At 32.1% G+C, this 144179-nt stretch overlaps 2 protein-coding genes and 2 long non-coding RNA genes across 4 annotated transcripts; 2 read left to right on the top strand and 2 right to left on the bottom strand.

Annotated features, from left to right (window-relative positions):
- Positions 1-67847: 67847 nt before the first annotated feature.
- LOC143066244 (uncharacterized) lies at positions 67848-75449 on the bottom strand. The gene is made up of 6 exons (XM_076239235.1): positions 75431-75449; positions 75016-75109; positions 71827-71871; positions 71406-71470; positions 70985-71035; positions 67848-68633 (listed from the first exon to the last, which is right to left on the bottom strand). The coding sequence occupies exons 1-6, from the start codon at positions 75447-75449 to the stop codon at positions 68125-68127; spliced, it is 783 nt and encodes a 260-aa protein (XP_076095350.1). The 3' UTR covers positions 67848-68124.
- Positions 75450-87733: 12284 nt separating this feature from the next.
- Positions 87734-97496, top strand: LOC143067715 (arylacetamide deacetylase-like). The gene is made up of 7 exons (XM_076241185.1): positions 87734-87756; positions 91909-92077; positions 92724-92837; positions 93856-93973; positions 94844-94907; positions 95173-95294; positions 96314-97496. The coding sequence occupies exons 2-7, from the start codon at positions 91946-91948 to the stop codon at positions 96970-96972; spliced, it is 1209 nt and encodes a 402-aa protein (XP_076097300.1). The 5' UTR covers positions 87734-87756; positions 91909-91945; the 3' UTR covers positions 96973-97496.
- Positions 97497-100044: 2548 nt separating this feature from the next.
- LOC143067713 (uncharacterized) lies at positions 100045-118821 on the bottom strand. Its single transcript, XR_012976014.1, has 3 exons — positions 118359-118821; positions 107466-107747; positions 100045-105493 (listed from the first exon to the last, which is right to left on the bottom strand). It is a non-coding gene; the product is annotated as an uncharacterized LOC143067713 (long non-coding RNA).
- Positions 118822-134411: 15590 nt separating this feature from the next.
- On the top strand, positions 134412-139718 carry LOC143067712 (uncharacterized). Its single transcript, XR_012976013.1, has 2 exons — positions 134412-134638; positions 139197-139718. It is a non-coding gene; the product is annotated as an uncharacterized LOC143067712 (long non-coding RNA).
- The last annotated feature ends 4461 nt before the right edge of the window (positions 139719-144179 follow it).

The raw sequence follows: 144179 nt of genomic DNA, 5'->3' as shown, positions 1-144179 counted from the left end.
TCATGCCAACCATAAATAATAAAGAAATGCAAGATGTCTCTTGTTTTGAATATATAAAAAACAGGAAGTTGTAAATTCATTCATTACATCAAATTCCTACACGCACCTGACATCACTCAAATAAAAGGAACAAAACTAATCAGCATGTTACAGTTATTTAATTGGATGCGTTCAGATATTTGCTATTTTCTTTTTCATAAAATTAAGTTAAGCACATTTGTGGTTTTTTGTTTCAAGTGATAAAATCATGCAATCTTCAATCAAGCCATTGTCTTTTTTTTCATAGCTTACAATGTGGTTTTTATTTTGACCATGGTTGAATGTCTAATGATGGCTTTTTCATGTTGATATTCAAGGCTTATGGTCTCATTAACAAACACACCATAGGACTAAAATGGTTTTTTTTGGGAACAAAAAAAACATGATCATTTAGGCAATTAGGAAACGAGTGAAGAATATCTATTTGAAACTATGCCAAAGAATAAATGTATTCGTTTTACTAAAAAGTGATTTTATTTTGTGTTGCTTTCAACAATTACCGTTTAAATGGTAAATTTGCTCTCAAATTAACAAATTGTGTTCACTTGGACCATCATCAAAAATATCTACAATGTCATTCTTTTTATAGTCATATTTCATATTTATATTAATCATTGAGCAAAAACATAAGTGTAACATTGTTTTGTAGCCATTTTGATTTTGTTACTTGTTCTTTTGGTCTGTCTTGACAATACATGAGCTGTACTGATAACCTTTGTTTTGCCAATTTTCCTCTAGAGTATTGTATGGCTGGAGATAACCTTCAGTATCCTCAGATGCCACTCCACTGGTATTAGATATTTTGCTGTCACTATTTGAATTTGGGATGTTAGTTTTACGAAAAACCGATTCGTCCTTATTCATTTCAGTGTTTGAATTTTCTATCATGTTCAATTCGTCAATTGTTTCATATTGAGAATCAGGTATAGTAATTCTCTGAATAACTGAAGATTGCTCTTGGAGATAGGATAGATGATGGCCTATTTCAGCATTTTCGGATATAACTTCATTAGAAATCACTGCAGGACCAACTTCCGCTTGTATACACATAACTCTCTTAGCTATCAAAACACCAATGATAACAGTTATCATAAACACAACGGTAATTGCTGATGATACCGCTGCAGTGATTATAGTTTGTCTCAGAGTCACTACAGAATCTTTGGAATCTATAAATGAACCTTTAAAGATGTAGGCAAAACAAAATAGTCAATCTGCATATTACAAAAATTGTTCCATGGAAAATAACTTGTATTTCATGTTTTATATCACAAATTAACCAACACAATATGAGAAATCATAAGAAAGTTTATGTAGATAATTTAACTCATAAAGGACATTGACTGAAACAGACAACTAGAACATTCAGGGAAATTAAAAACAAATGCAAGATATATCAGGTTTTGAAAATGTAAAAGGAGAAAAATGTGGTACTAATTCATTGCACAAAATTTTCAAATAAATTTTATACGTTCAGATATTTTTTATTTCTTTTTACACAAACAAGGCACATTTGTGTTCTTTTTATCATGTGATAAAACCATGCAAATTTTAATCAAACCATACGGGTTTGATTTTGCCCATGGATAGATTTAGTGTCGTCTTGTCACTGAATAGTCAACGTCAACATAATTACCTTCCGTAATGACTGATTGCTTTTCCTGCAGACTGAAGATACATAATTTGAATATTTTCCTTGTAAATTTATCTAAAATATAGATTCTAAACGAACGATTTAAAGAACATTTGAAGACTAATTGAGTTAAACTTTGTCATCAGTACCAATAAACCTCTAAACATGGGCAATACTTGCTTGAAATTCATAATATGTTTTTTTTTTATTAAAAATGTGTTTGTGTTTTAAAACATAATGATTTTCTGATATGTTATAAACCATCTACTGTATATATATCATAAATAATTTACCTTTCAGTTGTTTTTGAATCGCAACCGTACATAAGATCACACCTGAAACTTATCAGGTAAACAAATTTATGAAATATCAATTCTTCATCGCTTGTTTCATTGTTTACTCATTCAAGTGCCCTAAATAATTGTTTTATGTAGTACAATACATTTTTTTCCATTTACAGCATCCAGACTAATTATTTAGTTAAAGTACCTTGCTTGCTTGCTCAACCATACCAGCATTGTTACATTGAAGCTTAACAAGCAGGTTTTGTTAAATGTGTTTTACTTTTACGACATACCATTGTCTGTTTCAAATGTCCGATGTATAATACTTGTTATCTGAAACATTCATTTATTGTTTGCATTTATTTAGGGTTCATTTTGCTCGGTTTGCACCTGTCCTTAATCATGAATCTGTTGTTCAGTAGTTGTCATTTGTTGATGTGGTTCATAAGTGTTTCTCGTTTTAGTTTTGTTTTAATATAAATTGACCGTTAGTTTTCTTTGCACTAGTCAGTTTTGGGTCCCTTCATAGCTTGTTGTTTGGTTTGAACCAAGGCTCCGTGTTGAATGCTATACTTTGACCTATAATGAATAACTTTTAAAATTTGTGACTTGGATGGAGAATTGTCTCATTGCAACTCATACCACAGGTTCTTATATCTATTTATTTTTCTATGTTGTATTTTGTGTACTATTGTTCGTTTGTTTTTCTTTTGTTTTAACCATGGCGTTGTCAGTTTATTTTCGAATGTCCCTCTGCTATCTTTCGCCTCTCTTAAATGTATTTCTACCTATCGTAGGTGTTGTACACGTATATACAATGTACATGTGATAATATATTTGTATATTTTGAAAAAGTTGAATCTGTTATAAAGAAATTGTCAATATTGATAGACAAACATCTTTAGTCACTGCGGTATTTTGTGATGATTTTTTATTTTTTATTTCTTTTTTTTTGTCTCTGTTTTATATAATGTGGCATGGGGGAATATACAGTCATGATAAATGTAAACGACCAAGGGTGTGCTACATTCTTGTTGGCTAGAAAGTCAACATTGGCACGAGCTGTGCGCGGTCGAGCGTTGCGTGCTAATGAAAAACGTCCCTATCGAATTTCATTACGGGCAGTATTTGTGGTGTCTTATACATTATATTTCTATAGTGTGGATTTGGTGATGAACGGGATATGCACCATTTTGGGTCATACGGACGTAGAATATGTTGATGTGTTTCCCTTGGTGTTAGTTTGTAACCCGGATATGTTTTCTCTCAATCGATTTAACTTTTGAACAACGGTATACTAATGTTGCCTTTATGGTATCTTACATCATCATACTTCCTCCACTAAAACTGTCTACACTAAGGACACAGTTCCTTGAGAACATCTCATTCACATACACGGCAATCCTTCTCTGCAGCATGAATCCTGATTCATCTTTGAACCAGACTTTCTTCTAGTTTTGCAAGTCCCTTTCCCTTTCTCTGTTGCACCATCGGACCTGGCTGCCTGCGTCTCAGTACTGCGAGAAAAAAGGACATCTAGCGTTTTCACGGAGACGGTTTCTGACTTACTCTGTGTGGATATTTGTCGCGACATTTGGAGTTGTTTCTGATGCTGTCATGGTCCGGTTTCACAGGTTAAGTATGAGTGATCTTGGGCTGCTGATGTGATGCTAGGTCGGCCAAAACGTTGACGATCAGCTGTTTAACCGGATTGATGGTACCGTTACAAGAATCTGGAAATCGTGATCGTGTGAACATTATAAAGCATAGTGACGGTTTTCTGTGATTCACCGGCCAGAAAACGACACGGTAATGACGATGTTTCGGGTAGCTGTGTCTAGTCTTGACAGGTTTGAGAAACAATTTAATGACTGTATTCAATTAAACGGTTGGGTGTTTCTCAAACCCATTAAATCCGCTTTAAGGTAAGGCGTGATTTGTATACTCAACTGCCTTAATTATTCCCGTAAGCCTTCATCGTGCAGCGTTACGCATGCAACTACTATTAAGAGTTTAAATTTAATTATCGGACATCTATAAGATTGAGAATGGAAATGGGGAATATGTCAAAGAGACAGCAACCCAAGAAGGCCACCATTAAGTCTTCAACGCAGCGAGAAATCCCGCTCCCGGAGACGGGCCTCAGCTGGCCCCTAAATACAAATGTGTACTAGTTCAGTGAAAATGAACGTCATTTTTAAACTCCAAAACATATAAATGAACTAAAATTATAAAAACATACAAAACTAACAATGGCCAGAGGCTCCTGATGTTTATCATTATCTATGATAATGTATTTTTAGATGCATGATTTTTTTCATAAGTTGTTAGTGGCTTTGAACTAGCTGTCAGTAACTGTGAGATATGTACTTAGTGTCTATTTGTTGTTGGGATGTACAAGTATCTGGCAAAGTCCTCTCTGTTTTTATGTTAGATGCATTTCTTTGTGTATTCACCCGATTCAACTGATTTTTATAGTTCGTTCTTATGTTATACTGTTACACCACCGTTCCAGGTTAGGGGAAGGTTGGGATGCCGCTTACATGTTTAAACCCGCCATATTCTGTATGTATGTACCTGTCATAAGTCAAGAGCCTGTTATTCACTGATTGTCGTTTGTTGCTGTGTTACATATTTGTTTTTCGTTCATTTTTTGGTTCATAAATTATGCCGTTAGTTTTCTCGTTTGACTCGTTTTACATCTGTCATTTCGGAGCTTTTTATAGCTCACTATGGGGTGTGTGCTTGGTTCATGACTGAAGGCCGTACAGTGACATATAGTTGTTAATTTCTGTGTCATTTGGTCTCTTGTGAAGAGTTAATTCATTGGCAATCACACCACATATTCTTTTTTTTATAATTAGTTAACCATGTTTAATTTTATTTCTCAATCACGCGTTGTAAAACTTTAAGTTTTGAAGAAGAAAAGAATTGGTTGTTGCGTTTTTGGCAAGTTTATTCTTATACAAAAACAGGAAATGTTTTTAGTTATTTTTTCTTTCTTTTTAGAACTAACTAAATAGAAATACTAAAATCACAAATTACTTTTGAATATTAACTCGTTGTTATATTCAATTCAATCGTTCTAAAGTTTTGAATGTCTAAAGTGAAGTTATAAAGTCAAGTAAACTTAGGTTATAGTTATTTCTTACAATTTAAATGAACAATCACATGAATTGTTGCAACTAACACCATAATAGCCTTTTTTGCAGGGAAATTCGCAATTTCTACCATACGTTCCTAATGGGCATGCTGAAATTAACAATGTATGCCATGATGTTTTAGTAAAGATTTAATGTTGCATTAATTTAACATATGGTATATTAGTTTTGTTAACTACTTACCAATCAAAACATAAAGGTATGATGATAATAGGAATCGTATTAATGTAATTATCTGACTAATGCTTGACAAGTGTGCAATCATAATTTTATAAATTTGGTTATGCAATTTTATATATATATGTATTTTTTTTTTAATAAATTGGGCGACTACATACATGCAATTTCAACACAATCCGCGGATTCATTTTCAATGCAGATATGTACTATTTATTTACACTTACCAATGCATGCATCCTTCTTTGGATTATAGGTGTTACCTTGACAGCGATACAGAATATTTGTTCCATTTTGGCTGAAAATAGCGAATAACACACGATGGTCTTGAAGTATAGATTCTAGGTACTGACGTTGTGTATAATATTATCAACGTGTTATAGTATTCTTGTATTTGTCTTTTTAAAATATTACTTTTACTGTTCAGTCTACTTTTGGTAATATCCATGTTGACGTTGCTCGGTACTTATCATTGTGTTATTGCGCTATGGTTAAGGTTTGTATTCTTTTCTTTCGTTTTTTGGTAATGTGCTTTGTCTTTATGACTTTATGTTTATCTTTGTTGACATATTTGTTTGTTTTTATGGTGATTTAGATTATAACACAGTGTTGACTTCAGTACTCCTATTTTTGACATTTTTACTAATTATGTCTGTTAGTTTTGTTCACACATCGTTGACAATATAATGGAATCTTATACAACTGTCATACGTTTGATTGGTTGAGTTCGCTCTAAAACCCGGTTCATTCTACCATTTTCTACATAAGAAAATGCCTGTACCAAGTCAGGAATGTGACAGTTGTTAGTTGATATCAAGTCGCGTGTTGTGTTTGAGCTTTCGTTTCGATTTGCTGAGGGACTTTCTGTTTAGAATTTTTCTAGGAGTTTGGTATTTTTTGTTGTTTTACTTTCTTTTTAAACTGATAAATAAAGCATTATTTACAAGTTAATTTGTTTTGTGTTTGTACTATGAAATATTACACATCAAAACGATTACAAAATTTAGATGTACTGTTTGTACTAAAGATTAATCTGATATTGTATTAAATTCATATATACCTCTCTATGGAACGCCACAGTTGACGTATATGGTACTTTGACATTACGTTATGTGGTTTTATTAATATTGATGATATTTTGTATTTACTTAATATGGTTTTAACATTACATGATATGGTTTCGTATTGACTTGACATGGTGTTGTCGATAATTAATATGATTTCGACATTTTTCAATATTGTTGAAACATTAGGCATTTTAATTCAAACATGTCTTGAGGCGTATGCGATTTAACGTAATGTATGTGTTGCATCCCGTGATGTTTTACCTCATCAAGTAATGTGATAACCACATCGAAGAATGACAAAACCAGATCAAATACTTGAACGAACATATAATGTAGTTTAAAAATTTTGTTAATATTATAATGAAATGTTAAAGCTATATAAATAATTGACAAATCATAAGTACCAAATAACCTAGCATGTAATGAAACAACTATTCTACGTTAACCCCCTTTCCCATTAAGCAATGTGAAAACCACATCGCCTAATGACATAGACCCAATATATATGTTGCAATAATATAAAGTAATGACAAAAATTATATCAAGACATTACAAAACAATATAATGTATTATAAACAAAAAGTAGTAACTATGCCTTACTGAGTATACCAGAAAGATGCCATTGGGCGTTCAAACCAATAAGTCGAAAATAAACTGACAATTCAATGGCATTTAAAAAAAAGACCAAAGGTCAAACAACTCTACACAAAACACAACATAAAATAAAACAACATCATTTAGTTGTATGAGAACCATATCAAATGTACCATATTATTACAGCTGCTACTTTTTTCGTACATATTTTGAATAACTTCATGTAGTCTAACAGTAAGAAAGTGAAGATCAACTATACTAGGATTCAAATACATGTTAAAGCTATTATAAGGAGATTATTGTCCTGAATTTTCATAATCTTTATAAGAAATATTTTACTATATAAGCATTTTTAAAAAGTTTGTTCGTTGTTATCATCATTTTGATACTCTGATTTAACGATATTACGACAAGCCGATAGGGTATAAACCTTGAAATAGTAATTAGTTTTTATACATAAAGTGCAACAGTAGTATACCGCTGTTCGAAAGTGATAAATTGATTGAGAGAAAACAAATCCGGGTTACAAACTAAAACTGAATATATAATGATTCAGACTGTAACAAACTGTTGTACTCAAATTTTGATATTTTTACCGTATATGTCTTTTTCATGTACTCGTATATTGTTGTAAATATAATGAAATTCTAAATGACTGTCATACAAGTGAGAGGTTTGTCTAGCCAGGTTTAACATACAATTTCAACATAATGAAATACCTATACAAAGCCAGGAATTTGATGGTCCTTTTCCATTGGTTTTAGTGTGTTTTAGCATTTCATTTTGCAATTTAATGAAGGACTTTCCTTTGAATTTTCCTTGGAGTTCTGTATGGTACTTTTTTTCATGGTAGGTGGACAGTAATGAAAACTAGTAACCCTAATGATAGAGTAATTTAATGCTACAAAGTTGATAAGTCTTTAAACAAAACGAACTAACGCAACCATATATGAAACTGCTATCATCTATCATCTAAACCATTGACGACTACGATATATCCGAATATCGTTATATCAGTAGGAAAGATAACCTATTTTTTTTGTTTGTTTTTGTTTTATTAATAAAGTGCACTAGTAATTCAGAACTTCATTTAATTACCTATCAACAAAATGAGGGGAACCTATACAATATAACTAGCACGTATATTAACTGAAAACACATATATTATCAAACAAGCATACATTTCTTTGATGAGGATCTTTTTCAATTCATTCAAAATATTGGTCTGTTGTTCTATTCTGTTACGATAACAATGTGTATTTAGTTACTAGTGTTGATATCTCATAACAATATTTTTACTTTTATCTTTCTTTCAACTCCATTATTTAAAAGACAAATTTGTTTTACTAATTAAAAGTATTAAAATGTTGTGTAGCATAATCCTATGTCTTGTACCGTTAGACTAGACACTGTTGTTAACTCCATTAATATATGAACAAGTAAAAAGTAGAATTTTTCAATGAAAAACATAATTTGCTGTGAATCCTAAACAATAACAGAAATTAACAACAAGATTTTTATCCCGGGAAGTAAACTTGGTTTCGAACAAGTGTCGACCCAGATCAGTATGAAAAGTTATTTGGATGTTTTCCAATGTTTTATGACATAAGAAGTTATGTATGTTTTTATATGGTTCTGTGCTACACTGTTTCCCACAGTGACGGCAATCTGAATATAAGACATTTACCAAACACTTAAAACTTGCAGTATCATTTATTCGCTATTTGGTTTATATGTCCAATGCTGTCATGGAGGATGCACAATTTGTAAAGATAACCATATGGTTCTGTTAAAATATGTTCCACAGTATTATTTCTTAATAGAAACTCAAAATGAGGAGAAACATTGAGTACATTTTTGCATGAATTGATTGTAATGGTTCTATTTATATTTCCATGTGGTGGAAAATCCTAACAGGTTTTTTTTTAAAAACCTGAAAATTACAAGAAGTCAATGATAATTCATGTATCATCAGTAAATAATTCCGTTTAAATGTTCAAAACTGTTTCTTAGAAGATGTCTAATAATTTTCTGATGACAATGGGGTTAGACGAGATATAAATTACACTTCTTGTGTGTCATTTTAAATATATCTGTGAAAATGACTTCTCCATAGACTGTTCAAGGCCTTCTTGAGGTTATAAATAAGATTTTACCAGTATGTATAACCTTGTAAATCCTATTGATTTTTGCATGATTCTTAATCTAAAAAAAGAAATTATGACAAACAGTGTAGACTTAAATGAAATATGAATATAAAATACTAGATGTGGTATGATTGCTAATAAGACAACTCTCCACAAGAGACTAAATGGCACAGAAATAAACCATTATAGGTCATCGTACAGCCTTTAACAATGATCAAAGCCCACACCGCATAGTCAGCTCCATTTTTTTGATTTTTTAAGTATTTAAAATGAAAAAGGTTTTGCAAACTTATTCTTGTTCATTTATTATGTGGATAGAACATAATCGAAACTTGTACAATTAAGTTTTCTTGTGGTATGAAAACATTAACACAAATACAAAATTTAACGAATTATTGATAGACAATTTCTCTGTGTGTTACATTTTCATGTTGTGTCGTTGTTCTCTTATATGTAATACGTTTTCCTCAGTTTTAGTTTATACTCGGATTTGGTTTTTTTCTATCGATTTATGAGTTTCGAACAGCGGTATACTGCTGTTGCGTTTATGTAGAAATCGAATAGGCCTGATGAATTTTGTCCTTTTCAAAATGATAAACAAATACATAAATGAATGACAAATCTTACGCAGGTCTATTCAGTAAGCAGTACAGATGTTTTAAAAATGTATTAGAAAACCACATTGCATTATATTGCTAAAAGCAATGATTGGTATATTGTAATGTATCTTTTTCATTTGGCTATCTTGGTTTAAAATGTTTTGTTAAAATGTGAATAAATTGATCACCATTTGACTACTTGTATCACATGGATGGTGCTTCAAATCTTTGTGGTGATAGTTTCAATCATCTTACATTATAGCTTATATTAGATGTGAGCTGTCTGTTTACTCATCTTTTTTTTTACAAAGAATGCATATATAACTAGTCTAGAATCATTTTTCATGTGAATATACTAATTTGTATACTACATTCAATTTCTTATCATTAGCATTTAATTTCTTTTTGTAACTATATACTTTATAAAAGAATTGCCTGCTTTGATTTCAGTTTTTAGAAGTCAAATATACGCCTAACAATTTTGTCCTGAGCCAGAACAATCAAAATAGGAGGTTGAATATAAATGCTAAGCTTATAATAATAAAAAATGTGAAAATTTCAAACTAAGATTGAAAGTATTCAGTTCATAAGAAGGTTCTTTTAATTATTAAACGCTAGATACACACATCATAGATGCTATGATTCACATTTTGCACGCCAGACGAGCGTTTTGCAAAAATCAACAGCTTACGTCCCTTCATAGCAGACCCTATCAGATATTCCATTAAATTTGCATAAATATATGTTTCAAGGACAACCAAGCCTAGGTACATTTATACTTTTATATTCAATGATTTCATGTCAGGATGTAATTCCTACGTCATAACTGAATCATTTCGTTTGAAAGGTTGAGTTCTAGTTCAAATAGGAAATAAACCATATCCTCATCTAATTGAGCTCTTTTATGATAAAAATGCAGTATTTTTTATTTTGTCATATCAAACATTATATTTTTAAGAGATAAATATATTGACTTTGAATTTTACCTAATTAAAATTTATTAAGCTATAATGTCGTACTTTGATAGGCACTGAAAATCAACTCTCAAACAAACTCACACGTGTGTGGTTTTTAGATCTATATCGTCAACTTAGAACCGGTGGTCTATCAGCAAAGGAGTAGGTCCGGTAAGGGCCGATTTTGGCCTCAAATTTCAGGTTCACATCACGAAAGTTTTTGGACACTTTTTAAACACTTAAATGTCTATTTCGATTGATTCGATTAGTTTATGTGAAAGATTTTAACTGATTTAGTCATTAAAAGCGCTCTTATTCAAGCTTAAATATGAAAAATCTATCAGATATGGCAAAAAACGTCACTTTTCAGATGGTTTTTTGTCAAAAATGAAAGTGGCCGCATCCGTGTTCATCCTCAACCTTTATATTTGTTTTGTATTATCATCAAATACAACTTACAATTCAATATTATGAATGAACACGAATGTGGCCACTTTCATTTTAGACTGAAACCGTCTAAAAATTCACCAAAATGCTAACATTTTGAAGAGTTAAGTAATTTAGCATGACATAATGATGCTAGAACGCGATATTTGTGCATTGTATTGTCAAAAACAGCTCATATGTAGCAGAAGCATTTTTCTTTCCAAAATATAGCTTAAAGATTACATTTTCACAATTTTCCAAAATGCTATATTTTGGGGCCAAAAAGGGGTCTTACTGAACCTACTCCTTTACTTTATCTCAAGATAAATTTCTAAAAAACCAATCCGGAACACGATTTTACGAACTTTGTCACATGTTTACACATATGAAAGGAACCATGTTAACAAGAGAATGCACTAACAAGCATAATTGTCATTTTTCCTTTTGTTGTTAAACTATAATTATTAAGATGGTTCTAACATTGTTTTTGGAAGCAATTTTTATTTCGTTAAAAAGTGTTTTAGTAAATAGTTTAACATTATGAATGGAATAATCATTTACAAACAAATAAAATGGTTAAATCTTTAACCCTTTAGCTAGTTTAAAAACAATTTAAAATAGAACAGCTTTAAAGTAGAGATAACTCCATCTAAAATTTTCAATACCATGGTTTTAATTCAAGTAATTTATAACCAAACAATCATGCTTTTTTACCGTTTCTATCCCTTAATGAACATTGTATACCGTATGTCTTTTTGGGGACGCAGAGTAGCTGTCATTGATTCACTTTTCTTTAAAGTTATAGATGTAACTGTTAAAAAAAAGTTCTTTTATTTTAGAATATATAAATTCGCTATCAAAATATTTTCGGAGATTGATATTTTTTATTTTAAAAAATTAGAAAAATAAATATATGGTTCTTCTCCTACCAAAAACTTTTTTTAACACATATTACAAATTTACCAAACGCTCACCGTCGTTTGACAAACAAATATTTGTTTTCAAGGGGGTCCGTCCGAATCCCCTGGCAACGGGTATGTTCTCTATGTTCATTACTTTAGAAAAATTTATCTAAAATAAAAACTCATATTTCAGTATTCAGTCCCATTCTACTAATTAGTCAGACGTCAGGCGCTACCCAGATATACACTGTCTTTTGTTTTTGTCCTCTGGTTTTGCAGTTAAAGTATTTTGTAGGGTACTTGATGATGGATAACGTTTGACGTCTTTAGCCGAAAAGTTTTATCTTTTTTACTAATTGGAAATACGCATAACAAAAAACAAAATATGAAATTGAGAAACGGAAAAGTATCTTATACTGAACTCGTTCAAAGGGTATCTTCACGTCTCAATCTTTAACATAGTTTACCTAATAATATTACAATCGCTAACATTTTTGATAATAAAAATAGTGGTTACCATTCCATCGATAAGTGTCATGCCAAAAAATGACTTACATGTCCCCGTCTTTCCACAAACAATACGGTAAGGTCCACGTTTAATGGTCGCACATTTTCCTTAAATTTTGAAGCTGATATAAATTGAAAAACTAACAGTATTATCAATTTACTCACATGAAACAAACCGGGATGAGTACGTAGGTAAAACTGGACGCTAAGTTATCTAAACGCACGCAAGAACAGCTTTATCGTTTTAAATACCAGTTCAACCTTTAGAAGTAGTAAATAAGCAGCCTGGGGAATCTCATTCAAATTGTACGATCACGAAAAATAATTGAATTAAATTGGATTAAAAAAATTACAGTCTCTATACTCTCGGTCTTAATGATAAGATCATGGGAATTGGTACTATATCAAGAACCGATTCTGTTAACCTTTTGGATATAGTTTCTAAAACTGTTCGTAAAAACCGTTCTCATGGGCGTGGGATAAATCGCAATCAAAGAAAATTTCGTTCCAACAATAAAAATATTTCGGACCTAATTTCTATTTAAAAAAAACTACGGCAGATATTATCTGTTAACCAAGTTCTGTTCTTTACCTGTTAATAAATTACACTAAATTTTAGAGAATTGCAACACCATTCCATATTGCAGTCCTAAGTATGAAATCGTCCAAATTATAATTGCATATTGTTATTCTGAATTGTTTCCAAAAATTGATAGCCTTGAAGATCATAAAAAACATTTTATTAAAATCAAATGTGTCAATAAAGGTTCTGATTTTTTAAATATTGCCGGTATTTTTAATGATCATTCTATAAAAGAACAAATTGCTGGGTATTTTGATAATCCTAAACTGCTCCTTATTTGTTATGATTACAAAAATCTACCCAGAAATATGTGTCTCAGTTCCCATGTTTTTACAGGAGACCTTAACATCGTTCGTGATTGAAGTTGAAATCATTCCTCAGTAAAGGACCTAAATATCACCCCCGTCAATTATTCATTGCAATGAGTGTCGTAACATCATCAACGACTCACTCCGTACTTACTGCTCGAAATGGATAAAATAAGAAAAAGCTGGTAAGAAATCTTTATATGGTTTTTTTATTCAGTAGTGAACATAGTACTAATCTTATTAAGAAACATTTAAAAAGTCAGAATGCGAATATATATGTTCAAACTCTTAAACGTCATTTTTTAGTAACAACAAGTAAAATAAAAATGTCAACTGGACCTGCTTTGATACTATAATTAACTTCCCTTGAATTTTTACTAGATAACATTTTTGTTCGCAATGAAGATTCCGTATATCGTCAGGTTATCGGAATTCCAATGGGAACTTACTGTGCACCACTTATTGCGGACCTGTTTCTGTATTGTTATGAGTTACAATTTATGACTAAAATCAGCAAAGACCCATTGAAACAACATCTGATAAAAAAAAATTATAACTCGTCTAGATATTTTAATGGTATATTGGCTCTCAGTAATGACAATTTCAGTGCGTACCCTAAAGACATTTATCCTGTGGATCTGACTTTAAATAAAGCTAATAATGAACACTTCCCTTACCTTGCTCTTGATATCTTTATCTTTAACGGGAAGCTTAATACCAGAATTTATGATAAAAGAGATGACTTTTATATTTCCCATTGTTTTAAATTATCCATCTTAAGATGTTGACGTTCCCTTGTCACCATCTTATGGTGGTTATACATATAAACTTGTTCGATCCGCTCGAGTAAGGAACAACGTATTTGATTTTTACAAACGAAATCTCTGTATTACTGAAAAATTATTACACCATGGTTTGTGATATCACAAACTAGTCAAACTGTTTACTAAATTTTCTCATCGGTACAAGGACATCATTCGTAAATATAAATCAACATGCAGACATCTTATACGTTCAGGTATTTCACACCCAATTTTTTATGGTTATATTCTTTACAAAGCACAAAAATATCGGCATTCACGTCAAAAGCTTACAAAACCTTGAAACAGACTTATTCAGAAGGGATATAGCTACGATACTGTTGTCGGGTATTTTGATATTAATATTGACTCACTCATATGGTCTTTGCATCTGAAATAAACACATTTGTTCTAAAACCAGTTGATGGCATGATTCGGGTTACGCTTTTCTCATATATTTTTTGATAGTAGGATACTAAACCCCTTACGGGAGGGATTGTGCTTGATTTTCATATGGTAAAGACATAATGTTTCAATTAGTTAAATTGACGTCTTTAACTGCTAGTAGTCCTTTGTTAATTTATGTATCATTGTCATTTTGCTTAGTTTCTTTTGTTACCTATCGGACTCGAACTGAGTTTTACTGTAACAATTGCTGTTTGTTTGTTTAGTCTACCTTGGCTAGAGGTATAATGGGAGGGTTGAGATCTCACAAAACATGTTTAACCCCGCCCTATGTTTGCGCCTGTCCAAATTCAGGAGCATCTGGCCTTTGTGAGTCTTGTATGGTTTTTTTATGTTTTGGAGTTTAGTATGACGTCCAGTTTTCACTGAACAAGTACACATTTTTGTGTAGGGGCAAGCTGAAGCACGCCGCCGTGTGCGGGATTTCCTCGCTGTGTTGAAGGCTATTTGGTGGCCTTCGACTGTTTTTTTTATGTTTGGTCGGGTTGTTGTCTCTTTGACATATTCCCCATTTCCATTCTCAATTTTAAAATATATATATCTAGACCAATATGATGCAAAATAATAATCTCCTGTTGAAAGAGCGTGTAAACATAAAGATACTTAAAAGTAGTTACTATCTCGGCTTAGCTTTGTAGTTAAATCCCAAATCAATAAGACATAACATCTAAGAAGTTCATTGCATCAGTACAATTGATTAGTTTGTGCATTACGGAGCCATGATTAATAGCAGGAAAGAAATTCTGTCTTTTTTTTTATGGGTGTACCTTCTTTTTCATGTATGGTTTCTTCTTTGAAATAAAAAAAAAAGTAACAAGTTGACAGATACAAAAGAAAGAAAAAATAAAGGATTCAGAGAAATCTCTTTAATGTTCGTTTCTGTGTGTATTACATTATAACGTTGTGTCGTTTGTTTTCTCTTATTTTTGAGTGTAAATTCACATTGCGATAAGACGTGTCACGGTACTTGTCTATCCCAAATTCATGTATTTGGTTTTGATGTTATATATATATGTTATATTTGTTATTCTCGTGGGATTTTGTCTATATGTGTTACATTTTAGTGTTATGTCGTTGTTCTCCTCTTATATTTAATGCGTTTCCCTCGGTTTTAGTTTGTTATCCCGATTTTGTTTTTGTCCATGGATTTATGAGTTTTGAACAGCGGTATACTACTGTTGCCTTTATTTAATGATCATTACAATGAGGTGTTGTATCAATTAATGACATATAACACCTACACGCGATTTTGTACTACTCCGATTCAAGAAATTGACCTTTTTAAATCATTGTCAAGTCATAGTAACGTTCACATTTTACTCAAATATTATGGAAAAACATTGTGTTTTTGTGTTCTTTCGAGTTAGTGGGATAAGACGGCGTATGGTGATGGAAAAATGCATATAATGTATTTATTTCAAACTCGTAAAGATAGAGGCGATACTGGTCGTATTTGGAAAAAGCCATGATAATTTGAATTGGGCAGTTAGAAAATAAGCGAAGAAATGTTTTTTAAAAGTCAAAGCAAATGCACCGAGTAAAAAATAAGCTATTTTTCTAAATTGTTGCATTTATTTGCAGTAAAGTTGATTTTCCATTTCAACATGTCGCATTGTGATATACTGTCATAAAAGTGAGAGGTTTAACTAGCTATAAAACCAGGTTTAATCCACCATTTTCTACATAAGAAAATGTCTGTACCAAATCAGGAATATGACAGTTGTTGTCCATGGCTTTGAGCTTTTGATTTTGCCACTTGATTAGGATTTATATCTAGAAATTGACTATGAGGGTCGGTTGAAAACAAAACTTTACGACGAAAGAGATGATTTCGGCTTCCCAATAGTGAAGTTTTGGGAAGCTGAAATCATCACTTCGTAAATTGTACGGACGCCATCACGAGTTGGTTCACCGTTATGATATATCTGTTATATAGATGATATCGGATATGTTCCTTATGTCGTAACTTCAATCCCATTCCCTTTTTACGAATGTGACCTACCGAATTAGACTTTTTATCTTTATTTGTGACATTTTTACCGATTGTGTCTGTTTGTTTTGTTCATACATCATTATCTATATTATCAAATTTGACGCGACTGTCGTACAAGTGAGAGGTTTAGCGCTGTAAAACCAGGTTCAATCCATAATTTTCTACATTTGAAAATGGCTTTACCAAGTCAGGAATATGACAGTTGTTGTCAATTAATTTGATGTGTTTAATCCTTTGATTTTGCCATTTGATTAGGGACTTTCCGTTTTGAATTTTCCTCGGAGTTCAGTATTTTTGTAATTTTACTTTTTATCATTCGCATTGATCGCCATTTTTTTTCATTTAGGAATTATGATTTGTCTTGTTTTTTTTGTCTTGTTAATACATGAACTGTACTGATAACCTTTGTTTTGCCAATTTTCTTCTAGAGTATTATATGGATGGATGTAACCTTCAGTATCCTCAGATGCAACACCGCTGGTATTATAAGTTTTGCTGTCACTGCCTTAACTAGAGGTTTGAGTGTTGCGTGAAGCTGATTCGTCCTGACTTGTTCTAATGTTTGAATTTTCTACCATGTTTAATTCGTCAATTGTTTCATATTGAGAATCAGGACTGGATTACAACGGATTGTCACTCGAAAGCTGATGGCTGATCAATTGTTTCACCACCAGCGAATATGTGACTGAGTTTGTATATCTAAAAAAAACCTCTTTTTTCATAAAGGAGTATAATCTGCTTGGAACGTTTCAAGATTTTTTTTTTCACCCGTTAGATGCAGTTCATGTGAGAAAAGAAGTTGTCAATGATATTGAAGATGGCAATTGGGAATTTTTATCTCATGAAGCAGTTGTGAACAAATACAACCTAAATGTTACTTTTGAGACATTCTGTTTATTACACTAAACCACGTTACTGGAAAGAATTGTTTCTACAGCAACCTATGTAACCTCACAGCAAATCATTTAGTTTTGTTTTGAGCAAGAGAATACAAAACAAATGTCGATCAGTGTATTGTTAGCAAAAAATGTTTATTAATTTTCTTCGATCATAGAATTGTTTCTCCTTCTTCACAACAAAGGTGACATAGAAATAAACTCATCATAGATACCAGGACTAAATTTTATATATACGCAAGACGCGCTTTTCGTGTACAAAAGACTCATGAGTGACGCTCGAATCCAAAAAAGTTAAAAAGGCCAAATAAAGTACGAAGTTGAAGAGCATTGAGGACCAAAATTTCTAAACGTTTTGCCAAATACAGCTAAGGTTATCTATGCCTGAGGTAGAAAAGCTTTAGTATTTCAAAAAATTCAAAATTTTGTAAACAGTTAATTTATAAATATAACAATATCAATGATAATTCATATCAGCACAAACAGTGCTGACTACTTGGCTTGTAGTACCCTCGGGGAAATAAATCTCCACCAGCAGTGGCATCGACCCAGTGGTTGTAAATAAACTCATCATAGATACCAGGACTAAATTTTATATATACGCCAGACGCGCGTTTCGTCTACAAAAGACTCATTAGTGACGCTCGAATCCAAAAAAGTTAAAAAGGCCAAATAAAGTACGAAGTTGAAGAGCATTGAGGACCAAAATTCCTAAAAGTTTTGCCAAATACAGCTAAGGTAATCTATGCCTGAGGTAGAAAAGCCTAAGTATTTCAAAAAATTTAAAATTTTGTAAACAGCTAGTTTATAAATATAACAATATCAATGATAATTCATGTCAGCACAAACAGTGCTGACTACTAGGCTTGTGATACCCTCGGGAAAATAAATCTCCACTAGCAGTGGCATCGACCCAGTGGTTGTAAATAAACTCATCATAGATACCAGGACTAAATTTTATATATACGCCAGACGCGCGTTTCGTCTACAAAAGACTCATCAGTGATGCTCGAATCCAAAAAAGTTAAAAAGGCCAAATAAAGTACGAAGTTGAAGAACATTGAGGACCAAAATTCCTAAAAGTTTTGCCAAATACAGCTAACTTAAAGGTAATCGATGCCTGAGGTAGAAAAGCCTTAGTATTTCAAAAAATTCAAAATGTTGTAAACAGTTAATTTATAAATATAACAATATCAATGATAATTCATTAAATTAGTGATACAAAATGGAGAAATATTTATTCACTGGCGTTTAGATGTACTATAGTAAGTAAACTACATACTTTCTGACATAAAATTCTACATAGAATAGTCTTTCATAACTATGTTCTTGAAAAAAATCGGTTTACTGACACTATTGAATGTGTCAGTTGTAAAGAATTAGAAATTATTGAACATAAAAGAGGGACGAAAGATACCAAAGGGACAGTCAAACTCATAAATCTAAAACAAACTGACAACGCCATGGCTAAAAATAAAAAAGACAAACAGAAAAACAATAGTACACACGACACAACATAGAAAACTAAAGAATAAACAACACGAACCCCATAAGTGTTTTAATGCACTAAAATGACACAAATTTGCAGTGTATTGGTGATATTTTGTTTTTGGTTAAAGGCAGCGTAATTTATTTGATTTTAGATAACTGAGTTTTGAACTAATGTATTCTACATGCAAAGTTTTACACGAACTTTGCAAAGATTAAACAATAAGACAGACTGTTAATACATATGCATGTTTTTCTTAAAATTTTGAAGAAACATTTGGAAATTTTACAGGAATTATATCATCTAAACACAAACACGAGTCATCTGTAGATGGGTGAAAATATGAAATCTTTTAAAGACAAACAGAAAAACAATAGTACACATGACACAACATAGAAAACTAAAGAATAAACAACACGAACCCCACCAAAAACTAGGGGTGAATTCAGGTGCTCCGGAAGGGTAAGCAGATCCTGCTCCACAGGTGGCACCCGTCGTGTTGCTTATGTGATTACAAATCCGGTAAATAGTCTAATTCGGTAGGTCACATTCATTAAAGGGAAGGGGATTGTAGTTACGACGTAAGGAACATATCCGATATCATTTGTGAAACGGTTATTCCATAACGGTCAACCAACTCGTGATGGCGTCCGTAAAATTTACAAAGGGATGATTTCAACTTCACCATTTGGAACTCTTGGTTTAATAGCTTCCTTGTGAGCAGTAACCCTCTATCAAGAAAATCATGATAGGAAATGCAAGCACGGGAATATCGTATCAATTGGGAGATATATACCCCGTATGCAGGTGCTGCTGGAATGTTGCTACTTAGAAATGGAAAGTTCACAATTGGAAAGCTGAAATCATCTCTTTTGTCGTAAAGTTTTGTTTTCAACCGACCCTCATTGTCAATTTCTAGATGTAAGTCTAGATATGAAGCCGACTTAACTGTATCTGTAGTATCCTTTATCTCCAATTCGATGGGATAGATGCGTTCCACATAGTCACCAAATTTTGAATTGTTTAGTGAAAGAACATCATCTATATAGCGGAAAGTAGAGTTAAAGGATATTGCTAACTTCTTATCTTTCTTCCTAAGAAGTTCCTGCATGAAGTCAGCCTCATAATAATAAAGAAACAAGTCGGCAAGTAGAGGTCACAGTTTGTTCCCATTGGGATGCCGACAGTCTGTTGAAAAACACGTCCTCCGAACGTTACAAATATGTTGTCAATCAAGAAATCAAGCATCTTGATAATATCGGTTTCAGAGATTTTTTTGTTTGAATAAGAGTGATTCTTTACAAAGTATGATTTATCCCTCCCTAAGACAAGATACTTGTATCTACGTTGGCCATTCTTTTTAATGAAGCAAAGTAATACCAACTCTTTCAATTTGTCTTTTAGTTTGGAATGTGGAATACTTGTGTAAAGAGTAGAAAAGTCAAATGTTTTAATACTGTTACAAGATGAAAGAGAGTTAGATTGTATGTACTCTAAAAGATCTTTGGAATTTTTAAGTATCCACATCTGATTCACGCCACCTCTAGAATAGGCAGTTTCACAATAACTTTGAAGCCCGTCTTTGATTGCTGATAAAATAGATGTTAATAATTTAGAAAGAGGTTTCGTGGAGCACTTGGAAGACCCAGCAATATACCGTTGTTTGTAAGGACACTTGTGTAGTTTAGGTATCCAATACAGTGATGGAAGATCCAGTTTTTCATCTTTGGTTGAAATACCAAAGGAACAAAGAACAGACCTATGACTATCCAGGATTTCCTCTTTGGTAAGTGCCGTGAGGGTATATGTTGAGTTTCCAAGTGAATTGTCTATACCTAATTCGTTTATCAAGCAATTAATGTAGTGACTTTTACAGACAAAAACGATGTTATTTGGGGCTTTGTCTGTGGGGACAACAACATATTTATCATGGAGGTCGGATAAGTGTTTAGCAACATTTGGGTCTTTAAAGATTGACGTAGCATGGGCATTGATGGACCCATTCAGTTTCTTGATTCTGATTTGTATTAACGACCTCACTGCCTAAATCCATTCGGATAGAGTGTCTACGTCTTCCTTTTCACGTTTAGCCAATTGCCTGGCATAATCCTCGACTGAGTCCATCAAAATTTTAAAATTGTATTTCCAATGGATGGATTTAGGCTCACGATATTTCGGACCTTACGATAACACATTTCGTAGAGAAGTGTTATTAACAATGTTAAGGTCACCGGTAATAACGTGGCCAGCAGGATTATATATGAATTGGGAACTAGCACGTCAATATCAAGATTCTGCAAAACACGTTTGTAATTGAAAATTTTAGTTGCAATAGGTTTGGCATAGGTATAAAAAATTATTGGTACAGACTTGTCTTTGAAATAAGGAGGTACTTTCGATTGAACTAATTTATGATGAAGGATATTGCCTAGGTTTACGCCATCGAGACCTTTGTTGGCAAAGGAAAGATTTAGAAAAGATCTTTTCTCTTTTTCATCTTTTCCAATTCTAACTAGCTTGACAAGTCTGTGACTTGCAATATCCGAAATTATAGCTTGAAGTTTGTGTTGGTTTGAATGAGGGTTTGTAACAGTGGATTCCAAAAATAGATTGAACAGATAATGAAGTTTTGAAAGGGGTAATGAATAAAGTTTCGTGCGAATGTGATGAATACCTAACGGCTTTTGTATGAATGACAGCTTAAGATAGTATCATATACTGTATATTCAAGTCGAAATATTGTGTAAATCCTTATAAAGTAATTTGTAGAATTGAGAATGGCAACAGGGAATGTGTCAAAGGAACCACAGTCCGACCAAAGAGCAGAAAACAGCCCAAAGAAACCAATAGGTCTTCAACGCAACCCGAAAATCCCGCACTTGGAGGTGGGCTTCAGCTGCCCCTAAACAATGATGTGTACTAGCATAATAAAAATGTCATATATTTTATTTACTTATGTCTTGTTATTTTGTTACAGTGTATGAACGCATTGTATTTTGAATACAAACAAGATCAACAAACAAACAGTAGTAAAACCATGCACATATTGTGGCGTATCTCTGGCTTTTACTATCAAATCAAATTGAGATTTTCAAATCTCATATAAAGTAGATTTTTGTTGTTAAATCAGCTGTTTAGTGTTTGTATCAGGCTCTTGACTTATAAATGTTATGGCCTCGAATTTCACTGAAGAGACAAAACTTGTCTGAATGCGCATCTGGTGTAGTAAAGTTGGTACCATAAATGTAATTACTACCACTGGGTCTACACCTCTGCTAATGGACTGTACAGCCAAGTTGCCAGTACTTCCGTACTTCTGTACTGGCATGCAAATACGGTTTTGTTTTATTTAAATTTGCTGCTAGAAAATTTCGAAATCATTTTTATTTAAGGGATGTAGCTTCCTCATGTTCCGTGTCCGAATTTGGTTAAATTTGTTGTCTCTTGGTTTTATAAGCTGTCAATGTGTATATTAACCTTTGTACTTTGAGCATCACTGAAGAGACAATTATTGTCAAAATGTACAAAAGGTACAGTAACATTGGTACTGTTAATGTTATTAATCAACTTCGTCGATATCTCTTGCTAGTGGACTGTTAGTCCCTGAGGGTAGTAGCATCGGCCGAGTAGCCAGTACTTTGGTTTTAACATGAAATACGGATATTGTTTTATTTAAATTTGCTGTCATAAAATTTTTAAATCATTTTGAACTAATAAGTGACCCTCATCTTTAACTTTGATTCATATTCCGAGTAGAGTCGCTTTACTTTTATTGTTATTTGTTTTTATCAGTTTTATAATTTTTAATAAGATATGCTAACATGATAATTCAAGCTTGTTTTGATATATTAATTTAAATGAAAATAAATATTGTTTTTCTAACTTTGTCATACGTTTTCTACCAAATACACAAATTTTAAATAATCTCATTTTATATATGACGTTTCGTATAAAAATAAAGCATTCAATGAAAAGTTAAGGGCACTGCTATATTTGGCAAAGGCCAAATCAAAGGGCTTCAATATATATATATGACTCGAACTACTAATAGTTAAACCTTATACTGTATGTATGTACTACCGCTCCCTTAACTTAGAGTCTTCCTGAGAACTATGTCTTTGTCAATCTTTTAAATATTGTTTGAAGATTATGTTTGTAAATTGGCTATATTGAAATTCTTGACAAGAAAGACTCAAATGAGACAGTAATGAACTACTTATTGAACCAAATTAAATTTAGAAGTAAATAAAAACGGGTTATTGGAGAAATTTATTACTTCCCCAAAAATTTGTTTAAAGACAACAAAACCAATTGATAAATAATAAAGAAAGTATCTTTATCTTACTGGTTATACGTGTGGTAAAGAAGCACCTGTTATTTTTAAATGTGAGATGGAGATAATTCATTATGCAAAATACATACAATCTTTGAATCTTCGCATGTGTAGTGGCATAAATTGTTACTTCTTCACCCTTTACACACGTATTCATAATTCTGTCCCAAGTCAGGAGCCTGTAATTCAGTGGTTGTCATTTGTTTATGTGTTACGTATTTGTATTTTGTAAATTTTTTAAACATAAATTAGGCCGTTAGTTTTCTCTTTTGAATTGATTTACATTGTCATTTCGGGGCATTTTATAACTTACTATGCCATATGGGCTTTGTTCATTGTTGAGGACCGTACGGTGACCTATAATTGTTAATTTCTGTGTCATTTTGGTATCTTGTGAAGAGTTGTCTCATCGGCAATCATACCACATCTTCTTTTTTTATATTAAGACAGTAACATAAATGTATATGATGGAAAGTTGCATACGTTATTCCGTCTTGCTTAAAACCAGGAAAACTGTCTGATGTTTTGCTAATAACACTTTTAACAAAAGGTATCTGAAACTGAAATACATGTATTTGAGTCTCGGGCATTTTAGCCTTTGAATAGGAAAGCAACTGTACTCCATCTCTTTTCGAATTTGTAATTTATTCATATTTCACGGACGCTATTCACGAGCTTTGCAAGTCAAGATGAAGAAAAGGGAGCTACAATTTTCCTTTCGCTTCACATGCCGATATATAAATGATGCCTTACCATTGCGTCATTCGAAGTTTTAGAACTTTTTGGATCACGTCTATCCCACTGAACCTGTAAATAAAAACCGCAGATACAGTTAAGTACGCTTAATATATTTTGTTCTGGAACTTATTCATCATTTATTCTTCATTTGATCATCATTTTATATTGTTAACGTTTCATTGAGTACATCGCTTTATGTGCGCCAGTTTTAGGAGTTTTATACAGGACTGTGGGAATCCGTGTTACTTTCCCCCTCTCTTCTGAGTGACGTAAAACTGCTCAGCGAGTCGTGAGCACAACTACAAGGAACATTCATCGGACACGTTGTCCAAAGGAACTATTCGTGGCTAACCACAGCGTGAGTTACATTTAAATCATTACAAATCATGTCTTTACATTAGCGATGAACTGTTTTAATATATTTTCCTATGTTATAAAGAAACTACGAACATTTAACCGTTCAAACTGTTCGTATCTGCGATTACACAATTTAATTCAGACAGAACCCGACGTGTGCAAGAATATTTATCTACTTATCATTATAAAGAACATTTACAGCTTTATATAACTACGAACTGTTTATCCGTATTTTAAGGGACTTAAATTATCATTGAACACATTGTAAAATTGTATTATATTTGTATTTTCAGTTTTTCATCCTTTGGATTGGTAGTGAAATAAAAGTCAGCTCCTGATTGTTTTATCTTTACTTAAACCCAGTCGTCTTGATTACACTCACTGGTCAGGCCAGTACATATTTATTTAAATCTATAAATTATCTACGAAATTCGGTTAAGAACTTATCTTTACCACAGCAATTTACGATTTCGAACTTCCAATTGTAAACTTTTCATTTAGGTGTACAAATAAATGCAACAGTAGTATACCGCTGTTCAAAGGTCATTAAGAGAAAAAAAAAATACGTGTTACAAACAATAAACGAGGGACACACATCAACTATAAGAGGAAAACAACAAACATCGGAAAACTGAAGTGCAACAAAAAACAAATTACTATGCAACCAACATACATAAATCTTTAAGCAATCTGAAAAGACTGATACGTGAGTATGCCAAAAGATGGTGGCCGTCGTTTTTTTTAACTACAATAAGAAGCTCAACGATTAATATGTATTTCAACAATAAATCAGTACAGTGAAAGAACAGGTTTTGAGAAAGGTCATCAACATAATAGTACTTTGAATGAATTAAATAACAAGTTAAAACAGGAACATCATAAAGGAATGCAAATATTCCACCGATATTGTCTTTAAATTGGGTATGAGTGATGGGATGTATTACTTTGTGACACAAAATCTCTACAAACGCTTGAAATAGTCAAATAATTAAAGAAACGAAACTCCGAGTCCGTGTTTAAAAAGTTAAAAGTATCACGCAAACATTCCAATGTTTTCTATTTCTTTTTACTAAAATATAACCTTTGTAGGCTCTATGGAAATAGCCCGTGTAATTCGGTAAGCACAAAAATGTACCGAATAAAGTGACTACAAGCTTGTTAGCATCGAGACGATACAACCGTATTCCGTTCGTACTCCCTAAAAAAAAGAGCTAAATCATTATTATACAATAACAAAATGAAAGAAGAACGCGAGTTAGAGAGAATGCAATTAACTGAGTAAAAAACAGAGATTTTTATTAAGTTTTATTTTTTATACAGTTACTGTAACAGTTAAAGGCAATTTTTCGTTTGAATATTCAACCTTGTGTTGACCTTGATATTTTGACAATTAGTAATACCACAGTCCAACTAGGCCAAGATCGCACTACGATCTGTGAAAAAATGCAAATTTTAATGATCGTAGTACGACCGTGAAGATCGTAGTAAGGTCGTATCACGGTCGTGATGAGGTCTTCAAGATCGTGATAAGCTTGGCCAACTTTGAACATGTTCAAAACAATCGTGGTGAGGTCGTGGCGAAATCAGGTCGTAGAAGAAGCGTAGTGAGAGCTCACTAAGGTCGTAGTTAGATCGCAAAGTTCGCTGTACCATCTTAGCGAGAGCGTAGCAAAAGTGTGATTCTATTCGGAAAGAATGTGATACGATCTCGCAGCGACGTTATTACGACCTCACTACGACCATTACGTTCTCACCGCGACCCAACTACGCTTCCACTACGACGATACCACGTTTACACCACGCTGTTCAAGACCATAATACGATTCTAGCACGCCCTTGCCGTCATCGTCACGCCCTTCCTATGACCTGACTACGTTCATACTACGACCATCATTCTCATAAAATATATTAAATCTCTCCAGGTTTTGTTTGTCTGTATGTTATAAGGGATTCTTGTCCATTTTCTCTAACGGCTAAACCATGCCTCTCGTTTATATATATATATAAGATTGTTAGTTTTCCCGTTTGAATGGTTTTACACTAGTAATTTTTGGGGCCCTTTATAGCTTACTGTTCGGTGTGAGCCAAGGCTCCGTGTTGGAGGCCGTACCTTGGCCTACAATGGTTTACTTTTATAAATTGTGACTTGGATGGAGAGTTGTCTCATTGGCACTCATTCTACATATTCCTATATCTATTGACACATCTGTGTCATCTCTGGTATTGTTCACAAAAATATCGTCATTTGAGCTTTATGGACAAGCAATAGGTTGCACTTTAGGTTGGATTGGTCGGTCTTACGTCTCTGCTTGATCAGAATTCGTTACTATCAGAGCTCCCTCTGCCTCAACATCTACCCCTACCAGCACGCTTTCGTGTTCTAGTAGATTTTGGTGGCATGACTATCATTGATTGTTTCCGCGAAATCTACGTATCAATCAGAAATAGAAGTAATGGAACTTTATTGATATGGAACATGATGTTGACGTTTTTGCTGAGAACGTAGTAAGATCGCGGTATGAGTAGTAGAATCGTGGTAAGAACGTGCTATAATCGCAGTAGAAGCGTGGTAAGATCGTGTTGCAATCGGATAACTCGTGGTATGGTCGTAGTGAGAACGTGATGAGCGTAGACAGATCTTGATAAGCGTAGTGAGGTCGCAAAATAAGGGCGGTGAGAACGTGGCATAATCGTAGCGGGATCGTTGTAGAAGCGCAATGAGGACGTAGAAGCATCGTGAAAGCAACGGAAATTTACATTTTCATGCCGCGCATACCGCGACTTCAACACGATCTGAATTTATTTTAGTTCGCGGTGAGCGTGGTGCGATCGTGGTCTAGTGGGACTGGGGCTTTACACAAATCTGTATGAGTGATTTTTACTGTATAAAATGTGATGTTTTCGCTGAATCCTCTTCTGCCGTTAGCGTTAATTTAGGGATTTTACTTGTGTAATCCTTGGCAATACATGAACTGTACTGATAACCTATATTTTGCCAATTTCCCATCAGAGTATTGTATGGATGGAGGTAACCTTCAGTGTCCTCAGATGCCTCTCCACTGGCATTAGATGTTTTGCTGTCACTACTTGACCTAGAGGTGTGAGTGTTGCGTGAAGACAATATTTCTTCGTCTATTCTTACATTTGACATTTCTATCAAGCTTGATTCGTCGATTGTTTCATATTGAGAATCAGGAATGTCATTTGTATTGACAGTGAAAAGTTGTTCTTGAAGAGTTGATGGCTGTGCGTTAATTTCACCATTAGTGGCAATATCCTCATTAAAAGTCCCTCTACGATCGGTACGTTGTTTTTTACTGAATAGTCTTTTAATCATCAATAAACAAATACGAACTATGATCATCGACACGGCAGTACTTGCTGATGTTGCTACAATTATAATTATCACCTGGTCCAAAGTAACTGCAGATTCTTTGACATCTTAAAAATAGAATGTATAAATTTTCATAGTAGTGTTTTATTAAACAAGCAATACAACACTTAATAAATAGCCTGACAGAATCAATTGAATATATAGGTCGAGATTCTGGTATCTACGATGAGTTTATTAAATCATAACTTTATTTATAAACACTGGGTCGATGCGATTGCTGGCCGAGGTACCTTCCAGATTGAAATAAACAATTAATTTCACCATAGGCAACAATGACAGCCTTTGTTGAGATTCAGACTTTAGAAAGTTGATATTTTAAACGAAACCTTGCTAGAATTGTAGAAAAGTTATTCCGACAATATTTTTCGGTCCAAAAAATATAGGTTCGCGTTGCTTTTCTTAACGTAATTTGTACTTATTTCCCATGCTTATCAATTTTGCACTTACAAATATGTGTCTCATCCTAGCGTTGAAAAGACATCTCATTTCCGTTAGGGCTAAGGGCAATAATTTATTTGGCCTTTGGTATAATGCAGAATGCACGAAGTCCCTAACGATAAAAAATAACGGGCGCACATATCAACTAATCAGGATTAGCCATACCATTAATTCTGAATACCAAGGTATGCTCATAACATGGCTGCGCCCATAAAATTGAATGGTTTATTGTAACCTCCAGTTACTCCAAATTGGAGAATCAACTATAATCAGTTTATTATTACATGTTCTTGTCATGAAGAATGTCTGCGGATGTTTTGTGTTTTACGTTTTACTTTTAGACTCAAAATATTAATAATATATATACATTTTATTTGGAGGTGTATATAATATAATATATTTTGAAAACCTTTTTTATTTAAATCAATACTTTTCACTTACACAGTCGCATACATTTTATGCAATTGATTTAACTATAACGATAAAAAGAAATATCTAGATTTTTCCCACATGTTTCCAAGTAAACCCAATCCTTTTAAGGATCCACCAGGGTACCACTGAATGAACCGAATTGCTCTGCAGTGTAGATTCTTTTATTTTCGTGGAGTTGCGAACGCTTGCATTTTCGTTTATATCGTTATTTGACCCCGTGGTTTTGAATTTATATTGGCATAAAAAAATTGTAAAAAGTTTGACATTTAAATTCGTTGATAACCTTATATCTACGACATCTTAGAAAATTGGTATCCCACGAATATTGATGAATCCACAATAACCAAACTTTTCATCATATCATAAGAATACAACCCAAACATGACATTTTGTTTAAACAAGTTCAAATCCGAAAAAGAACAAGAAGAGTTTATAAAGTGGCAATTATAAGCACTTCCAAACCAAGAGTTCCAAATTCAGGAAATTAAATCACCCCTTCGTAGATCCTACGGACGCCATCACAAGTTGGTTGACCTTTTTGGAATATCCGTTTCAAAGATGATTTCGGAAAACTACAATTCCGTTCCTTTTTCCCGAATTCGACTACTAGTATTTATTCCGGTTTTGTAATAACCTGATCAACACGACGGGTGCCACATGTTTAGCAGGATCTACCTACCCTTCTGGTGCACATGATATCACCCCAGTTCTTTGTGGTGTTAGTGTTGCTTATTCGTCAGTTTTCTATGTTATGTCTTGTGTACTAATATTTGTCTGGTTGTCTTTTTCTTTTTTAGCCATGGCGTTGACAATTTATTTTCGATGAGTTTGAATGTCCCTCTGGTATCTTTCGCCACTCTTTTATGTTTGCAATAAGTGCATGCATTGTATAGAAGGAGAATTTTGATGTTGAATATTTCATAGCTAAAAGAGAATATGTAAGGTTTTTCTTTTTGCATTCCTGTAGACGAAGTGTTAAAATATGACAAATTGGAAATTAAATTTTGTCGGCGAATATTCAGCTTCAACCATTTTGTATGTGGTCGTTTTCCAATTTTGATATTGGTATCAACAATTTGCGATTTTGACCACTAAATCTCTTTACGATCTCCAATTTATACATTTGGGAAAATAAACCAGCTTTCTGTGATTTGCGCGACACGGCCATACACGAGACATCAATCAAATTCAACGTCTTTATTCCTACAGATTCCGGCTGCATATTTATACTTTCCGTGCGGTTGATCGAACATTATCTTTAATGAGTGTATCTGCCAGATTGAAAAATTAGAATGTATCAATCCTTTGGCGATTTGAAAGCTAATTCAATATGATTTATAACCTACCTTTTTCATATTTTACAGAAGTTACTTCTATATTCCATTCTTTCGTGATTTCTGTAAAAATAATTTCTTTATTCAATTCTTTCGGGGTTTCTGTTAATATGATTTCTTTTTTCCATTCTTTAGTGGTTTCTTCATAATTGGAACTGAAACTGAACAATACAAACCCTTTTTGAGTCAATAATTTATGTATAAATAAAGGCAACAGTAGTATACCGCTGTTTGAAATTCATAAATCGATTGGGAAAAAACAAATCCGGAGTACAAACTAAAACTGAGGCAAACGCATCAAATATAAGAGGAGAACTACGACACAACAGAAACACATTATAAAAATGTCTTTGTACAGGACATTTAATAAAAGAAAATGGTGTGTTGAACCTGGTTTTGTGGCATGCCAAACCGCTTTTATTGCAATGTTACATTAAAATGACAACATTACATGACAGGACTACAATACAAATAAATGGGAGAACATAAAGAACAGAGAAACACACGAATAATAGCTAATAAAAGGTATCCGATTTAAAATTTAATAAGCCAGACGCGTTTCGTCCACACAAGACTAACCAGTGACGCTCAGACAGTTCGAAAGCCACAACAAGTACAAAATTGAAGAGCACTAAGGACCAAAAGTTCCAAAAAGTTGTGCCAAATACGAATAGGGTTTTCTGTCTGGGATAAGAACATCCTTATTATTTAGAATAATTCATACTTTTACAAACAGTAAATTTTATAAAAATTATAACACTTTGTTATCTGATTGAATATCTCTATCGTAGAGCTTCTCAAATTTCGAAATATGAAATAAAAACTCAGGGCTACGAGTATATGATCTTCCTCTACATTTGATAACAACAGCTGGTCTGAAAGTTATTAATCTTCATGTAATCGAATATCTAATATTGTGTAACAACTCAAGAGTGTTGACAGTATTAACAAAAATACCGATCTTTAAGGTAAATACATAAGGTAAGTCCATAAAACATGATAAAATAAACGCTCGATTATATTGACTTCCCGAAAAATGAAAACAAACTACCATACCTGACTGGTTTAAGGCATTTTTATGAAATGGTTAGATAAACATGTGTTTATAGTAAGCTTAATTTCCAACTTGTACGGCCGTTGTTTATAGTTCCGTTATATTGATAAAACTTGGTGATCATCACAAATAGACATAATTGGTAAACATGAAAATAATTTGGATCACTCGACTAATGTACCATTTTCCTTAGCTTTGTGAGTGTCACTATGGGATAGGCACTTGATATAATGAAGGTGGAATTGATACGACGTTGCATAGACTCAAACCCACTTAAGGTAAAACTAAATTTACAAATCTAACATTTGTTACCGAACTTTAAATCTTGTGTATTTTCTGCCACTTGAATGATAAAATATTGATTCTTAAAACTTCAGATAACTTACATCGATGATAATTCGGGAAAAAAAAAAAAAAAAAAAAACAGGAGATTATCAGTGGCATTTCATGAGTAAGTTTCTGATAAATGGATAATTAAATCTGTCAAACGGTTCAGGAGCTAACATTTTTTTTACTCGAGGTTAAAGCTATGACAAAGAGGTGAATTGATAAGTAAAACCCTAAATTAGTTCAAAACAAAATCAAGATAGGAGCATGCACAACGGCATTTCATGAATGAGGATTCTGTAAAAATTTCATTGAATGCTGACAAGGGTTAAAAGATTTGAAGTTGTTTATACAAAGCAAAGTCTTACAGCAGCTCATCAGCGTAGTATTGTTATAACCATTCCTTGAATTGAAGAACTCTTTCTGTTCGAGTGACATATTTTCATATTTTGTTATTCCTGATACAAATATGATATGATTTTGCACGTGAGAGTTAGTTCAAGGAAACAGTAATAACGATAACCAGGCTATCGAACTCTTTCCTGAAAACGTTTAAGAATTATGCAGACATACCATTGGTGATACCAACATCAAACACCATACATGTTGAGGACAACTACATGTTTATAAGGATTAAGTGATTGTATATTGGTTTCAATATGTATAGCCTAAAATAAAAAAATAAGTTGCACATTCTATACAATTGCTTATTTCTAATAATAAATAACTAAGATTTTCACAGTCCAACAATTAACGCTTGTAGAATTTTTTAAGAAGTTGGAGAGAAAGTTTAACGTGCAATCATGTTAGAATTTATATAAAAAAAGTCCTAGAACTATATATACAAGGATGCATTGGCTATGGAACGCATAATTGATAGCAGCAGATAAAAAGTGCATGATATACCAGCTATACCTCTCTGTTGGTAATATGTTGCGAGGTCCACAACCGTAAATATGATGACACCTGAAACATAGTTTAACCAATTAAGGAAAAAGAAAATGCAAATTCAAAGAAGTATATTTTCTGTTTTAAAACTTAAATATTCATTGACTACCACATTTTAAAATGATCGGTTTACAAAACTGGTTCGAAATACTAAGATTTTATTTTACCCTAGAAGTAGATAACCGTAGCTGTATTTGGACTGTTGTTTTGAGATTTTTTGCCATCCTATGCTCTTCACTTTCTTACTTTCTTCGTACTTTTTCAGCATTTGAAATCTTAACAGATTCGAAAGTCACTGATGACTCTTTTGTAGACGAACGATCGTCTTGAGCACCACGTTATAAGCCTGGTGTCTTTGGTGTAGTTTTGTTAATGTCCAAAATATTCAGAAGTTATACTTATATATTTAATTAATTGCTTACACGAATCACTACTTCTTGGTAGTCTTATAATATATTTCGGTAATCTTTTTTTTTCAGTTGAAAATACAATATTGTCATTCAGTTTCGCCCATTGATGAGCCACTATAGTATACTCACCAATGATACAGTGTCATTTGAAAAACAATATATATTATCAGTTGAATGTTTTGGTAAATTTGGTGTGCTTTAAAATTTTTCATAGTTTCAGATAAAAGAATATAACATGCGTAAGACATAACACACCAATATAATCTACAAATGTGTTTAAACTAAACACATTTATTCTAAAAACAGTTGTTGGCATGACACGGGTTATGTTCTTCTCATATATGTTATGATGGTATGATACTAAACCCCTAACGGGAAGGATTGTGCCTGATGTTCATATGATGAAATCATAATCTTTCAGTCAGTTTAGTTGAAGTCTGGAGCTGGCATGTCAGTTAACTGCTAGTAGTCTGTTGTTATTTATGTATTATTGTCATTTTGTTTATTTTCTTTGGTTACATCTTCTGACATCAGACTCGGACTTCTCTTGAACTGAATTTTAATGTGCGTATTGTTATGCGTTTACTTTACTACATTGGTTAGAGGTATAGGGGAGGGTTGAGATCTCACAAACATGTTTAACCCCGCCGCATTTTTGCGCCTGTCCCAAGTCAGGAGCCTCTGGCCTTTGTTAGTCTTGTATTATTTTAATTTTAGTTTCTTGTGTACAATTTGGAAATTAGTATGGCGTTCATTATCACTGGACTAGCATATATTTGTTTAGGGGCCAGCTGAAGGACGCCTCCGGGTGCGGGAATTTCTCGCTACATTGAAGACCTGTTGGTGACCCTCTGCTGTTGTTTTTTATTTGGGCGGGTTGTTGTCTCTTTGACACATTCCCCATTTCCATTCTCAATTTTATTATCTCAATTTCTTTTTTAATCATCAAAAATTGAAATATTCGTAGAAAATTCGATGTGTTCAAATCCATTGAATTTTTACTTTCTTTAATTTTTTAAAAAGAGTTAATAGAATATTTCAATGATAAAGTAATATCCAAATTTTAAAATAATTATTTTGCATATTGAAAATCACGAACATATATATTCTGCAACACTAGAAAATGAGAGACAAAAGATACCAACATGATATTCAAACTCAAGTCGAAAACAAACTGTCAATGGCATGTCAAAAAACAAACTGTCAATGGCATGGCAAAAAACAAACACGAAAATACAACATAGAAAACAAAGACCTGAGCAATACAAATCCCACAAGAGTAATGAGTGTGAACTCCAAAAATTTAATAAGATACTGCTACTAATGTGGTACCCATGGTGTTCATCTTAAAAATCAAGGCTATAATAATTGATAACACAGCTTCACTTTGGCCAAAAGAATTAAAACTCAATTTACGTTGTTATGGAGCTTATGTTTCAAGTGGGTAAAGTGTGTACTAAGTTTTCAAAATTTTAATTATCATGTAGACTATTAAAATCTATTTCAAACAAAAACATTTTCTTGTAAAGCTCAGTATCAAAAATGCTCTTTTTTTAAATTATAGAGTATTTATTTGTGGTATTTTTGCATCGACGAGTTGGTTACGGGAAGTATTGATGGTATCCTTAAGCTTTCTGTGAAGTATTTTTTTGATTTTTTGCAAACTATTTTCGTTGAATTATGGTTTTTAAACGCGCAGTCGTGGTATCTTAGTTTCTTTATTTGACTATCTTAGTATGTTTCTCGACAAAGCGTTGACTGTTATATTAATAACGTTCATGTACTACAGCGTGATAAACTTACCTATTGCACTCACATACGCTTTTACAGAGTTTTCCATAAAAAGGAGCTGTACAATTGAAACTACAGTTTTTACCGTAGGAGCCAACTGGACAAACTACAAAAAAGTAAGTGAAGAAAAATGAAACCTGTCAATGTAAGACGAGTCGTTGTTGATAAAAGACTATTCTTCTAGAGTTGAACCATATTCTACTTCACTGTATAATTAACTAATGATTTATTCTAATCTCTCTTATGCCTATGTGTATAATACTGCAACTTGCTATTGACGAACCAACAATCACACAATATCCCTGTATATAAGACTTCAAGACATACCCCAGCACAGATAAATTGTAGTTTTACTTATTATCTATATTTAACATTTCATTTCCTAATCCTTTACAAACACAAAATTCCACCCGAATGTATTATATTTATCCTCTGAACGGTTTTAACCGTGCACTATGTCTGTTTAATACTGGAAACTATAGTATGTGCTAGTTGAAATTTTGAAAACTGGGTGTGTTTTCTGCTTTGTCTTGAGTAGCTGCAACACTGACGTATACAACGACATCTGTTTTTTTTATTATCTATATTCTCAAATTATAAACTAAGTATTAATAAAACTCATACTTTGATTGCATTTATTGGTATCGTTCGTCCCCCTTTTGCCAACATAATTTTTAACACTTTGTAAATCTACCAAATATAAAGATAAAACTTCAATGTGAAAAATATTTGTCAACATAATTGAAAAGACAATATTTGACTGAAAACAGTTCACGAACGTGTTTACCACATACTCATAATATAAAAACTGTAATGGCTGAGATTAAGAATTGTTTCCATATCATTGATTTGGACTATTTGATAATCACAGCTGATTGATTCTTCACAACAATTCTATGAGATCATGCACGGTTGCTATTCAATTCTAATGCCCGCGTCACACTGTCCCGATTTTTACGCCGATTGCAACACGATTATGGAAATTTTCAAAATCGGGACTGATCGTATCCAGATCGGGCTATTCGTAGTGCCATCTTAAACCATCTTTAACAACTTCGGGAAGGGTTCTAAATTTTTTAACATGTTAAAAAATCCCCGAAGGTGCGTCCGATGTTGAGGGTTCGTATTGAGTTCGTATCACCATCCTCACCATCGTAATGTCACTGGGAATGCATCTTTGCACATCGTATTGCATTCGTGTTTCCATCGTTTCCATCGGGCAGTTTTGACATTACGATGTCTACACGAATGAATCACGAAGATACCCGAAGGTCTTACGATGGCAACACGACTTCAAGAAGACGTCGTAATCCCGTCGTGTTGCCATCGAATAAAAGTACGAAGGCGACAAGATGGAACTACGACGATAATAAATCCAGCTAAATGTAAGTTAATTTTCGCGCTAAAATACATTTAAAGTGCAATGCGCGATATGCACTGGTCAGTCTAATACGACAGTTAAGAAAGACGTTCACAAAACATGGAGCTCATATCATATGATTCTATGAGAACAAGAAAGGCGATAGCGTTGTTTCTATTAATTCAAATGCAAAGAGCAGCTATTACAGGCTCAGGATTTACTTTTACAAGTAAAATATTATTTTTTGTCAATTTTTTATATCAAGTAACATAATGAAAATCATAAACGCGCCTCGTACACCAACACTGCGGGTACACGTATATAGGGAAACCAACTTTTTCTTCATTATTCTGAGTTTTTATGTATCGTCTGAGTTGTTGTCACACGAATGTTTACTCCATTTTGTTTTCTATATGTCATATTTTGCCGCATTTGTTGCTTTCCCCACATCTTTCCTTTTGTCTATATTATTATGATATTCTCCTGGAAAGAGCTCTTTTTGAATAAAAGGGATCAACGAACCCATTACCTTACCTTTAAGATAGATCAGTAAACATGGGCATAATTATGGGTGATTATTCAGACTAGTGCACTCATTTTACAGTTCAAACAAGGCAATGCCGAGCGTGGCATCCCCTCGTATGTAACATATTGGGGACATAAATGGACACTATATTTGTATATGACACATGCAGAAAATGTTAAATTGAATATGCATATTTGATACATAAACTTTTTTTTTAGAAATCAACCAAAACATTCAGTATACCTTTAATATTGTCTTTAGAACCAGCAGGTAAAAAGATGAGCAACCAATTTCCTGTGTATTATGCTATTTCAAGGAGAAAAAAACAAGTCAATCTGCATAACCTTGACCTTTGGCCTTGAACGTAAAAAATGTCAGTTCATTACAAGGAGGAACAATATACCAAATGTGGTTAAAATCTTTTGAAGCATATTGGTTTTAGAGTGTCCACAAGGGTGATATTGCCTTGTATTACAACTGCCACTGTGACCTTGACCTTTGAACTTTAAAGTCAATAGCGCTTAAGATATTCTTAACGAGTAACACCATACCAAGTTTTGAGCATTTTGGTTCTAGAGCGTCCATAACAATTTTATCTACACGTAACTTACATATAGTAGGCGAGGGGACAATAAACTAAGTTTTATACGAATTAGACAAAAAGATCGATTTCCCGCCATGCATGGCAGACTTGTACAGAAACGATATGTTGTCGAAATTCTGTTCGTATCTTTTAGACATCGTATGGCCATCGCGCCATCATCGTAATCCATCGTGTAGCCTTCGTAATCCATCCTGTAGCCTTCGTGATCCATCGTGTAGGTTTCGGCTGAGATATGAAGCTTTAATATCCGCCTTCGGTTAACCTTCGTATGTCCATCTTTTGCTATCGTATATAATTTCGGCACCATCGTATAGACTTCGTTATTCATCGTACTTGCTTCGGTCACTTTTTGGTATTTTAACGAGATCGGGACCAACTTCGTACGAACTTACAATTTTCGCATTCGGGTGTCCATCGTATATAAAAATCGGGACAGTGTGACACGGGCATAACGAAATGTCACGGCATTATCATCTTTTAAAATCTGCTTTATCTTACATTTAAATTGTTTTCAAAACAAAAAGGTCCCTGTTCGCTGAATTGAAGAGAATGAGAACGATATATTTTGAGCTTGACTAATTTCACAATAAATAATGATCTTGTAAACACAACACACTTTATTTTTTCAGTAAAAAGTCTATCCTACTGTTAACAGCATATACTATATATTGTTCCGAATTAGAGTGATTAAAAAACAAATATCCTCTCTTTCCATTTGCTTAGGTAGGTTGGATTCACCCATGTCTCTTCATACCGCTGCCTAAGAATTTTGTTTTGAAAACTGAGCACATCCCTGTAAGTCAGTATTTAGTAAACAGTTATAAAATTAATTACGATCTTATTAAATTTTGTAAAACATACAATCGTCATTGCAAATATAGAACTTTAAATGCTGAACATATATCTGGCAATGCACTCTGGCAATTTTGATAATACTGAGCTCCCTCTTATTTGTTATATTTACAAGAAATCTACCCGGAAATTTGTGTTTAATTATAGCCAATTGTGTAAAGATGTTAATATCAGTGAAAATACACATACTTCATGTAATTGTAGTAATTCCGAATACATTTATGGACCCATTTCACATGTTTTAACTGGAGATCTTAACATCGTTCAAGACCGAGAGTTGAAATCATTCCTCAGTAAAGGACCTAAATATCGTCCCCCCTTCAACTATTAATTGGAATGAGTGTCGTGATATCATCCACGACTCACTCTGTACTTACTGTTTGAAATGGATAAAACGGAAAAAAGCTGACAAAAGATCTTTGGACTCTTTTTTTTAATTCAGTAATAAACATTGTTGATATACGTATTCAACATTTTAAAGAACATTTTACTCTTACCAATAACCACAATAAACCTATTTTTCGTATCAAACATAAACCGAAAGAGCTAGTCAAGGAATTTGTTTTTGTTCCGGCCGATAAAGTTGCTAATAATATTATTATTGTTGTTTGACGTAAATTTTACATTGAGGTTCTACAAAAAGAAAACACCGATTCACCAACATTCCAACTGACTCCATTTTCAGAAAACGACATCAGTAACAAACATAAACTTTTAGCTACCGCTTTACAAGCAGAACCAAAAACAATGAAAGTCCCAACTATGTATTGGCTTCCGAAACTACACAAAACACCTTACAAATGTAGATTTATTTCGTCTTCAAGCTATTGTTCCACTACTAAATTATTCTATTCTTCTTACCAGTACACTTGGTACAATCAAAAACCTGATAATAGACTTTTCAAATAAGGCCTTCAAAAATAGAGGAATTAATTACTTTTGGAGTGTCAAAACTCGTTGGAAGTACTTGATAAATTGCATGCTTATATTGGTGATTTTGAATCTGTTCAAAGTTTTGATTTTTCTACCCTATATACCACATTGCCTCACATTCTCATTAAGAAAAAAATCACATACCTAATTAAATGGGCATTTCAAAGGTCAGAATGTGAATATATATGTTCAAACTCTTTTAGGTCATTTTTTAGTAGCAATAAACAAAAAAAACTATGTCTCAATTGGACATGCTTTGATACTATAGCTGCCCTTGAATTTTTATTAGATAACATTTTTGTTCGCTTTGGAGATTCCGTATATCGTCAGGTTATCGGAATTCCAATGGGAACTAACTGTGCACCACTTATTGCGGACCTGTTTTTGTATTGCTATGAGTTACAATTTATGACAAAAATCAGCAAAGAACCATCGAAACAACGTCTGATACACAAATTTAATAATACTTTTAGATATTTGGATGATATTTTAGCTCTCAATAATGACGACTTCAGTATGTATACTAAAGAAATTTATCCTGTTGAACTTACTTTAAATAAAAATAATACTAACAATGACCACTGCCCTTTTCTCGATCTTGATATATATATATATCATTAACGGAAAGCTTAATACTAAAATCTATGATAAAAGAGATGATTTCTCATTTCCTATCGTTAATTATCCATTTTTTAGATGGTGACGTTCCCTTGTCACCATCTTACGGTGTTTATATATCTCAACTTGTACGATTCGCTTGTGTATGTAACAATGTTTTAGATTTTAACGAGAGAAATTTATGTATTACTGAAAAATTATTACACTAGGGTTTTCGAAATCACAAACTAGTCAAAACATTTACTAAATTTTATCATCGGTATAAGGACATCATTCATAAATATAGCTCAACATGCAGACTTCTTATACGTTCAGGTATTTCACATCCAATATTTTATGGAAATATTTTTTATAAAGCACAAAAATGTCAGTATTCACCTCTGAAGCTAAAAAAAACCCTTTAAATAGACTTATTAAGAAGGGATATAGTTACGATACTGTTGTCAGGTCATTAAAGATTGCATATTTTGGCGTTATTATTCATTCACTTATAGGGTCTTTGCATCGGAACTAAACACATTTATTATTAATAAACCAGTTGTTGGCTTGACATGGGTTATGTTCTTCTCATATATGTTATGATGGTATAATACTAAACCCCTCACGGGAAGGATTGTGCCTGATGTTCATATGATGAAATCATAATCTTTCAGTCAGTTTAATTGAAGTTTAGAGCTGGCATGTCAGTTAACTGCTAGTAGTCTGATGTTATTTATGTATTATTGTCATTTTGTTTATTTTCTTTGGTTACATCTTCTGACATCAGACTCGGACTTCTCTTGAACTGAATTTTAATGTACGTTTTGTTATGCGTTTACTTTTCTGCATTGGCTAGAGGTATAGGGGAGGGTTGAGATCTCACAAACATGTTTAACCTCGCCGCATTTTTGCGCCTGTCCCAAGTCAGGAGCCTCTGGCCTTTGTTAGTCTTGTATTATTTTAACTTTTAGTTTCTTGTGTACAATTTGGAGTTTAGTATGGTGTTCATTATCACTCAACCAGTATATATTTGTTGAGGGGCCAGCTGAAGGACGCCTCTGGGTGCGAGAATTTCTCGTTGCATTGAAGACCTGTTGGTGACCTTCTGTTGTTGTCTGCTCTATGGTCGGGTTGTTGTCTCTTTGGCACATTCCCCATTTCCATTCTCAATTTTATACTCTACAACTTGTAAATACTATAGTACCTACATCTATTTATGTTATTTAGAACGTGAAATATAATACAGTTCAAAGCAAAGGTAAAACTTGATACTACATCTTTGTCTGTCAAGGCTATCCAATACTTGAAATTCTAAAATTCTTACCTAAACAATTACCATCTGAACTTTTGTAGAAGTCACTGCAACATGTTTTGCTCCTCACGTCCTTACCATTTACTTTTCTTCAATAAATATTATTAGTAAGGTAAGTTTTGTTGCAACCATTTGGTAACTTAACGAATATAATTCAGAAAAGCAATGACAGCAAATACTATGCCTGCTAACGGCTGGTGATAAACATGTCATGCATATTCAGGACGATGTCATAATCTATCAGGACTATCAAATGATTTCTTTGTATCACGGATAGGGTATTATATGTTTACAGATCTGCGTGTCTTTCGTAAAAAAGCATATACATTCAAGTATTTTCAGAATTGTTATCCAATACTATATTTGATACACCAGAGAAGGAAAAGATTGAAAAGCGTTCAAGATCAAGAAAATAGCAATGATAAAAAATAAACAGTATTTCAAAATGTTGGTGTAGATTTCATTGCAAAGATTGCCAAAATAGAAAAAAAATATCTAACGTATTAGGAAAGTTATACATCTGTCGTTTTCATTCTGTTTTAATTATATAATAACTGCATTTATTGGAGGTAACATAAAAGACTAGACCAATTGATAATTGAAAAGACCATTCGAACATCATTTCACGTTCAATATCAAATATAGTTAATTGCCAATGTTGTTGGTTACGTTTATTTTGTTTTACTTATTGTAAGTTCGTGTTGTTCAATCTTTAGTTTTCTGTATTGTGTTTTGTGTATTGTTGTTAGTCTGTTGGCTCTTTCTCCTTGAGCTATGGAGTTGTTTGTTTATTTTATACAAATGAGTTTTAATGTTCCTTTGATATCTTTCGCCTCTCTATTACAGTTTGCTATAAGTTCATTGTAACTGATAATGATAAAACACATATATTATTACTCGTAATTACACAATTAATTCAAACATTCTGTATACATCACTAGCTTTGTGGTACGAATCCTGTTATCTTGAGTTTATTGATACGTAAAGGAACCGCTCAAATGATTTACTCACTGGATTGTGACAGTCAGAAGTTGACTTGCATAAAGTCTGATCATAGTTTGAAAGTGTTAAGTCAGTATTTGTCAAATGCCAGTAATTATTAAAAATCGTCAGAACACCAGACGAACGGACAATTTAAAGCGAATTGGCTCGCATGCCTCATCTGGAGTCCTTGATGGTGAACGGTGTAAGAACTTCACCAGTACATTAAATTTGAGTTTTATTGACAAGATTAGAATAAAAGTAGATCGTTAAATATCATCTTTTAAAGTTGTAACATAAAAAGTAAAAGTAAAAGTACTGGCAAAATCAAAAGCTCAAAATCATCAAAACGAATGGATAACAACTGTCATATTCCTGACTTGGTACAGGCATTTATTTGGTAGAAATGGTGGATTAAATCTGGTTTAAAGCTAGCTAAATTTCTTTTTTAATGTGAAATATTTTACTTATATTTACAGGTAATCTTTTGATGACAAATGATAGAATGTTAAGGTATTGAAAAGTTTGTCGTATCGGTAAACCTGTAAAAGTAACATTTGTGTTCAATCAACTTATTATAGTTAACTCAATTAGAAAATGTTGTTGTACTTATAATAAGCAACATGAGCTGTTGTCACATGTTCAATACATATTAATGTGTATAGTTCATACAAGAATTACAGCTTACTTCGTGTGGTAGCATACTCCGTCAGATGTCATGGTTATATCGTGAATGAAAATTAAAAAGACATATTTTGCAAGTACTAACATGTCTAGCTATATTTCGACAATTATAAACTAGAATTTAAATACGGAAATTATTTATTATTCATAACTGAATCATTAATTTTCAAACGGATGACGTTACAATAGTTTTAGAACGGAAATGTTTTTTTCATTCAAATGCCATGTAATGTTTCTATGTGACACAACTTTAAAATTAAATCTATAGTGATACCATATATATGTTCCGGACCATATGAGTATTTGGACCATACGCGTATGGTCATGACCATATGGGTATATACTCATATGGTCCGACCATGCGCGTATGGTCCGACCGTACGCGTATGGTCGGGGTAATTAACACTCTGTTACGGTTTACTTTTAATACTTCTAAACTCTGCATATGGTATGACCGTTCAGACGCTTTCATACATGATCATATAGGCAATCTTATTATCATATTATAATAAAAAGATAAGCTAAATAAAAAAAAGAAGTTTTACATAGTTAATTTTACTTAACAGTCAATTTTATAGTAAACACATTTTATATACGTACCGATGGTCATTACCGATTTGTTATTACGAGTGAATGGCAATATAACGACTAAAAAACATAAATTCCAAAATTGTTTTTATGAACTGTTACACAAGAAGTCACTGAAAAGTAACATAGTTTATATAAGTTGTCTTGAGAATATGGTGTATTGCAGTCATTTTACGATATTTGAGATCTATAGCTTCTTAAAAACACCGTATACATCAGAATGGCAAAATACCTCGGTACCACTGTACACAGCTGCAAAAGCTAGCTTTTCACTCACAAACAAAAGGTGTAAATGATGAGGAGCAAGCACAAAAAAGGCCATGATACCGTGTGGAAGTAAATGTCACCCCAAGCCTACATGTAAGAACGTAACTAGCGATGAAAACTAACTATGTCATCAATATTTTTTTGATTTAATTTTGGATTATTAAATTAATAAATTGTCATATAACTATTACTGTTCGATAAAGTTTCTGCATTATTAAAACGTTAAAAATGGAATTTGAAAAAAAATATACCTTATATGGTCCAAATACTCATATGGTCCTGCCCGTTAATAACCAAACGAGTATTATACTCATATGGTCCGACCATACGCGTACGGTCGGTCGGACCATACGCGTATGGTCCAAATACTCATATGGTCCGGAACATATATATCAACCTTCTTATTTGCTTTTTGCAAACGTTTGATGCATATTTGACTTACAAAACGTTAAATAGAAATTTTAAACAAAACCATATGTTGAGATCATAGAAGACTTCGAATCAAATGGAAATTAGCTAGCTGGACTTGGCAAAACCTTCCTGAGTTTTGGGTCCTCAATAATTATCAATTTCGAACATTATTTGACTTTTTAACTTTAAATGGTAATCCTGTTATCTATGATGAGTTTATCCACATCCATATTTATATATGTTATATACTCATATTGTTATAAGTTTTGTTGTTTGATTGTTGTTTTGCTTTCGTTTATAACAAAATTCATAGTTACTTGTAATTAACAACACTATTAAGAAAAGAAATTTTCATTTGACCAAGTAGGTCATCTTTTGGGGATTTTCTGTTACTTGTTGCACCCCTCAGTTTCAGAATCGACTAAGCTCCCTATCAGGATATTTATATGTAAACCATCAAGGTATTATATTACAAATTTGCTTTAAATAATGATGGAAAGGTTTGAAATATTAGTCCCAACAGGTTTTCTTTCTAGTTCTGTAAACATTTTCGAAAAATTCCCTTTTGACCAATACAGACGATTAGCACACCCTTCAATTTGAGAATTGACTAAACTCTCCGTCTTGTAATATAATAAAAGAAAATCCATCATGTAAATTGCTATGATTGTTTGTAAAAATAACGGAATTTGATGCGACTGTCATAAAAGTGAGAGGTTTAGCGCTATATAATCTGGTTCAATCCACCATTTTCTACATTTGAAAATGCCTGTACCAAGTCAGGAATATGACAGTTTTTGTCCATTCGTTTGATGTGCTATATCCTTTGATTTTGCATTTTGATCAGGGACTTTTAGTTTTGAATTTTCCTTGGATTTCAATATTTTTGTGATTTTACTTTTTTTTATTAGGACATATTTTTACTGTTGCCACAAATCAAGATTGATATGATTGTTTTTTATCAATCAAAAAATATTGATCATTCTCTGATGAAAGATGATATGAAAGTAAAAGGACTACTTTTTAATTAAAAAAAGTATATCTTAAATATATCAACTAATTTAAATACTGCGTATGTATAACGTGACCGGGTTAGTATACTTGTATTTTTGATGTTCTACTAGCAAATGCCAAAATTTTCTATAACGTATGATACAATGAAAAAACCCTTCAAGGATTTATAAACAAGTGTTTGTAGTTTTAAAAGTTGGAACGAAGAGAGCGGGTGAATTTATTCATTATACCAAATTCCTTCACGAAAACCATGATATTTAGACAATTAGAAAATGAGTAAAGCATATTTGTTTGAAACAAAGTCAAGGAAGTTTAGCTTTAAAACAAATTACATGACTTTGCGACATAGATTAATTGTCATCTTCCCACGGAATAGCCTACGTAATACACAATTACCTTCTGTAATAACTGATTGAGTGTCCTGCAGACTAAAAATATAAAAAAAGGTATACAATTCAAATTTGTTTCTGAAGATATCGTTTAAATTTATCTAAAATTCTAACAAACGATTTGAATAATGTTTGAAAACCAATTATGTAAAACCATTATTACTAAAGAAGATCTAACCATGATGTTAAGATGTTTATCCTAATTTCCTAATAATCCTTACTGTTGTTATTATGCCTGTCTTTTGTCAGGATTTTCAGAAAACATTGGTTGTCTTTGTTTGATGTCTGCCGTATTTGTATTCCTTAATTCTTTTTTAACTTAAATCAGGCTGTTAGTCAAGTAAGATTCTTTTATCACTTTCTCTACGGTTTTGGCGTTGTTAATTTTGTAAGGTCGTACAGTGACCGAGAGTTGTTTACATCGTTGTATTTTGGGTTCTGGGGGCTGATTGTCTCGTTAACAATAGTATTACATCTCTAGCTATATGTCTTAAATGGTTATTTGTAATTTTTTTAAGACAACATTTCCCTTTATACCAACAATATGAAACGGGTATGTAAATATAACATTCATATCTTAAGAAACCTGTTTCCTGCAATATCAAATGTAACAGAGCTTACAAACATGTTTTTACAGGAGTTGTATAGGGGTTTGTGTTGCTAATCATTAGGTCTCTGTAGTATTTAGTTTGTTTTCTTGTAATTGTTCATTTCTTATTTCAAATGCACTAAACTCGCTTATACACTTGGTTCTGTTGTTTCCTTTTTTTTTATCTTCTACCCTTTAAAACCGTTACGATCTACTGATATTAATAACCCACTGCTGTGCATATATATCATAACTACTCTACCTTTCAGTTGTTATAAAATCGCAACCATAACCAACACGACATCTCAAACACAAGTAAACCAATTTAAGAAATATTACCAATTCTTAACCGTTTTTTGTTTATGAATTACTTATTCATGTGCCTAAGTAATTATTTTTTGTAGAACAATTCAATTTTTATCGATTTACAGCATCCATACTTGATTGTATGATTAAAAGTACCTTGGTTCCTAGCTCAACCATACACTTTTTTAACCTTCCAAAACATAGTAAAAATAACAAAAATACCGAAGTCCGTGGAAAGATCATTACGAAAGGTCTTTTATTAAAATGACACAACCACAGTCACCTTATTGTTACATTTAGGCTTAACTATAAGAATTTTACTGTGTTTTACATTTACGACATATCATTGTCAATATCAGTTTTCCGATGTATCATTTATGTTATCTGAAACATTAAGTGTGTTTTTGCATTTAGAAATTATGTCCCCAGTCTTTGGTTTGGTTCGTGTTGCTCATGATCAGTCTTTAGTTTCCTATGTTGTGGTTTGTGTACTTATGTTTATCTGTTGGTTTTTTTTAAACAATTGAGTTTGATTTAATTCCACTTTAGTACCTTTCGTCTCTTCGTTTCTCTGTTTCTACCTATTGTATGTGTTGACGCCGTTATATTATAAAAAAGTTAAAATCTGTTATAAATAAAAAGTAAAATGACAAAAGTACTCAACTCCGAGGAAAATTCAAAACGGAAAGTCCCTAAGCAAATGGAAAATACATAATAGCTCAAACGCATCAAACAAATGGATAACAACTGTCATATTCCTGACATGGTACAGGCAATTTCTAATGAACAAAAGGGTGGATTAAACCGCTAAGTAAAATTCATTGTAAATTTGTACATTTTATATATTACGGATGCCATCACGAGTTGGTTGACCGTTATGGAATAACCGTTTCACACATGATATCTGATATGTTCCTTACGTCGTAACTTCAATTCCCTTCCCTTTCATGAATGTGACCTACCGAATTAGACTATTTACCGGATTTGTTATCATATAAGCAACACGACGGTTGCCACATGTAGAGCAGGATCTACTTACCCTTCCGAAGCACCTGCGATCACCCCTAGTTTTTGGTGGGGTTCGTATTGTTTATTCTTTAGTTTTCTATGTTGTGTCATGTGTACTATTGTTTATCTGTTTGTCTTTTTCATTTTTAGCCATGGCGTTGTCAGTTTATTTTCGATTTATGAGTTTGACTGTCCCTTTGGTATCTTTCGTCCCTCTTTTAAAGGAACAATTACAACTGCTACAACCAACATTATAATAGCCTTCTTTGCATTGATATTCGAAGTTGGTACCAAATGTTCCTAATGAACATTCTGAATTAAAAATGTATGCAATTATGGTGCTTGTAATGATTTAATGTTGCTTAAATATATATAACAAATGGTATATGCATTTTAATTAACTGCTTGTCCACTAAAGCATGAAATAATGCTGATAGAAGGAATCTTATTTCTTTAATTATCTGACCGATTGTTTTTGCAGGTAAACTACTTGCTCTTTCCAAGTGAAGTTATATAATTGTAATATCATTAAATTGGTATCAATCATTGTGTTTTTAAATAAATTGAATGGCTTTTTGAATTTCAACACATTCAGCGGATTCATTATCAATGCATATATATACTATTTATTTACACTAACCTGTGCAAACATCCTTCTTTGGATTTTCAATGTAACCTTGTCAGCAATAAAGAAGTTTCATTCATTCGGTCTGAAAAAAACACCCGGGAAAAGTGAAATAACAAAAATAACGAACTCCATAGAAAATTCAAATCGGAACGTCACTTATAAAATGCAAAATAAAACGATACTAAAAGCACGGAGTAAAAATGTATTTTCATCATTCAAAAGCACAACAATAAAATCCAGAAAAATAGGATACGATGAGCTATAAATCTGTTCTTGCCGAGTATATATATGCAACACATCTAATGTATTTCATCCTTGTTATTGTTTCTTTTCTTTACATGTTGTACTTGTCAACAACTAAGTCCATCTTCTCTTTCTCTGGCTTGCGTACAATGCGGTCATTCTAAGAGTTCTCAGTTTGAAATAAGTAACGGCCTCGATTTTTCTTGACGACATCCATAAAGACATGTATGTTAGGGTGGTGTGAATATAAATGTTCGTTGAAATTCGAATGATACAATTCTGGGCTGTTATAAGTACTCTTTTAATTTTATGTATGGCCATTATTAATCAAATAATTGACTCCTCGGCCTTAAAGATATTCGTTTGTTGTTTAATTTTGTTGAAATATGAATGTGTATAAAGTGTTGATATATCATAATAATATTTGTTCTTTTAATTTTCTTTAAAATTATTATTTTGTAGACAACTTTGGTTTATTAATTAAAAAACTTACAAAATTTTGTCGCAAACACCTACACCAATTTCCTTGAGACTATACATCGTTAACTCTATTAATATATGAATAAGCAAAAAGACAACTTTTTCATTGAAAAACATAATCGATCTGAAGTTTTAATTTATAATTTTCAATTTACTGTGATTCATAAACGATAACAGAGATTAACAACAGGATTTATTCTTGGTAGTTAAACTAGGGAATATTTCCTTGGTTCCAAACAAGTGTCACACATATTAGTGTGACTACCTAATTGGTTGACCGTGTGTACCAGTGTTTGTTTGGCCGAAAAATCGTTTTACGAGTATTTTTCACATCAGACCTGTACCAAACACTTAAAATTAACAGTGTCGTTATTTGCTTTTTGCTTTAAATGTTCAATGTTGGCATATTGGATACACTATTAGTATGAAACACATTAGGTACATTTCTGCATGATGTGATTTAAATATGCGAGATGAGAAGGTTTCTGAGAACCGCTATGTGTGGTATTTTTTCTAGTTCCTTCTATGTTTTTATGTGGTGACCAATCCTAACATAGGTTTGTCCATAAAAACAGTAAATCTAGGAGCATATGATCATCAATGTATCATGAGTGAAATATTTCGTTTAAATGTTCGTAACTGCTTCTTAGAAGATATCTTATAGTTTCTATGTGATGAAAATGTCTGACATGGTGCTTGTGGCTAGATGAAATAGAAATTACACTATTCGAGGTCTTGTTAATTAAACAAATAACCTTGTAAATCCAATTAATTTGACTTACGTCAAATAAGAATTATTTACACAGTATTTGAATGGGAACAGGTTTTACAAACTTATTCTTGTTCAAGGGTTTTATTATGTGGATAGAACATAATCGAACCATGTACGATTAAGTTGTGTTGCTGTACGAAAATACAAATATAAATACAAATTAAAACAAATAACGAATGATTGATAAAAGTTGTCTAGGCCTTGTGAGTTTTGTTCTTTTCAAAATAAGAAACACATGCATAAATGGATCACCAATCTTACGCAATTCTATCTAGTAAGCAGTACAGATGTTTTGAAATTGTTTTACAAAACCACTTATTGCTAGTAGGACAAATTGGTATATTTGAATATGCCTTTTTTATTTGAATATCTTGGTTGAAAATGTTTGGTAAAAATGTAAATAAATTTATCACTATTTAAAAACTGTTTACATGAATGGTGCTTCAAATCTTGGTGGTGATAGCTTCAATAATCTTACATTAAAAGTTTATATATAGATGTGAGTTGTCTGTTTACTCATCTTCATTTCACAAAGAATGCATATATAATTAGGCTATAATCGTTTCTCATTTGAATATACTATTTGTAAACTACATTCAATTTCTTATCATTAACATTTAATTTCTTTGTGTGGCTTTATACTTAAAATAATTGCCTGATTGTTTTTCAGTTTTAAGAAGTCAAATATACGCTTCACAATTTTGTCTTGCTCCAAAACTATCTAAATAGGAGTTTAAATATATAAGCTCTGCTAATGAAAATAGAAAATAAGAAAATTTCAAACTAAGATGGAAAGAATACAGTTTATAAGAAGGTTATTTTAATTATATAACACTAGATACGACAATCAAGAATGCTAAAATACACATTTTACACACCAGACGAGTATTTTGTTAGAATCAACAGCTTACGTCCCTGCATTGCAAACTTCATCATATATTCCGGTCATTTCATGAATTTGGATTAATATAATATATGGTTCAAGGACAACTATGCCTAGGTATATCTATATTTTATATTCAATGATTTTCTATCAGGATGTAATTCCTACGTCATAACTGAATCATTTTGTTGGAAAGGATGAGTTCAAGTTTAAAAAAGGAAATAATTTGTGTTGTATGTTATGTTCTCTATGCAAATTATTATTGGAAATACCATCCGCAGTGAAAACATTGTGACTATATCCTCTTCCAATTCAGCTCTATTATGATAAGGATGCAGGAATTTTTTAATGTCATATCAAACGATAATTTTTAGAGAAATAAATGTATTGTCTTTGAATTTTACCTACGTAAAATGTGGGTTTTGCTGTCTCAAAGTGAGTTAACCTGACGATGCTATTGTAATTATAGATCGATTCAAACAAAATATTGTACTCTGATGCGCATTGAAATTAATCTCTCAAACATAATTTACACGTGTTGGGCTCTTTTTTGGTATTTTCCTTTATCAAAGTTATTTGATTGTGCTATTCGTCTAATTGTTGAATAAATGACTGATAAAAGGCATCAAATAGTCTAATCCTATTAATAATACTAGGTCATATCGTAAATAAATTTCCCTTTTGAAAGGTATCTGAAAGTGAAAAAACTGTACTAATCTCAATCAAGTTTATTCCATATCTCATTAACATTCATACCGTAAAATTAGTACCGGTGGTCTTTTAGCAAATCACGTTATTTTAAGTGAACATTTTTGCCTTCAAATCCGAGGCTAGATTTTATGAAATTTTGTCACTTGTTTTTGTATTTATGAAAGGAACTAATAAAATTGAGATTAGAAACGGAGAATGTGTCAAAGAGACAACTGTGTAACTCGACCATAGACATACAACAGCCGAAGGCCAAGAATGGGTCTTCACTGTTACGAGAAACTCCCTCACCCTGAGGCGTCCTTCAGCTAGCCCCTAACCAAATATGTATACTAGCTATAGTTCAGTGATAATGGACGTCATACTAAACTCCGAATTATACACAAGAAACTAAAATAAAAAATCATACAAGACTAACAAAGGCCAAAGACGCCTGACTTTGGACAGACGCAAAAATGCGACGGGGCTAAAAAGTTGCAAGAGAACGCACTTACTTATCATTATTTGTTTTTGTTGTTGGACATTTTTGAATTAAATGGTTCTAGTAGTTTTTTGAAACTACAAATTTAATCAATTTTATGGTTTTCGTTTATGAGTGTTTTAGTTAAAGAGATTAATAATATGAATAGAATAATCATTTACAAGCAAGGAAAGTTAAGAAAAAAATCTTTAACCCGGTTAAGCTAGTTTAAAAACAATTTAAAATAAAACAACTTTCAAGTTGCGATAACTCCATCTAAAATGGTCAATGTTATGGTTTTAATTCAAGTCAATTACAACAAAAAACAGACATGTATTTTATCGTTTCTATCTTTAAATGAAATTGTCGAATACCGAATGTCTTTTTAGGGACGCCGAGTAGTTTCATTGATTCACATTTTCTTTCAAATTATATGTGCAGCTGTAAAAAAAAGTTCTTTCATTCTAGAAATAAAGGCAACAGTAGTATACCGCTGTTCAAAACTCATAAATCTATGGACAAAAAACACAATCGGGGTAACAAACTAAAAGGGAGGGAAACGCATTAAATATTAGAGGAGAACAACGACACAACATTAAAATGTAACACACACAGCAACGGACTAAGCATTAGACAAAATCCGATGAAAATAACCAATATATTAACATCAAAACCAAATACATGAATTTGGGATAGAAAAGTACCGTGACACGTCTTATAGTAATGTGAATTCACACTCAAATATAGGAGAAAACAAACGACACAACGGAAACACAACGTAAAAATGTTACACACACAGAAAAGAACTATGATATAACAATGGCCATTTTCCTGACTTGGTACAGGACATTTTTAAAGAAAAAATGGTGGGTTGAACCTGCTTTTGTGGCATGCCAAACCTCGCACTTTGATGGCATTGTTATATATAACAATATAAATATAATATATAAACTCGTTATCAAACTTATTTCGATGATTGATAATTTTAATTTAAAAAATCTAGAAAATAAATATATGGTTCTTTTCCTGCCAAAATTTTTTAAAATATTTTGCCACATATTTCATGTTTATCAAACGCTCAAAAATACTCAATTCGTTTGTCAAACCAATATAGAACAAACATATCGACACAACAGTATCCTGTACCACCATCTGTCAAACTAATCTAGAACTTACAATACTATACCTTCGTCAATCAAAGCAATCTAGAACATACAATACTATTCTTTCGTCAGTCATAGCAATTAAGTATATGAAATACTATACCAGACGTCAAGGCAGTCTAGAACATGAAATACTGTTCCACCGTCAGACAAACAAATATAGAACTGGAAATAATAAACTATCGTCAGTCAAACCAATCTAGAACATAGAATAATATACTATCGTCACTCAAACCAATCTAGAACATAGAATAATATACTATCGTCAGTTTAACCAATCTTTGACAAGATATTCCTTATCATCATCTGTCAAAGCAATCTAAAACATGAAATAACATGCCTTCGTCGGTCAAACCAGTCTATAACTTGAAATAGTATACTATCGTCAGTCAAACTATTCTAGACCTTTGAATACTATACCTTCGTCACTCAAAACATTTTTATAAGGTACGATAAATTGTTTTTGAAATTCAAGAAATAAAGAATCTAACAACTTTTTATTTTAGAAGTTTTGTAAAATCTTAACATTTACCACAATAACATAGGATTTACTATTATCAGGATAATACCTTTCTTTATCTTTCAATTCCTGCTAGAAATAAGACAAACGAAAAAGCAAAGATGTCTAATAAGGAAAGAGCAATTTAAAAGGCAAACTATTGAGTACTAATTCACGACATTAAATTCAAACACGCACTTTTATTGTTTTCAGTCATTCCAAAGTCTCAATTGTTCCCTTGTGATCTAAATGAAAAGGATTATTTTTGTGCTTCCTCCGTTAACACGACTGACCATCATGATAACAAGAAGATAGACAAATCAAAATCACAACAAGACATTTCTTTACGTATTACAATCATAGTGTAATGTCATTTGACTCGGTGAAAATACGACCGCGGATTTCAATAATCAGCATAAAAATTGCAAATAACGATTAATTTCATATTTTTTTAATAACAACAAATGAATTCCATGTGTGAAACAAAATAATGGTTTTTTAATAGTGTTGTTTTATGTACAATTACATTTCTATGGTAATGTTTTGTTTAATAGCCAACTCGTTTGTGCGTTGACATTTTGACCATCAGCAATATATCTATATAATGTCTTTTTTGATGATATGAAATATTAATACTTCTTCTGTCGTTGATTGTTGTTTAAGAATCATGACATTGGTTTTTCACAATACAAGTGGTGTACTGACAACCTCTGTTCTGCCAATTTTCCTCTAGAGTATTGTACGGATGGATGTAACCGTCAGTATCCTCAGATGCCACTCCGCTGGCATTAGATGTTTTGCTGTCATTGCTTGAACTAGAGATGTTAGTTTTGCGTATTTCAGATCTTTCATCACCTATTCCAACGTTTGAGATTTCTATCATATTTGATTCGTCAACTGTTTCATATTGGGACTCAGGAAAGGCACTTGTCTGTGTAATTCTAAGATGTTCTTGAGGAATTGATGCCTGTGCTCTTATGTCATTATTGGTGAAAATGACTTCGTTAGAAATGCCTGCACTCTCATAACGTTGTTTTCCACACAATAGTCTTCGAAGTATCAATACGCAAATAATAACAATTACCATAGACACCACAGTACTTGCTGATGATGCTACTATTATAACTATAACATGCTCCAGAGAAAATGCAGCTTCCTTTTCTGATAAGAAATTAAAAATAATTATATATACATGTATTAACTATATATATGTATCAATGTCATTTTGCGTAGTTTCTTCTGTTAATTATCATGAGTTTTACTGTACGTTTTGCCTTGTGTTTGTTTAATTCACATTCGGTAGAGGTATAGGGGGAGTGTTGGAATCACAAAAAAACATGTTTTATATAGATTAGACTGGTTTCCCTGTTTGAATGGTTTACACTTGTTATTGTTGGGGCCCTTTATAGCTGTTCGGTGTGAACTTAGGCTCCGTGTTTAAGACCGTACCTTGACCTATAATGGTTTACTATTAAAAATTGTGACTTGGATGAAGAGTTGTCTCATAGGCAATTATACCACATCTTCCTATATCTATTTACCCCGCCGCATTCTTGCTTGTTACAAGTCAGGAGCCTCTGGAATTTGTTAGTCTTGTTCGTTTTAATTTTTTTTTATTTTAGTTCATATATAAGTTTCGGAGTTGAGTGTGACGTACAACGTCCTGATACGGGAATTTATCGCTGTGGAGAAGACCCATTAGTGGCCTTTGGCTATTTTATGCTCTTATATCGGTTCCGGTGGTTGTCTCTGTTAAAACTATTATATTGAAAAGTCTCCAAAAGTGACTGAAGGATCGAAGTACGGTCTTCTAAAATTCTACCAACCGTCAATAACACCAGAAGTGGTGATACGTCCCTTTGAAAAAATAACACGGTGTTGGGTAAAATTAGAAAGGTTCATTAAACGAAGAAATTGATGAGGATTTATTGAAAAACATTTATAAAACATTTTTAAAGCTAACAAGTTGTTATTGTAGGCATTTGTTTTAGTATAGACAAATGGATGCAGGTTCTTGGTATTAAGTATAAAAGACTTGATCATTTTGATATGCCATTAGTCTAAATATCACATGTGAATATTGTCGGTAACATAAATTCGTTACACTGTGTACTAGTGATCTTATACGATAAATATGGTGTCAGTCTATTTCATATGGGGATTCGATCATAACTCTCATCCCATATGGAATTAAATGACCTCATATATATCGTATTATGTCACTAGTACACTGTTTAACTAATAATAACCAACGTTGTGTCGGAAGAGGACGCTGAGTCCAATTGTATGTTGGCTGGAACTGGATTTGTTTTTGAAAGCAGTCCACGTTCCAACACGTCTAAAAGTTGCAATGTTTTTCAACGTCCAAATATCATGGTACTTTTTCTAATTCGAGGCTTCAGATTCAAAGCCGACATTTCGACAGGGCGTAGATGTGAATTAAAGGATTCTGCAAAGCCAATGTGACGCTTCTATTTTACATCCAGGTGTTCAGATGACACATGTTTCTCTTAATTCGAATCAAGCTTTTGATCTTAATGAAAATAAAATATCTAAATATTGATAATTTAAAAAAAAAAAAATTCCTGCATAAAATGATGACTACCTTTTTCATATTTTGGTGAAGTAACGTCTTCATTCCTTTCTTTAGTCATTTCTGTTAAAGAAATTTCTTGTATCAATTCTATAGTCACTGTAGGTTTTCTGTGAATGAAACTAAAATTTACTAATGTAAGTCTTCGATCAATTATTTTGTTCAGCTTAATAAAGGCAACAGTAGTATACCGCTGTTCAAAACTCGTAAATCTATGGACAATAAACAAAATTGGGGTAACAAACTAAAACTGAGGGAAACACATTAAATATAAGAGGAGAACAACGACACAACATTAAAATGTAACATACACAGAAACGGACTAAGCATTAGACAAAATCCGATGAGAATAACAAATATAACATCAAAACCATAACCGTTTTATTTTTTTCTTAATTTATTTTGAACAACAAAAGGAATTTGATCATTATACTATCAAGTTTATCTGAAGTATTAGAATATATAAAAATTGAAATCACAAAAATACTGAACTCTGAGGAAAATTCAAAACGGAAAGTTCCTAATCAAATGGCAAAATCAAATAATAAAACACTTCAAACAAATGGACAACAACTGTCATATTCCTGACTTAGTACAGGTATTTTCAAATTTAGAACATTATTTCTTAAATACATATCTCCTTGTTTTTATCTTTTGACCTGAGAAAAGAACATATATTATCAGATTTTTTTTTATATATCAGATACCCCTATAAGCAAGGTAATGAGTATTCACGCTCGAATAATGTAATCAGGAGCCTGTTTATCGAAGCTCTCTTAAGATTAGGACGTGTCTTAAGACCAACTTAGGACACATCTTAGTCCTAAGTGGGTTTATTAAACATGTCTCAACTTAGGAAAATCCCAGGAATTGTCCTAACTTTAGGATACCAATTTAGGTGTCTTAAGATGGTCTTAGGATGGTCCTAACGTTAGGATATTCGAATTTCGTCTTTTGTACATTTCACACGTATTTGTTTTTAGTAGTAGTAAAATAGTTGAAATATCTCAGTATTTATGCACGAGATTTGCCTTTCAACTGTTAAGAATGAAACCGTGACACTTCGAATTCAACTCACTCAAAAAGATGTAATGATTTTTACCGATCATATATCTAGTTTACAATTATAGTATATTAAATTCTTATATAATGCGTAGTTATTATTTTTGTCTTCTGTTTTGTTTTATATAGTTTAAATGTACAATTATTATACAATAATTATTTTTGTTCCTTTAATCTAAAACTTATAATTAGGTTTGATTAACCATATTTAAAAAAAAAAACTAATGATAAAATATGATATCATATTTATTTTTTCCCATATTGAATTTGTATTTTCTTTTCCGTCAATACTTAGGATATTGGTTAGGACGCCCTAGCTAAGATATTCGATGTGCATGCTGAGACGTGTCGTAAGTCGGTCCTAACTTTATCCTAAATTCTATCCTAAGAAATTCTTAGGACGGAACTTAGGATAGTTTCGATAAACAGGCCCCAGATTATTAAGTGAAATAACAAAAAAAAAAAGAATCTAGCGTCTTTGTTGTATTAGCTGTTTGAACAATCAAGTGATGTTTTTGAAATTAGTATACTAATTAAAATAAAAATTTGTATCAATGATCCCATTTTTGCAGTCATGAATACATGGTTCAACAAGAAATATAGTATATATTTCAATTGTGCACGTGAAATAGTGGTGAAAGGTGTGGAAAAATGTTTCGGGGATATCAAAGGGGAATTTAAAACTCATTTGTCGAAAAGAAACTGACAACGCGAACGAAAGTCGGAGAGCTAACAACAAACAAGTGCACAATACACAAAATAAAAAAATAAAGCCTGAGCAACAAATATTCACCAAAAACTGGGGGAATCTAAAGGATACGAATATTCTGCTGGAATCTGTCATTTTGATCGAGATACAGATTCAGCGATAAGTCTTATTTGGTGATGTCGATAGCAAGAAAACGAAGACAGAATTGAAATATATCCGTCGTCATCTTGGACTCTTATATTCCAAAACGGTCAACCAACTCGTGATGACGTTCTTAAACTTTTTAATGTACGACTTAACTTTTTAGAATCCCTTGATGTTATACCTTTTTTGTTATTAGCAACACTCAATCAAGTAAATTATGGTAAGGATACATGGTCCTTAAGCTATAATACGTATGCACTTCATGAATGTTGCTACATAGAAATGGAAAGTTCACAATTTTGAATTTGAAATCATCCCTTTTGTCGGCTTTTTTGTATCGTTGTATTCTTTAAAGATTTACAATGAAGATTCGACTTGTTTCTCCATTTCAAATTAGAATGCATATCAATGTAAACAAAATAATAAAAATTTCCAATGTATTGTCAGTTCATCACCTAAAAGAGTAATGCGTACATATAAACATCGACCTCATACATTTCGAGGAACCGTACGTATTCATATGGAAATAAATGGATGTGCACTTGTAAGCAAAGGTGAAAGTTTGTGGTTTAAGCCTGAAATTTAAAAAATCGGTTTTGGTCCTTGTTGGTCCTATATTTCAAACCTTGCACCGTGTTTACACACCAATGGCTTTTAAATGTTAAGGTTTGAGCGTTCCTGATAAAAGAGAATTTCAGAACACACGAAATTCTCCAAAAGGTATGGATATAAAGTTCTAACAAACAATCAACTAAATGTAAACGGATTTATTTTAAAGGAAGAAAAAACTGTTATGCAAACCATCACGAAGGAATAAGGAACAAAGAGGTTTAAGATGATATGGTAGTAATAGGAATAAGAAATTGCTATACAAGCTGTACCTTTCTGTTGTTGACAATCCGCCACAGCCAAAAATATAATGACACCTGGAACATACTAAAACTTATAAATTAAAGGCAATATGCCAGCGAAAAATCCAAAATGATTTTATGTTTTATATAATAAAATATTAGGAAAGTCTGAAATATAAACAAGAACATATTACATATCAATCCCGATGCTTTGTATATTCTTTTGAAGCTGTTGGGATAAATCCTATTCAAGCAAATCGGGGTTGTATGTAAAGAGTTTTAAACTTAATGTGAAATATAAACAAAACAAAACAACATGATATTTATAGCTGCTGTACACTTCAACACTACACGAGTTAAAGTAACGATCAAAGCAAAGATGGATAATCGTACCGGCTTTAACAATAAATGTAAAATAGTCGGCTATAAATTAATGGCATTGTCATGACAAAAGTGAAACAAAATAAATGTGACATGTTTCAAGCGATCAACTCTCTCACTATGTGGTGTAACAGGTAATCATAAGAACAAACTGTAAAATTCAGTAACCTTAAATGAGTTTCAGTTTTGGTAAAGAATATTACTCGTATTAATTATGTCTTCTATTTTTTATCAGCAAAAACAAAATGTCGCAATAACTCATCATTTCAATATTGAGTCGAAACGAATAATTGAACAAAAAACAGTATTATAACTACTAGTATATTGAATACTTTTAAAAACCACATTGAATTGAATAAAAACTTATGCCGTGTTCACATCGACTTAAACTCGGTGTTGTGTTAGTGTTATTCACACGTAAACTAAACACAATTGCGTTCCCATTGATAAAGCTCAATATTTACATGTAGTTTAATGTTCATCATAACAAACGGACAAACATGGCTGTATTTACATGCCAAAAACTACTCCGAGTACAGACTAACCTGTGAAGTTGGAAAAGTTTTAATGCCTAGCATCCACTAGATATATTAAAGTTAAACACATTTTGTGTTTCAGAAAGATAAAAACTCTTTTGGATTTTGATGGGCATTTTTTTCCTTCATGCAGAAGGTGTGAAAATTAACTTAGTTGTGGTACAACTTTGAGATGCTCCCTCAGGTAAAAAAACGGTTTGTATTGTTTTGATTGTCCTTAATTGGCATGGACTAGAGGTATCTTTAATAGTTATCCCACTCGGACTTGGTGTGTCAGTGTTATTATTTGGTATTGACTTTTTCAAGGACAGGTAGCTTTGCAAGTACCAAAAAGATATTAGTTACTAAGGCATACCGTGCCATGTACGATGTACTTAAGCAGGGGAGAGTTCATAACCTTTCGATGAGATGTCAGTATGATTTGTTCGATAAGATAGTGAAGCCGATTTTACTTTATGGGTGTGAAATTTGGGGGTTCATTAATATGGATATTATAGAGAGAGTACATTTGAAATTGTGCATGCTACTACTGAACTTGAAGAAGTCAACTCCAATCTGTATGGTATGTGGTGAACTTGGTGTGTATCCCATGGTAGTCTATGTTAAACTGCGTATGGTAAATTATTGGTGTAGAACCGTAAAGAAAATAAGTTGTCACACATTTTGTATAACTTTATGTTTTTAAAATATTCACAGAATAATTGTAAGTCTGAATGGGTTATGTTTATAAAATATATTCTTGATACATGTGGTTATAGTAATATCTGATTAGCACAAACTGGCTTTAGTTTCTACGATATTCTTTATCATTTGACAAAATACTATGCATCTGAATTAAATTGTTTACTATTTGAAACAGTGCGCCTTCTTAAACTTTAATTTACCTCCCATTATTTCACATAGCAACAAAAATTAAAAGCTGCCAATCTTTTCTGCATATCAATTTTTTCCCCGATAAAAATATATATCATGCAACATAATCAACTTTACAAATTGGGAGAAAAATCAAGGTGTTCCGACCATTGGATAGTATTTAAAAAAAATAATGAAAGGATGGCATGATTATAAGTTTGATCCATGACGACACTGAAAATCGAAAATTCACACATTTACCTATCATATGATGATACAATGAGGTGATAAACTTAACAAGAAATAATTTACCTGATTCGTTATCATATTCACATTATGTTGACACGTCTTAGGCCGTGTTCACACTGACCTAAACTCGGTGTTGTGTAAGTGTAACTCACACGTAAACTAAACAAAATTACGTTCCCATTGATAAAACTTAATGTTTACATGTAGTGTAAAACATGTTTTGTCTACATGCAGTCGATACTCGATGTAGGCCTTGTGTAGATTAAGTGTATGCAAAACTAGGCATTTAAAACATTAGTTTCACCGTGTATAATTAAGGAAGAAACAATTTTTGAATAAAATTGATATTTATAACAATTATTTATAAATTTCTTCACAGAAATATTTGTCTAAACTTGATATATATTTGTATTTTTTTTTTTAAACTAAACGTAGCTTTGTTAAGCCCTTATCAAGACTCAAAGCAGCATCATTGCCGAACACATAATTCATTTGAAAATTAAGGTCTTTCCGAATCGACTTGACTTGCACAGAAATGTTTGCCACTGGTCTTTACTCAAACAACGATTCACTTATAAATGCATTAAAAATATATGCAAATTTATAAAGGTTATAAACTCAGTAGCAAGTCTTCCTGGTTAGCCTTTGTCTATTTGTTTTTCTATTATAATAACTTCTTGTACATATATATATATATATTAGGACATTTTTGAATTTTTTGTTTGAGGACTGCCCTCAATGCAGTTATAACATCAAAACTGTCACAACCTTTGGAAATTTAGAGTTGTGCCATGCAGTTCACATCGAAAATAACTTTTTTCATTTGGCATATCTTTGTAATCTTTGCGCCGTGTTTGGCAATTTTAAAATTGTATCAGCGTCTGTGGTGTTCGCTTAAATTGTATAAATTTCAAGATTTAGAAAAAGTTTCTCAGTTTGAATATATTTACATGATTCATTTGACATCGTGCTATTATTGAAGAAGGATATCTGTTATCCGAAATATCTAATATTTGTTCATTTTATAGTTACTTAATGGTGATGTTATATATTATATTTTGTAGTGTACAGAATCATATTACATGATCCATCGCCCTGTAAGATTGATCGTTGACTATTTATTCAGTCATTTTATATTTAGACGAGTTGTATATATATATATACGTCTGAGTCAGTGACAACTCTACAACAGATTTATTCATCGGATCGCCATCAATGATGGTGATACATGGCTGTGTACATTATGTATATACAACTCGTCTAAATATATAGAAATAGTAATGATAACATTCCTATCTTGTCATGTGCACAATTTATTTTATCTGTTTTCTTCGATGTGTCCATTTTTATCGTTTTCCCCTTTTAAAGCATGCTGTTCTGTATATGATGTCTGATAAACTTACCTTTCGCAATTACATTCGCTGAGACATTGTCTTCCATAAAAGTTACCGGAGCAATTAAAACGACAGTTTTTACCATAAGAGCCAGCTGGACATTCTAAAAAAAATCATTTAAATGTAACCAAGTTAATACCAGTAACATTCAAATCACGAGCGTGCATCGGATGTGTACATACCGCTCAGGTTGGTACTTTTTATTTGGTGGTATTTTTCTGGTATCTTTGTCGGTGAAGGTGAATATTATATGGGTTATCTCGGCAGCCAACTTTTAAGAGAAACACATCAAATTAATTTTAAATATTCAACAAACTTTGAAAATCTTGAGCACATGCTACCCTTCTTTAATGTTGTTCCTAATCGTTAACAAACACTCAAAGCGAGCTCAACTCTAGTAGGCTGAAACTCTATACTGACAGCCAATCAAACATAAAATCTTCAATGATATAAAGGCTTCTATGAGGTTTAGAATAAAAACGTTTATCATTGTCTTTTCTTTTGCTAGTCTAGGCCAATAAGTAATTTTATGACAGAAACTAGTTAAATAAATTGACAAATCAGAACATTTGAAATAAAAAAAAAAGTTGTTTCAAAGAGCAATGGCATGGTGTAAATAAAAAAATATTAACATAAGGATAACCAATTGTATTGCTATATCTGCTGAGACGAAACAGAATATTAAATTTGCTAACATTGTCAAACCTTTTACTTGAAGCACCTACATTTGATTAACGTCATTTCATTTTTACATGATCATTTAATGACATGTAACCATCCACTGCTAACTAATGTGTCACATAAAAAGTCATAACTGATCTACCATACTATTTAGATAGTTCTAATTTTCCTACAAACTTAACCTTTTAAACCTCAAATACTAGGGTCTTTTTTCTTTTTTCTGTTTTTGTGTTTACCAGATTTGTCAGATTTATTTGTATGTTTAAGTGAGATGTGTTGATTTGATAGATATACAGAGATTTGGCTGATGGATCAAAATTATTGTCTCTTCGGGTTTTGTTCGCATAATTTTGTTAATATAACGTAGCTATAAAGAACGGTCATACCAGTAGAAAGTTTTAGCTAGCAATGAAACCAGGTTAAACATGTAATTTCTTCGGAAAATGTATGTACCAAGGTGAAGGTAGGACTATGACAGTTGTTTTCTATACGTTGTGTTGGGTAATATAGTCAGGCCTTTAATTTTGTCAGGATATATTTTATCAACTTTTGAGTTCGGTATTTTTCGACATTTTATACGTTATTAAGTCAGGATAAAGGTTGGTCCATTGAATTTGATCAGACAGGCGCTGTGCGAACAATAATCAAACAATATATCTGATTCGAAGCATTAAACAAATAACTGTTATACTCAGATAAAATGAACCATTTTATGTTATTCCTTATATAATTTCCGATAAGCTTTTTTTATTCTTTTTTTCTGTAGTCAATTATAAACAGTTGTAGATTTTTTTTTAGCACATGCGAATCGTAAAAGTCCTCTACGCTGTAATCTTTCATATAAAACTACGTCGAAATCAGGAATCCAGCAAGCAAAATATTGTTAAAAAATAGAAAGACATCCAAATGATAGACACATAAAAAAAAACCAGGGGATAAGAGTTGAAAGAACTTAGTATCTTTCACATTTGTGTATCTATATATACATAGGTTTTTATAATTTTCTTTCTTTATATGGAATAATTTGTTTCTTACCTGTACAATCACCTTTTGAACCCTTGTAGTAATTATCGCACCAGATTGCTTTACGAACCTCTTTACCATTTAGTAACCTTTAATGAACATACATATTAGTTAGCTAGGTTACATCCCCATTATAGTCACGAATTTATATCAGAATAGCAACTCTACAACGAAATCAAGCTTAGTTTTTTTTTTTGCCATGGCTGATCAAATAAATATTGTCAGTTTATAACTTCCCTTTGATGCTCATAGAAAAAAAAGTATTTTTAATCGATTATTCCAAAGCCCATATTTTTAATTTTTTTAATTTAGTACTTATTTGTTTTAATTTTCTTTGCAAATGGCTAAATTTTACATTTTGATGTTGCTTATTTTGACTGTGTCTATATGAATATTATATTTATGTACACGCTTAAAAAAGTAAATTGAGATATAACATCCTCTTTTCTTGATGATAGATACAAAGCAACTTATTGCTTCTCGTTTATGAAGACAAAGGCTAATCTTTTATCCAAAGGCATATATGGACTCAGATTTGGCAGTATTAATACTTTTCTGGATTATCGCGAAGTAAATACTTGACATACGATGATATAAAAAAAAAGAATCAGTATTTATTACTTATATCAATGAAATAATGTTTACAACAATAACTTTATTATAACTTATAACATTCAACGGTTCTTAAAATGCATCTACAGTGCATGATTTATATTAGTTCCTCCTTCACTATTATTTATCAATGTAGTTCTTGTATGTGCTTTTTGCTAGGAATATAATTATAAAGTTAAATTGAGAAAGTATATGCATTCGAAGTGTTTATCTAGATTGACCACTCTTAACGAAGTACTTGTTAGCAGGGGACGTGTGTGTATTTTGATGAACTATAGTGTTTGACGGGTATTTACATCTTTGGAGTACATTAAGAGTTTACAACACAAGATATAAATCACTTGAACTCTAAAGGTCTCCAAACGGAGCGTATCTGTAAACATGGACAGTAAAACAGTTTCTTGCTTATTAATCTTGTATTAACTATTTATAAACTGTTTAATCAAGAAAGAATAAAACAGCTTACTTGATTTCGAAGCAGACGCCATCGGGTTTTCCGTTAATCTTTTGAAAGATTATGAAAATTAAACAGTTTGCAAGATTAACCATCCCTAACTTCATTTTATGTCATGTATAAAATAGAATGAGAATAAGGAAGTTATTTCTACTTCAAAACTATGGCATCCATTTTAGAAAGGATGAGAAACAATAGTTTTAAAACGGAAATTATTTTAATTCAAAAGCCAATTGATATTTAAACTTACAGAAATTTTTTAAAAATCGCCATAGCAAATAATTTAGATTTCATTCCTTTATTTGTTTTGTAGTTGGACAAATTTTGATTAATATCAGGCTTCTAAAACTTTTAAGTCCCGAATGTACCTGATGAACGCTATTCTAGAACTATGTGACAATATTCTAACGAACCTGGTTGGGCGCTCGATACAATTTAGAATGTTTATCAAATAGATAACTTTAATAAATATAGTCAGGCAATAAATATCAACAATAGAATAAATTATTCCAATGAAATGAATATCACATTTTAACAAAACAATAAATATATTAAATATTATTTGATGCAAATCCTAATTTGGTAATTTGGAGATTTGGTTATTTGGAGATTGGTTATTTGGAGATTTAGTGAACTTCCCAAATAGTTGGTCCCTACAAAAAGCTTTCAAAGGATACGTAATTCCAATGTTAAAATACTATTGCTTTAATCCGATTTTAAAAGGAACTCAATTTGAATTACAACTATCGATAAATTATTGCAATATCTATTTTTGGTGCTACTTCCGAGATTTGGAGAAATCTGGTGAAAGACCGCTTGTGCTTGCTTAAAATAGTTCCTAAGCAAACGGGTAAATAAACTATGTAGCATACATTTTGATTAAATATGGTAACAGAAGAACGTGAAGGACTGGTGATTTTGTTTGCCAATGATACAACTATTCACTAGATACCAAATTGCGTATATATATAAGCAACAATAGGTCACAGTACTGCCTTCAAATATGATAATTTATAGAACTAGAACATATTTTCTGACTAAATAGTACTGATTTTTTTGTGTTTTAACGCCGCTTTTAAGCACCGCATTTAGGCTATTTCGTGGCGGCCAGTTTTTATTGGCGGTGGAAACCGGTGTGCCCGGAGAAAACCCTCGACCTTCGATAGGAAAACTGACAATCTAGTCAATTAAGATTGGAGTCGAGTGCACCCGCACGATCGGGGTTTAAACTCACAACCTCAGTGTTGACTGGCTAGTGATTACAGTTGTAGCTACTTAAACCACTCGGTCGCCGAGGCATATAGAGAATATATGTATAAGGAGAAAGAACATACGCTGTGGTATGTATTTTATTTTAGAAGAGCCCCTTAAAATATATTAGGTATGCATTTAATTGAATTAAACTATCACTTCTTATGGAATACTTGGTCTGTTTCTGAAATAATTTCTCACATACTTTTGATTTTTTAACCCTGTATACCACCATTCCCCATGTGACTTTATATTTTTTTTGAAAAAACACTAACCGGCAAAATTATTTTATATTTGTTCCTATGTGACGTTTACATTTTATGACGTCAAACACGCGAAGCACTGAATGTTATTTTTAAATTTGATAGATGCTTTTTGTGATTTTTTGTTAAATATTTGTTTGTTTTGAGATTGTGACACAGTGATGACCTCGGTACCCATATTTTGACTATTTTACCTATTATGTCTGTTTTGTTCACGCATCGTTGTAAATATAATGGAATTTGATGCGTTTGTCATACAAGTGAGAGGTTTAGCTCTATTAAAGCAGGTTCAATTCACCATTTTCTACATTTGAAAATGGCTGTACCATGCAAGTCAGGAATATGGCAATTGTTGTCAATTCCTTTGGTGTGTTTTATCATTTGATTTTGCCAATGGATTGGAGACTTTCCGTTTTGATTTTTCCTCGGAGTTCAGTGTTTTTGTGATTTTAATTTTTTCTATCTATAAAACCAAGTCAGGAATTTGACAGTTGTGTTGCATTCGTTTTAGGTGTTTGAGCTTTTGATTTTGCCTATATATTAAGGACTTTTTCTTTCTTATTTTCCTTTGAGTTTGGTATTTTTTGTTATTTTCCTTTTTCTGCCTCATCATATACATATGTGAAAAAGTGATTAAGAATAATAAGGGATATGATACCCTGTCGTCAAATTTAAAGAGAAGCCTTTGATTAATTCAAGAAATATCGCTTCATTTAACTAAAAGAAACACAAAGGTATATAACTGTTAGAACAAATATGGCGTTATATATCTAGACCAATTGATGTGTTTGTGCATTATGGAGCCATGAATAATAGCTGGAAAGACATTCTGTCACTTTTTTTGGGTGAACCTTCTTTTTCATGTAGGGTTTCCTCGCCTTCTTTAAAAAAAAAATTTAACAAGTTGAAAGAAATAAAAAAAATATAAAAAATAAAGGAATTTTATGATGTCTCTTAGATGATCATTAAAATCGAGAAAAATTATGTGGTGTATCAATTAATGATATGAAATCCCTACACACGCTTATGTCAAACCACGATTCAAGGAATTGACCTTTTTAATTCATTGTCAAATTATAGTAACGTTCACCCGCAAGTTAAACAATTTTCTATATCATTTTATTCAAATATAAGGAAAATATTGTGCTTTTGTGTTATTTCAAATTATTGGGATAAGACGGTGTATTTTGATGGAAAAATGCATATAATGTATTTATTTCAAACTCGTAAAGATAGAGGCGATACTGGCCGTAATTGGAAAAGCAATTATGATGTGAATTGTACTTTTAGAAAGTAAGCTTTTTATTGCTCCGCTTAGTTACGAACAAATATTGCGTTATATATCTAGATCAATTGATTTGTTTGTGCAGTATGGAGCATATATAATGCATAATAGCTGGAAAGACATTCCGTCACTTTTTATGGGTGTACCTTCTTTTTCATTTGGAGTTTCTTCGCCTTCTTTAAAAAAAAATAATTAACAAGTTGAAAGAAATAAGAAAAAAATAAAAAAAATAAAGGAATTTAATGATGTCTCTTAGAAGATCATTACAAAAGGCAAAAAGGGGGTGTTGTTCAAACGCAAGTTAAACAATTTTCTATATCATTTTATTCAATTATGAGGGAAAACATTGTGCTTTTGTTGATTCTTTCGACTTATTGGGATAAGGTGGTGTATTTTGTTGGATAAAATGCTAACCTTGCACGAAAAAGATTTCTGTATATGAACTTGTCAAAGTATTCAATTTTTCAAATTGGTGCAAGCATGGTGCGTTGGTCAAAATGTAGAAAAACCATCCAAATTTCTATAGTTTTACATATTTTCCCAATTATGACGTCATTGAACCTTTTTTTTTGTTATAAAAGAAAAAACATTTTTTTTTCAATCATTTTGACTCATATTCTAATAATTTAAAAAGAAAAATCTACTCTGTTTGCATTTTTATTATTTTGTAAATCTGAAACCATTTTATGCCATTATAGCCCCTACTCCTTTATAAAAAGTCAAAGAACAAATGCACCGAGTAAAAGATAAGATAGTTTTCTTAGTTGTTGCTTTTATATGCAGTAAAGTTGATTTTCCATTTCATCATGTCGCATTGACCTTCAGCAAAAATATCTACATTATATAGTTCATCAATGGTATACAATGTCATGTGTATATCAATCATTGTGAAAAACAAAACAGAAATGTTTTATCATTCGCATGATCGCCATTTTTTTTCAGGAATTATGAAGTGTCTTGTTTGTTTGTCTTGTCAATACACGGACTGTACTGATAACCTTTATTTTGCCAATTTTCCTCTAGAGTATTATATGGATGGAGGTAACCTTCAGTATCCTCAGATGCCACTCCACTGGCATTTGATGAATTCCTGTCACTGTTTGAATTTGAGATGTGAGTGTTGCGTTCACCTGATTCTTCCTGACTTGTTCCAATGTTTGAATTTTCTAACATGTTTAATTCGTCGATAGTTTCATATTGAGAATCAGGTATGGCATTTTTCTGTATAACGATCGATTGTTCTTGGAAAGCTGATTGCTGATCAATTGTTTCACCACCAGCGGATATGGCTTTAGTGGAAATCACAGCACGACCGACTCGCTGCTTTTTACATAGAAATCGTTTAGTTGTCAAAGTGAAAATGATAACAATTATCAGAAACACGGTTGTACATGCTGACGATACCGCTGTAATGATTATAACTTGCTTCAGAGTAGCTACCGAATCTTTGGGCTCTGAAATAGACATTTGAAGGGTATATGTACATGTATATATATTAAACCTTGTTAGTCATTTTGACAATTGTTGTAAGGAAACACGATTTTTATGTGATCTCAGATACTTCGATCAATATGCACCAATCGTTATTTTACAAGCTTTAGTGCATATTTCTTGGTTGATGTTAAGACATTATACATTAAAAAATAAACATACCGTAGATTCATTTATTTTAGTAGACACTAATATTCGTGGATTGAGGATATTGTACTTTCGTGGACATTTGATTTCGTAGTTTTGCATACATGTAAACGTGGTTTACCATAACCAACGAAATCCACCGAAAAATTTAAATCTTTGAAATGATAATGAATCTACAGTATTAGTTTACACACTGGAATGTATTACTTAAAAAATGCTAGGTACACAGTAACGGTGATAAAAAAAAAACTTTGATAATTTTGGTAATCGTGTTTAATTAATGAACTTTTGACTGGATCTTTTCTCTTATAAACACAATTAACATTATGTTTTTTTTCATCGACTCACTGTTGATTATACTGTTTGTACATGTTTGAATATGGTAGATCGTACGAGGTTTGAGAATTTAATATTCATGATAAGACTAAAATATATGTGAAATACTACAGTTAAGAAGTAAAGAAATTGTCAGGTATAGTACTGTTGGTCGTTAACAATCAATAATTTCTTACTGCCAACCATGTACTAAACTGATCACATTGTTTTCGCAGTGATGACTTTATTTTCACGACAACGCATCTTTGAATCTATGTTAACACGACAACATATTTGGAATTGATATGAAATTTTACAACAATACTGGTTAAGGTTCAAATGAATTCCAGAGTCAAACCGTTTGACGTAGTTACATCTTATTTGAGTTTGGAATAAATATACATATCATATTTTAATCAAGAAATTACAAGTGGTCCTTTAATCCGGAAAAGTTACGTGTTGCGCTACAGTGTTTTCTACAACATGGAATAACGATGTTATTGTTGGTAACCTGTTTCGCAGCATTGAGATTTCAAAAACGTGAATGCATAATTAGCAATCGCAATCGAATGTATGCTGAGTTCAATTTAGAATAGCAATAACACATTTCAGAACCACGTATGACCGCAAACATGCATAATTAAATTTATATATATCAAATCCAAACATAAATAGGATTTAGTTTATCATCAACAACTGTTCGATAAACCTTTTTAACAGCTGAGTACTAATTTAGCTTTCGAAGATGGTTTATAAGAACATTAGGATTAGTTTTTACATGTTTATGGGCTATTTTCTGTTTTACTCTCCGTATTTTCATAGATAGACCGGGCATCGGTCCAGAAATTAATATAATAGATCTATTTACAAACGCTTTTTTTCTACACGAAGTTTTTGACGCAATTTTACAAAAACATGAGAGAAAAGACATATGATTTTCATTGGATTTACTGAAAGATATATGTAAACAGTTTCAGAAAAGGTATTACTTCAAGCGATTGAAATTCTACTTTTAGCCAAATTTTTGGGAAATATGTGACATCTTTCCTCCCTTTTTTGCAATATTTGATAGCAAATAAATGCAGCTTGTTGCCATGAATACACCTAAAAGAAATTATATTTAACCATTTTATATACAGGATATACAATCGATGGAAGATTCTGATTACATACATTTGCACATATATGACACAAATAGTAAGCTTATTGTTGCAAGAAAGCAAAGAAAAGGGGATGGTAAAATTTATGATGGCAAATTTTGATATTTTTTCCGAACTGTTTATTGCTACCTTTGTAAAAGTGTGGGACCGTTTGACTGTGCGGAGTTTACAAGTACGCAGGCAAGTCCTGTCAGAATGGGGTTGTTGAATCCGATGTCTCGTGTAGAGATAACGCATCGCTCTATGGCACATACAGAACTCTTGTAACAAATCTTTGAGTAGGTGTTCGAAGGCAAAATTTCTATCCATATCCAATACTTTTTACAAAGGCAGTTTATTTTGCCCTGTCCTTCACCCCATAAGGCCTCTTTTACAATACCTGCATATTTTTTATGGTAAAGTTGTTCTCGTTCCGACAAGAATATTTGTCATTGGACGATAAGCCACACGATCAATCAATTTTCATGTCGTACTGAACTTTTTGATTACCACTTGGTATCGTCTCTGTCTTTTAATGATATTTAAAAAAAGAAAAGAAGCATAGGAGGTCAGTCTTGTGTAATAGTGGAACGCAACGTAGATACCTATGTTTCATAAATAGAATACAAGCATTTTACTTAATATTGGGAGGTCTTGAGAAATTGTTGTAAGATCTCCTTAAAAAAAGCGGCGTATTCATTTGTAAAACTCACCTGCTTCATATTTTATTGAAGAAACATCATTATCCCAATCAATTGTGATTTCTTAAATAGATATAATAAATACATTTTTTGGGTCAATTTCTACAATGAAAAAAAAACTTTCTCGCTCTTAAATCAATTGAATATTATATCCTATTTTGATATATTGAAAGAAATCTTCATTTAATCTTAGAGAGGGAATGATTAATTTACACATTTTCATTATTAGATTGGTAATTTTATATTTTTTAAATGAATAGAAATTGATGTAATATATCCCCTTCAGATTGAACTTTTTAAATGCAATATCATTTATTTAAATCATTCAACAGAAATTATAAACAAAATGGCTAGCACTGCAAAGATATAATACATATCAAATAAATTTGCCATGGAACATCCAAACCCTATAATAAGGAAATACACAATTTACCTTCTGAAATAACTATCTGTTTTTCCTGCAGAGTTGCTTTCCTTGGTTCACTTGATAAACTAAAACTAGAATAGAAACCTGCAATTTGAAATCGACTCTCCTTTTTTCATAACACATGATTACTAAAGTATACAGTTCTGTTATCAGTTTAATAAGAATGACAATTTTAAAAACAATAAACATAAAATATAAGTAATAATCTAGCTGTAATGGTCATTCCTTTTGATTTTTAGTATACATAAACTTTTACATTTTTATTATATATAAGAGTCGACATGAATTTCATTTAGATTGTTAAAAGTACAAGGTGGCAAATACATGAGAGCCGTAGTACATGTTTTCATATTTAAAGGTAATGTTCTGTCCAATGCATCTTATCATTCTGAAATATTTTGATTAAATAATAATAATAATACGTTACCGATCTGTTGTTGTTATTACATCGCAACCATACTTATAATGACACCTGAAACAATATCGAGTATAATGATTTTAGAAATATTTTCAATTAAAAATTAATTGTCTCATTCTTTGTTACACGTGCCTGATTTTTTTTTTTTGTGATTCGTTACGAATATTTTTTTTGTAAATTAAAATATATATTTACATATACATGTATCATCGTCATATTTATCTGGAAATTGATATCATTGTTTTGGTTGGATTCCAAAACTAAGGGAGTAAATTAAGGCAATAGTGGAATACCAATGTTCAAATCTCTCAAATCTTTTAGGTATCTAACAAATACTATGAGAACTGCATAAGAATGCAGCAACAGAGTAATTAAGCGCCTCCAGCTAAACCACACTCAATTTAGAGTATGACGAGGCAACATGCGCAATATTTCGAGGTATAATGTAAAAAGTATGTGTTGAAAACAGGCACATATACTGTATGCAACCACAAAGGCGTAACACCACCTAAATATAAAATGTTGCATCTGGTCTGTTTAAATTGGATAAAAAGTAATTTTCTTGAATATTACTCTTTTATGAAATGGTCAATTCTGAAAAAATATATCTGTAATAAATGTGTCATTCTTCTTTTTTTTAATTTGGTGTTCCTATAGAATATATCTAAAGCATACGGTTGCTTCCTTACAAATGATTTATACAACAGAAATTTTAGAAATTGCATTGTTTGCTGCCTAGTAAGTTTATGTCTTATATGTCATAAAACGTTATGCATGAAAAGTATCTAGTTTTTTTAAACAAATGTGTTTTTGGACAGGTCTGGAAAAATTCCAATTTAACACTTTGAAACTTTAAAAAGGTAAAAAAAGATAACAGCTAGCCTAATTTTTTTTTTTATTGTTATTTTCCCCCTCAATTCCTGTTTAAAGTCAAAGTCATTTGAAACGAGTGTCTGGTTAAAAATAATTTTTATCCAATTCTTGAACCAATGCATGTATATATCATAAACTTGGTCTTCTTTGCACGGTTTTATAATTTTTTTACGCATAACTATCGTATAATCGTAATTTTTTTCTCTCTCAGTCTGTCTGTTATGAATTGAAAATATGGCTGCTAATTGATTGTCCTGTTTCGAAGCCGTAGTTTACCGATTGTCACCTTAAAGTAAACAATCAAGAAAGAAACATGTATATTGAGTACGTGTATAACATGTACAATCAGATAATAGTTTATTTAAATCACAGATCCATGCGTATTGCACCTACCGGATTTTTACGAGGAGGGTCACGCTAAGGTCACTTTGAATACGGAAAATATGTCGGCGAATTGCTTCCTGGAAGCAAGCAATTAAAAAAGTAAACGTCTTCTAAATGTGGACAAAAAGAATTTTCTTCAGAAAAAAATATGTACATAAGTTTAATAATGACAACTATCCATCTTGTTACAAAAAAAACATGCATATTTATTTTTTAATTTGAGGTTTCATATGATTTCAAGTAGTGGCAGATCCAGAACTTTTCCTAAGCGGGCGAAGGGGGGGGAGGCGCTGACTGACCTAAGGGGGGCCCGCTCCAGTCATACTTCAATGATTCCCTATATAATCAATCAAATTTTCCCCACGAAAGGGGATTATTCTTTTATGTTATTCTATGTTTTAAGGCTGATCAACTTTTTCTATGTATATCTTTGAGAAAAATAGTAATAAGTTAAATGCAAGTTGATATAAGAAGTTATGTCAAATATTGTAGAGTCGGGGAATCTTTTTTTATAGAAAATTCTTTCAGCTTTAACACTTTAATAAAAGCTTTTGAAAATACATTTCTGACATTATTTGTGATAATTTGCACCCAACATCATGACAGTGGTTAAAAAGCTGCTTGTGAATTTCAACTTTATTTTGAATAAGGATAAATCAATCTTATTGTTAAACAACATTGTCATTTATTCATTTATTTCATCGCCGCTCTTCAATACTTCGTACATTGGATACAAATGACTGTTTGTCCCGCCTTCTACAATTGACTGACAACCGTATTTAGAACATCATATCGGGACACTTTACATGACTTCAAATTAAATCTTTTAAACTGAAAAAAAAATTAGTAGAAAATCCAAATAAACTATTTTTTTCAATTCTATTTCAAAATAATCAATGCATTTTTCAAAAAATATAGTCGAACATTTTTTTTTGAAAATGCATCCTCTTCCAAAAAAGTAAAAAGAAAGAAAATTTCAGCATGACATATGTAGTTCCGATGTTTCAAATACTAGTCAACCGTTAAAGATATTCAACGTAGCGAGAAAATCAGAGGCGCGCTTTATCTGCCCAACACAATAATATACACTAACATAGATATAATGTCACTTATGTCTTGTTTTATTGTTATAATAGCGTATGGATCCACTGTAGTTTGAACATCAACAAGATCATCAAACAAACAAACCAAAAACAACACATTTAAATAAAAAATGTTGTTCAAAAACATGGACATTTTTCTCCGACTTTCATTATTAAATGAAATCTCACATTAAATAAGTTTGGTCCTTTTTTGGTTTAATCAGCTCTTCGGTGTTAGTATAAGGTTAATGACTTATAAATATTTTGGCCTCGAATTTTGCTGAAGAGACATAACTTGCCTAATTGCGCATCTGGCGAAAAAAAGATGGTACCGTAAAGCTAGGTTCACACTGCCGACCAGATCAACTCGATCAAGCCCGATTAAGACAAATTACGTGATCGGGAGACTGGTCTGACTCAATCGACAAGCATGTTCGGGATAGTCTACCCTACTCGTCATCGATCTGACCATCTACCCGAGAGTTTTTGACATGTCAAAAACAATCGAGTAAGGACCGAGAAGCAAGTCACTCACAAGAGATCGAGAATTCGTCGAGTAGCGGTCGAATTGATCGGGAAAGGACCGTGTAGAGATCGAGATCGGTCGGAATACAACATAATTTCCGATCAGTACTCGATCATTTCGAGAACGGTTGTTTGAGGTTTTTTTGTAGTGCTGTGTGGACTATCTGCCTAGCTTTGATTTTGTTTTGGTCATGTTTAATCTGGTTTTTTTCCGACATATTTTGTTATTGTCCCGTTTATATTATTGATCTTCTCTTTCAACTTTTTTTGCTGTATAATTTTGATGTGCAATAAGTCAATCGATATAATATATATATAAAGCAGAATATTTTACCCTTCGCAGTTACATCTGCTTGAACACAGTCTGCCGTAGAACGGAATGGTGCACTTATATAAACAGTGTTCACCATAAAAGCCTATTGGACATTCTACAAAAAGACAATGAAAATGAAACCTACGTATGTGCAAATCTAAATGATATCATTTGTATTGTTGCTGGTGAGATTTAATAAGAAAAAAATGACAACAAAATAATTAAACTGGTTTTGATATAATAATTCAAATGAAAACACATATTGTTTTGATAACTTTATTATAGATTTTTTTTATCAAAGACATAGGTTCAAAATCAACATCATTTTATGTGTCAATTTATTGTTGATTTATTCATAACTTGATTAACCAGAGTTTATTTATTCTGAAATTTTGTATGCCATTTTTTGGTTAAGAAGATCTTTATCTAAACAAACTTTCACGCGTATGTTTCATATTAGTCATTTACCATAACGTAAACTAGAACTTCGTCCAGACAAACAAAATATCGTTGTTCAAAATATAGTTTTCCCCTATTTTTGCATTTGTCTTAGTTGTTCATGTATACTGCTTTTATCACTTTAGTCTTTGTATGTGTATTTTTTATCCTCACCTAAAAAAGATTTGTATCTCTATTCCGTTTTATTTTGATTTTCCCTTTTCTATTTCTATCCTTACAAACTGAGGAGCTAGTATAGTATATATCGATGTGCTCACGGTTACTTCAAAGAGCAACACGTTCTGTATAGTTTATCATTTACATTATAATATATATTGATTAAGTGTAGAAAAGCTAGATGTGTGTTTGTTTGGAGATGTTTCAAATTTTTTTTGTTATCTTATCAAATGATAAGTAACTGCAGGCGAACCAAGCCTACTTTTTGACTTGCCTCTTATTTAGCCATGTATATACATTAGAAAGGTTTTTAATTTGGACGGATTTACCCGTCTAAACCTTTAATTGGTTGTTGTAAAAACAGTAGAACAAAATACTGAACTTCGAGCATATAAAAAAGGGAAGTTCATAAAAACTGAAAAACACTTATGTTATTAATAAATGGACAAGTCAAAAATAGGAATTTTCTTCAAAAACCTCTTCACAATTTACCCTATTCATATTACTATATCTCGGCTAAAATTCTAAAAGCTTTGTCTGTAAATGCAATCCAAAACTTAAAATACTATATATTTTCTTACCTAAACAAACGCCTTCAGGACTTTTATAGTAGCTATTGCAACATGTTTCTTCAACCACTGTAACACCATTTACTATTCTTAATGGAAATATCGGTTAGCCAAGTGTTGTTACATACCATAGTTAAAACATATTTAATGTTCAAAATAACAAGTGGATCAGACCCAAGTTTTATAACTTAGTAATGTATTCTCCAAAATGATAAAAATGCACAAACCAATTAATGCCCATGTCAAATATATTAGATTTACATCTAACTAAACCATAAATATGTTCTGGACCATATGAGTATTTGGGTCATACGCGTATGGTCATGACCATATGGGTATATACTCATATGGTCCGACCATACGCGTATGGTCCGACCGTTCGCGTATGGTCGGGGTAATTAACAATCTGATATGTACAGTTTACTCTCAATACTTCTAAACTCTTCATATGGTATGACCGTTCATTTAAAAGATGCTATCATGTAGGTCATTTTATTATCATATTATAATAAAGAGATTAACTAAATAAAAATAATAAGTTTCACATTGTTAATTTTACTACCTTGTCAAAACTATAATAAACACATTTTATACCGATTTTTATTTCCGATTTGTCATATCGAGTGAATAGCAATATGTCGACTTGAAAAGATAACTTCCAAAAATTCAAAAAAACTTCTCAATAAACTGTTACACAAGAAGTCACTGGTAAGGAACATTGTTTATTTTTAAAAGTTGTTTTGTGAATATAGTGTACTGTAGTCATATTACTATTTGAGATCTAGAGCTTCATAAACACCGTAGATACATTGGAATGGTACAAGACCTCTGCATCACTGCACGCAGCTGCAAAGAAGGCTATCTTTTCACTTGCAAAGAAAAGGTGTAACTGAAAAGGATCGTGAACAACCATGACGTGCAAATGCGAAAAAGCTTTGGTACCGTGTGGAAAAAAATGTCACCATAAGCCTACATGCAAGAATGTAATTAGCGATGAAAATTAGCTTTGGCAGCAATATTTAATTTTAACGTAGCCTTTGCATGAATACATTGTCATGTAACCATCTTTGTTTTTTTAGATAAAGTTTATTGTATTATTGAAATGTTTGTAATGCATATTTAAAAAAAATACCTATATGGTCAAAATACTCATATGGTCCGGCCCGTTAATAACCATACGAGTATATACTCATATGGTCCGACCATACGCGTACGGTCGGACCATTAGTATACGCATATGGTCATGACCATACGCGTATAGTTCAAATACTCAAATGGTCCGGAACAAATACATGAAAACTAAACAAAACAAATAGGTGAAACAAACCAATGGACTTTAATCGTGTTCATTTTTTGTTGCAACAAAAAATTAAAAAAAAACTAAATCACGGTATGCATAGTGACCGGCTAGGATCGTGTTTTTTCGAATGATTTGATCGGGCTTTTTCGAGTGTGACCACTTTTTTTCGAGTGAATATGAGCAAAAATGTAAACAAACAGACTTCCTTTCTAACAAGACGTGATATAGACACTTGAGATTAATTTTCAAAGTTATATCATGTATGATAGTACTCGATCTAGAAATATATGACTAATCCGACATTATTTTTCGTTAAAAAGTTAAAATTAGCCTTAAAATGCTTAAATTCCAAAATACAGAATAAACCCATTTCTATACACATAACACTGATAATGTTAAAGGAAATGCATACATGGAAGCTATATATCCTTAGAAATACAGACACTTTACAAAAATTCTTGTTTTTGCATTGAAAACGACATTTGAGACCATATTCATTTTTTGTATGTTCGGGTTTTTTCGAGAGCAGTCCGGGCTTTTTCGAGTGTGTCCGATTTTTTTCGAGTGATTTTACAAATTTCCTATAGTTTAAAATGCTATGTGTCAGTGTATTTACATTTAAAAATAGTAAACAAAGATTGAAATAAAGTCCTTTTCCAGGCATGAACCAATGCATTCGTCATTTTGATTATGGTGTTCTAACACTTACATGTTGTATACATTCGTTCATTTCTATGTTTATTGTTGTTTGTCATATCATATAACTTATTTATTTTACAGTATATGTTCGTAATGTCAACAATATATTGTAAGCATAAATAATTTGAATGGAGACAGATATTTTGTATTCCTGATAGGTTATGCATTTCATTGTTAATTATGTTTAAATTCTAATTCAAATGTTTTTGTCAATTAGAATAGAAATGGGGCAGATTATTAAAGTGTGTCAGTGTTTTTTTTTTTTATTCTTGAATTTTTTGTGTTAGGACGAAGTGGGCAGGCCTCCTTTATTACAATGTGTTTTATTACATAGCATTTTCCTGATTCTTCTTTGCTTTCCACTACTGAAGTTTCTTACTCCGTTTTTTAATAAACAGCTGTGCCATGGTCACATGATACACCTGCCACATTTTCAAAGTTCATTTCTCTTATGCATGGTTGTGTCTTATTATCTATTTCATAAAATTGAGAATGGAAATGGGGAATGTGTCAAAGAGACAACAACCCGACCAAATGAAAAACAACAGCAGAGGGTCACCAACAGGTCTTCAATGTAGCGAGAAATTCCCGCACCCGGAGGCGTCCTTTAGCTGGCCCCTAAACAAATATATACTAGTCCAGTGATAATGAACGCCATACTAATTTCCAAATTGTACACAAGAAACTAAAATTAAAATAATACAAGACTAACAAAGGCCAGAGGCTCCTGACTTGGGACAGGCGCAAAAATGCGGCGGGGTTAAACATGTTTTTGAGATCTCAACCCTCCCCCTATACCTCTAACCAATGTAGAAAAGTAAACGCATAACAATACGCACATTAAAATTCAGTTCAAGAGAAGTCCGAGTCTGATGTCAGAAGATGTAACCAAAGAAAATAAACAAAATGACAATAATGATACATAAATAACAACAGACTACTAGCAGTTAACTGACATGCATGAATAGAAATTTCTCGTATCACACTACACAGAGTGTGATATAAAAAAGTGATACGAAAATCTGCGTTAAGTTATGATAAGATTTCATCATCATAAGACAATATTACGACATTTCCACTGGCTACAAGTATTCGTTAGGTCATTGATGACCTTCAAAGGTTACAACTATGTACACTTCGTGTACACAATATTGGAACAATGATTCGCGGAATTTTCAATTTAACACAATGAGAGTACATCAGATTTCTATGATAGAGGAAATAAAGTTATGTATATATCAACTCTCGTTATTTAATTCAAATAATAATAATAAACTCGCCAAAAAAGCTCGTTTATAATTATATAGAAATTAGATAACTCAAGTAGATATCAAGCGATATCCATTCTCACTCGTTATGAAACCTATAAATAATTTCTCAATGTCAAAAACTTATTTAAAACTAAAGGGATATTCAGATCATTCACCTAAGTTTAAAAACAGTGTGCAAGGGTCAAGTGAGATTTTCTAATCACTTTGTGTTCGTCGTTGTCTGTTTTCGTCGTCTGTTAACTTTTACAAAAATCTTCTCCTCTGAAACTACTTGACCAAGTTCATTATAGATAGAGATAACTGTAACAGAAATAATGTTTAGTAAAGTAAGATCTACAAACTAGTCACCATCACCAAAACAGAGAAATTTGCCATGAATTCTATTCTTGTCTGTTATGTTGAAGAGTGTCCTTTGTTTAACATGCACTACAGCAAATAGACCCAGGGGAGTGACACAGGCTCTTTAGATTCTCTAGATTGTTAAATCAAATCCAATACTCGGAAACGTTAAATCTAAAATTTCAAAAATTTGAAAGGGAGGATACCGCAATAGATCATAGACAACTCATTAAAGTTTCATATCAATAGGTTACAGCGTTTTCGAGTTTAAGTCCGACATGCTGACGATAGACGGATGGACAACGGGGTTCCATAATACGTCCCGTATAAAAACTCCATGGTTCACCACGAAAAATTTGTATTTACTTTGACAACAAAAGTACCATGAAATGAAGTTGAAAAGATTATGATTCCCCTGCACTATGTTCTGAAGACATTTTTATAAAGCATCCAATAATTTCTAATTTAATACTGGAATGTTGTGGTAGAACGTTTTCCGAACAGAAAGTCTGCATTAAATTCAAAAAGATTAGTTTTGATCAATGTAGTTATATGTTTTTGTAATTTATTGAGAATATATGATATTTTCATTCATTAAATTACAGGTATAAACTAGAAAAGTAATTTTTAAAGTCTAGAATACCTTTTTTCTTATTCAAATTTTCGGTTAAAAAACCCGGACTATTTGTCTAAAAACGCGGACGATTTCACAGTTGCTCTCGTGAAAACCCGGACAATAACAAACGCTGAATCTTTTGGTTAAATACAAGTTATTTGTGCTTCCATGTTGATCAAAACATGTATAGTATTCAATATAAGATGGGTAGTAATGTAAAAAAACCTATTATAATTACGAAATAGCAGTTAATTGAACTTATGGCATGTTTTATCACTCGAAAAAGCCCGAACTACACTATTAAACGCGCAAATTGAGACTTGCTTAAAGTTAATATAACATACTTTTGCATTTTAAAACAGTATTTGTTCATTGTTGCAGGCAGAACGTTAACCTAGTATATTTGTTAAATTCTGTGTTATTTGGTCTTTTGTGAAGAGTTGTCTCATTTGCAACCATACCACACCTTCTCTTTTATATGCATCCGCTCTACAAATTTATATCCGAAAATCATCTGCAGAAAATTTGTTTAATGACAAAATACGCCGATAAAACCATATCAATTTCTTGTTATTCGTTTATTTTTAATAATGATGAAAATCCTTATTTTAAGGCATTCAAATAGTTAAGTAAAATATTTGTTCGCCCTTGAATAATTTTTCCTAATTACCAAGACTTGTGCCCTACCAAAAAGCAGAATATGGTCTCAAATCATTCGGTTTAAAGGATAGAGACCATGAAAAACATTAAAAAAAAAAGAATATTGATATTCAAAAAAATAAATCGTTAAGATGAAAACAGACTATGATTTCAACTTTATACTATTGAAGTACAACTATTTATAAATATCGGATATCAGAAAAATAGATTATTTAGGGAAATAAATATATTAAATATCGCAACAAAAGCTTGTTCTTCCTAAAGTGGGTTAAAAGTGGTTGGTGTAAATTAACGACATACTAATATTGGATCGTGAGGGAAAATTATCCAAAGCTTTATTTTAGAAAAGTTGATTAATAAATCAAACTGGATTGCATAGTTTAAGATGTTAAAATCTTGTATCATAAAAGAATGTCTTTAAATTAAAAAAAAAAGAAGAAGAAAACTCCGTTAAGTGTAAACTCTAATATTTGTAAGGATAAAGTAAAATGGCAAAATAAACAAATTGAAACAAAAGATATCAACTATAACATAATCTGTAATACTTCAGTCGATAAAAAAAAATACATAGCCAATCGTTATCAATATTTGAACAAGATAACTACAATTGAAATACACATTAAAAATGTCATTTGTATACGATTTTATATTAAGAATTTTAATACAAAACAAATTGAAAGGAGTAGGTCCGGTAAGGGCCGAATTTGGCCTCAAATTTCATATTCATCGAACGAAAGATTTTGGACACTTTTTAAACACTTAAGTGTCTATTTAAATTGATTCAATTAGTTTATGTAAAAGATTTTAACTGATTGAGTCATTAAAAACGCTCCGATTCCAGCTAAAATATGAAAAATCTATCAAATATGCCAAAAAACGTCACTTTTCAGATAGTTTTTGTCAAAAATGAAAGTGGCCGCATCCGTGTTCATCATCAACCTTTATATCTGTTATGTAATATCATCAAATACTGTAACAACTTACATTTCAATATTATGAATGAACACGAATGCGGCCACTTTCATTTTAGACGGAAACCGTCGAAAATTTAACTAAAATGCTCAAATTGTGAAGATTTCAGTAATTTAGCATGACTTAATGATGCTAGTACCCGATATATGTGCATTGTATTGTCAAAAACAGCCCATATTTATGTAGCAGAAGCTTTATACTTTCCAGTAAATAGCTAAAAGATTACATTTTCATACTTTTGTAAAACTGCTATATTTTGGGGCCAAAAAGGGGTCTTACTGAACCTACTCCTTTTCAGATGGAAACTGATTTTGTATATTATTCCTACAAAGCAGTTACTATTAAAAAAAATAATCCGAAAATGATAAATGCAGTTTTAATTAAAACAGAAAAAGACGATTACTTGCATATTTCTATTCCATGTTCATTTTTGAAAGATTTTGTGGGAAGAAAATACATTATCTTCTAGCAAAAAAAAATATTTTCAGAGCAAGTCATTAGCAAAACATATAGTATTTGGATACAAAATATCAGATAAGGGATACTAGATTATAACTATTTTTTTTTTACAGTTTTAGGTTGTTTTTTTATCAACAAGTCATATTATGTCTCCTAGCAAATGCTGAATTTCTTAGAAGCGTATGATATGTTTATAAAAGAACTACAAAGGTTGAGAACAAAACAGTATCTCAAAATATTTTTTCATAAATTTAAAAAGAATTGATATAATATAAAAAATGTTACACATTTTTCTTTTATTCTGAGTATTTTCCAGGTTACTCAGAAAGTATTCCACAGAGATACTTTATTGAAGCTTGGACAGTTTAGTAAAAATTGTAACAAGCAATCTGAAGAATAAAGCCGGAATATTTATTTGTCTATTAAAAAAATATTTTCTAACAAGATTAATTTAACTATGACGTAAATCTCATGAAAGGCCCCGACAAATAGCTGATATGAATCGCAATCTCGAAAAATGAAGTTGCATCTTTATCTGTATAAAAGAGTGGCGAAATATAACAGATGAACATTCAAACAGTTTGATATAAACTGACAACGCCATGGCTAAAACAAAACCCAGACAAACAGTAGTACACTAGACACATATAAAAAAATTAAGACTAAGCAACACGAACCCCACCAAAAACTGGGGGTGATCTCAGGTGTTCCAGAAGGATAAACAGATTCTACTGCTAATGTGATACCCGTCGTGTTTTTCATGTTATTACAAACCCGGTAAATATTTTTATTCGGTAGGTCACATTCGTGGAAAAGGGACGGGATTATAGCTACGACATAAGTTAGCACGCAACAGTTAGGTAATGAAGAAGGAATTAGGATTAAGTTACGAATAAGGAATAAGGAATATGTAAACATCTTGACGTCCATTAAAGATGATGATGTGACAACCGTACTTTTTCAGTTTTAAGTTTTTGGTTATGGTAATTTACCATGATTGAGTTAATAGTTATCAAAGGTACCAGGATTATCATTTAGTACGCCAGACGCGCGTTTCGTCTACATAAGACTCATCAGTGACGCTCATATCAAAATTTCTACAAAGCCAAACAAGTACAAAGTGGAAGAGCATTGAAGATCCAAAATTCCCAAAAGTTGTGCCAAATACGGCTTAGGTGATCTATGCATGGGATAAGAAAATCCTTAGTTTTTCGAAAAATTCAAAGTTTTGTAACAGGAAATTTATAAATATGACCACATTATTGATATTCGTGTCAACACCGAAGTGTTGACTACTGGGCTGATGATACCCTCGGGAACGAAACGTCCACCAGCAGTGGCATCGACCCAGTGGTGTAAATAGTTATCAAAGGTACCAGGATTATTATTAAGTACTCCAGACGCGCGTTTCGTCTACATAAGACTCATCAGTGACGCTCATATCAAAATTTTAACAAAGCCACAAGTACAAAGTTAAAGAGAATTGAAGATCCAAAATTCCAAAAAGTTGTGCCAAATATGGCTAAAGTAATATTTGCCTGTGATGAGGAAATCCTTAGTTTTCGAAAAATTCAAAGTTTTGTAAACAGGAAATTTATAAATATGACCACATTATAACTCTTCAACTTTAACCTTAATCTTTAATAGTTATCCTCACACACTGTTGTCAATATTATGGAATACTATGCTACTGCCATACAAGTAAGAGGTAAAGCTAGCTATACAACCATGTTTAAACCACCGTTTCTACATAAGGAAATGCCGTAACTAAGTGAAGAATAAAACAGTTGTTTTCCATTTGTTTTTTTGCGTTTGGTCACTTAATTTTGCCATTTGTTTAGGGACTTTCAGTTTGGAATTTTTCGTCTGTATTTTTGTTATTTTACTTCTTAGTATACAAGTTTACTATAATTTGATTATTTTTAGTGTTATGAAGATATACGGTTTTCGTCATGATTTTACGATTCAGTGCAAATGGAAAAAAGGAAAAGAACAAAAATTTCCGAGGAAATGTGATAAAGGAAACCCCTGTTAAAGAAAGGCGAAAGATACCAGAGAGACGTTCAAATTCATAGATCGAAAATAAACTGACAACGCCATGGCTAAAAAAAAGTTATATTACCACCGGGTAGTTAAAAATAAATTTAAACTTAGCACATATGTTCAATATGATTTGAACCCCAAGGTATAAACTTGAAAAAGTGCTTTTTACTACTTATTTTTTCAATTATGTTGAATTATTCTCTTTACTTGTGAACACTTGGCATTAAAACAGCTTACTTGTCTTCTAAGCAAACTCCTTCCTTTCCGCTTGTCTCGAGAATGAAAATAAAATACACATATTTTGCAAGTACATGCATCCCTAGCTATATTTCTACATATATCTTATATTACACATTTTTATTCTATCAAAATTCTACGAGGAAGTGATTATATGTCATAAATGAGTAGTTTTTATTTGAACAGGATACACTTTCAATAATTCAATAACGGAACAGCTTCAATAATTCTATAACGAAAATAATTGAATTCCATTGGCATGTGATGTTTTCCGTGCCCATATTATTTAGAAATATTTTTTTGTATAAGATTATTGTGACTTTTCTTTTTTTTCCCCGACACAGTAATGTAACAATTGCGTAGAAATTTGAGTGTGGTTTTTTCTACATCGTATGTTGATATAATTCTACAACTTGGGCAACGATGACGATAAAAGCCGAATGTTTGGTACGGCATTTTCACAGTTAAACCTCCAATTTTATTGGCTAATTGGTTTTAAAAACACTTAAAATAATGAAATTGTATGTTCCACTTTGATTTTCATTGATTTAGATAATTTATTTGTGAGTTGATGTGAATTTAAAATGGCGCATTAAATTTAAAATATATCTTTTTATTAAAAACACTTTAGATGACAATTTAACCCATAAGATGCATTGCATGTTTAAAAAGAATTTATGTATTTTATTATATATGGTTTATTGCAGGTGACAGTAGGAAGATATTTTACAGAATTTGATACATGATATGCACACGTTTTATCCATGATGTTGTAAAAGACAATGAGGAATTCTATTTCATGAAGCTATGAATTGAAAACATGACCAAAATGTTATGTTTGTAGACATTCTGTGTATAAAACTTGCCATACCACATCAATGAAAAAATAAAACATACAACAACGCATGTCACCTAACAGGAATTCGTTACATCGCGATGATCGCGAGGGCATTCCGATGTATTGTTGTCGACGAGATTTCTTCTTACGTAACTTTTTTTTATTTGTATTTTGTGTGACAAGTACCGATCAGTATGTTGTTTTCAAACGATTTTTTTATTAATTTTTTGTCGATCATGGACAGGTTTCTCCTATTTCACATCAAAGAGGAGATAACGTTTTTCGATATAAAATGTTATATAGAAAAATCTCTTATAACCATCTTCTTCAATAATAAAGATTTACAGAGAATCATGAAAGTGCTATTTTTGAGAAGGTAGGCACTTTAGTACATGTATTTGAATGCACGAAAATAGAACAATTTTGGATAGAAATTTTCAAATATTTTTGAATAAAAACAGAGTAATTTTTTGGCGCAGATCATTTGTGCTTTTTAACCTGAAACATGAAAGGACATTTAGATTTTAAATTTAATACACCTGAATTAAAATGAGCGAAATTTCTACATAAAATAATAATCAAATTTACCAGACTGAATTATTATTTTTTTCTAAATATGATAAACGAAATTTTTACTGATTGAACATGTGCCCTCATTTTTTTAAGCAGCTTTATACCATTAGTGGTTTGAAAAATGAAAACGTTATTCCTTTTATGTTCATTCTATTGTCTGGAAAGTCTGAGTATCTCTTTCATCACAGTTTATCTGAGATTGTTTCAATTGTGAAGACCGAAATTAAACATTTTTAACCACCCCATTCCCAAATGCAAAACAAAAATTCCTATAATGATGGAAAATTGAGGAAAACATTGTTTGTAGTGTATACTGTAATCTTTAAGTTTTTCAAAAGTAAAAGATATCATACCTTTCACTTTCACGTCAGCTCTTTCAAAGATTAAAACTGAGCACCCATCATTGACCTGCACTGAAACCTTTTCCTGCGGTGGGCACTACAAAAGCTTGTTTTAAAAAAATACAATATTAAATTATTGCTAAAAGGGGTGAGAAAAGCTGGTATGTTTTTCAAGTTAAAATTTTCAGTTTTTAGGCAGTTTTGGGTTTTCTACCATATTTGCCTCGGGCATCACTAAAGAGCCCTTTATTGTCGACATGCGCATCTTGTGCAGTAAAAAATGGTTTTGTTAATGTTATTACCATACGAAAATGTGACTCATACGTTTGTGAGAATTTGCACGAATTTTAAGAGTTTATTGATTGTAAATGGGTTTTTTTCGCACATGATAACAAACGCATCATTATTTTTGTGAAAAAAACAATAATTAACTAAGAATTGGTAAGATTATAAAATCTATTAATCAATTTTACGTGTTTGTTCGTGTACAAATATCTATGTGCACGAACGCCGTAAATTTAGAAAGTGTCATTAATACCAATCCTTAGGATATGTCGAGGTTTATTTCTTGTATTCAGAATATGCCCTGCTCTTTTGATTGTCATTGTGTTTTTCCACATGATTGCAATATAGAAGAATTTCCGAAAAAGAAGAATATCAAATAAACTTGTTTTGCATTTAATCATTGTTGAATAAGTTCCTTTCCTTGCTGAACTCGAGTTCAAAAATCAAAAGTCAATTGCACTTTCCTGTTAGTTATAATGAGGTGTGCCTATTTCATTACATGAGTTTCTACATAAGAAAGTTCCTGCACCAAGTCATGAATATGACAGTTGTTATCCATTCGTTTGAGCTTTTGTTTTTTGTTATTTGCTTATGTACTTCCGTTTAGAATTTTCCTCGGAGTTCGGTATTATTTGTTATTTTACTTTTCACTTTAAGTTACTTGTTTTTCTGAAGTTAATGTATTTAATTGCAAGCGTTATCACTTCTCTCCTTTAAATGTCGAGCTGAAAATATGTATAATGATTTGCCGTAAATGTTTATCTAGATACAGCATAAATGAGTGATTTAGCAATATATTTATTTGTAATTTTCACTATTTACCTAAATAGTTTTTCACATATTGAATCGCTTTTATACACATGTATATGTATAATGTAGATTATATAAACGTACGGGTCAACACACATAGTTCATAGTTCAGTTGACAGAAAACTGGTTGTACAGGTAATTTTGAAGCATTACAGATATACATTGAGGGGGAAAGGGCGAGTAATTATCGAATTATTTGACATTTATAATAAAGGCGATGATAGAATACCACTGTTCAAAAGAGATAAATCGTTTCAACTAAAACAAATCCTGGTCACCCACAAAAACCGAGAGAAACACACCAACTTTGGCTTTCGTAATCTCCTCGTTTTCATTTATTTACTTCCTATCACCTGAAAACAAATAAACTTCTATACACATATGCACACTTACACGTTTGATGAGTTAATTTACAACCACTGGGTCGATGCCAATGCTGGGCCAGGTTTCCTCACCGATGGAAACACCAGCCAAGTAGTTAGTACTTGACTGATGTCATGAATTACCATTAATAAGGTCATAATTCGAATAATAAAACAGAATTTTCCGAAATGTTAATGAATTCCTATCCCAACTATAGATTTAGCTGTACTTAGCAAATCCTTTCGGAACTTTTGTTCTTCATGCTCATCAACTTCGTACGTTATTATGCATGTTTAATTTTCATAGTGTGAGATGTTCTCATCACTTGGCGTCCGTCCTTCGTCGTTAAGTTTTACAAAAATCTTCTCTACAAAATGTTGTTCCAAATTTAATCAAACAGTCATCGTTATGGTATCTAGTATAACAAAAAAATGTGTCTGATGACTCTGCCTGCCAAAAAAGACGAACACAGGGGTAAAATGCAAGTTTTGTTTTTTTTTTATCTCGAAAACTAAAGAATTTCGCTGGAACAAAAATGTTTGGATTGATGAAATCTATCTATTGTCGATAAACTCATCATAGACACAAGGATTGATTTTTTTGTATTTGAGCCAGACGTGCGTTTGGCCTACAAAAGACTCATTGGTGATGCTCGAATTAAAATATGTTAAAAGACCAAATAAAGAACGAAGATGAAAAGCATTGAGGACAAAAATTTCCAAAAACTTTGCCAAATACAGCTTATCTTAGATACCAAGATTGATATTTTGTAAATTGCGCGTTTTTACTACAAAAGGACGCATTGGTGACGCTCGAATAAAAAAAAGGCCACATAAAGTACGAGTTTATGCTCTTAAAGGACCAACTTTACCTGCTTTTTAAAGTTTTGCATCTTATCTTAAAAAAAATATAGTAGATAGATAGACACTTTAAGTAGCACCACAAATTATCAGCATGACAAGATCTGCGAATCAGTCAACGTGGTTAAAATCGTATGATGCCGTCTCATTGGAGGTATTGTTCTTTAATGACACTTTTTACAAATTTATTAAGTGTTTGCATCATATTTGAAATGCTTTAATTGATATATAGAAACTTAAATAAACAAACATCAGCAGCAGGACAAGATCTACAAATAAGTTAACATGGTTGGATTCGTCTGTTGACTCCTTATTGGAGATGTTCTCTTTGATGACGGTTTTTTATTACATAGTTTTTTTGCATTTTAATCCCCCCCACCCCCCTATGTTTAACAAACTATAATATATAGATACAACTTAGCATAACATATCAGAATGAATTAGCAAAAAATATCAGAAATAAGCCAACACGGTTGAAATAATATGAGGACCTCTCATTGGAGTTATTGCCCTTTTATGACATTTTTTACCCACTTATAGCGGTTTTGCCTTATATCTGAAAAAATACTTTAATAGATATGTAGGACTCTAAAGTGTGATGGGGACGCTAAAGTACGATAGTCACGCTAAAGTGCGATGGTCTACGCTAAAGTGCTATTCCTACATACGCTAAAGTCCGATGGTCTGCAAAGGTATAAACGTAAGAAACGTAGATGGATTATGACGTTAACAGTCATTTATACAAACTAAAAATGAACACACCGGAAGACAAATAACAAATATTTGATTTATAAGAACTTTTCAACCAAATGTCAATGACTTAATTAACACCTAACTGTGCTTTGCCGACTGAAGCAAATGTGTATTTGTGTCGGTTGCTGAAAGAAGAACTTGTATCCTGCTGTCGACCGTTTTACTAAAGGCCCTATAGATACACGTAGTATTCGCATAGATATCCTGTATCCTGCTTTTATTGGAAGCGAGCGGATGTATTTGAATCATTGTTTATGTTGTAGTTTATTGTGCGGTCCCCGTTGAAAAGTTCTCACTTTCATTGAAAAGTAACGCCGGCAAAATAAAGATACATCTTTATTGCGTAAATTATTAATTGTCGGATAAAACGTTAGTTTGTACATTGTAGGAAAATATAACATGGGTGTATAGACGCTACAAAAAAAGGAGAAAACATCGCTTTTCTCGCTCAACTGTTACATATTACGACAATAATCGAATTTTGTATCTGTAATGTAAAAAGGACGATTGTAAGGGGATGTGTTCCAATTAGCGATAGACTACAACGTGTGAACGTTAACCTACACCAATTATCACAATATTTGATACGCCCGAATTGTCAAAAATTAATTTACTAGAAATATAGTACTCTGTGACACACAAATGACTTTTTAGCAATTATTACGTGGTCGGTCTTTAGAATCGTTCGCTTAAGACTACGGTTAAATTATAATGCCTTTCACATATGGTATACATTATAATACTAGATTATACAAAAAGACTTTTTTTACATTAAGTGTTCTTTAACGTTTTTTATAAAGCCCTCGAACCGTACCCTTTTGGTCCATCGCACTTAAGCGTGATATACCATCGTACTTTAGCGAACAAACAACCATCGCACTTTAGCGTGAGACACCATTGTACTTCAGCGTATACCATTGCACTTTAGCGTGACCATCGTACTTTAGAGTAGCATTGCACTTTAGAGTCCTACAGATATATAGAAACTGAAATAAATAAAGATGATCAATAGGACAAGATCCATAAATGATACCAATAACATGGTTTAAATCGTCGGATGACTCCTTATTTGAAAACGGTTTTATTATTTTGTGGGGGTATTTTTACCTTTTATCTGAAATCTGTATTGGATAGATAGAAACCTAAATAAGGGAAAATGATCAGCAAGACTAGATAAACAGAGAAGAGATTTTTGTCATGAACTATATTCTAGTCTACAAAGATGGAAAGTGTCCATTGTTGAAGATGCACGCAGACCTCGGTGAGGGACACATGGTCTACACAGCCTCTAGTTTTTATTCGAGCGTATTTTTTCTTGTCTTTTGAAGATGAAACGCGCGTCTGGAGTCCAAAATTATAATCCTGATATCTATGTGGAGATAACGTAAGAATAACATTAACGTACAAACAGCTGATAATGATAAAAAAAAATATATATATAACTTAACCACAAACTTAAAAACAACAAACTTACGCTCGCTGCTTTATCATTTCTGAGTTGCGGCTTCAGATATGATTTATAAAAAAGAAATTCAAATCCACGATTACCTGCATGCTGCTAAATATCAATATTTTTTATAAGCTAAAACAAAATACGTCATTATATCACTGAGATAAATATTGTCAGCTTAATAAAATGCGTCAAACCATTTCTCAGATCTTTTTTAGGATTCAGTTAAAAGATAAATCTGAATATTAATAGTGATTTTTAAGGTAATTAGAACGAAATAGATCCAGCCAATATTTCATTGCAGGATATGAAATTATATATAAATAAACTCATCATAGATACCGGGATTGAAATTTTGTATTAGCGCCATATGTCAACTGTTTTAAGTCTAAGATTACCTTCCATACATAATGTAATGATAACAGCCCATCCCGTTTAAATCACGTTTAAAAACCTAAAGTTTTATAAATAATGTATAACCATACTCGGCATGCTGAAAATTTGTCACTAGATATTGAGCAACGAACAATCAGTCATCGTTCATGTTAACCTGGTTAAATAATAACTTTCAATAATCCTGAGAATGTGTAGATCAATTGACGCTATACCTTAAAAGACTTGATACAGTGTAACCTGCCTATTCCGACACCTGAGTATTCCAACATCCTGCTTTAACCGACACATTTTCATGATCCAAAAATGTGCCTATCATTGCAGGAAAGACCTAGATATTCCGACACCCTACTTAATCCGACTTTTTTTCTGGTCTCCCAGAGTGTCGGATTAGGCAAGTTACACTGTACTTAATAAACCATTCAGAACTGCATGCATTCACTACAGTACATTTGTTCGGTTTTTCAGTTTGAGATTCAAGAGTCAGATTTCAAAACTTTTGGAAATGATCGGCTGGATAACTGCTGTTATAGGTTTTCTGTTGCTGTATTATCTCTATATACCAATACCAAGGGAAGCAACCGAACCATGGAAACTGTATTTTACATCTATTGTAATGAAAATCCAGGGGGACTTGGTAAGTCTTGTGATCAGCATGAACAAATAAAATTATCAAATTTTAGTTAATCATACCTGCTTATACACTGTAAGTTGCAGTGAACTTTTTAATAAGACTGCATAACGAAATTATAAATACAATACTTTTGAATAATGTTTTTCTTAATTTATACACACTGCTATTAAAAGAAACTCGTCAATGATAACGTGTCTATCATGAAAGACACTAAACGTACATTAAAACTATGGCTGTTTAAAGTTTTTTTAACAGACAAAACTTTGTTTCCAATCATAACGCGTTAATTTTGAAATCTCAATACACGTTTGAAGAACGGAAAAATCAAATAAAAACAATTAAACTTTATTTAAATTCGGTAGATTTTTGTTTTTTAAAGTGTTTAAAGTATTTCAAAAAATATGGGGAAATTGATTAATCAAACTTATATAACCCAAGTAAGAAGCAATAAATGGTACCATACAATCAACCTTAACGAATTTGAGGAAAATTCAAAACGACAAATTCTTTAACATATAGCAAAACCAAAGGCTCAAACTCATCAAACGAATAGACGGTGGATTGTTCCCTTATGTGTACATTTGTTAACGTAACTAACATAAAGTGGTAGGTGGCAGCTAATCCTTGTTTATTTATATTGTTTTTACAGATAATGATTTATGCTCTTCTAACAAAGAAAAAGATCCATGACGTTATGAGGATTTCACTTCATTGCTGTATATCCTTCTTTGTTTATTTCCAGCCAAAAATTCAAGGAATAGAGGTATTATGTATGTAATGCACTCTTTTGTGATCAAAGAATTAGACTTCTAATCGGGTATGTACTAACGCGAGCAACAAGAAGGATGCTTCATATAGAGCAGTATCTTCTTATCATTCCTTACCACTTGAGGTCAACCCCAGGATTTGAAGGGGTTCGTGTGCTCATTTTTTTAAGTTGTGTTGTGTTAACTGATGTTTGTCTTTATTAATATAAAGCTGAAGGACACCTCCGGGTGCGGAAATTTCTCGCTACATTGAAGACCTGTTGGTGACCTTCTGCTGTTGTCTGTTCTATGGTCGGTTTGTTGTCTCTTTGACACATTCCCCATTTCAATTCTAAATTCTATGTATATCAATTTTGATCTTTGTTATAGCTCATACAATTTGATGCTCAATTCGAACTTTTGTCATCGGGAATCCGTTTTTAAATGAAAAATAGATTCTAACACCAAAACGTGTTTTACACAATTTTTTAATTTTGTTATAAAAAGCTAAGTTTTAACATCAATATCGACACAATTAATTAATTATTGATATAATACACTTTATTTCATATCAATCAAGTCCTGAAACAGAAAAAGTTCCTTTTTTAATTTGTATAATTTTTTTTTCTCTAAACTTTGCTTATCGGAAATTTTTACTGTTGGATTCAATCTGGAATTTCATAATAGAATTAAATAAAGGCAACAGTAGTATACCGCTGTTCAAAACTCATGAATCCATGGACATTAAACAAAATCGGGGTAACAAACTAAAACTGAGGGAATTAAATTGAAATTGAAATATGAAATGTAATGGTGACTTGCAATTTACATCCTTTTCCTTTGGTATTTGACAGAAATCGCATCCTTAGCAATCATACCATATCTCCTTGCTTTTATATTTTGCCTACATTTTTTTAAGGACCAGATAAAGAAATATATAATAAATGCCCTGATAATTACATCAAGAAAATTAACTTTTCTGAAAGGTCAAATAGCCTAAAAATCAGTTTTTGAAATGAAAGTTATTTTTTAAAGGAAGAAGAAGCTAACTTTGATGGTGTCTTGGTCAGAATATTCAAACCAACAAACACCAAAGGCTTAATTCCTGGTATTGTGTATATTCATGGAGGTGGCTGGTATATTTTTAATACAAGTATGTTCTACATATAAAATATTTCCCGTTAATGTTAGGTTAAAGCAATTTAAAAATTAAATTATAAACCAAATACTATTATACAATAAATGAATTACCTCTTATGAAAAAAACATTTACCGTTCTATAATTTACACCTATTTTTAGGATAGATTTCGTTTGTTTTGTAGTTTAATACAATTTTTAATGGATTTTTTTAGGGAATATCTGTGAATGTATTATGAAAGATTTCATTATAAAAGCATATTTCCGACAATGGAGTGCTATCCAAACTGCCAAAATTACAACCATCAAAACTTTGTTCAATTGACAAAAAGAAAAAAAGAAAAGAAAATAACGGACATAAAACAGAAAGACATCCCCCCCAAAAAAAAAGATAATCAACAGTCAAAGGAACATAAAACATTAGATTGACAATTGGTTCTTTTAAGATCATTAAACATTTGAAAAAGGCAATAATTTGTATTACTCTAACATTCCACTTTTACAATCTTTATTAGCCGAATTGCAAAATGTACGTATTGGGGATTTTTTCTAAACCTTTGTCTCTTTGATCAGCTGATTAAGGTGCATAGATCCATATGTAATTTCAGATTAAAAACAAACGTAAATCATTGCGTTTCATTACAGATTTTTTATTTGTTCCATTTTTGGGATAATTTATTTATTGATGAAATACGTTTCATTGATCATTACAGTTTCATTATTAAAAAGCTTTCTTCTCAATTGCTTTTTCAAGACAGGAATTTTAAATTTAGAAATTGAAGTCAATAATTTCATATAAAGTTTTTGAATTTCGAATGGTCAAATATTTACAGCAAATTGTAGTGAGAGGAGTTAACTTGATCGTTCATGTCATTTCCATTTCAGAAACATATTCTTATTTTACCAAACTTTTGAGTAAAAAGGCAAATGCGGTTGTGGTATCTGTTGAGTAAGTACACACATGTTAGTATAAATATAGAATGATAGATTATTTAAGAGATGAAATGTTAAGTACTTGAAGTGTCTTAAAAACAAATTTCAGAACATTTAGAACAAACAAATCATTAAAATTAAAAGATCTAATGAGAAGGCATTAACCGAAAAGCGCCTATTCTACAATGTCATTATAGTCTTGTATTTCCATAGTCAGGAATTTATAGGAGGCTTCGAGAATGTTTCTTTTATGGATTTGTCCATGTTATATACTTTTTCAGATATAGACTGGCTCCAGAAAACACCTTTCCTGTACCTTTTGAAGATTGCTTAAACGCTACAAAATATTTTCTAATAAATGCACGGAAATATAATGTAAATCCTGATAAAGTTGGAATTGCAGGTAAGACTGATGATATTCAAACTTTAAACGCTTTATTTTTACATCTTGAACAAGAAAATAAACGAGTTCTGTCTAAGAGTCCGATATACTGTGTATTCGTCGAAGACGGACGTTTTGAACCAATTTTCGTTGTGAACACCTTGTTCGTGTTTTGCAGGGAGGAACTACTTTCTGTGTGTTGTTGTTGCATAAGGCTAAACTTTTCTAAATGTCTTGCCGTATCGTTGACCCAATTTTTTTATCGATCTCTAGAGGTCCCGTTATGATTGATGTGGACACATTAATCGATGACTTTCTTCCATTCTCATGATGGAAATCTGAAAATATAAAGTAAGATTATGCAAAAATGTCAGATGTAAGCAGATACAACTATTTAACTCAAAACAGGAACAAGAAGGATAACGCTTGCCTTCTACGAATCATCATGGAATAATGTCCTTTCTAAAATGTATCTGATCTTTACACATAAAAACAGAAACAAAGATTTAAAAAGAACTTCAAATACTTAGTATCAACACTTTTTATGTATTCACAATGTCCTAGTGAAACTGACAAATCACCAAACATTAAAAACTTCCACTAGATTTTACAACTGTGATCAAGAAAAACAAAATAAACGATCGAAACGAAATGTCGAGCTATTCAGCAAGTCCTTCTTGAATATCGAACGTCAACAAATTAAGTGATATGGGGAAAATATTGCCAAAAAAAATCACTCACAATTTACACATATGTAAATAAAACTGCTATAAATAAACTGGTATAATAGTGATATGATATTGTAATATAGTATATTGTGTATACATGCTGTTTAGCCTTAACATCTTTGGAATAAAATTAACATTAAAAAGAATTATTGTAATATCAAACGCCTATCCATACAAGTATATCAACAACCTTTTATATTTGATCAACTTTTGTTTAAAGATATAATAAGAACATCTTCTTTAATGTACCGGAAATTCAAATACACCGAAAGTTATTACAAAATGGAATAATGTTTTATTTTTCCTTGGTAGGTGATAGTGCTGGGGGAAATCTTTCGATGGCTGTTGCATTGAAGTTAGCTATTGAACCAACTCTAGATATTCCAAAATTGGCTTACCAGGTTTTAATATATCCCTGCCTGCAAGCACTTGACTTTAATCTTTCATCTTTTAGGGAAAATAATATTGATAGAAATACTCATTGTGGATTAACACGTAATGCTATGATACTGTTTAATAACCTTTATGCATTTGGAAATTATGAAAACTTTATGGCTTTTTCAAATAATACTCACGTGACAGTAGCAATGAAAAAGAAATACAGATACAGAGTTGACCCAAAATGTTTACAAGGCAGGTATCAAATGGAACCAAACGACGATACAGAGACCGATGATACTGAGTTAGCCAATCAAATTTCAGAAATAATCTTCAATCCATATTTTGCTCCCTTGATGGCAACTGATGCACAGCTTGGAAAATTACCAAATACGTTCTTAATAACTTGTGAATACGATGGATTAAGAGATGAAGGTTTGATATTGAACGAACGGATGAAGGCTATCAATCATCCAATCAAACATTTACATCTGTCTGGATCAGAACACGGAGTTCTCATTTACCCATATTACAATGTATACAAGAGTTCTGTGGACAGAATTGCTTTCTACATCCAGGAAATTACAAAGTGATTGCTGATACATTTGTAGTTCTGAAGTTATTTTTTGTATCATTTTTTTCTTCAAAGCATGATCAGTCTATGTACTGCTGTAGTATTATGTTTTATGACATTTTTAAAATGACATGTTCAAATCAGATAAACAAAGCTCCTATGTAATTTACTTAAGTACGCCAGACGCGCTGTTTGTATACAAAATGTTCCTTAGTGGTCCATGAATAAAATCAGTCTGAAGGCCTAAACAATTACGAAGTTTGAAAGAATTGCAAAACCCAAAATAAGAGAGAAAACAATGTGTGCCAAATCTGACAACAGATATCTCTGCCTAGGGTTAAACAATATATATACTAATATCTGTGAAATATATCAATGGTGTTTTTTTTCTGAATGTTTACAACAATCTTTTGATACAACTAGCATATGACTTTAAGTAGTTGACTGTGTTCCAAACACTGGTTCGCTAATCTGAAAGTAAACTTATAAATAAGTTCGAATGATTTGTGAAGAGTGCGAATAAACTCATTATAAATACCAGGATTGAAATTTTGTTTTTGCGTGAGATGCGCGTTTCATCTTCAAAAAGACTCATCAGTGATGCTCGAATTAAAAACAGTTATAAAGGCCAAATAAAGTACGAAGTTGAAGAACTTGAAAAAAATAAAGGACCAAATATCAAGTATGATGTACCAAAAATGTACCTATACAAACAACTAGGCATTTTGTAATGGTTGTTTTCCCCATTATGGTTAAAGTTAATTAAACTCCTTTTGGTGTCCTTATTTGCTGAAAATGGTTAATTCAAAATAGTTTCCGAAGTTTCAGAAGAAAACCGCTTTTTTGTTTTAATATAACAAATTGGAAAGAAGAATGTCGATATCGCTGCTTAATTCTTAGGACAGAATTAATGCGATAATTAATGGGATGGTGATAAAATCCAAAATCTGCGATATTAGTTGTGTCAAAACGGTAGGTATCTCCTGTCCGTTATTCTAAACTATCGCTCTGAGTATAAAGCTTCTGATCGATTTAGAACAAATTAATGATCGTTGGCGATTCGAGACCACAGGGATCTAATACTGGATAGAATACAACACCGGTTCAGGGCTTGATATATTGTAGATAACCAGTCTAATGCCTTCGAAGAGAATTGTGAATATTTTGATCGTAAGGTCGCTTAAATTTCATTTGAGCTATGTACTTGACGTCCGTCGTCAACGTCTTCGTAAAACTTTTTAAAAATGTTTCATCTGAATTCAACAAAACTTAATATGAATGGCCCTCAGGGTAGTTAGTATAAAGTTTTTATTTTTATTTCTGTTACTAGAAAGCTATTGAACCAAGGATTAAAAGTAATAAAGTTAAAGTTATCCCTTCCTCGGAAGTTTTACGGACGCCATCGGGAGTAGGTTTATCGTTATGTAATATCTGTGTCACAAATGACCGATGATATTTCTTATAGTCGTAAACAACTCGCAAATAATTTTCACCTTCTAATGAGACTTATCATCGAGTTTGAACATACAATGAGCAAATTGCCACTACTTGGGCAGGATCTGGTTATCTGTGACGTGTCAGTAGCATTGGAGTTCACCATTTACATTAGGTTGGGTTTGTGTTGCTTAATTTTAAGTTTTCTACTCGGTGTTTTCTTGTCGTTGACTTATTTTTTACATGGATTTCTCAGTTTCTTTTCGTATTATATAGGTTTATAAATGTCTTCTTGGTGTCTCCGACCACTTTTTATGGACGATAAAAGATTGAATCCATCAATATTTTAAATAAGATGCTACTAATATCCAAATTTAAAATAAAATATGAAATTCAGGTCATGAAGAATAGTCACCCACTACGGAAGGACTGCAATGGTATAACTTTTATATATATATATTTGCGAAAGCAAATTTACAGATCTAACATTGTTGGGTTGATGTTTAGACGAGTTGTATATACAGAATGTACACAGCCATGTATCACCATCACTGCTGGTGATCCGATGGATAAATTTGTTGTAGAGTTGTCACTAGTTCAGACGTACTTATAAATATAATTATTTCTGTGACTGTATCTTACATTAATTTGTAGGATCCTTTACTATAGATAATTTAGCTGATCTGTAAAAATAACATCTTCATGCCTTATATATCATGTACTGTAGTACGATGTTAGATTAAAACTGACGTGGAAAGGTAACACCCGGCCACCGAAAGCTTCATTTTTATGAAGCCCAGGTGGTCGTGTGATCTAGCGCGCCGGTTACAGTGCAGGCGATTTGGTGTCACGATATCTCAGTAGCATGGGTTCGAATCCCGTCGAGGGAAGAACAAAAAATTTGTGAAAGCAAATTTACAGATCTAACATTGTTTGGTTGATGTTTAGACGAGTTGTGTATATATATCTATCGTTTAAATCTCACGGAAAGTAAATATTTTTCTTGTAGCATTATAAAAAAACTAGATAACCTGGAATACTAAATATAAATCCGTTGTTCCAATACAATATCTTATTTTTTGTATTAGGCAGCAATACAACAAGATGTTTTCCTTTAGCAAACATGTTGCTGTTTGGCCTGCATTGACTCCTTATACTTTTTTGGTGATTGGAATAACAATGTGAAAGTCTTAATCAAGACCTGGTAAAATAGATAGATCCATCTTCTGTCGTTAAATACCAGATCTTAGGTTATGTTTAATATCAATATTTTAAAAGCAGTGTTTTTTTAAATTACAGGGGTGAAATTGAGTATAGATTCCGAATCTCTGTTTACTGCTGAGGTCGTATTTATTTTATGGCATGTTTTAAAATTACATGTTGACTGTCATACAAGTGAGAGGTTTAGCGCTATAAAACCAGGTTCAATCCACCATTTTCTACATTTGAAAATGCCTGTACCAAGTCAGGAATATGACAGTTATTGTCCATTCGTTTGATGTGTTTTATCATTTGCTTAGGAACTTTCCGTTTTGAATTTTCCTCGGAGTTCAGTGTTTTTGTGATTTTACTCTTTTTCAGATAAACAAAATACAGGTGAAAAAAATATGAATCCCCGAGTTTTTAATCCATTTTATTAATATCATAACATTAAAATTCTAAACAATAACAAAGACAAACTAACAAATATTATTGAAAACTCGTTAATTCCTTGGTTCAAATTGTACATAAAATGTCTTTACGAAAAATCACTATAAATATTCAATTTATAGACATTCCCTGTGTTGGAAAGCAGTCGGCTTTTAGAGTAGGCATGTTGTCAAATATGAAAACGGTTAACGGCACAATATCTAAATGGGAGTTATGTTAGTTTTTTTTGCGTCCTTTTTCACTGTTATGCAGCTTACGAACTTAAAGTACAAAATGTATCTACGAATGAAAAATAATATGATAATATATGGCTATTCATTTAACTAATAAAAAATATTAACCGACTCCTACTCATGTTTATTGTATTTTATTCCATTTTATTTTCCCCACTATATATTTCTTATGACACTCAACTCACATGTTGATTTCGACTATCTATGTATCTTAGATATTTGGCTTCAGTCTTCCCCCTTTTTGTTTAAGTGTATATTCACTAATGATTCTGAGCATATTCTTCGTTCAATTACATTATGTGAATAACGTTATGTTTTTTACTTTTCTTTGGTATTTGTCAAACTATAAAAAAAAGACAATCCGTAAAATGTAACACTAATTGTTTAAAACAACAAATGGTGGGTTGACTATTCAGTACTACTAACTCAGTAACTGCTCTCGACCTACTTACATTTCCACAAGACAACTTCCGACAAACTTCATGATCATAGATAGATTTCATATGCTTAAAAGGGAAAAGTTTCTTTTTAGTTTCACCTTTCAAACCTAAAAAAATAATTGCATTCCCAGAAGACACAAAATTATGCTTCTGGAATTCCAATACATTTAGGATGTATAAATGAAAATATGATTAAGATATATTGAAGTATGGATATAATTTAGATCAATAAAAACAACTTTTATAATCTAACTCTCTTCAGATATATGAAGTGAGAATACAATAATGCACTGAAACACATACTCCATAAAAAAAGAAAATAAATATTAAAATATGCACGGAGGTTTGCTTTCGTCTAAGTGCCGTTAACTGCATCTATTGAAAACAAAATTGCTATTATTAATGTATAATGTTCAAAGAGTTACAATGACACTACAAATATATACATATAACAAGACATTTTAACACTTTCTACGTCTGTGGTATTTTAAAAAAAAACATGATGAATTGTGACCATATATATCCATATGGCACTAAATCTTTATAATATAGCTGCCTAAGAATAATAATTATATAACATTTACAATATTTTTTAACTTTGATCAATAATCTGTGATAAATATTGTTTTATATTAACTGCTTCATAACTTAAAAGATAGATAAAGTTGGATGTTTACTAAAACATAATTGATTAAGTAATAATTAGCCTTTGGCATTTTTATAAATTAAAGACACCCAACAGAAAGTTTTGAATGTTTTTTAACAAAGCTAAACAATGACCTTGTTACAACGAAATTAACGAAAATAAATGCACAAATGACAACGTCGAGATTTCAACAAAGAAACTAAAGATATGTTGATATTCCCCAAAGTATAAGTAGCTTCCGCAATACCATCAATGCAATATATGTTAGCTGGAAGCTATCACAGGAAGCGTGCTTTTGTAAATGACTAGACGAATTTGTCGTATTGGAAAGATCAATGTTTTCGAAAATCTTTAACAAGTAGCAAAATTTTTTTTTTTTTTTTTTTTTTTTTTTTTTTTTGAAGCTCATATCATACATTTAACCATAAAGAATGTTGCAACAGAACAATCACTTAAAGTTTAAAGCATCCAGTTGCAAAGCAGCTGGTCGCATAAAATGAACCGTTGTTCTATGATATCAAGTGACCTTTTTTTACCATAATATCATAAAGTATTCATTTTATCCTCTTTGAAAAATTGTAGTTTATAAAAGGTGACGATTGAATGTGAGAGGTGTACTCTGAAGTGTCTAAAAAGGGCTTTCCGTAATGCTACATTGTATCAAGTATCCTACAGCGACATACGTTGAGTCAATTTCTTTCTGTGGACTACTTGTATCCTGATTTGTGACGAAAGTATGTAAGGGGTCATCTCTGGTGTCTCTCAAACGGACGGACAGATGGACGGATTTGTGCTTTTCCATTGCCAAGGTGGCAAAATTTCTAAAGTTAATAGTGTATGTGTTATAAATATATCATAGTTATCTTGAATGCTGGAGTTATGCTTATTATGGACGAATGAACACATTGAAGTTAAGAAAACTCCAATGTTTATATTTGTTGTTTAAGACGTGAATTGCAAGAAGAATAGATAAATCAATATCAAAACAAAAATTTGTCAATTAAACAATATTTTTTTTTGTTAGATATATCTTCTACATAATTACTTAGTGAAACTCTGGTTTTTATGCCCCATTTATGGACATTACGTTTTCTAGTCTGTGCGTAAGTTCGTCTGTCCGTTCGTTCGTTCGTTCGTCCGTTCGTCCCGCTTCAGGTTAAAGTTTTTGTTCGAGGTAGTTTTTGATGAAGTTGAAGTCCAATCAACTTGAAACTTAGTAAACATGTTCCCTATGATATGATCTTTCTAATTTTAATGCCAAATTAAAAATTTTATCCCATTTTTACGGTCCACTGAACATAGAAAATGATAGTGCGGATAAGTCCGTGTACTTGGGACATTCTTGTTAGTAATATTTGTACATCCAATAGTAGGAAGGGATGGAAATTTAAATTTCGTTAAGAGAGAACAAATATAAGTAGAGTCTGGTAAATGCTAAATTGACTTTTTTTATTATCATTTTAAGCATTATAGCATATGCGAAGCAAATTCCACTCTACAAATGAACAAATAAAACCACAATCTGGGAAACCAGATCCTACATTATAAAACGGTTGGTGTCTAATCATTATTTGTGCACACCAAGCATACACCAGGGAATAAGTCGTGTACAGATTGGTTTCACTCAATAATGAGCAGCTGCAAATCGAATTTTGTTTGCAAATTGAAAAGGCAAACAAAAATATGGAAGTCACAAATAAATTTCAAATCTGAAAAATAACATCCTACATGAATACTGGGACTATTATACTAGCATTACTATAATATTCCTAGAAAAATATAAGCAACAGTGTTTGTCATAATTGATATGCAAACGATACAACAGAAAATACGAGGTAAATCAGATTTATCTAAGATTATTAATAAGCATTTTCACAGTGACAAACTGTCCAAGTTTACAGATAAACGATATGGGCGTTTTTGTTCCCTAGTCTCCTAGATCACTATGGAGATGACATAATCCAGATACTATAAAAATCATTATTGACAAGTGAAACATGCAATTAAAACAAATAATCAATATGCCGTATTATATATCTTTTTGCCAAAGATGAAAATTAACGATAATATTTACAAATGCTTTAGGTTTGTTTGCCCTTTGCAATTAACTGTGTTATTCTGTTTAACATTCAATCGAAAATAGAACGTAAATTTGTTTAGATGTTTGTTAAAATGTACTTTTCAGCAGTTCATATTTAAACTAAAAGGAAGTTAATTGACCGTGTTTTAAATAACATGACTTGTACAGAGCAATCTTACACATTTTTGCACAGAATTAAAGAAACATAAATTTCCCAAAATTACATTGTTGTTCCAGAGTAACATATTCTCATTTATCTGTGCCTGGATTTATCCAATTATGCAATACAAGCTTAAAACTACTTAAATCACATGTAATATATTTGCAAACTAACTTAACTCAACTAACGAGTCGACGATAGAATAACATAAGCAGCGTTTGTGATCTTGAACTTTTTACCATGAGTAAAATTACACGAAGACAGATCACACTACGACTTATTTTATTAAGGGATCAACCATTTACTTCAAGGGCGTTGTTTAAGGTTTTTGACTGAAGCAGATTTTATTTTATACTTTTTCGACTCTATCAATCAAATTATTTTTTTAATTTAACACTATAAGGTTGGGGGGAAATCTGGATTCAAAATATATTTTTTTTCATCTGTTTGATTACAATACTTTTTTTGAGAAAAAAAACAACATATTAACCTTCTCCCTTGAATTTAAATGGTAGTTCCCTAAATAGAACATGCTTGTTAGGGTGTGTAGCATACATTTCTATATGTAAGAAGATAAAGAAACAAATATCTTGAAAAGTAAACACATACTAAGAGGTTTTGTCAAATACAAAATATCTACATCTACTTCATTAAAATACTGTTCAATGCCTAGACATGATAGAATAAAAAACAAATCCACCTCTACAGATGCCACGCAATATCATAGAATAAAAAAAAAAACTTCACAAAATATTTGATGCCGTTATTTCGTTTTGAAACATTACACGGCAGTTACTATTGGTAAGAAAAAAACAACTTCCTAAATAGTTTACCTAAAGGATTATTCTACCCGTATATATGATTTAAATTCTGAACATTTACTAACAAATTACATCTTAGAACATCAAATTATTTACATAATCAATATTTTTACAGCTGTCTCTTCATTTTTCTACGGCGTTCTGTTGGCGTCGCTTTTCCCGAGAATTGTCTTGTTTCGTTGCCATCTTTTCTTTCATTTTTTTCTTTATTTTGAAGACAGAGTCTACTGGCAATGAAATCACTTTTAAATTTCCCAAGGACTGAGCTTCCAACACAGCAGTTATATCGGGTTCGTTCACGGTCAACTCGATGTGTTCCATATTATTGGACAATTCGTAAACAGCGTTTTGTTCCTTGCCTACAGATTCGTTAAGCAAATGCATTGCAAGGAAAGTTTGTCTATCTGATGCGTATTTCCTCATAGCAGAAATATCATCTGCGATTTTCTTAACATTTTCTCTTCGTTTCTCGATCTCTCCAATCGTCTTTTCTGATGCTACTTTATAATCGGATTCCCTTGTATGGAGTTCAGCTTCCATTTTTTGGTCAAGTTGATCTAAATGGTCCGTTATCAGGCTCTTAATCAAATTTTTATGTTTCCGACACTGAGCGATTTGCTCCTCAAACTTTCTTACATATTCCTCCCGTTCTTTTTGTGCCGTTTCTAAGTAAGCGGATATATCATCAATACTTTTTTCGATCTCATTCAGTAGTTCCGAAGACTTTGCGTTATGAACTACATCATTTAGTGGCTTTAGATTATGACAATCCACATGATTTTCCGAGACACATCGAACGCAGCATGGGTGTTTATGGTCTACGCAATACATTTCATATTCAAGCTTGTGGTCTAAACAGCACTGCTCTGTTTTTAACACAAAAGTGGGTATTTCACTGTAATGCTGTACTGGTATTGTGTGATGATCTTTTGATATTTTTGACAGCTTATGGTGTTCTGCGCATGATTTGCAAAGGGCTTCTTCGCATTCAGGACAAAATGTCTCTGCAGTTATTCGTGATTTCTTTTTCTGTTCACATATGCTGCATGCTGTTTTGGGTTTTGGAGGATGCATTGCTAAAAAAAATCAATCCTTATATACATTTGCCAATCTCACAAAACTAAAAGTCCATAAAAATAAAATTATCATTTGAATTCAGTGATACGGTTTAAAAAAAAATAATTGTGACTACGAATCATTTCCGATGTAGATATACTGGTATATATGGTTTACATTAGTGTAAAGCAATGGTGAGGAGTAAATATACTGGTCAACAAAAGAAACGATACACGACTTTTTTTGTTAAATTTAAGATGAAGTTTTCCCTTAATAGGACTAATATTTGAAGGTAATAATATTTGATGACCATGGAAATATAAATCTGTTTAAAAAAAAAAATGTTTTTTGCTCCTATGACGTCATTTGGCGAAATTTTATTTTTTTGACAAAAATTACAATAAATCGACAATTTTAAAAACAGACCTTCCAACTAATGATGCCAACTCTCATTTAAAGACAAAGATAATGTTTGCCATCAATTCTTTTTATCAAAATCGTACAGTTTCTTTGTGTATTTGGTAAGCAAAGTACGGCCCCACAAAAAATCGTTAAAATGTAATCATTATCAATTAATTTACCATTGACAGTATGTGTAAATATAATTTTTAAAAAACGTTAATAATCTTAAAACTAATCCGAAAGGTTCCAAATTTACAGTGTGTTGTTTTCATATCTAAAACATTGATCATTGATTTGAGACGAAATTTTTTTTTTTTTTTTTTTTTTTTTGCATTTTTTGAGATTTCAAAAAAAACTTTCTTTACCAAAAATTTAAAAAAACAATATTTCAACCCATTAGTGACAATATAAACGTTACTTGATTAGCATATTGAATATTTTTAAACAAATTTGAAAATTCATTTAGTACTTAGAAAATTATGTGTCGATTTTCAATTTGTGTCCAACTTTCCGCAAAAATAATTTGCACCCTATGATCGTTTACATGGAATTTAGTTACTTTCCGACAGGTTTTGATTTTCAATATCATATGTGCATACATTGCAAATGAAAGCTTTTTAAAATAGTGTATCTCATTTTGTTTAAGTTTAAATACTTTCTGATAAATTTTATTCTTAAGTCGTGTATCGTTTCTTTCGTTGACTAGTATATTTAAATTTTAAAAAAAGGTATTAATATACTTTACAAAGATTCCAGCTTATTATTGAGTTTAATTATAATATGAAAATAAGAAGATGTGATATAATTGACAATGCAAGAGACCAAATGATGTGATAGTAGGTATCCATAGACCACCGTACGGCCTTCGCCCAAAAACTTGTACCGCATAGCAAGCTATAAAAATCCCAGAAATGACAATTTAAAACCTATTCACTGCGAAAACTAACGACATGATTTATAAACAAAACAATAAACTAATATGATATACAACAACAAACGACAGTCACTGAATAAGAGGCACCTGACTTGGGGAAGGCATCGTTCTGTTTGAATGTGCTTGTCCAAAGTCAGAAGCCTGTTATTCAGTGGTTGTCGTTTGTTTATTTGTTTCATATTTGTTTTTCGTTCATTTTTTGTACATAAGTTAGGCCGTTAGTTTTCTCGTTTGAATTGTTTAAAATTGTCATTTCGGGACCTTTAAAGCTGACTATGAGGAATGGGCTTTGTTCATTGTTGAAGGCCGTACGGTGACATATATTTGTTAATTTCTGTGTCATTTGGTCTCTTGTGGAGAGTTGTCTCATTGGCAATCATACCACATTTTCTTTTTTTATACCATGTATGTTGGAAGACAAAAAAACACCATTAATTCATTTAATAATTTAAACAACATATTATCCTATGATGAAATTTAATACGACTATCATACAAGTGATATGTTTAGCTAGCTATAAAACCAGGTTTAATCCACCGTTTTCTTCATAAGAAAATGGATGTTCCTAATCAGGAATATAACAAAATTTGTTCGTCATGCTCAGTTTCAGTTTCAATGTTCCATCAAGTCACTAGTGACTTTCAGTAAATACTTACATGTGATAAAACATCCATGACCGCCACTCCAGCAACCACCAACAATTTCTTGGTTTTCTCCACTATTTCTTTTGTCTCTACTCCTAGTGTCATCGTTGCGTTTTCTGCATCCAAGACCACTCTTTTTATTTTTAGCCTCACAGTTTTTACAAGTTGTGGTACTAGTCCTTTTTTCTGGTGCACTAGTTGTATTTTCGTTCGCTGAACTTCGACATCTACAGTCTCCCCAGCAAGATGGGAGACAACTAGACATCTTATTGTAACGTTAGTTGTGTTTGACACCTGAAAAAGAAAGTTTTTAAAGGAAATTTGATTCTTTTGATAGAATAAAACACAGATTATATACATAAATTGTATTCCCTGCGATTTTCATTCAACAGCATGGCCAATAGCCAGTACCTGCACGCGACACGAAAAGAACCTTTACCATAAATAACAGAATTTCCTCATCGATTTACAGAATATCACAGCTACCAATTCTGGTGCACTATCTGTAAATGACAGACGCGGGACTATCATCCTCCGATTAAGTTAGGGAGGTGTCAAGATTTTCATAAAGCAGACAGATTATGGCATCTTTCGGACTCAATCGACAGTAGTGACTCCATGTATCAGTATTACACCACAAACTGTTGATCCCTGGAATTAGAACAACGAGATTTTTCCATGGTACTGTTGGTCATTTCTAATACTTAATTGGTCCCAGAACTATCAATGCTTTTAAAAACAAAGATATGCATAGATATATATATATAACAGTCTAGACAAGACCATTTCTTTGCGCGCTCATTTTGGCAATAAACTCATCACAAATACCAGGATTGAAATTTTATATCTACGCCATACGTGGGTTTCGTTTACAAGAGACTCGTCAGTGTCGCTCGAATAAAAAAAAATGTTAAAAAGGCCAAATAAAGTACGGAGTTGAAGAGTATTGAGGACCAAAACTTCCTAAAAGTTTCAATTGACTGGGTCACATTAGGTGAACGTTTGTATGTAACGCCCACTTGTCATATCGTACGTGTTATACATTTAAACTATGTGGTCGCCAAAGGTTCCAAACGCCAAATCAAATAATAAGAATAACTTGCAGAAGACTTTACTTTATGTGTTGATTTAAATGTTGAATATTTAAAAACTTTCTTTTTTCATCTCGTGCACCTGCATGTACTTTACTCTTTTATTCTATTTAAATACCATTGGACGGCCTCTGACAGACTGAATGAGCTTAAAATCACTGTTATTGATAGCCGATGACAATCAAGTTGAAGGTAAATGATTCAGTATTATTAACAACATAAGTATTGTAGTTGTCCAAGCTATTATGAAAATGAGTCTATTTAAGTTATGATACACAAAATAAATGTAAATTGTATTGTTCGCATATACATAATGTAATTTTACCTTATATATGTTACGGAATACATTTTTAGTTTTATTATATATATAAAGTCATTCATTCATTCATTCTCTCATTTGTGCATTCATCCATTCATTCATTCTCTCATTTGTGCATTCATTCATTCATTCTCTCATTTGTGCATTCATTCATTCATTTGTGCATTCATTCATTTGTTTAGGATTACCATTGGCTACAACGTGTTGTTGTTAAATGAAATATCGAAGAGTACTCGGTTTGGATTCTAATTAAGATGGACACATGAAGAATTGCTTTTGTGATTGTTTAAAAGTGGTAGATTCATTAATAAATGTTACAGGATTACAGAACAATAGAATGAAATTCAAAACAGTGTGGCTGTGACCATTGATTGACACATTAAATTCATCCATTGACTGGGACAATTTAGGTGAACGTTTGTATGTAACGACTATTGCTCACTGTGTACTTTTTAAAGACACTTAAACTATGGGGTCACCAAAGGTCCTCAACACCTTAATAAAGTATTTCGAAAAATTAATCAGGAATAACACGATGTTTTGATTTATATCAATTGTATAAATCAAAACATAAAGGTTATTCCTGATTAATTTTTCGAATTATTTTATAATTAAAGGCGTTAAGAAACCTTTGGTGACCCCACAGTTTAAATGTCTATCGTAGGTACGTCGTGAACAGTGGTCGTTACAGACACACGTTCACGTAAATTATCCCAGTCAATGGATGAATTTAATGTGCCAATCAATGGCCACAGCCACACTGTTTTGAATTTCATTCTAAGCTGGTTTGCTATGAATCACACATCATCCAAGAGGCATATTTTATGTTTACAAGAAAAACTTGTACAATAATTAGTCCTTTGGGTCAAATTTATAGTGTTGAATATCAATACCATCTGATTTAGTAAGTAGGTGAAAGCATTAATTAATGGTAATAAGTGGTGGTATAACATCGATTGCTAGGTGTTGACTAATTACCTTCTTCGCTTCATTTCGTTCTAGTTAGTACACGAGCAAGGCAGAATTGATTATGGTTAGAAAATATCATCGTTTGGCAAGAATCTATCTGAACTGACTGTTACTTTTAAGATGTGCATACAATTACTTATATGTATTAAGAACGGTATATCATTACTATGCATATTATCAATGTGTGCTAGATATATGTTGTCAAAACTGGACACAAAGTGTTTGAAAAGGCTGATATAAAGCGCTCAAACGAATTTTGCATTATCATTTTGGTTCTTTTAAACGATGCATTATATGACAAAAAAAAGAATTTAAAAAAAGGGTTTTGGTTCTTTTGATTCGAAAGAGATTTTTTTTTATCACTCAGAGGGAGATCCATAACAGAAAAATGCTAAAAATGGTTTAGGTCATATTTGCTAAGAGTTCAATACAATCGATATAATGTGCTAAACCACATATTTGTAAACAGCTCCAGATTACATTTTTTAACGAATAATAGTAAAAAACGAAGCAATTCATTAAAGAAATCAATTTCATTACAAGATTTTTATTTACGCATGAACAGATAGCTGAATGTAATACGATCAATATATGCTATTTTCGTAACCTGTTCAGTATCTGCTTTCATTAGACATTAAGTGGTTTCTAGTGTACGAGTGGTTTCTAGTGTACGATATCTCGGCTATAAAACATATTCCATTGTTTCTATTTTTTACTTTAATTTCAATCTATAATTCAATAAAAAGAACATAGACTTCTATATACCATTCATTGATTCAACTGGACCCAAGTTTATGTTTGCGCAATAGCTTAACTATAATTAGTTATTAAAAAGTATGAAGCTTATAATTTAATACGCCAGATGCGCGTTTCGTCTACATAAGAATCATCAGTGACGCTCAGATCAAAATAGTTAGAAAGTCAAACAAGTACAAAGTTGAAGAGGATTGATGACCAAAAATTCCACAAAGTTGTGCCAAATGCGACTAAAGTATCTATACCTTTGATAAGATATCCTTAGTAGATCAAATAATTCATACTTCTGCAAACAGTAAATTTATAAAAATTACCATATAATTGATATTCATGTCAATACCGAAGTGCTGACTACTGGGCTGGCGATACCATCGGGGACGAAACATCCAGCAGCAGTGGCATCGACCCAGTGGGGTAAATAGTTATCAATTTAATTTAATACGCCAGACGCGCGTTTAGTCAATATATGAGTCATCAGTGACGCTCACATCAAAATAGTTAGAAAGCCAAATAAGTAAAAAGTTGAAGAGCATTAGTTTAAACATATTTATTTATAGTGGATTGGGAAACAAGTTTTGCAACTTATATTAATCCCTTTCCACTTTGCGGGTGCGAGTGCTGCCTTGTAGCGGCATTAGCCTACTCTTTTTCGAAATATACAAGGGTGTCTTTAACGTGCAAGAGATATATGGCTCTCTCTTAACACGGGTCAGCCATTTATCGTCCCCTTCCGACGGACTATCATCGTTTCCTCAAGACATACTCGCAGATAGTGTCAAGGGAGAGCCGAAAAAGGGCATTGATGACAAAACATTCCAAAAAGTTATGCAAATACGGCTAAGGTTATCTCCTCTTGGGATAAAACAACCCTTAGTATTTTGAATAGTTCATACTTTCGCAAACAGTAAATTCAAAAAAAAAATGACCATACAATTTATATTCAAGTCAACACCGAAGTGATAACTACTGGACTGGTGATAACCCTCGGTGACAAAACGTACACCAGCAGTGGCATCGACCCAGTGGTGTTAACGTTTATAATTTAATATGCCAGACGCGCGTTTCGTCTACATAAAAGTCATCAGTTGCAAGAAAACTTCTTTTATTAATAGTTATTTGACTTGCCGCGCTAACTTGAATTTCTCTATATTAAATAGTATACCCAAATCGATGCAAGCTCAACTAGTGAGTTTTACTAGTAATTGAAAACAAGAAAAATTCGTAGGACTTTATTAAACAGGTCAATGAATCATGTTTTTTTTTAGTGATTCTACTTATCTTAAACTTATAGCACCACTCAATAAATACTAAATTATTCATTGTATATTTCTGACAGCGTAAGGTTTTAATATAATATATCTATTGTCTTTTCTGACAAGTAGAGCATCACACTTCTGAACATAGGTCGACCGTGAATCTACCAGGCGTCTACTTCATGGTAGGGTCAAGTTAATGGAAACTTTATAAAAAAAAAAATGAAACAGTATCAACAAACTTCTCACCTGTATATTTGACGGATATTCAAAACTCTTAAAAACAACAACAGCAAGGGTTTCTTATATACTAGCAGCATAATTTTGAAATGTTCCACTAAAACAATCTATGCGTAAGATAAGAAAATAGCTGTTTGCTTAACGTCTATTAGCAAATATGTCATGCATATTCATTACGAGTATAAATATACAGTTCATACGATAGGTCTTTTACAAAGTAGGTAGACGGCGAGATGATTGGTGGCCTTGGCAACTTATGATGGGCCCACTAGTGATGGTTCTATAACATGCATAGAACGTGTCAATTAAGTCAAAGTATCTATTCCAACTTTTCGTGGCTGCGTATTTACACATCTTACACAGCGGAACAGACACCCCACTTTAACTTGGGTTTTACTGTCAGATGGGAGAAATCCAGGATTATCTTTGTTTCTTTAAACCAGTCAATTCTTTAGGTTAGTAGAAAAAGTCTAATTAACAACAATACGGTCATCAATAATAATAATAATAGAAAAGTGTACATGGGAGTGCAGTTACAATCAGATCATGATACTAAACCAAAATGAACTGAAACATATTTTTACTATTCAATACCGATTCATAAAAAAGTAAATAAATTCATAAAACTCTTAGAAACAAGAATATGGGAAATCACTAGTTGCTTTATCAAAGATGACTTCAATGTGCTAATTTTCTTGTTTTCATAAAAGCAGAATAGGGTAATTGACTTTTTACAACTGATCAATATGTATCTCTTCCAGTAGTATAACTTTCAATCGATTATTCCGTCACATTTCAGAGCTTTACTCAAATCTCAGAGCATCAAGCTTTATAAGCAAAAGAGGCTGAAAGGATTGAAAATGTACATATGGTTTCTTACACATATGTAATGAATGAAATGAAATGATTTATTGTATATTATAAACGACACAACAACAACATGGACACAACAAGGTATATGTCGACGTCAACGTACGGTCTTCAAGAAAATACAAATTATCTACCAAAGTAGCGATTGAATTAAGCAAAAACTAAAAAATCAACAGCAAATTGTGATGTTTATCCCTTTAATTATCTCCTTTCATGACAAAAGTTTGCATTATTCTTTCCTTTTTAGAAAAACAACCCGGAGAGACGGTGGCAACCATTGTTGAAATTTCTTGTACGGGATGTAAATATGTTATCATCATCATTTTATTATTTTGAGCAGCTTAAGAACACAAAATACGTGATAATTGTACAATAAATCTAATGCATTGATTTGGTATAAATATATATATATGATATATGAAAACTGTTGTTTCTTTATTGTGTTTGTAACTTTGTATACTATATAGATATAGGAAGATGTGGTGTAAGTGCCAATGAGACAACTCTCCATCCAAATAACAATTTCAAAAAAGTAAACTATTATAGGTCAATGTACGGCCTTCAACACGGAGCCTTGTCTCATACCGAACAACAAGGTATAAAGGGCCCAAAATTACTAGTGTAAAACCATTCAAACGGGAAAACCAACTGTATTGTTTATTATACTTGTAAAAGAATAATATTATGATGATATTATATCATGCTCCTTTGTGAGCCCATTTTATGGAAACAAAGCATCTTCTTCTTCGTCTTCTTCTATATTAACAAAACAAAATTTTGATTGTCAAAAACAACCCAACGACATAAACAATCAAAGACAACTAAGTTAAACATACAGTCCCTCTCCAATATAGAGATGTCTATACATTGTGTAAAGCGTTGAATCTTCCATATAAGGTCATATTTATATGTAACCATTGATATGGCTTTGGGAGGAATCCCTTCTGTTTGCAGCTATTGGGTCAATGCTAAACACAATTGAAATTCGTCAACCTTTTTTTGTGGCGTTTTCTTTGGGCAAGATGTATCTATTTTTGTCAGAAAATACAGATGAATTATGTCTAATTGACATTTGGCTATTACTTGCTATTTGTAATGAAATATTTTAGAACTGACTTCAGAATCGTTCAATGTGTATGTCTCGGTTATATTTGATTGTAGGCGTTTCTGGAAATGTCAGTATTGCTGGCGATGTTGTACTTAAACCAAACCTTAATTAAATACCATGAATTGGTAAAGTCTTTGATTTCATATGTGACAATTTTAACGGTTCATTCCCATAAAAAGCTAATGTTGTCAGGTTGCATTTCTTGTAATTGATAATTGAATTTCACTCCAGATTGCCAAGTGTAAAAGTAATAAGATGTTATCGTCCTGACATTTTTATCGATATAAAAGCCAGACCGGCTAAATACATTTTCTATCATTTTTTTCCTAATTTGTATTCAACAATTCTTTTCTTTATTTCATTTTTAGATCAGTTCTTTATAGATTTTAGGTTTAGCATAATGTGATTTATTTTAACAACTTAAAAATGAATTTTTCAAATAGATTTCGCTGCAGGAAAGGTGACATGTTATTCTTTACAAAAATCAATGAAAGAATCTCAGATTGAAATAGATTATCAGATTGAAATATATTCTGTGTGTAAGGGTGCGTATCGGTTTTCAACTTTGAAGGCTTTCTCTTGATTATACACGTTTCTGTTTTGCATTTGAAGGGAAGTTTTTGTTTCTGTGTATAAAGATATTCTACAGAATAATTTTACCAACACTGAAATGCAAGAGGTTAGAATCATAGTGAGAAAAGACACAAAATAACACTTGGTAATTTTTTGTTGATGTTCTCATTTTTTTTTCATTGCCGTTTACTTATATTGTTCAGCTCCACCAAAGACAGTGATCTCATATCCTTAAATTGTAATATAAATATACGTATCTGTATATCACGGGGATCCTATGAAATTTCAATGAGAAAGTTCGCGCGTACAAAATGTGTTTATTTCCACTTCAAGTTAAGGAAGTCTATATATAAAATTTAAATTGTGAGACTATCATAAATCAAAATGAACCCTGCTGTTTATAAAGATATCTTAACAGTGCATGTTTCATTAATTTAAAAAAATCGATCCAATGAAATAACTCTCCATCCAAGTCACAATTTGTAAAAGTATACCATTATAGGCCAAAGTACTACCTTCAACACAGAGTCTTGTCTCACATCGAACAGCAAGCTGTAAAGACCCATTCATAAGTGAAATGAAGAATGTACTTTGTAGCTTTCAGTGTGATAACTACTAAATTGACGACTAGCTGATGCTTAGGCACCTATTATTTTAGTGTTAACTAACAGGAGCAAAATTGTGCTTTCTTGAAGCACTATGTTGATTTTTTTCTAATTTTCAAAGAAAGCAAACCATAAATAAACAAAAGGGAAATACATCGAAAAAAGATACCAAAAGGGATAATCAATCTTATAATTCAAAGACTGTCAACATGACAAAAAACGGAAAACAGTCAAAGGAAAAACGATCTGAAAAACACAGCAAATAAAACTAAAGGCACCACTTAATATAGTATAGTAACAAAGACATTATGTTTGTACATATATTCGATATAATGGTAATGCAAAGAGCCAACTGCTACTGAGTGGTCAAGTCAAGCCCTTTTAGAATAATGATGATCACAATAAAGGCATTATACACTAATGCTAATGAAACTAAACATAACTAAGTATAAATAATCGTAAAAATGCGCATGCTTAATGTAACTTTCAGTTGATATTATTCCATATATATTATGATATTTACATAATCATGCATGGATAGTAGGAAATGATTCCATTTTGTATCACTCGCTTATGTGGTCGGCTGATCGCATTGATTGCGAGAGGTCATGGGTTCAATCCAAACTCAAAGACTTTTGAAGTTTGTATTGCAGCTTCGTTCGAAATTTAATTAACTTACTCTTTCTCGATCAAAGACGGTATCATCCACATTTGATAAAACACACACTTGATGTTTGCATATACCCCGAAATTGTGTGATATTTATAAACAAAATCTAGTTGACAAAACAAAATTGCATCAATCAAAATCCTGTGTACCCATATAATGGGTTTATTATGAAAATTCAATGTTTTTATGGCTTTGCTTTTTTCTCGTAAACTGTGGTTCCTATCTGTGGAAAATAAGTTGTCTTCTATAAAGACTGTATGTTAATTTCTAGATATCTTTTGGTTATTTTGGTTATTTTGTTGTTCAGTAGTTGGTTTTGTCATTGTAGTTTACAACTCAATTCCGTTCATTTACACCTATCTATCATTTATATCTATGAAATATGTGTTTTTTATTCCAGAATCGCCATCGGATAGGAAATAAGTTGAGGATTGTTATAAGCCGGTTCATTTAATTGTTTATTTCCCGTTTGTCGCAGTCTTAATTAATGAAAAAAACATTCTTGTTAAATGTAAACATGAACCATAACTTAATTTAAACATGATGATATTTGAAAACAAAAGAAGGAACAGAAAGGCAAACATCGAACTAAAAATCCCTGGTTTCTTGATTCGTTCAACAGGATTATAAAGATTTAATGAAAGATTGCATTTTCACAGTAATAGAAAATATCTCAAAAGCAGTATGAGTACGGAAGCCAAATTGCAATCCTTTAATATTTGTATTATAAGAAGCAGATTGTTTGTCCGGTACTGATTTTGATAAACTTTTATAATTTAATTTTGGATGTAACGCGTCTTCTGATTGGCTGACGTTATTTTGTTATGAGCCCATAGACATAATTTAGTCGTGTGACTGTGACGTCATCAACGTTTTTTTCATAGTTTTCTACGGTTTAAAATGGAATTTAGAATTAAATTATAACATACGCGCGTTATTCAGTGTGCACCAAATTTTTTATGTTATTTCGAATAGACAGAAAAAACATTACAGTCATTCCTTAAGTGACTGTCAAGTCGGCAGGTAATGACCATGACCTTCACGTGATGACTTTACATGATTGATAGAACATTTATACAGAAACCAAAATTTCAGTTTAGCAATTAACGTATGCCTTTTACCTTTGAATAAGTCAAAATCAATAAAAGCTAGTTTTTAAAAGCTAAAAGGCGTAGCATCAATCAAAGATTGGTAACGAACTGACATAAAGCTACAAAGAAATGGTCTAAAAAAACCGAACTTTTCTTAAACGTTAACATTTGGATATGAACTCTTACCTTGAACTAAACCTACAAATCCAAATATCAATAAGTTTTTGAACTTTTTGTTTTCCAAATTTCACTTTATTTATGAACTGTGATCTTGAACGTTGACCTTATAAACAAAAAATACATAGAAACCATAATATATGCAAGAATTAGCTATGCAATAGAAGTTCCTTTATAACAAAACTTCCAAACGAAGGAGATATCATGGAATAGTATTTCCATTGGAGAAATATTACATTATTTGTTCTTAACGGACTAAAGATAAATAATATATGTTCAAATAGGAACAGATATCATAAAGCTTTGTTTGTAACAGCGTTTTCAGAGGAACTTCAGTTAATAGGAACATATGAAACTAATATTGTACCCCGTTTTTCCAAAAATACACGAAAAGGGTAAAAGAAAAAAAAAATGAATAGCACAAATCCATATTAAGCAGTGAGGACTTTGAAAAAAATAACATGTTTACACAGAAAACGAGAACTGGACTAAATTCCATTAAGTTATTGTTCAGTTGCCAAAACATAGCTAGCCCACTCATATCATTTTGAGAGAACCCTAAAGTATTCAAATCAAACGTTCACCGTTTATATTTGATTAAAAATTACGATATATACTAGAAGTCCCTGGATTACAGACGATTGGTTTAAACATTGAGTGTTCTATTTTTGATGTATTATTCGTTGCACGTTTTTAAAAGGTGGATGCAAAATTGAAACTATTTTTTATTAAAGTTCTTAATGGCTCCAAACACAAGCTATTTGCATTGCTTATAAAATTACATTCTGAGTTCTTATCATTTATATTTATACGATAAGGCTTTGGTTAAGACATGGTGTTGCTACCAGATAAAAAGAAGGCAAGTTAGGTACAAAATCTCTTTTAATAAGACCTTTGCTCATATCTACTATTACTTATACCAAATCATTCGTTTAAATTGAGTTTTAGATCAAGTTATACGTCAATTCCATATGTTTATGAGGTCATAGTAACATCACGACTGACTATTCTTGACTGAAGTGGCTAGATAATATCATTCTATTAATTTATCGATAGAACTAACATATCTTTGAAAGGTTAACAGGACTTTACTATTTTGGGTATTTCACGAACTGAATAATGGTAATTTCCATACCTCCGCCTTTATGTTAATAATATATAATTTGTAAATTTTCCATCCTTACCTTATAGCAGATTCTTCAGAATTCCTTGTTTACTTCTTAGAATGAGTCATACAGTTCTCGTTCGATCAATCGATGCTATTAATTAGATATCTAAAACGCAGTTCTTCCATAAAAATGCCAGCATAAGGAACAAGATATCCTTGAATGTTTATAATGTCGGAAAAGTATTTGAATATTGTACACTTAACATATATAGTTTTTATATTCTTTTAACAAAACATTTATGTTTTCTTTCATCATCAATTTTCCAAACTGGATGATGAAGAGAGGATCCAATGGTGTTGCCGTATTCAGTTTCGATCGATATTCGTTGATATTTCAATCACCACCGTTATTGACTAATTCGCGACTTCATTTAATAACAAATTAAACAGTCCGCCAAGTTTTGATAAATTGTCCAGGCAATGAATATTAAAAACTACTTGTTCCGAAAAAGAAATTATTGTTCTATGATGGAATTTTCTCTGTTTCAAAACTAGATTTCTTCAAAACAATTATCTCCGGATATACGACATCTCTCATGGCAAACGATTATATCCTCATTCAATTTGGTGAATATGAATAGGTGAACCAAAACAGCAGCCTTATGGTTTTTCCAAAACAAAATAGAATGTGGTAGTCAAAGAGTCAGAATTGATTTATTTGCGGAAGATTTTAATGTTTTACTTTCTAGTTCGCTAACTGTTATGGTATTTCTGGATCATTATTATTCTGTTATTGTATTATTTACTGCGTTAATAAATTTCCTATCAATTTTACATTCTTTGGCTCGTATGATATTCCATCAACATAATGTTGATTCAGTACACTATTAATATACAATCGGATCACAAATATTGAGCATATGAGCATGCATCGTCAAATACCTTTTAATAAGTTTCTGTAAGTATTTTAAAATAACAAGACAGGATGGCGGCGAAAATGAAAACCAACGAGATGTGAAGGTGACCTGGTCTGAACGGTACTGTAAAATATTTCCATCACGTAAAGCTCGTAGTCGTCGTTCGTAATACATGTATATCATTTTCATTTTCTTCTTTAAAGAGCATTTGGTCACTTCAAATCAAATTTGGCAGAATTAATTATTGAAGGAGTTTTTAATTACGATTTTCATTTGATTCCAACGACTTATAATGCAATTGTATTATATCTGGCTCATATCAAACAAAGCCAGGGGCAATATTTGATTCTTACTGGCCAATTCCTTTTCATAAATTAAAAATCCAACATCAACCAAACATGGAAAGAATGATGTATTGGGTGTCCTTTACAGACAATCCTGACATGAATTTGATCGAAAACAATCCTTGATTCTGATTGGCCAATTTCCATAAATCCTTTTCTATGTATCTGAAAAGGGAAATGTTTTGAAAAATTACAGGATTAGTAATCTGTAGATCATCTACACATTCATTTGTATTTTCGTCTTATGTTGATTTGGTGGTAAAAATTTCGACATTTGTCTCCAGTGTTTCCCTTTGAAAATCTTTGGAGTCAAAAGGTTTTCTTCTCTTGTTATTCATTTTTATGTATATAATAGTGGTGAAATTTTCATAAGTGATCATCGTTTGGGATTTATAAATTGCTTTTAATTTATGATACATGTATTAGCAGTGACTAAAATATGGTGAACTGGTCGATGGATTTTCCATTTGCATGTAAATACAGTCTATCCTGTAATTTGTGTTATAAAGTACTTTGATGAATTTCATGTCCTCTTCTTTATTATGTATCATTTAATGAGTGTTTGAAATTACATCATGCCTTTAGTGTGAAATGCTGATATCATTTATCAATTCATGAAAACCTCAATTGGAAACTTTATTTAAGAACCTGCTTGATTATTTCTTATTGACCCTTGTCTGTTCTTTGATGTGTATCATTGATTAGTGTCGAACAAACAAATAACTTACATATATGGATCCAATTATATTTGGGATAAAATGTGGTAGGATACAAACTGTTTCTATTTTCCACAGTGTGAGTCCGGCTTAAAGTGTGGGGAAAGTCTGACAAGTGGATGCTCTCGAAGAAATTAAGGTACACGTTTTTGTGTAATCAACTCCCCGAGTCTTCAAACTTTCTTTATTGTTAATACCATGAAATTAATTTTCTCTATGTGCACATATAGTATTTTTTTCAGTTTCTTAAGCTGGTATCAACTTGTTGTAATAAAATTACTTGCATTTATTTGTACTGTTGTCCTGTCATGTGATGTTGTCATTTTTGTGTTATATTTGACATTGCCATTAAAGCGCGAGGTTTGGCTAGCCGCAAAACCTTGTTCAACCCTATATTTCTTTTCTTAAAATGTCCTGTACCAAAACAGGAAAATGGCAGTTGTTATCTTATAGTTCGTTTCTGTTTGTGTTGCATTGTTGCTTTGGTTTTTTGTTGCACTTCCATGTTCTTTTGTTTCGTTATTTTCCTCTAATAGTTGATGTGCTTACCTCAGTTTTAGTTTGTAGCTCGGACTAGCTTTCTCTCAATCGATTTGTGACCTTCGAACAGCGGTATACTACTGTTGCCCTTATCTACTGAGATTTTCTAAATAGGAAAGAATTTCAATCATTCTATATTGTTTTGAATATATTTAAATGTGTACCTCAATTCTATGATCACATTTACATAATGGTTGGCAGATTTGATAGACTGAAAAACGAAGTCAATTCTTAGCAATATTCTAGATGGAGGTTACTCGTTTTGTATTATCAACTCTTCTATGCGTTTTTCTTTGTGAAATCATCTGCATGTTCGAGATGATTAAACTTTTGTAAACTTTTATTAGATTTCATGATGGACAGTATTATGGAGGGTCACCTTTTTGTAGATTCTGTCTTCTTTGACTATTCTATCACAGCAAAGAATTTTTCCTTATTTTTTTCTAACTTAAAGAAATCATCAGATAACGCCATTGCATAGATGTTCCATAAAGTATTTAGCAAATACTAACTAATGTCATGACCATTAGTATTGCAACTGGGCCATTCGTGTTTTTATTTATTTTCCATTACTTACAATAAATCATACAATCTATAAAACACAAAGATCTATTTTTCTGTGCTGTAATTCTAATCGAGCTGTATCAGAGTTTCAATGGTCGACAAACTGTTCATCTTTCTTCTGCTGCTTAAGTGAATATTGTTGTCAGAAATGATCAAAACCCACATAGTATTGTGAATTGTGATCAAACGGGTTTTAGGTCATTATCCTGCACGGATGCCAGATACGTTAACTTCAAATACAATAACCTAATTTGTGGTTGCAAATTATCTATTATATTTACTTGTATATACCATATGAAATTGACCTTCTTGCTTCTTCTGTAACCACGTCATACAGTATAGAATTATATGATTTGCAACTTTGACTTAATGATACTTGCTATTATTACATTGCGTTTGACGTCTTTGCAGTTCAAGAAGAACATGAATATGAATAATAATTTGCAAATGTCTATTTGTATGATGTTAAAATGAAATTGGATGAGTTTAAATAAGATAAAATTTCCTATGATATGTTCTAGAATAGAACGCTTCTTTTCATAGCTTTATAACCACAAGAGCATGGACCAAAGCACTTTGTCAATGAAATGCATTATGATGCACAGAAGCGCTTCCTGCTAGAAAAAATATGCATGGTAATCATGTCATAAGAAACTTCAAGTTATACTGCCATGTTATTGGACCAAATATGTGATAATTAGAATAAAATGAATTAAAGTGGTACTTGAAAATAATTGCCATATATTGACATGACGGTCCGGTAATTCTGCGCGACAAATTCGTTTGTATAAACGATGAAAAGAGTTGTGAACATGTACATTTTCAAGATTAAATTTTAAAAGAATGAACCAAATGTGGGTCTTCAAGTTTCTGTTATTCTGTATTTTACATATAAATATAAATGTCTTTAATGTCATTATCATCATCAATCTGGGAGAAAAAATAACTTGTTTATTGAATTGAAAGGCAATATCATCAATTAAACAAGTGAAGTTAAAAGTCTGGCTAATGTATTTTTTTTCTCAGAAAAGCAATACTACTTTAATTGAATGATTCAAGTGAAAGATAATCCAAAGAGCATTTATTTCGTTAAAAATCAATATTTAGATATGTGTCAGGTGAACTAAGTCTATTTACTCAATTTACAAATGATGCATTTTCAAAGGAAAACAAACAAAGGTACAACATGGGAAAAACAAAAGAGTCACGACAAAATTAATACAAGCAACAACACCCAATAGTCCACAAAAGAACCACACAGAATAAATAGGAAATAATTGAAGTTAGTACGTTGATTCTGATCCACAACCTGTCGTGTTGCTCCTCGTATTGCAGGTAATAATAAAAGGAATTCATATGTAGTCATTTATAGATATTGAAAATAGTAGTTTAGCTATGTTCAAATATCGCAAATCGAGTAAATGCTCAGTTAAATGTAGTAAACAAAATTCGCATGAACTCTAAAAGGAGCAATGCTGATACACGGACAACGAAAGCGTTACCTGCTATGCTAGCATCACCCGCCACCTGCGAATCCACACACAGCCAACATGTTACCATCGTGATTGATGAAGTAATCGCTAAAATTGCAGACGACACATTGTGTACCTAAAGATCTAAGACTACAAAAAAAATGAGTTAAGACACAAATATCGGTCAACCAATTGCTGATGGTGATAAAAAAAAATATGTATTGTCTATTTCAATGCTTCTTTCTCATAACTCTATTTGATCAGTTTTGTGCAAGGAGTATATCGCTGTTCATGAAGTCGGTATTACATGGACATATGCACGAACGTATCGTATCATTTCAGACAATAGTGATAAAATGTTTGTAAAAGCCATACAGGGGATCAGAGGGCGTGTGTCTGCTAAGTGAAATGCGAGTTATACATTGACACACATAATAAATATATCTGAGAATAAAATTAATGGGCTTTGGAAGGGAAAAAAATCAATCACAGACCTTCTGACGATTTTTTATGATGCCACTGCTGGTGGACGTTTCGTCCCCGAGAGTATCACCAGCCCAGTAGTCAACACTTCGGTGTTGACATGAATATCAATAATGTGGTTATTTTAATAAATTTCCTGTTACAAAACTTTGAATTTTTCGAAAAAACTAAGGATTTTCTTATCCCAGGCATAGATTTGGCACAACTTTTTGGAATTTTGGATCCTCAATGCTCTTCAACTTTGTACTTGTTTGGCTTAATATATATTTTGATATGAGCGTCACTGATGAGTCTTATGAAGACGAACCGCGCGTCTGGCGTACTAAATCATTAATCCTGGTACCTTTGATAACTATTGTTTCATATGGGTAAAAATCAATTCGGCCGATATAGTTGCAAAATAAGTACCATTTAGATATTGACTTTCTGCTAAAATATCACTCTACCAAACCCAACAACCATGTTGTTAATCAAATTGTCCACATTCAAAACCATTTTTTTACACAGCTTTGGGTGTATATATATGTCCGGTTGACGATGATACACAGTCGGACAGTCAGCTATATATACATGTTTGTGAAATTTATGTATTCAGTATGAAAATGTTCAAAGTCCTGTTATATGCCTTTACTCAAGGAATAATGGATGTTGTTTTGATTTTCTAAAATCTCCTCTTTTGAGAAAATATGTAGAGGAATACCTGAATTTGGTTTCCCGATTTACCCAGCGTTCATTGGTAAGACATTCCAATAACGATTATACATATTCAAACTATATTGTTTGAAGCTTTGTCGTCTGGATCAACACAATATTTGTCGCCTAGAGAGAGTAAAGCATCCATAACCTCAGGAGTATTGACAGGATTCGAACCAAGTTTTGCCATTGTATGTCGCAGTTGAATGCGCTCTTGAAGACATAAACGGTAAGCGTTGATCTATTAAAATCCAGTATTGGTGGATCGCGATTTTCCCATTTTCTGGCATAATCCTTAACTGCATCCATCAGTAGTTAGAACAGTACCTTTTGTCGATCATTGCTAATGATGCCAACATCTCAATCAATAACATAACATACGGGACAATATTCGTATTGGGACGATGACCAAGACAATCGGGGAGGGAGGGGAGGGGTATTGGGTAGAGTAGTTAAGATTTTATATCCCCGAGAGTAAAGGTCTATACTTTCTTTTGTAATTGGAATCTTGGTGTAGGTAGATGAAATGACAGTTGTAGATTTGAATTATTAATGTTTTTTTCTGCACACATATTTGATGAAAAAGATTTCTAATATTGAAGGTATTCAAACGACCATTACGAGAGAATGCTACATAAAAAAAAAAAAAAAAATATTTAACGATTAAATATCGTATCGTCGTCTGGCGTACTATATTATAATCCTGGTACTTTTGATAACTATTTAAATGTATATGACTGAATCAATAACAGAAATGTCTTTAGTCTGAAAAAAAAAGTAAACTGTGCTTTGATAATGGTCTCAAAACAGTTACTACAAGTATAACGAATATCATGGAATATAGTGAATTCCCGAGGCGATAAACTGATGATGGTCTATTTTTTAAATGACCGTGACTCCTTTTGGTGGCGATCAGAGGTGTTAAATTATTCTAATGTGTTGACTTCGCTACACGTTAGACTAGACAAACTGCCGACATCATCAATTTTGTCTTTGGTGCCGTAATGAATCGCCGTTAGCAATTCCAACATCTAAAGATATGTTCTTTGTAAGCGATATTGTGTACACAATATGGAACTTTTGTTGAATGATATATATTTTGTACATTACTGATTTTTATCGTAACAATGGAATGGTAAGGCTGGTTAAAGTGTCTTAAGGGTTATTCACATTAAAATAGTGATGGTTCATTCTTTCGCTAGTGCTTGACATATTTCACTGATAGACCAGTCCACAAAGAGAGCATTCAATACCGTAAACATATGATATAAGCAGTTCAATTCATGGCTACGTCTGGTTTTATTTGTGCTCTTTTGTTTGTCTTTGTAAATTATTACTTTTGCTGTTTGGTCTATGTTTGGTAATATTCATTTGACTTAGCTTGGTACTTATGCATCCAGTCATAGTGTTAGTTTACTATGGTAAAACAAAATGTATTCTTGTCCTTCGTTTTTCCTAACGTACTTTGTCAATATGCCTTTTTATTTTTCTTTGTTGGCATATTGGTTTGTTTCAAAAGTGAAGATTTTAATTAATGTTGCTATTTGATTAAGGACTATCCTTATTTTGATTTTCCTCAGAATTAGTTTTTTTTCATTTGACTTTTTTTGTAACACAGATTTACCGTATCGGAGAACAAAGCAGAGTGCCGCAAGTGACACTTTAGAAGAAATGACTATTTAGCAATCTTTTATTAAGTTGATTCCTTTAAAGAAACAACTATCAAGTTTTCCTGATAGAAAACGCACGCAATCTAATGAACAGTGTAGGGAATAGTAATAGTAGACATAAACTCCATGTGCAAGTATGTCTGGAATGTTGAGCACCGTTTACAGTTGAGAAGTTTAGAAGGTTAATCCTCGTTTCGTAAGTTGATATTTTCTCTTACTGATGACTTTAACTATGGTTACGAAAATTGGAGCATACCCGTAATCATCTGTCTATGGAGGTTTCGTACAGAAAAAAAACTCATCAAATACACATTGTATTCTGTTTGGACAGACCTTGTATGCAGTATATTTCATACGGACAACTGTCAAAGTCGACAAGAAAGGGAATGACATCCGTGTATTTACAAACCTATCCCATTGTATGCTCAAGTGTACGTGAAATCAGAGGTAGATTCTAAAACATTTCAAGACTGTTAGAGGACATAAAATCACACCTCGTCACAATTCTAAGGTATCAATACATTTTCTTCATCTATTCTTCTCATGTGTAAATATTCCTCATTATAAACACTAAGATTGAATCAAATTATGCTTTCATTATCTTTTAGTTTCCATTTCAGGTATAAAGAGGGTGTCTTTTAGCTGTAAAGTATCAGGACCATCTGAAGCGTTTCTGTGTAACTTGACTTCAATAAATGATACAACAGATAAATAGCAGTGTACATCACGCCTTGAACTACACGGTAAAATTGATTAAACACAGGGCAGTTTAGGCTGAAATTTATCCAAAAAGAGATTACTATAATATTCCGATTATAAATTTACTATTATTATGTACACTGCATAATATTCCATAATATTCCAACAGCATATAAATCATTATACTATATCTACCTCTAAGTTGACAAAATGTTCCAGAGCTTAAATATGCCCTATAAGGAATTCATTACTTATATAACTAAATGTTTATGGTCACAATATAGATCTAGATATTGAACTAATGATTCTTATTTGTTGAGTTTATTCTTTTCAATAGTTCTACACATGACAGCATCGACTTGCTGAGCGTTATAGAATTTTATATCTGTGTTATAGATGACTATATTCCGTTTGTCCAAGCCTTTCCGTCTTAAGACACAAGAATAATCATCTGATCTGACAGGTCATAGACCAATCATTAAACCATCTGTATTGGAATGTTGGATGATTCATATATACAATACATCAAGAAATCCTTTCCCTGTCGACACGTGCAATAGGACGATTACATGATATTTCCTAAGGTTTGTTCTCCTTTCCCTGTCGACACGTGCAATAGGACGATTACATGATATTTCCTAAGGTTCGTTCTTATGTCCTATGACATCGATCGAGCTCCTCTTGTGTGTTAAGCTGGATTAAAGTTGTATAACCTAAAATATCTTTTAAGAAAATATTTTTATTCATGCATAGTCGTATCAAATTCATATTTCATAACAATAATCAAATATTTCAGATGATAATGCAACCAAATCATCACTAAATATATTTCCTGTCGTTGATGGTTTTTATAGCTAACGAGGACAATTCACCAGAATATAGTTGGTGTTCATTAATACTTAACGCTTAGAACGCAGTGTAAGTTACCAAATAAGGAGATCCAATTTAAAACCTATCATAAATTAATTGTTTATTACGAATGGTTTAATTTAAAATCGTTTATTACTTAATTTGTTACCATGAACTTTGTGATGCCTCAAATTCAAATTCTTGGTTGGTGCAAATCAATAAGAAACAATATTTAAGAATTGAGAATCAAAATATTCAGGATTTAAATAACAATATTCATCTTCTTTCTTAATCTACCATTCTCAAATAATAAAATTATATATTTAGTCATTACATACAGAAGTTTACAACAGGTTCCCTATATATTATCTAGAAAAATTGTTTTAGCTAAAGAAAAATGAACATATATTAAGTGGGAGCTAGGGATGCAGAAAAAATGAACAGAACAAAGAGTTGTCAGGTCATTGAAAATACATATATATATGAAGACATGATAACAAACATGACACATTGTTAACAAAATCTATAAATCTATAAATATAACACAAATCAATATTCAAAAACCGCCTTTACGTCACCAATTGTTATACAATAAAACATTAGTTCGCTCCTTTGTTACAAAATAACAAGCATCTTAAAAGAATTTTAATAAACTAACAGTATATAAATAACAAAACTTAAAAAGAAGGGGAAAAAAATGAAAAGTCAGTTTTCTTGGGTGATTTTTTTTATATGTAAGCAATTGAATTTGGCGAGAAATGATTCTTCCTAGATTTTTGATAGATCTAACATTGGCGCCTTTTTTCGTTTAAAAACTACTAGAACACACCCACGAAATCGCGGGCATATACAGCTTGTGAACAGTTGTAGGATGATTTTTTGTAAAAGATATTATGAAATTTCATAAAAGGTATCAAAAGCCCTCTCCCTTTTTCTAAAATCAGATATTTTTTTCCTTTCTGTTAAATTCAATTATTTTCGTGTTTCTGGCCTCAGACTATAATTATTCTCCTTCTCCTTTGCTACAATGCATCTTTTGGTAAAAGTCAAATTAAATTAAAAATTTGCACCGCTTCAAACATGAAATAAATGTAACTGTTTATATATAGACCATTATAAAATATGCTTCTAGGACAATCCATCAGTGCCTTTTCTTTTGAGAGCCTTATTAACATGCCAATGGTAGGATATGAATCTTGTATAAATGACTAAGACCGACAAAGGCTAATTTAAGGGGTGGTCGGAGGTATCCTGATCCCAAAATCCCGGACTTAAAATCATGAAATCTCGAGATGCAGAATTTAAAGAAATTCATATCCCGAAATCCCGAAATAGAAAAATGTATTTCCAGATCCCGTAAGGATCAATCCCAAATCCGAGCTTACAATCACCTGATCCCAACGTTCCGAACTCTACCCTACTTTCATTTTTGCCAAATCACTACTTTCACTTTCAACAATAGATTTTTTATGCCCCATTTATGGGCATTACTGATGTTTTCTAGTCAGTGCATCCGTGCGTTCGTTCTTTGTTCGCCCGACCGTCTGTCCCGCTTTAGGTTGAAGTTTTTGGTCGAGGTAGTATTTGACGAAGTTGAAGTCCAATCAACTCGAAACTCGTAGATATAGTGCCGATGTGGCATCCGTGTACTATGGACACATTCTTGTTTCCACATGTTTTACGTATTTTAATATATATGCAACTGGTATGACCCCTCAAAGAAAACAGTAGACAGAATACAGAGAGTCTCTATATATTAAAGTAGTATAATCGTAGTTTACATGTAGATAAACGCGAAAAATAATTGTCCTCTTTAAGGAGGTATAATAGTTTTGGTTTTTGCGATCTAAACACCATGATATGGAGAACGCTGTGATTGGCTTATTTATTTTTTTTATTTTTGTTATCTATCATACGATTGGTTGTACTTGTGCATTTTTCAAATCGGAAGTCTTATCTATGTCTAAAAGTCAGTCTGATGACGGAATCAATATCCGGACTCCTTTTTTTGTCGTTTTTCTCCAAAAATAACTCAATCTGAATAATCATAAGAATGGATGACAAATGCGACTATGCATGTTACCTATAGAACACAGAGGCATGATGATTAATTTATCGTGGAAGGAAGAGAAGCGACATACAAAAAGAGGTCTTCTCGTTTAATAGTATAGATGAAAAATAACATTGATTTTAAATAATTTTCAAACATGGCTTTTTAAAAAATTAAGAAAACGAAAACATTAGCAGATAAAATTAGAGGGGGTCCAAATATTAAACTATCAAAAAGCGTTTCCATTTGTTTTCCTCGTATATGTCTTTAATCTGTTTCACAATTTACTTTTTGAACTCTTCACAAGTTTGTCTGAAATGACATTTTAAGCCAAAAGTTTTCAACAAATACATCAAATTGATATTTCATCAACATTTTATATAATCGTAAATGAATGGTATTTGAGTAGACTCACCGACTAAAATTTGACCATATGAAAGTCGAGCATTTGTGCATGTATTGTTGCTGGTTATGCACGACTGAGACAGGTTTCCATAAATGCAAAATTTATTTGATTCATATATTCTTCTATAGACCACAAACTAACATTACGTATGCTAAAGTCAGACAGACTTCGTTTATCAACATAAATATAAATTTAATAAAGTTTATTAATGTTCCATATTTCAATTTCAAGGTTCAAGATTTGGTTGATAAATTAAAGAGACATATTTCTGATGTTTATCTTATTAAGTTCGTTTACTTAAGTACACGTAGGTGTTTAAGTTATTGCATGAAGTGGGATTTATATCAATCACAAGAAGAAGTTGTATATATAATGGAATTTGATGCAACTGTCATACAAGTGAGAGGTTTAGCTAGCTTTAAAACCCGGTTTAATTCACCATAAGAAAATGCCTGTACCAAGTCAGGAATATGACAGTTGTCATCCATTCGTTTTATGTGTTTGAACTTTCCATTTTGACATTTAATTAGGGAATTTCCTTTTTTGAATTTTCGTCGGAGTTCAGTATTTTTGTGATTTTACTTTTGTTTAACTGTGTAATTTGAAAAATAGACATAAAATGTTAATGCATATTTTCTTGCTTTTAATATTTATCATGATAAAAATGCATCAAAGCTCGTCAAACTTATTTAAAAATGTTACATACAACAAATCCAGAAAGTTTTTACACTGAAAGCATTTTAAGTTCTTCAAAGAGTTTCTGATATTCCTAATCCGCATGAAACAATTTTCGGAAATTTATCTATGTCACGAAAATTTGAAAAACTGACATAGACTGTTCAAATAAAACGATCAAATTTTTATCTGTTCATGTTGGTTAAATTTATTTACAGAGATAAACACTAATCTTAAGATTAAGCGTTTTTAAAACAATTATATCTTATATATAGTCTTCGCTATTTGTTATCAAGTTCACTAGCATAGTTGAACACGTACCCACAGTTCAAAAAGATGTACCGACAACTATTTAAACAGGTATGATATTTGATTTTTTTCCCATTGTCAGTCAGGCGGTGTTTTGCATTTTCGCCGATCTGCATGTCACTTGCGCCGATTTTGTCTTTCATTGTCGCCGAATGGTACAGGTAAATAACAGGTGAATATTGGTTTGTATCTATCAGTTTAAAACTCTTCCGCTAGCCACTTATACATGTTATATATATATATAATGAATTTTCCATTATAACATGTATATAACTGTTGTCCTCTGTTCACCCGGAAAGATGGAAGTAGGATTTCGAGCAGGATAAGTCAAGTTAAAGATGAAACCACGTGGTAAAAAACTATTTGCAACAATCAATAGTTCAACATTAAAATCCATAAAAACGGATTACAATTAATTTAAATCTGTTCCTGCCGATTATGTATATGCAACACATTGGATGTATTCCTTCCTTATAAATCCATCTCTCCTATGGTTGTTGTACTTACCAACAACAAAGTCCATCTTTTCTTCATGTTTGCGTACAGAGACAGGCTTTCAAGAATTTTCGTTTTGCCGTAAGTAACGGCCCCCGGGACGGTGTTATATAGCCCAAGTTCCCCCATGCCAGTTTTTTCCCCGGGGAAAAACTGGCATGAGCCAATCTTTCCCCCTGGGAAATTTTGAATCATTGCCATTCTTCCCCCGCGGAAATTTGGCAATACGTATACATATAGTCGCTTTTCCCCCATGCCAATCTTTCCCCCATAGTATAGATTTCACTATATTTATATATTTTATAAGTCTGAAAAATAAACCTAACAGAGTTAGAATTATATTTTTACGCAGTCAAATATTTTTTGTCAATTTATATTAACACAAGTCTGTCTATGCATGTTCATCATTCTGTCTATGTGTCAACTAGTTTGTTTTTATTTCCACCAGTCTTTTATAATAGTCTGTCTACATTCTCAACAGTCTGAATATGTTTCACAAGTCTGTCTTTGGTCCACTAGTCCGTCTACATTTTCATCTGTCACGGTCTATGTGTCCACCAGTCTATGCATTTTCAATAGTCTGCATATTCACCAGTCCGTCTTTGTGTCTAATATTCTGTCTACATGTTTACCAGTCTGTCTACGTGTTCAATAGTCTATCTACATGTTTACCAATCAGTTTACGTATCCATTAATCTGCCTACAATACCAGAGTGTGTATGTGCCCACCAGTCTGTCTATACATGTCTACCAGTTGGTTTATATGTCGACCATATTATATTGTGTCAATGTGTCCATCGTCTGTCTACATGATCATCGATTCGTCTGTAAATACATTTTGTTGTGTTATTTTGTCTGATACTAGTATTCCAAATCTGCATAATGCTGACATTTACATGCATCCTTTTGACCTGAAAACTTACTATAGGTGTATACTCCTTACTAATACCCTTATGCTTTTAAATGCCAAAAAGTGTTCGTTAGGATTTATCATAAGCCAAGAAACATTTTAATATGTATTGCCACAACAAGTTACTTTGCAGTCACAAGTTTAGTTTTTCTGACAGCAGGCTAGTATGACAAGAAAAACTTAAAAATAAGATAGTCTTATCTATCTCGGGTTGAAAAACCATACTAAATATACATGGTTTCGCAGTTAATGTCTGTCTCTGCATGCTTTTTTTTTATGAAATGTAGCAATGTCTCATACAAAACAAATCGTTAGTAGTCATTTCGTTATTAAACAACAACCAGTCTTGGAGAACATGATTGTTATTAGTTGTAATTGGTTTTGAAATAGCTTTCAGTAACCGAGTGTACTCTTATTCTGGTGCTAAGTGATTATTGTGCGCCATACCAACATTTTTAGTGAAGCCAATTGCAACTGATCTTTAACATTTTTTCTTATGGTGGGCGCTGTCCAAGGCTGGATTAATCGGGGGTGATTGTTTAAAGTCGCCACCTTCTGTATGTGCCATTCCGAAGCCAGGTCTCGTGTAGTATATATGTTGTTGGTTAATATTGGTTAATTATTAATCTAATACCAAACAGACAACAATAAAATATAACACATGTATATATATTAGACTGCTATTCGTTTGGGAGGCTTAAATATGTAGTTTCTGTTGTAATTGCCCTACCGTTGTCTAATTTATACCATCCTGGATCGGTTAGGACATTTTTGATCTTTTTGTTTGAGGACTGCCCTCAATGCAGTTATAACATCTCAACTGTCACAACCTTTGAAAATTTAGAGTTGTGCCAGTTCACAACGAAAATAACTACTTTCATTTGGCATATCTTAGTAATCTTTGCGCCGTGTTTGGAAATTTTAAAATTGTATCAGCGTCTGTGTTGTTTGCTTAAATTGTATAAATTCAAGATTTAGAAAAAGTATCTCAGTTTGAATATATTGACATGATTCATTTGACATCGTGCTATTATTGAAGAAGGATATCTGTTATCCGAAATATCTAATATTTGTATATTTTATAGTTATTTAATGGTGATGTTGTACCCTTTTTGACTTGTTATATATATATATATATATATATATATATATATATATATATATAACACATGTATATTAATATAATGAAGGTTTCGTACCGCTAAAATAATAAAATAATTTAAAAAACATGTTACTATTTTCTTCTTAGATAAAAATTTGGAACTGACGTCGGCAACGTTATAATTCAAGGGGGAAACATTAGCATCTCGTGCTATTAGGGGGGAAAATTGGCTTGATCCTGGTTTTCCCCCCATAACACTGAGAGGGAAAAGTTGGATCATGCCAATTTTTCCGGGGGGAATAAGTAGATCGATCCAGTTTTCCCCCCGGAAAAATTGGCATGGGGAAGAATGGCTATAGGTAGCCCGAAAAATTGCGATATTAACCATTTACCAGTTCCATTTGATTTGTCTTTATACTCTTTGCCCAACAGAGCGAGACTTGATTTTGCTCCACTATGGGCCAGATGAGAACGATAGCAATCTAGTTTACATTGCGGGATATCATCCATATTTTTGTTGGCGTTATGCATTGATTGTTCAATTACAAAGTCAATATGTATAACCTCGGGCACAAATGACAGTTGTTTTTCACAAATGCAAAGGAATCTAATGTTCAGTAGTTGTATTTGTTGATGTGGTTTATAAGTGTTTCTCGTTTTTTATATAGTTTAGACCGTTTGTTTTCCCGTTTGAATGATTTTACACTAGTCATCTGTAGGCCCTTTATAGCTTCTAGGACTACTATAACACACTACAAACCTACTAAAATTTAATCAATATTGAATAATTAATTCTATTAGTTTGGAAGCTGGTATTTCACTAAGCACATTGGCCTCAGTGAATATCTGTTTTTCAAAAGTCAATAAAACTACATATTTACCTCATCAAAAGACAGTAATTGTATAGTATTATAGCAAACTTTATGGAATATTACTACAAATATTAATTATTTACTATTGGTAACGTTAATAAGATTCTATATAAGAGAGGTATAAATTTGCATATTGTTTTATTTGAATTTTAATGGTTATGTTCCTGCTTTTAACATCTAACACCAAAAAAGTCATTAAAAACGTGTTACGCTGATTTAAAAAAAAAAAATTACATGGTAAACATTGTTTGGCAGCTTTTAAATTTTGAGCGTTATGATTAAAATACTGCCGCAGAGTTTGAATTAAAAGCTCGTTCGATTGAATGTGTGTTATTTACTCTTATAAATACTGCGTCTGGAGGTCTTAAAAACTCATTTCTGAACACATCTACATATTTTAAAACTGTTATCTGTGCAACACCTGTAACGAAATGTAAGATACCTGTAAGATTGAATTATTTATTGAAGCGAATCTTGTGACGTATGTAAAATCTTGTACTTCTACACATTGTTGTGTCTCTGATACTTACTTGAAAATAACAATGTCTGAACGACAAAAATCTACGGATTTTGGGCTTTCGACAATTTCTGTAAGTATTGATAACTTTTAAATAAAATTGTTTCATAAAATCTGTGGTCATAGTCCTCATTATTTTTGTGTGTGTAGTAAAAAAATTTGGGGTGTGCAACCCTTTAAAAGGTGAGATATATACCTGGGACAGTGCACATTGAATTTACATCGTTTGTATGGACATGTAAATGATAAGAAATCATTAAATTTGTAGTTTTGATATTTTGTTATAACCTTTTGTTCCAAGAATGTTGTTGCTTGCTTCACAATACTATATGACTGAGATTCAACATATTCATATACCCGGTATACATTTTGAAAAGCAAAACATGAGAAATACACAGAGAGTAAACAATGGAAATTTCATAAATAAAGATGAAAGAAGAAATTTCTTTTTCTGTCCGTTTACATTTTGGAATCTAAAAAAGATGTGGTCAAATTTAATCAAGAATTTGAATAGTATTGGCAATGAAGAAAACTAACTTCACATTTGCATGTTAGCATATCCAAGACAAGAAGATTTGCCTAAAAAAAGAAAAAAACAAGATGTATAAAAAAAATAATGATTTTTTTTTAATGTGATAAAGCCCCAGTCCCACTAGACCACGATCGCACCACGCTCACGGCGATCTAAAACAAATTTAGATCGTGGTGAGGTCGCGGTATGAGCGGCATAAAAATGTTAATTTTCGTTGCTTTCACGATACTACTACGTCCTAATTACGCTTCTACAACGATCCCGCTACGATTAAACCACGTTCTCACCGCGCTAATTCTGCGACCTCACTACGCTTATAAAGATCTTTCTACGCTCTTCACGTTCTCACTACGACCATATCACCATAGCACGAGTTATCCGATTGCAACACGATCTTACTGCGATTATAGCACGTTCTTACCACGATTATACTACGTTCATACCGCGATCTTACTACGTTCTCAGCAATACCGTCAATATCGTGTTTCATATCAATATAGTTCCATTCCTTCCATTTCTGATTAAAACGGAGATTTCTCGGAAACAATACATACAGTCATGCCACCGAAATCTACTAGAACACGTAGGCATGGTGGTAGGGGTTGATGTAGAGGCAGCGGGAGCAAAATATAAACGCCATACTAAACTCCAAATAGTACACAAGAAACTAAAATTAAAAATAATACAAGACTAACAAAGGCTCCTGACTTGGGACAGACGCAAAAATAGTGGGGTTAAACATGTTTGTGAGATCTCAACCCCCCCTCCAACCCCCATACCTCTAGCCAATGAAGAAAAGTAAACGCATAGCAATACGCACATTAAAATTCAGTTCAAGAGAAGTCCGAGTCTGATGTCAGAAGTCAGAAGATGTGACTAAAGAAAATAAACAAAATGACAATAATACATAAATAACAACAAACTACTAGCAGTCAACTGACATGCCAGCTCCAGACCTAATTAAACTGATACTATACACATAAATAGTATAATACTTGTCATCAAGAGATGTCGGAACGACCAATCAAACCTAAATTACAACCTATTGCTGGTCCATAAAGCTCAAATGACGATATTTCAGATGTGGTATGAGTGCCAATGAGACAACTCTCCATCAACGTAAAAATCTATAAAAGTATACCATTATAGACCAAGGTACGGCCTTCAATACGGAGCCTTGGCTCACACCGAACAGCACGCTATAAAGGGCCCCAAAAAATACTAATGTTAATAGTTATCAAAGGTACCAGGATTATAATTTAGTACGCCAGACGCGCGTTTCGTCTACATAAGACTCATCAGTGACGCTCATATCAAAATATTTATAAAGCCAAACAAGTACGAAGTTGAAGAGCATTGAGGATCCAAAATTCCAAAAAGTGTGTAAACCATTTAAACGGGAAAAACCAACGGTCTAATCTATATAAAAAAGAGAAGCATGGTTGATCTGTTAGAGCAAATGGATAAATACATTCAGACAAACAAAATCTAGGGAGTTTTTTTTTATATATTTTATGTGAAAATGACAATAAAAATGATGGTCGTAGTGTGAATGTAGTAAGGTCGTGAGAAGAGCGTGATGAGGACGGCAAGGGCGTGCTAGAATCGTACTATGGTCGTGAACAACGTGGTAAAGTCGTAGTGGAAGCGTAGTTGGGTCGCGGTGAGAACGTGATGGTCGTAGTAAGGTCGTGATAACGTCGCTGTGAGATCGTAGCGCAATCTCTCCGAATAGAATCATGCTTTCGCTACGCTCTCGCTACGATTGTACAACGACCTTTGCGATCCTAGTGCGCTCTCACTACGCTTCTACTACGACCTAATTTCGCCACGACCGCACCACGATTGTTTTGAACATGTTCAAAGTTGGTCACGCTCTTCACGATCTTGAAGACCTCACCACGACCGTGGTACGACCTTACTGCGACCTACACGATCGTACCACGATCATCAAAATTTGAATTTTTTTCACAGATCGTAGTGCGATCGTGGCCTAGTGGGACTGGGGTAAAGTAACGTTCTTTTATGTCTGCAAATTATGCATTGTATTAGAGTATTGGTTGATTTTTTATTTGCTCAATGTCCAGTGCTTCCCCCTTTTCAAGACAAGAAATTATTCATGAAAAGCGTGAAAATTGGAACTGGCATCGAACAAACAATTTATCTTAGCCTGGTGTAGGAACTTACAAAAGATACACCTACGGGACCTCACAGAGATGTTGCTAGGGTTCTGGGTACCATCCTTGCATGCTGCATCCGATTTAACATCCTCATTTCGACCAAACGTTTCGAACTACGTATTTATAGATGCTTATTATCAAATCGTTTGCTGACGGGTCGAAAGAATTCTTCATGTCAACCATATTTGTACACGCTCATCTCCTTTTTGGTATGGTCACTAATGAATTGAACAAGGACAATGATCTAAACATCACCATAATATGTACATGTATAAGTGATTATGTGATATTTGAAATCATCCTAAATATGTATAGCATAGTTTTAGGTGGCCTATTTCATTTCCTTTAGTTTGTGTTACCTTTAACCCAGTGTTGAACGTATACAAATATATATATATAATTTACCTATCAAATATACTACACCTTGATACATATCTTAATTGAACATAAAGTGACAGTAATGTCATGTAAAATGATTCCCTTGAACTTTGTTTTTTTACATCAGTAGCTACAGAAAAATTTAATTAGGAAATAAAAAGTTTATATAAGAGAACAATGCAATTTGATTTTTTTTGGTGTTTAAATGTTGTTTCACAGTTACGTATGGTCGAAATTAATTTGGCTATTTCTTGATGTATGTTAAATTTTCGTTATATGATTTATTTAAATAATGTGTTTTTGTAATGACGTGAATGATCAACGGGTAGTAAGGGAAGTATGTTAAAAACATAATATGCACAGTTTTTGTTTCCCTCCAGAAATATACACCTCAAGATTATACACAGAACCTTAAAAATGTCAACAACAAACATTTAGATATTTTCAACATATCCTTACATACAAATGTACATCAACATTTGACCAGCATCGTATCAAATATTTTTAATTGTTGAAAATCAAATGGGCACCTTACTGGAAATGCATTGTCATTGTCATTTGGTTTTTTAACTGAAGTCGTTGACAATAACTTGGCAATCAAAACTTTCAGGCCACAGCACATATATCGTATACGCCTACTTAAGGATGTACACCTCTGAGGAGCCAAAAATTTCTAGAATTAAACTTTTTTTCTTAACCTGATTTTTGGGTTTATAAGACTGTAACAAAATAATTGGTGAAGAAAAAATCATTTGGTGGTGTACTTCTTTTTTTGCTACGGCCCTGTGAAAATGCCCAATTTTGATGATTTTCCCATTTTTCATCGATTTTTACCTATTTTTGGGCTATTATTATGAAAAAAATCACAGTTTCACAATTAAACATTTTCTCATACTTTCTATAAAGATGAAGTGGACCAATCTGAATAAATTTTACTTACAAAAACTACAGGTAGGTGTTAATATAAGAAAGTTTTATCATATTTTGACGCTTTTTTGTGTAAAATTTACCATGCTGTCAATTTTGTATTTTTGTGATTTTTCTCAGTTTTAAGAACAAAATGCATATTATTTCAACTTTTTTGTTATAAATGAATGAAAAAAGACATATATAAGAAATTTGAAAAGACCAAAATGATATGGGATGTACATGATTCTTGTAAAATCATTTTTTGTATCCCTCACCCATTTTCTCAAAATTTTGGCTAAAAATACTGACTTGATTGGTCGTAAAATTTGAAAACTGGATTACGCGAAAACCATTCATTGTAAATATACAATTTTTTCACAGATTTATATTTGCTTATAATATTTTTTAAATTCATTGATATTTTCCACTTCTATCACATGTTTTGGAAATAATTCAAGAACGAGATTTCAACGAGACTGAACGAGACTGAAAAGTCAGAAGAATACATCCTTAAGACAGATTTTGTTTTTGATATATCTGATATACTTGAAATCAGAATATTAGCAGGAGCTGACAAAGTAAAGGTATCGTGTTTATGTTTAATAATTATTTCATACATTCTAATTTCACAGGGAAATGTGGATCAAAAAGAGAATGTTGAAGCCAAGGATCTAGAGTTGGAAGAAAATTCAAACTATTATGGACAGGGAGAAGTTTTGCCGCTGACTGAAGAAGAGAAAATTAAGCGTTTTGTTCTTATTGCTTTCCCGGTCGTGTTCTTTATCATTGCTGTAGTATTAGCAGCCGTTTACAACTGAAGAATACAAACATGTTTAACGAAAGATGCAACGTGTGCATTGGAATCGTGGGGTAATAAACCAACACAATGACAAAGGCCTGTGCAATGTTCTATATAGAAAACCGTTTCTGTCTGTTTTGGCGATTTTTTTATTTGCTCTCGTTCTTTATTAGAAAAAAATGTATATATATTAAAAGGATAATCTTTGCTAAATAACAAAATACACTTGTTTTCATATGCCTTGATAATAAATTGTTGCATGTCAATTACGATGTATCACAAATGTCTGATTATCATGATTTTTTTACTGTATTATGATACAAACTGAATTAAATAAGTTTTACAATTTTTATAATGTTTTAAGAGGATTTTTTTTTTTGCAGATGGAATACTAGTATTAATTTTTACATGTTGCTAGTACATCTTATTAACATCGTGCGGTTTTGTGCACACAATATCAATTTCCAGCATTCAAACATTAATTTCCAAAATATCCACCACTCCTAAACACCCGATTATCAAAGGGTCTTTTCATCATGCAAGAATATTAACCCCCCTTTCCACACACACGAAAAAAATCTTCCAGTGACGTTCGATTCCCGAGAACAGACCAATAAGATCATAATGGAAGATTTAAACTGAGAAGTCATGCCAACAGAAAGGTGAATAACATGTATGTGCGGTTGGCCTTATGTGCTTGAATTGTTCCTATTTATTCATAAAACGAATCATTATGCATGTACAATGGTGTACCATGTATTGACAGTATTTCAGTTTTGTAAACAAATGTTGCTTCCTGTCAAACATCTATATTCCAGTTGAAGTTTCCCTTGGTCTTCTTTTTGGCGTTTCCGATAATTGATGTAGATAGAAATTGGGGATGATCGCTTTTTATTTTCAGGTTGTCTAGACATAATATATGCTATATACGAATCTAGACTCTTTCTGACCTCTAGATGCCTTACAAGCTCGTCTGACCTAATGTCATTATAAGATTTGGTTATAACTTGATGTCTGTAAAATTGTTAAAAGATACGGTCTTCCGAAACCATAAATACAATTTTATTAGAATTTAACACAACTAATCACTATGGTGGTGTTCATTAACATTGCTATACAAGAAAATACAGGATAAAAAAGTTGTCAAATTATATCTTGAAACTCATACAGAAAATCTGAGTCAGAGTAAGATTTTGATGTCACTCTCTTTCAAAATCCGACTACTCTTCTTTTTTTTAAATAAAAGAGAGGCGAAATATACCAAAGGGACATTCAGACTAATAAGTCGAAAGTAAACTGACAACGCCATGGCTAAAAAAAGAAAAAGAAAAACGTACAAACATACAAACAACAGTACACAAAACAAAACAAAACATAGAAAACCAAAGATGAGCAATACGAACGTCACTCTAAAATCGGGGTGATCTCAGGTGATCCTGGTAAGCAGATCTGGCTCCGTATATAACACCCGTTGTGATGCTTACGTTAAAACTAGTTAGGTCACATTCGAGTAAAGGGAACGGGATTGTTGTTATGACATAAAAAGAATATATCCGGTCATATTTTGATATTCCGTAACGGTCAACCAGCTCGTGATGGCATCCGTAATATTTACGATGGGATAATTTCAACTACTCCACTTGAAACTTTTGTTTGGTTTAATAAAGTTCCTTGTGAGTACAACCCTCTGTCAAGGAAATCATGATAGGAAACACAAGCCCTGGAATTTCGAATCAACTCGGAGATACATACTCTGTATTCAGGCGCTGCTGGAATGTTGCTACATAGCCAACACCTTAAAAGACGATTTTTAATTTTTTTTTTTTTTGCATTTTCGCTTATAACAGAAACTGTCAACATAAAAAAAAACTATCATTACTTTTCAAGAATATATGCAAAATGATAAACATGGTTTGAATAAGTCGAAAGAAAGAACATAAAGCCATTGATTCCTTCAAGGAATAGTTTGATGGGTTTAGTCACTGGGCAATGTTGGAACGTTACGTCAATAAAAAAATGAAAAAAAATAACGGTGTCCGTGTGTTTGGCCTAAAGTGTTTTGGGTTGATTATATTTCCTAAGAAAACGAATCAATATTCATGGTTCAATGTTGAGTCATGTGTTTCCGCTTTGTTGTGTCAAATCTTTGTTATTAGAAAAATTCAAAAGCAAACATATATTGGAATTCCGAGTTCTTTTATAAACAGTCAGGTAATTTGGGTATTGGTGATGATCGATCATATATAATGTTTTTTACTTTTTTTTTTTATCTTGAATCTAATATTGAAAATTTGAAAGAAAAAGGAACAAATAAGGCAATTGTGATTTACAAAATGAACATGCGTAGCAACATATGAACTTGATTGAATAGCCAATCCGCAAAAATCCTGCTTGCCTCCCTCATAATACCAAATGGTCGTCCCAAATAGTTCGTGGACTATATTGTAGTAGTGGGATCTAAGGATTTGTATAAATCTTAATATACAAATCCTTGTGGGATATAAGAAATTATTACTGGACCAAAGAGCAACAAATGTGTCGGTACCTTACTTAGAATTGTTGTGAAAAAACTTTCTTAACCACAGCAAGGATTTGTATAGTAAGATCTTACTATACAAATCCTTGACCACAGTCGTTCTTGAACAGGTAAGAAATACTAAGCCTAACAAAATATCAAATCCCGTCAACAAAGATACCGAACTACTTCAAATTACCATAAACATACAATTAGATATCAGCCTGACAATTGAAGCATAGAAATAATAGCCGTTATTTAAAATGATTGTAGCCTGAGGTATTTCTGAACACTTCCGAAGCAGGCTCTTTTAAGATAAAACAGACTGCCAAAGGCTCTTTCTAATATCTGTACCATAACGCTACATCGTTACATATATGTGACAAATATAATTGATTGATTGTGGCTAAAGTGGAATCAATACAGCTACGAAATAACATAAGGTTGGCATCGCAATAATATGAATGATTTCATGCAACAGTCATACAAATGTTAAGTGTTTAGCTGTTCTTGAAATCTTCTATGAGAGTGAAACAAACAAACATAATTATGATTCTTACTGGAAATGTGATGAGAAGATAAAAGCTCGAAATTTTCTCATAGACAATATCTATGTACGTTTCAGCAATAAAGTTTATCGACAGGTTGTAGGTATTCCTCTGGGCACCAGTAGCAATTGCACCAATTTAATATCTGACTTGTTCCTGTATTATTATAAAACATTGTCAAACTCAATAACAACCCATCTTAATTCCATTTAAGGGCCCAAAGGATAACTTTAAATAAATCAAACATAAACAGCAAATTCAGTCCATTCCTAGATTTACATTTTTCAGTTTCACACTGAAAACTCTACTCTTCACAAAAATGTACAACAAAGGGGATGATTTTCAGACCCTATAGCATATGTTCTTATTTGGGACAGTAATAATGATTCTTTCGCACCATTTTTCTGTTTATATAGCACAAATAGTTCTCTTTGCCAATTTTCTGTAGTAATGTTAATGTACATGAAATCTATGTATCATTGGTAAATCATTGAGTTAAACCACAAACTACTTTTATATATTTCTAAATTAACTAATTTTTTTAATAAATATAAAGATTTGGTTTGGTTGTTTTGCACAAAAGTTTACAATAAAAGAGACGATTTTCCATCCCTATGGTAAGTTTTCTTATTTTAGAATGTGATGTCCTTTCGGCATTATCTTACTATGTTTATATATTCCAACTCTTTTGCTATGCTCTCATCTGTGATGACATTTAGGATTTCCATGAACATAATCTATGTATTACTGGTAATTAGTAAGTCGGGTATTTTGTTACAACAAATTTCTTAAAACCTTTACTTTCATTAAAGTTTGGCTGTACCTGTAGAAAACGTACTGCAAAAGAAGTAGCACATCCAAATCTGTTGTTTATCTTGCCAGCTAATTATAATACCATCAATGTAAACTTCTTCTTAATAAATAGATTATAACATAACTAAATACAGAAACTTAGTGAGCCTCCACATGGTCACTAGGCAAACAAAATCTTATGAGATTCATATGTTCACTCATTACTCCTACAAAGGTCAACTGATGAAAATTTCTTGTTGACATGCACATCTTCACATTATGTCCTTATTACAATGTATTTAAAAAGTTTCATAAAATTCTATTGTATAGTTTTCAGAGGTGTTTCAATGACAAACTGTTGCAGTAACATACTTAGACAAAAATGAAAAGGGGCATAACTGTAAAAAAAAGTTGAATGATATTTGTTTTTCTTTTCGTGTTGAGATTTCATAATATTTCTGTTGTGCAGTAATTCGGTTTTCAGACTTTAAGTTTGGCTGTACCTGTAGAAAACGTAGTGTAAAAGGAATAGCACATCCAAATCTGTTGTTTATCTTGCCAGCTAATTATAATACCATCAATGCTAACTTCTTCTTAATAAATAGATTATAACATAACTAATTACAGCAACTTAGTGAGCCTCCACATGGTCACTAGGCAAACAAAATCTTTTGAGATTCATATGTTCAAAGACTCATTTCTCCTACAAAGGTCAACTGATGAAAATTTCTTGTTGACATGCACATCTTCACATTATGTCCTTATTACAATGTATTTAAAAAGTTTCATAAAATTCTATTATATAGTTTTCAGAGGTGTTTCAATGACAAACTGTTGCAGTAACATACTTAGACAAAAATGAAAAGGGGCATAACTGTAAAAAAAAGTTGAATGATATTTGTTTTTCTTTTCGTGTTGAGATTTCTTAATATTTCTGTTGTGCAGTAATTCGGTTTTCAGA

Source organism: Mytilus galloprovincialis, chromosome 3 (genome assembly GCF_965363235.1).
Source record: "Mytilus galloprovincialis chromosome 3, xbMytGall1.hap1.1, whole genome shotgun sequence".
NCBI classification, from domain to species: Eukaryota; Metazoa; Mollusca; class Bivalvia; order Mytilida; family Mytilidae; genus Mytilus; species Mytilus galloprovincialis.
This window is presented reverse-complemented; position numbering and strand designations above follow the sequence as displayed.

Coding starts and splice junctions, on each gene's coding strand:
- LOC143066244 (XM_076239235.1), bottom strand. Junction 71,872..75,015: donor AGCAGATGTAACTGCGAAGG/GTAAAATATTCT, acceptor ATATTGTTTCAG/GTGTCATTATAAGTATGGTT. Junction 68,634..70,984: donor TTCAATAAAATATGAAGCAG/GTGAGTTTTACA, acceptor TGTCTATTTCAG/AGCCCAAAGATTCGGTAGCT.
- LOC143067715 (XM_076241185.1), top strand. CDS start 91,946: ATGATCGGCTGGATAACTGCTGTTATAGGTTTTCTGTTGCTGTATTAT. Junction 92,838..93,855: donor CAAAAATTCAAGGAATAGAG/GTATTATGTATG, acceptor TATTTTTTAAAG/GAAGAAGAAGCTAACTTTGA. Junction 93,974..94,843: donor CTGGTATATTTTTAATACAA/GTATGTTCTACA, acceptor TTTCCATTTCAG/AAACATATTCTTATTTTACC.